The sequence below is a fragment of the Eurosta solidaginis genome, chromosome 1, assembly GCF_040869045.1.
Source record: "Eurosta solidaginis isolate ZX-2024a chromosome 1, ASM4086904v1, whole genome shotgun sequence".
Classification (NCBI taxonomy): domain Eukaryota; kingdom Metazoa; phylum Arthropoda; class Insecta; order Diptera; family Tephritidae; genus Eurosta; species Eurosta solidaginis.
In genome coordinates, this window is record NC_090319.1 from 250,265,355 (window position 1) to 250,373,567 (window position 108,213).

General features: G+C 38.9%; 1 pseudogene; it reads left to right on the plus strand.

Annotated features, from left to right (window-relative positions):
* Positions 1-3,209: 3,209 nt before the first annotated feature.
* On the plus strand, positions 3,210-59,322 carry LOC137240357 (angiotensin-converting enzyme-related protein-like; annotated as a pseudogene).
* The last annotated feature ends 48,891 nt before the right edge of the window (positions 59,323-108,213 follow it).

A 108,213-nucleotide genomic window follows, 5' to 3' on the forward strand; every position in this document is an offset into this window, starting at 1 on the left:
AACTGCAATTACAGGAGACACGTATAACACCCAAGATGGAATCACAGGAGACACGACAAGAATCGAAATTTTCAGAAATGTCGTCAGAAATAACATCTAAAATTGAAGCACAAGAGGCACGTATATCAGAAATGTCGCGAAAGCGCGCATGGAAAGGAAACTAACGCAGTTTCATGAAGACTTAATGGTCGACAATATAAAATGGAGGCCGAGATAGATGCTTTAAAAGATCGTATTCAGGAGTTACAATTGAATCGTCCAATCACTTCAACGTCTACTCTGAAAGTAAACTCCCCAACGTTTGATGGTTCTGTTCCTTTCCAGGTGTTTAAATCTACTCTTGTGAAACGTCGGAGCGATACTGATTATACGACGCCAATCCGTCAAGCGCAAGCTCTACGAAGTAGTTCATTGGCCAAATAACAGAGCGTGGTGGAACGAACCAGGGTAATTAGTAGAAAGATGAAACACAGGTTTGACCAGAACAATAATTCGGAAGGTTTCTTGGAGGGAGATTTGGTACTGCTATACAAGCCTCACCGGCGGAAAGGTGTTCCATCCAAATTTTGTTACATTTGGGCAGGCCCGTACAAAGTTGTGAAGAGGATCAGTGATATCATCTACCGCGTACAAACAATTGGGAAACCATTAAATAGAAGGGTTCATTTGGAGAGGCTAGCAGCGGTTAGATCGAGAGATTTGTCTGATCGGAACGATCAGACTTAGGTGGAGGGCAGTGTGACGAATATTCACATCACTAAATAAATGCACAACAGAAACCTTAAGGCAAGCTGCATTAACACATTAACCATCATGTACACACATACATAAAAGCAGCAGAGAGATACTCACAAACGCATGTCATCATCAGCCGAAGAAGTACTAACATATACACGCATATGGCTACACACTACAAATTCACGCACGTATGACTGGTAACCGGGTAGAGGATTCTAGAAGTGGAAACGTCTAGACATTCCGGCGGAGAGTATAAAAGCAGCACAAGCTGAGTAGTCAGTATTCAGTTTGATTTAAGCACGCTATTGGTTGCGAAGTATAAGTGTTATTGTGTAGTACTATCAAAGTAGTCTAATAAAGACCATTCTGCATTATTGAATATTGGAGTTGTTTATTCAACAATTTAGGGATACGAACGTTAGTAGAAGGTATAAAATAAGCGGAGTTTCACTAAATTCGTTACAATATCAATATTATTATCGGTATTGAATTAACGAGACTTGCTCATATTGTATTATACAATTGTTATTATACTCAGTTGAGCAGAGCTCACAGAGTATATTAACTTTGATCGGATAACGGTTGGTTGTACAGGTATAAAGGAATCGAGGTAGATATATACTTCCATATATCAAAATCATTAATATCGAAAAAAAATTTGATTGAGCCATGTCCGTCCGTCCGTCCTAATGGGCACGATAACTTGAGTAAATTTTGAGGTCTCTTGATGTAGGTATGTATGTTCCTGGGCACTCATCTCAGATCGCTATTTATAATGAACTATATCGGACTATAACCACGCCCACTTTTTCGATATCGAAAATTTCGAAAAACTAAAAAGTGCGATAATTCATTACGAAAGACGGATAAAGCGATGAAACTCGGTAGGTGAGTTGAACTTATGACGCAGAATAGAAAATTAGTAAAATTTTGGACAATGGGCGTGGCACCGCCCACGTTTAAAAGAAGGTAATTTAAAAGTCTTGCAAGCTGTAATTTGGCAGTCGTACGAACACGCCCACTTTAAAACAAAAAAAATTAAGTCAAATTTTAACAAAAAATTTAATATATTTACAGTATATGGAGCAACAAAATACAAAAATGAAATAAAATATCAAAATGGGCGTGGCTCCGCCCTTTTTCATTTAATTTGAATAGGATACTTTTAATGCTATAAGTCGAACAAAAATTTACCAATCCTTGTGAAATTTGGTAGGGGCTTAGATTCTAGGACGATAACTGTTTTCTGTGAAAATGGGCGAAATCGGTTGAAGCCACGCCCAGTTTTTATACATAGTTGACCGTCTGTCCTTCCGCTCGGCCGTTAAGACGATAGCTTGAGCAAAAATCTATATATCTTTACTAAACTCAGTTCACGTACTTATCTGAACTCACTTTATCATGGTAGAGAAAACGGCCGAAATCCGACTATGACCACATCCACTTCTTCGATATCGAAAATTACGAAAAATGAAAAAAATGCCATAATTCTATACCAAATATTAAAAAAGGGATGAAACATGTTAATTGGATTGGTTTATTGACGCAAAATATAACTTAAAAAAAAAAAAAAGTGTAAAATGGGTGTGACACCTACCATATTAAGTAGAAGAAAATGAAGAATTCTGCAGGGCGAAATCAAAAGCTCTTGGAATCGAGGCAGGAATACTGTTCGTGGTATTACATATATAAATTAGCGGTACCCGACAAATGATGCTCTAGATCATCCTGGTCCACATTTTGGTCGATATCTCGAAAACGCCTTCACATATACAACTTCCACCACTCCCTTTTAAAATAGTCATTAACACCTTTCATTTGATAGCCATATCGTACAAACAAATTCTATAGTCACCCCTGGTCTACCTTAATGGCGATATCTCGAAAAGGGGACCCATAGAACTAAGGCCCACTCCCTTTTAGAATACTCATTAACACCTTTCGTTTGATACCCATATTGTACAAACGCATTCTAGAGTCTCCCTGGTCCTCCTTTATGGCGATATCTCGAAAAAGCATCCACCTAGAGAACTAAGGCCCACTCCCTTTTAAAAGACTCATTAACACCTTTCATTTGATACCCATATCGTACAAACAAATTCTAGAGTCACCCCTGGTCCACCTTTATGACGATATCTCGAAAAGGCGTCCACCCATAGAACTAAGGCTCAATCTCTTTTAAAATACGCATTAGCACCTTTCATTTGATACCCCTATCGTACAAACAAATTCTAGAGTCACCCCTGGTCCACCTTTATGACGATATCTCGAAAAGGCGTCCACCCATAGAACTAAGGCTCAATCTCTTTTAAAATACGCATTAGCACCTTTCATTTGATACCCCTATCGTACAAACAAATTCTAGAGTCACCCCTGATCCACCTTTATGGCGATATCTCGAAAAGGTGTCTTAGTTGACCATGACATTAGGATCTACATGCAAAGAACGAATATGCGCTATAAGAATCAGGATGTACTACTCAACTTCAGTTTGGAGAAAGGATTCAGCAGTAAGCGATTACTGTGGAGGCGCTTCGACAAAGACCACCAAAGTCAAAGGCATGTGGAACGAATGGGCCAAACAAATCAAAACCGAAGGTAGCTGCGAGAAAAACACTGGCATTGAAAATCCTAAATGGACGCACTAAACAAAGAAAAGAAATTCCCAGAAAGAATACGAGGGTATTTTCAAGCCAGGGCGCACTACTCTTGTGAAAAGTCGGAACGATATTGATTATGCGACGCCAATCCGTCAAGCGCAAGCTCTACGAAATAGATCATTGGCCAAACAACAGAGTGTGATGGAACGAACCAGGGTAATGAGAAGTAAGATGAAACACAGGTTTGACAAAAACACTAATTCGGAAGGTTTCTTGGAGGGAGATTTGGTACTGCTATACAACCCTCACCGGCGGAAAGGTGTTCCATCCAAATTTTGTTACATTTGGGCAGGCCCGTACAAAGTTGTGAAGAGGATCAGTGATGTCATCCGCCGCATACAAACAATTGGGAAACCACGAAATAGAAGGGTGGTTCATTTGGAGAGGCCAGCAGCGGTTAGATCGAGAGATTTGTCTGATCGGAACGATCAGACTTAGGTGGAGGGCAGTGTGACGAATATTCACATCACTAAATAAATGCACAACAGAAACCTTAAAGCAAGCTACATATACATATTAATCATCATGTACACACATACATACAAGCAGCAGAGAGATACTCACAAACGCATGTCATCATCAGCCGAAGAAGTAATCACATATGCACACATATGTCTAGACACTACAAATACACGCGCGTATGGCTGGTGACCAGGTAGAGGATTCTAGAAGAGGAAACGTCTTGCAAGCTGTAATTTGGCAGTCGTACGAACACGCCCACTTTAAAACAAAAAAAATTAAGTCAAATTTTAACAAAAAATTTAATATATTTACAGTATATGGAGCAACAAAATACAAAAATAAAATAAAATATCAAAATGGGCGTGGCTCCGCCCTTTTTCATTTAATTTGAATAGGATACTTTTAATGCTATAAGTCGAACAAAAATTTACCAATCCTTGTGAAATTTGGTAGGGGCTTAGATTCTAGGACGATAACTGTTTTCTGTGAAAATGGGCGAAATCGGTTGAAGCCACGCCCAGTTTTTATACATAGTTGACCGTCTGTCCTTCCGCTCGGCCGTTAAGACGATAGCTTGAGCAAAAATCTATATATCTTTACTAAACTCAGTTCAGGTACTTATCTGAACTCACTTGATCATGGTAGAGAAAACGGCCGAAATCCGACTATGACCACATCCACTTCTTCGATATCGAAAATTACGAAAAATGAAAAAAATGCCATAATTCTATACCAAATATTAAAAAAGGGATGAAACATGTTAATTGGATTGGTTTATTGACGCAAAATATAACTTAAAAAAAAAAAAATTTGTAAAATGGGTGTGACACCTACCATATTAAGTAGAAGAAAATGAAGAATTCTGCAGGGCGAAATCGAAAGCTCTTGGAATCGAGGCAGGAATACTGTTCGTGGTATTACATATATAAATTAGCGGTACCCGACAAATGATGCTCTAGTTCATCCTGGTCCACATTTTGGTCGATATCTCGAAAACGCCTTCACATATACAACTTCCACCACTCCCTTTTAAAATAGTCATTAACACCTGTCATTTGATAGCCATATCGTAAAAACAAATTCTATAGTCACCCCTGGTCCACCTTAATGGCGATATCTCGAAAAGGGCACCCATAGAACTAAGGCCCACTCCCTTTTAGAATACTCATTAACACCTTTCGTTTGATACCCATATTGTACAAACGCATTCTAGAGTCTCCCCTGGTCCCCCTTTATGGCGATATCTCGAAAAAGCATCCACCTAGAGAACTAAGGCCCACTCCCTTTTAAAAGGCTCATTAACACCTTTCATTTGATACCCATATCGTACAAACTAATTCTAGAGTCACCCCTGGTCCACCTTTATGACGATATCTCGAAAAGGCGTCCACCCATAGAACTAAGGCTCAATCTCTTTTAAAATACTCATTAGCACCTTTCATTTGATACCCCTATCGTACAAACAAATTCTAGAGTCATCCCTGATCCACCTTTATGGCGATATCTCGAAAAGGTGTCTTAGTTGACCATGACATTAGGATCTACATGCAAAGAACGAATATGCGCTATAAGAATCAGGATGTACTACTCAACTTCAGTTTGGAGAAAGGATTCAGCAGTAAGCGAGTACTGTGGAGGCGCTTCGACAAAGACCACCAAAGTCAAAGGCATGTGGAACGAATGGGCCAAACAAATCAAAACCGAAGGTAGCTGCGAGAAAAACACTGGCATTGACAACCCTAAATGGACGCACTAAACAAAGAAAAGAAATTCGCAGAAAGAATACGAGGGTATTTTCAAGCCAGGGCGCACTACTCTTGTGAAAAGTCGGAACGATATTGATTATGCGACGCCAATCCGTCAAGCGCAAGCTCTACGAAGTAGTTCATTGGCCAAACAACAGAGTGTGATGGAACGAACCAGGGTAATGAGTAGTAAGATGAAACACAGGTTTGACAAGAACAATAATTCGGAAGGTTTCTTGGAGGGAGATTTGGTACTGCTATACAACCCTCACCGGCGGAAAGGTGTTCCATACAAATTTTGTTACATTTGGGCAGGCCCGTACAAAGTTGTGAAGAGGATCAGTGATGTCATCCGCCGCATACAAACAATTGGGAAACCACGAAATAGAAGGGTGGTTCATTTGGAGAGGCCAGCAGCGGTTAGATCGAGAGATTTGTCTGATCGGAACGATCAGACTTAGGTGGAGGGCAGTGTGACGAATATTCACATCACTAAATAAATGCACAGCAGAAAACCTTAAAGCAAGCTACATATACACATTAATCATCATGTACACACATACATACAAGCAGCAGAGAGATACAAACGCATGTCATCATCAGCCGAAGAAGTACTCACATATGCACGCATATGGCTAGACACTACGAATACACGCGCGTATGGCTGGTGACCAGGTAGAGGATTTTAGAAGAGGAAACGTCTAGACATTTCGGCAGAGAATATAAAAGCAGCACAAGCTGAGTAGTCAGTAATCAGTTTGATTTAAGCACGCTATTGGTTGCGAAGTATAAGTGTTATTGTGTAGTACTATCAAAGTAGTCTAATAAAGACCATTCTGCATTATTGAATATTGGAGTTATTTATTCATCAATTTAGAGATACGAACGTTAGTACAAGGTATAAAATAAGCGGAGTTTCACTAAATTTGTTACAATATCAATATTATTTACTGTATTTATTTAACGGGACTTGCTCATATTGTTTGTAACGAATTTGCTACAAATCCTCTTATTTGCCTTTTTGCTAGGTTCGCATCGCTAAACTGTTGAAGAAATAACTCCAATATTGAATAATGGAAAAATGGCCTTTATTAAAATACTTCACAATAACACTCAAACTGTGCAACGAATAGCTTAATAACCAAACTGATAGCTCAAATGAAACTCCACTATTTAAAATAATACTGCTATTGCTCGCTAGATATCGTCTTAATCGAAACTCAAATCAAACTGAATTACTTTTTACTCGCTTGTGCCGCTTTTATAGGTTACGCTGCATACATCTAGGCTCTTCTATTTCCAGAACGTACCAACTATTTCGAGTGTTTATAGTTCTCATATAGTTTCTACTTGTTTACAATTTTCTACTTTTCAGCGTCTCTCAGATGTATGTGAGTTTGTAGTTTACAGTCTCTCGCACACACATAGGCGTATAAGTAAATGCATCTGTGTGTGACATCTCTCGGCTGCCTTATATATGTGTATACATGATTTGATTATTGACGTAAGCACCGCTTAGCATGGCCTTAGCATCGCCTTAGTGATGGTATAGCTTAGTGATGCTAATATCCGTGACAGTATTATACAATTGTTTTTATACTCAGTTGAGCAGAGCTCAAAGAATATATTAGCTTAGATGGGATAACGGTTGATATTAGAGAAGAATTACAAAGTTTACAAATGGGGATGGTAACTAGGGCATGTTTCTGAATCTCTCTTCTTCATCAGCTAGCTTCTCTGGAGCTGAGTATTGAACCCGAAATCTCCAACATTCATACTTTATGCTAGTGCAAAGGCCTTTATCCACTCAGCCATGAATAGCAAAAAAAGGCAACACTTAGAGTCCAATTGCAAAGCGAGCAGCGGGGCATTCATGAGGCTGAGTGAATAAAGGCATCTGCACTAGCATAAAGTATGAAAGTTGAAAATTTCGTGTTTAATACTCAACTCCCGAGAAGCTAGCTGATGAAGAAGTGAAATTCAAAAACATGTCCTAGTAAACATCGCCGTTTGTAAACTTCGTAATTTTTCTCTAATATCAATAACAATTGTATAAAGCAATATGAGCATATCTCGCTAATTAAATGCCTCAATGATTTTCAAGTCCATAATACTCCAACGTCACTTTTCCTACGGTCAAAGATGTGTTGTCTCCAATCAGTCACTACGCCTGTTTCCTTCTTTGCTCCTTATGGGGTTGAAAAAGCAATGTTTGCAATTCGTGCTTTGGATGTTTTTATTTTTCCGACGCGACGCTACTGCGGCGCAGCCTTTACTGGTTTCTTAGCCCCTTCATTTTGTCTGTAACGACGTGGCGTACTACTGTCCATTTTTCGTTATTTTGGAGCATTTGCTTCACGACTGTCACGGTAGTGTAATATTCCCCAAATATGCCACGCAGTCTGTATATATAGCTAAAAGACCTCGGACATTAAAAAAGTATATGGTATAAATTTGTCTCAACAATATCAATTCAAAAGCAAATATAAATTCTCCAAGATCGATTCAAGAAGCGAAGACTGCAGTCGCTTAGGAGTTATAGCAGTTCAACCAAAATCGGAGCATAAGCCAGAAAGCAAAACTCCAAAAGGCTTTATATGAACATATTGTCACGGATATTAGCATCACTAAGCTATACCATCACTAAAGCGATGCTAAGGCATGCTAAGCGGTGTTTACGTCAATAATCAAATCATGTATACACATACATATATAAGGCAGCCGAAAGATGTCACACACAGATGCATTTACTTATGCGTCTATGTATGCGCGAGAGACTGTAAACTACAAACATTCACATCAGTAATTCAATCATTATGTATCTACATAAACGAATAAATAATTGCGTCTACACATATGTACGTATACGAGCAGCGGAGCGGCAATGCACAGACACATGCATATATCTTATCCGAGTTGTCACAAGAGAGAGCAATAATTTGTGCACGTAGTTGTGGCTGGCGATTTTGTAGCGAAACTAACTAGTAAGTTCTGGAAATCGAAGAGCCTAGAAGTATGCAGCGTAAACTATAAAAGCGGGGCAGGCGAGTAAGAAGTAATTCAGTTTGATTTGAGATTTGGATTAAGCGCTATCTAGCGAGCTATAGCAGTATTATTTTGAATAGTAGAATTTCATTTGAGCTGTCAATCAGTTTGGTTATTAAGCAAGCTATTCGTTGCAAAGTATAAGTGTTATTGTGAAGTACTTGAATAAAGGCCATTTTGCATTATTACATATTGGAGTTATTTATTCAACAGTTTAGCGATACGAACTTAGCAGAGGGTTGCAAATAAGAGGATTTGCAAGTAAAATCGTTACAATTGGTGTCAGAAGAGGAATTGTTGAATAAATTTCGAAGACTTCGAATAAACTTGGACATGCCAAAGTTGAGTGAATTGCCGACCCAGCAACTGAAGGAGGAGTTGGAAGTCCGTGGAGTGGCTACTTTTGGCGATAAATCCCAGCTACAAAAACGACTAAGTGTAGCTACGGTGTTTGAAGGAATCTACAATGCTGAGGAGTATGACTTTCATTATGATAGCGACAAAACAACAACAAAAAGGGAAGACAAAAATGAAACACCGCAGACAGTGAAGAACACAGTATCTGTACAAACATCGACAATGGCATCTCAGCTGAAGCCACAGGAGGCACGCATTTCCGAAATGGCGTCGCAAATGTCATCTCAATTGGAAGAACAGAAGACATATATGTCATCTCAATTGGAAGCGCAAGAGGCACGTTTATCTGGAATGTCGACAAACATTTCGGAACAGGTATCATCGCAGCTCTTTGCGAAACTGGACGAGCAGGATGCAAAAATTTTACAACTCGAGGACAAAATTGATGCCGAGATAGAAGCGTTAAAAGGTCTTATGCAACAGTTACAACTAAATCGCTCAGCTGGTCCAGCGAGCAATCCGAAGATAAAAACTCCATCTTTTGACGGCTCTGTTCCTTTCGAGGTATTCAAGCTTCAATTTGCGAAGACGTCAGCAGTAAACAACTGGAATGCTGAAGATAAAGTGGCTGCTCTATTCGTAGCATTGAAGGGGCCAGCAGCCGAAATCCTACAGACGATTCCCGAAGGAGAGCGAAACAGCTATGAAGCATTGATGGCCGCTGTCGAGAGACGTTATGGAAGCGAGCATAGAAAACAGATATACCAAATTGAGTTGCAAAAACGTTACCAAAAAGCAAACGAGACGTTACAGGAGTTTGCTTCGGATGTTGAAAGATTGGCTCATCTTGCAAATGCGGACGCACCCGTGGAATACACAGAAAGGGTAAAGATTCAGAGCTTTATTAACGGCATACGGGACGTCGAAACGAAGCGAGCCACATACGCGAACCCAAAGTCAACATTTGCTGAAACGGTATCCCATGCACTAACTCAGGAAACAGCGTCACTTTTGAGTAAACCCGCATACAAAGCTCATCGCGTGGAAGTGGAAAGGCCCGATTGGGTAGATACAATTTTGGAAGCACTGAAGGGATTACAACAAAATAATGCCGGAGTTATGAAGTGTTTCAAGTGCGGTAACCCAAGTCACATTGCACGTCATTGCAGAACCGGTCATGGTAGTTCCAACTTGGCTGGTCGTAAACGCAAAGCGTTACAAAGAGCGAGTCAAATGTAAAAATCGAGGACTTGCCCCAGCTATGGAATGTCGTGTGATACCTATCTCGCAAACTGGAAGGAAATCGAGCAGTCTTACCGTCAAAGGAAATGTGGATGGCAAGGAGCGTGTACTGACTGTAGATACGGGCGCATCTCATTCATTGATCCGATCTGATTTGGTCAACAGGAAAATAAAGCCATTACCTGGAGCAAGATTGCGTACGATTACTGGCGAGTATAACCAAGTCCAGGGAGAAGTGGTATGTGAGGTCTTAATTGGGGAGGTCATGGTTCTACACAAATTCGTTGTGGCAGAAATCGTTGATGAAGTCATATTGGGAGTGGATTTCCTAGTTGACTATGACATCAGGATCAACATGCAGAAAAGGATTATGCATTATAAGAACCAGGATGTGCCAATTAACTTCAGTTTGGAAAAAGGTTTCAGCAGTAATCGAGTACTGGTGGAGAAAAATCGACAAAGGCCACGAAAGTCAAAGGTAAAGGTTGATGAAACGAATGGGCCAAACAAAGCGAAATCAAAAGTACCTGCGAGAAAAACACCGGCATTGACAAACCCTAATGGACGCTCTAAAACGACTGCAAGAATTTTGCAGGAAGCATGCAAGGGTGGTTTCAAGCCATCGCGCACTTCTGTTGGGAAACGGCGGAATGATACTGTCAAGCCAATCCGTCAAGCGCAAGCTCTGCGAAGTAGTTCATTGGTCAAACAACAGAGTGCGAGGGAACGACTAAGGATAATGAGTAGTAAGATCAAACGCAGGTACAATGTGAACAATAATTCGGAAGGGTACTTGGAGGGAGATTTGGTACTGTTAAACAACCCTCACCGGTGGAAAACTGTTCCAGCCAAATTCCGGTGCATTTGGGAAGGCCCGTACAAGGTTGTGAAGAAGATCAGTAATTCCATCTACCGCATACAAACCATTGGGAAACCACGAAATAGAAAGGTGGTTCATTTGGAGATGCTAGCGGCGTTTAGATCGAGAGATTGGTCTGATCGGGACGATCAGACTTAGGTGGAGGGCAGTGTCACGGATATTAGCATCACTAAGCTATACCGTCACTAAAGCGATGCTAAGGCATGCTAAGCGGTGTTTACGTCAATAATCAAATCATGTATACACATATATAAGGCAGCCGAAAGATGTCACACACAGATGCATTTACTTATGCGCCTATGTATGCGCGAGAGACTGTAAACTACAAACATTTACATCAATAATTCACTCATAATGTATCTACATAAACGAATAAATAAGTGCGTCTACACATATGTACGTATACGAGCAGCGGAGCGGCAATGCACAGACACATGCATATATCTTATCTGAGTTGTCACAAGGGAGAGCAATAATTTGTGCACGTAGTTGTGGCTGGCGATTTTGTAACGAAACTAACTAGTAAGTTCTGGAAATCGAAGAGACTAGAAGTATGCAGCGTAAACTATAAAAGCGGGGCAGGCGAGTAAGAAGTAATTCAGTTTGATTTGAGATTTGGATTAAGCGCTATCTAGCGAGCTATAGCAGTATTATTTTGAATAGTAGAGTTTCATTTGAGCTGTCAATCAGTTTGGTTATTAAGCAAGCTATTCGTTGCAAAGTATAAGTGTTATTGTGAAGTACTTGAATAAAGGCCATTTTGCATTATTACATATTGGAGTTATTTATTCAACAGTTTGGCTATACGAACTTAGCAGAGGGTTGCAAATTAGAGGATTTGCAAGTAAAATCGTTACAATATGTATTAGGGTAGGCAGGAATGTTTGAACTATGACGCAATAAAACCAGACAGGTGAAGTCAATATTACAAAATGGAGTCGCATTTGACAGTAATTGCCCTCATAATTTTAAGTGTTGCTCCTTGACATATCTGCAGCCTTAATTTTTTCATTATCATAAGAAAATACTTCATTAGCGCCTTTGTGAAATACAAAGTAACATGCAGGAGAGGAAATGGAACGGAACTGAATGGCTGCATCCTCAGAGAATCGCATTGTCCAACACTAAGAAATATGCATACATACTGCCGACGTCATTTTTATGTAAACCAAGCATTGAGGTAGGCTCATTGAGCAAAAAGAGGTGGCTGATGTAAAATTACATAATGGCAGAGGCTTTTTAGCAGCGATGCTTCAACAAATCAGAGTTTACAGATTTACCTGGTGGCAAAAAAAAATATGGATTTTCAAAACTTGATTGTAAACAGCTCTTGCTAGCCCTGGAAAGGTTTAGACAAACATGAAATACTCCCAGCTGTCTAATCAAAAGACATTGCTCTTAATTTTTCTATCTATACACCTGTCTCTCATCTGTCTAACCCTTTTCCTCATTTGTTTCCTCTTCCCTCTGCATTTTCTTGTTTACCCTAATGCACTCATTAAATGGCCATATCCCTTTATTGCTTCCTTAAATCTGCCCCCTTTCCCTCTTACTCTTCCCGCCTTGCTCTTATCCAAGTCTAACTCTCACTATTACCCTTAATCTTATCCTTATTCTTAATCTTCTTATTAACCTCTCTTTATAACTTTGTCTTAAATTATTACTTTTATTCTTACTTTTACTCTCATTCTCCATCTTCCTCTTGTTATTTTTAATTTTCCACTTCCCCAACTTCCTCTACTTTTGCTCCTCATTTCACATTTCGAGTTTGGCTTTTTCCGCACATGACATTACAAAGGTAGTAAAAAGTAGCAAAATAGAGCAAAAAATCTTCCCTCCCTAAAACTCATGACTGAATTATGAGGGCCGTCTGGTTTTATTGCGTCATGGTTTGAACATTTCATTCCGGGTTCTGGAAAAATGTATTTGTGCAGCCCACTAAATTTTGTACTAAAAGGTTCGCCCAAATTTTAAAATATCATGTTATGGACCAAAAAAAGTTTAAGGATACGCATTTTTAGGAAAATGTAATACCATAATATCTCAGCATTCGGTGTATGGGCAAATCCCAAAAACTTTTCCTTTTTTGGATACTCATGTTTTACATACGGGCAAATAACTTAAGGCCAGAAAAAGGGACAAGGACATAAAGCTTGACCTTTTGACTATCCGACCTGATGATTTTAAAAATCAAGAAAGTTGATAGCAAGTTTTTGCAGAACTCGAAACGTCGGTTTTTACACTTTTTCAAGCGATATCTGTGATTTTTTTGAATTTTTTCGATAAAATTTTGAGGCATCGCTGAAACGCTATGAAAGATTCTAAAAGTATGAGCAAAATTAATGTGTCCCTCCAATACTCAAAACTATCATCAATCAAAGTAGCGATACTTTTGTTTTGTTATTTTCGATATTGACAGTTTTTTGCTTTTCTTTTTTTGCTTATAGCTTTTTGAGGCAACTGAGTATTGAAATTTGGATTATGCACGATAACATCCTATCAGGGACTAAAAACACCTAGGGCTTCAAATTCGATATCATCCTTTCAGTTTTGAAGGTAGAGGCAGAAAAGTGCAAGCGCTTGGTTGAGTAAATTTTTTTCAGGAGCATGTTTTTTTGTGGACACACCACAGTAGTATAAGGAAAGTTATTGATGTTTGTACATGGGGCAAATTCCACAAAAATTGGCAATCGTCAAAAGTTTAGACATTTTTTTATTTTTTTTTAACCAGGTTTTATTTAAAAGTAAATGAAAAGAAACACAAGTTCGGTACAAAAATTAAAAAAAAAAAAAAAAAACAAAAAAAAAATCAATTAACTTTCTCTGTGTACAATATTAATGTTTTAATGAAGTTCTGTGCTTACATTACTTTTTTCACTTAGCCTTACCCCCTTATTCATAAAAAATAAAATAGTTTTATTAAGCTCTTATAATTGGAAATTTGTATGGAAACGTCATTTTAAAAAACTTTATAAGCGTTCATATTTTTTATGAATAAGTTAACAAAGTTAAGTAAAGTTTTTATAATGGCGCCTTTAATGAAGGGATTTCAAGTGTTCTGTTCTTTTCTGTATACAAAAGCTTAACAAAAATTCGGAGAACAGAGGTCACGTGAGTATAATACTTCCTACTATCTCTTAACTCTAATTGAGCAACTGAGCCAGAAAAAATTACTTGTACATGATTTTCAACTTCGCCACCGTCACAGATTGCATATCAGGTAGTTTTTTTCACCAGCCTTGTCTACATTTTTCTTTAGAACCAAAGAGTTGGGGTTTTGAAAAAATAGTTACCAAAAGAAAAATTGTCTAAAGCCTTGATAAAAAAAGTTATGCTAGTAAAAAGAAAAAATAATGTTTATGTATATTGTAGTAGTAGCAAAAGTATTGATATCATTAAAAAGTCTTTGCAGGATTAGTAGTTTCCTTTATTTATTTTTTTGTTTTTGTTTTTCGAAATTGTAAATTTTATAAAATTTCGACGATAAGCATAATATTTTTAACAAAAAATATAAATTTTTTTAATTGATATTAGAGAAAAATTGTAAGTTTACAAACGGCGATGGTTACTAGGACATGTTTCTGAATTTCAATTCTTCATCAGCTAGCTTTTCGGGAGCTGAGCGTTGAACCCGAATCTCCAACATTCATATCAGTGCAAGCCTTTAGCTGCTACGCCATATGAATGTTCCGTTGTTCGCTGTACAATTGGTCTCTAAGAGTTGCCCTTTTGTTTATATTCCTTTTGATCACCATGTAGGCACATACACTCTGTATGTAGTTTATTCCTAATGGTGTGGATGTGATTTTTAGGCGCGCTTTTGAAAGCTTAGTAACATTTGTTCGGATTTTTACAGTATTTGTTTTTAATACTTCCGCTGTTACTATTATATCAATATGATCATATGTATTTAATTAGCGAGCTTTGCTCATATTGCTTTATACAATGGTTTTTGTAATTGATATTAGAGAAAAATTGTAAGTTTACAAACGGCGATGGTTACTAGGACATGTTTCTGAATTTCACTTCTTCATCAGCTAGCTTTTCGGGAGCTGAGCGTTGAACTCGAATCTCCAACATTCATATCAGTGCAAGCCTTTAGCTGCTACGCCATATGAATGTTCCGTTGTTCGCTGTCTCTAAGAGTTGCCTTTTTGTTTATATTCCTTTTGATCACCATGTAGGCACATACACTCTGTATGTAGTTTATTCCTAATGGTGTGGATGTGATTTTAGGCGCGCTTATGAAAGCTTAGTAACATTTGTTCGGATTTTTACAGTATTTGTTTTTAATACTTCCGCTGTTACTATTATATCAATATGATCATATGTATTTAATTAGCGAGCTTTGCTCATATTGCTTTATACAATGGTTTTTGTAATTGATATAAGAGAAAAATTGTAAGTTTACAAACGGCGATGGTTACTAGGACATGTTTCTGAATTTCACTTCTTCATCAGCTAGCTTTTCGGGAGCTGAGCGTTGAACTCGAATCTCCCTATCAATTACAAAAACCATTGTATAAAGCAATATGAGCAAAGCTCGCTAATTAAATACATATATAAATTTTTTTGTTTATGCAAAATTGTAGTTTGATATTTTATTGACCATAAATATTCTAAGATATTTTGCTAGTCATTGAATGAATATATTGTTACGAATATTAGCAAAACTAAGGAGTGCTGCCATCTCTAAGCCGATGCTAAGCAGTGACGTGAATTCACATCCATAGATCAATCATTATGTATCTACATAAACGAAACAACAATTGCGTCTACACATATGTACCATGTACGTATACGAGCAGCAGAGAGTCAATGCACAAACACATGCATATATCTGAGATACTCCTATAAGCATGCAATGAGAAAAGCTATAAAATTGTGCAATCGTAGTTACAGCTGAGAAGTTTGAGAGCTGCTGGACTAGTAGATTCTGGAAGCGCCTAGAAGATGTATAAAATTGTGCAATTGTAGTTACAGCTGAGAAGTTTGAGAGCTGCTGGACTAGTAGATTCAGGAAGCGCCTAGAAGATGCGAAGGTTTGAATCAAAGAGTGTAAAAGGCGACAATTGTAGAGGCACTGGAATTCAGTTTGATTTGAGTTTCGATTAAGACGATATCTAGCGAGCAATAGCAGTATTATTTTGATAGTAGAGTTTCAATCAGTTTAGTTACTAAGCAAGCTATCCGTTGCAAAGTTTGAGTGTTATTGTGAAGTACTTTAATAAAGGCAATTTTTCCATTATTCAATATTGGAGTTATTTATTCAACAGTTTAGTGATTCGAACTCAGCAGAAGATTGCAACTAAGAGGATTTGCAAGTAAATTCGTTACAATTGGCGTCAGAAGAGGAATTGTTGAATAAATTCCAGAGGACAACAAGGACATGGCAAAGTTCAGTGAATTGAAGATCCAGCAACTGAAGAAGGAGTAGGAGAGCCGTGCATTGAATACAAGCGGCGTTAAACTCGAACTTCAGGCACGGTTACGAGAGGCAATAAAAGTAGAAGGAAAGTTTGCAAAGTTTGAGTGTTATTGTGAAGTACTTTAATAAAGGCAATTTTTCCATTATTCAATATTGGAGTTATTTATTCAACAGTTTAGTGATTCGAACTCAGCAGAAGATTGCAAATAAGAGGATTTGCAAGTAAATTCGTTACAATTGGCGTCAGAAGAGGAATTGTTGAATAAATTCCAGAGGACAACAAGGACATGGCAAAGTTCAGTGAATTGAAGATCCAGCACCTAAAGAAGGAGTTGGAGAGCCGTGGATTGAATACAAGCGGCGTTAAACTCGAACTTCAGGCACGGTTACGAGTGGCAATGAAAGTAGAAGGAATTGACGTGGAAGAGTATGACTTTCATCTTGATGGCAAGGAAACAACAAAAATTGAAGAGACAGTTACGCAGAGAGTTACGAGCACAGACCTGGACATGATTTTAGCTGCAATATCTGCTCAAACATCGACAATGGCATCCCAACTGGAATCACAGGAGACACGCATAACATCCAAGATGGAAAAACAACTAGAATCACAGGAGAACCGTATAACAGCGAAGATTGAATCACAGGAGACACGTATCTCAGAAATGTCGTCAGAAATAACATCTAGAATCGCGCATGGAAGAGAAACTAACGCAGTTTCAGGAAGGGTTCAGTGGTCGACAAGATAAAATGGAGGCCGAGATAGATGCTTTGAAAGATCGGATTCAGGAGTTACAATTGAACCGTCCAATCACTTCAACGTCTACTCTGAAGGTAAAATCCCCAACGTTTGATGGTTCTGTTCCATTCCAAGTATTTAAGCTCCAATTTGAGAAGACCGCAACAGTGAACATCTGGAATACTGAAAAAAGAGTTGCTGCACTGTTCACGGCGTTGAAAGGGCCTGCAGCTGAGATTTTACAAACCATTCCAGAGGGCGAACGGAACTGTTATGGAGCATTGATGGGCGCTCTAGAGAGACGATACGGAACTGAGCATAGAAGACAGATATACCAAATGGAGTTGCTGAACCGCTTCCAGAGGCCTAGTGAAACATTGCAAGGGTTTGCGTCGGATATTGAAAGTCTAGCACATTTAGCGAATGCGGACGCACCCGTGGAATACACTGAACGGGTAAAGATTCATAGCTTTATAAATGGCATACGGGACGTCGAAACAAAGCGAGCTACATACGCAAACCCAAAGCCAACATTCGCAGAAACGGTGTCACAACCTCTGATTCAGGAAACACCGTCGCTTCTGTGTAAGCCAGTTTTCAAAGCACGCCGTGCGGAAGTAGAAAGGCCAGAGTGGGTAGACGCAATATTGGAGGCGCTGAAAGGATCTCAAAAGCGGAGTGAAAAAGTTATCAAATGCTTCAAATGCGGGAAGTCCGCTAACATTGCACGTCATTGCGATCTTTGTCTAATAGTTCCAACAATGTGGGGGCCGTAAACGCAAAGCTGGCGGAAATGAGCAAGAGCGTGTCGGATGTAAAGAACGAAAACTTGCTCCAGCTATTGAATGTCCTGTGATATCTGTGTTGCAAATTGCTAGAAAATCGAGCAGTCTTACCGTCAGAGGGAATGTGGATGGCAAAGAACATGTACTGACTGTAGATGCGGGCGCATCTCATTCCTTGATTCGATTTGATTTGGTCTACACGAGAGTAAAGTCATTACCTGGAGCAATGTTGCGTACGGTCACAGGCGAGTATAATGTGTGATGTGTGAAGTCCTAATTGGGAAGGTCATGGTTTTACACAAATTCGTTGTGGCGGAGATTGTTGATGAAGTCATATTGGGAGTGGACTTCTTGGTTGACCATGACATCAGGATCGAAATGCGGAGAAAAATTATGCGCTATAAGGACCAGGACATACCACTTAACTTTAGTTTGGAAAAAGGATTCAACAGTAATCGGGTACTGGTGGAGAAGACTGGACAAAGGCCACGAAAGTCAAAAGAAAAGGTTGATTGATCGAATGCGCCAAATAAACCGAAATTAAAAGTACCTGCGAGAAAAAGACCGGCATCGACAACACCTAATGGACGCACTAAAATGACTGAAAGAATTTTTCAGATGGAATGCAAGGGTGGTTTCAAGCCAGCGCGCACTACTGTTGTGAAACGTCTAGACGATAATGATGATGCAAAGTCAATCCGTCAAGTGCAAGCTCTGCGAAGAAGTTCATTGGCCAAACAACAGAGTGCGAGGGAACGATCAAGACTAATGAGTAGTAAGATGAAACGCAGGTACAATGAGAACAAAAATTCGGAAGGTTTCTTGGAGGGAGATTTGGTACTGTTATACAACCCTCACCGACGGAAAGGTGGTCCATCCAAGATTCGGTGCAGTTGGGAAGGCCCGTACAAAGTTGTGAAGAAGATCAGTGGTACCATCCATCGCTAACAAACCACTGGGAAACCACGGATTAGAAGAGTGGTTCATTTGGAAAGGCTGGCAGCGTATAGATGGAGAGATTTGTCTGATCGGGACGATCAGACTTATGTGGAGGGCAGTGTTACCAATATTAGGAAAACTAAGGAGTTCTGCCATCTCTACGCCGATGCCAAGCAGTGACGTGAATTCACATCCATAGATCAATCATTATGTATCTACATAAACGAAACAATAATTGCGTCTACACATATGTACCATGTACGTATACGAGTAGCGGAGAGTCAATGCACAAACACATGCATATATCAGAGATACTCCTATAAGTATGCAATGAGAAAAACTGTAAAATTGTGCAATTGTAGTTACAGCTGAGAAGTTTGAGAGCTGCTGGACTAGTAGATTCTGGAAGCACCTAGAAGATGTATAAAATTGTGCAATTGTAGTTACAGCTGAGAAGTTTGAGAGCTGCTGGACTAGTAGATTCTGGAAGCGCCTAGAAGATGCAAAGGTTGAAATCAAAGAGTATAAAAGGCGACAATTGTAGAGGCGCTGGAATTCAGTTTGATTTGAGTTTCGATTAAGACGATATCTAGCGAGCAATAGCAGTATTATTTTGATAGTAGAGTTTAAATCAGTTTGGTTATTGAGCAAGCTATTCGTTGCAAAGTTTGAGTGTTATTGTGAAGTACTTTAATAAAGGCCATTTTTCCATTATCCAATATTGGAGTTATTTATTCAACAGTTTAGTGATTCGAACTCAGCAGAAGATTGCAAATAAGATGATTTGCAAGTAAATTCGTTACATTATTAAACACATTTAGGTACATACATTAATTTTTATATGAGGAAAATGTAGATTTTTTAATAAATAACTTGCTTGTTTAAAATATAAATAACTTCGTTTATTTTTTCATAGTATATTTTCCATCATATAGTCCACCTATATTAGGTTTCTCGCATCTACCTCTCGTTTGATACCTATATATTTCAAACATGTTTTATGGGTCCCTAGGTCCATAAATCGGACGGCACCTCTTAAGATGTGGGAATATCGATATGACAACTACATTCAGTTAAATGTCTTTAAAATACCTTTTGTTTGATATCCATATTGCGGGTAAAAAAATATTTGACGGTTACCCGGTTTCATATTTTTGCGATATCTCTAAAACCGCGTTTCGGGTATCAACAAAATTTTACCTAAATATATCCCACATAGATATGTACATCCTGATAAAATTTCAACACAATCGGTTAAGAAGTGTTTAAATAAGTAAAAAAAATTTAAGGTTTTCCGGGTTTATATTTTTATCAATATCTCCAAAACCGGATCTCGGGTATTAAAACTTTTTTACCTAAACATACTTTGTTCACATAGCTATACGTTTCTAAAGTTTCAAAAGAATCGGTAGAAAGGTGTTAAAATAAATGTGTTGCAAACTTTGCAGTAAAAAATATTTGGCGGTTATTCGGTTTTATATTTTTACCGATATCTACAAAACAGGGTCTCGTGTATTAAACAAATTTCACATAACTAACAGTTGCGTATATCTCCATATTTTGTTAAAATGTCGATATAATCGGTACAGAAGCATTCAAATAAATGTATATTTAACATTGGGACCTCAATTTATATATATTTTGCTCGATCTTTTGACTATATCTTTTTGAGGCATTATGTAAGAAGAGTAACGCACTATGTTCCTAACAAAAAGATATTTGCGTGCTACCATGTTTCAAAAAAAAAAAATTTTCTCCAAAAAAACTAAAGTTTGGCGGATTTCCCCGTATATATATTGAAATGATTTTCCGTCATCCCCTCTCAAATATGGTTTAGTGAGCATCCGTTCTCCGAGAAAAAATTATACTGAAGATGGCACAACGCCTTGCCCGGTTTGTCTCCAAAACAAATTTGACAGGAGATACAGCATAACCGTTCCAGTATACATCAATCCACCCTGCAGGAAAGCTACAAAACAATATAAATCAGCATTTATTTTAGTGAAAATATTTTTGTGATCAAAACATTGTTCGAACAACCGAATACATAGCCTCTACAAATTTCAGCTAATTATATATGTAAATATTTATAGCCTTATCGCCACCCTCGTTTTTCCATACAAATGGTATGGCGAATTCTCAAATTTGTATAAAAAGTTAACCAGAACTCTAAACATTAGAACCCAAATCATTTGCCACACATACAATTTTGGTAAAAAAAATATTTTTTGCTAACTTGACTCGTTTAGTAGTTATTCCAGCTTAAAGTTCAACCTCAAATTGTATGTGACGACTCATACAATTCTTTTAACTTTAACAACATCTCTTTACTAAAGTTGTTGGTTCTGTTCTATCAATTAATAGAGAACGGAAAAGTATATACTAGGGTGCGCCAAAAATTATTTTTAATTCGCCATAGAAATCTTACGGAATCGCATACAATTTGAGGTTGAATTTTGAAGACTGTAAACTACTAAATGATTCAACTTAACCAAAAATTTTTTTAAACTGTTTTTCTAGACAGTCAAGTTTTCTATAAGAGTGAGTATAGCTTGTGATTTCGCTGAGCTTTGGTTCACCTTTAATAAAAACTTTAAAATTCCCCATACGATTTGTATGGAAAAACCAAAGTCGCGGTAAGGCACCTACTAAAGTTTAAATAAAAACATGACATTTTTACAGCCTACCTTTTTGGATGTCCTGAACAATATTTTTACTAAAACATAACGATTGGGCTGCCACAAGTTTCAGTACTAGCACCTATATTATTTAATATAAATTGTGCTAAGTAAGGAAGGCTCAGCTGAGAGCTTTGGAGACAAAATAAGGCAAAATCAGGGTAAACCTGGAATATGTTTGTTTGACATGGGTATCAAATGAAAGATGGTAATGAGTATTTTAAAAAGGAGTGGGCCTTAGCTCTGTAGGTAGACGCCTTTTCGAGATATCGCCATAAAGGTAGACCAGGGGTGACTCTAGAATGTGTTTGTGCGATATCGGTATCAAATGAAAGGTGCTAATGTGTGTTAATGAGGGTTTTAAAAGGGTTTTTTAAGGTAAATGATAATTAAGGTACCTTTTTATTATTTTCGTGTATGTAAATGCTCGTATGAACGAACGCACATATATTTATATATATACTAGCAGACCCGGCAGACTTTGTTCTGCCCTAAATTTGGCCTATCTGCATACATTTTAATAAGCTTTTTTCGCCTAACTCTGCCCTACCCCCCTACACTTTTTCCTAATCCTTTCATTCACTCCTCCCTTCGTATTTTTTGCTTCATCTCCATCTTCGTCTCATTCTATCTCTTTCTCAGTCTACTTCTCTCTTTTCTCTTCTCTCAAGTTTTTCTCATTCTTCTTCATCTGTTACAGCCAGTCCCAGAGGGTGGTATGTATTTTGTTCCACACCCATTCCGAGTCTCAGTCGCAGCCCCACTCCGAGTCCCAGTATCAGTCCCAGTCTGTCTCTGGTATACTTCCCGGAAAAAAGCATCGTAAATATTAATATGGGCAAATTGGTATACGAAATTTCAGGCAAATCGAATAGGACGTATGTAAATAGGTGTGTGGGTATTATTAATTCTTGTCTTTATTTCGGCTTCGCATGCATATTTATCAGTTTTGTAACTAAATCGAATATCACAATGAACATTAGAGCTCTCAGCAACAGCTTTCATTTGATATCCATAATACAGACACATTCTAGGGGTATCCGGGTCCATGTTTTGGCCTATATCTGGAGACTCTAGTCACTGAGCGGTGTAAAATTTACTCCGTATTATAGCACACATCAACAGCTGCAATTTTATACCCATAATGTAAATATGGCGGCCACCGTGGTGTGATGGTAGCGTGCTCCGCCTATCACACCGTATGCCCTGGGTTCAACTCCCGGGCAAAGCAACATAAAAATTTTAGAAATAAGATTTTTCAATTAGAAGAAAATTTTTCTAAGCGGGGTCGCCCCTCGGCAGTGTTTGGCAAGCACTCCGGGTGTATTTCTGCCATGAAAAGCTCTCAGTGAAAACTCATCTGCTTTGCAGATGCCGTTCGGAGTCGGCATAAAACATGTAGGTCCCGTCCGGCCAATTTGTAGGGAAAATCAAGAGGAGCACGACGCAAATTGGAAGAGAAGCTCGGCCTTAGATCTCTTCGGAGGTTATCGCGCCTAACATTTATTTTTTTTTATTTTTTTAATGTAAAAATACATTCTAGGTGTATCCGGGTCCACGTTTTGGGCTATATCTCGAGACCCTAGCCTCACAGTTGTATGAAAATTATCCTGTAATATAGCACTCATCAACAGCTTTCATTTGATATCCATATTGTATAAACACATTCTAGGGGTACCCGGGTCCACGTTTTGGGCTATATATCTAGACCCTAGCCTTTCAGTTGTATGAAAATTATCCTGTTCTATAGCACCCATCAACAGCTTTCATTTGATATCCATATTGTATAAACACATTCTAGGGGTACCCGGGTCTACGTTTTGGGCTATATCTCGAGACCCTAGCCTCCCAGTTGTATGAAAATTATCCTGTACTATAGCACTCATCAACAGCTTTCATTTTATATCCATATTGTATAAACACAATCTAGGGGTACCCGGGTCCACGATTTGGGCTAAATCGCGAGACCCCAGCCTCCCAATTGTATGAAAATCATCCTGTACTATAGCACTCATCAACTGCTTTCATTTGATATCCATATTGTATAAACACATTCTAGGGGTACCCGGTTCCACGATTTGGGCTATATCTCGAGACCCCAGCCTCCCAATTGTATGAAAATTATCCTGTACTATAGCACTCATCAACTTCTTTCATTTGATATCCATATTGTATAAACACATTCTAGGGGTACCCGCGTTCATGTTTTGGGCTATATCTCGAGACCCTAGCCTTCCAGTTGTATGAAAATTATCCTGTACTATAGCACTCATAAACAGCTTTCATTTGATATCCTTATTGTATAAACACATTCTAGGGGTACCCAGGCCCACGTTTTGATCTCAAGACACTAGGCACGTAGCGAAAAAAAGGTAGACGTTGGCCGATTCTCAGACCTACCCAATTTGCTCACAAAATTTCATGAGAATCGGTTCAGTCGTTTCGGAGGAGTTAAGCCTCTAAAACCGCGACAGAAGAATTTTATATATTAGATATGTACGTAGCATGTTCACAGTTGCAACAGCACAATTTTTATTCGGACCAAAATCCTTTATGGATGATCAAAACTATTCAGAAAGAATACACCTATTTATATAACAAGTAAGGAAGGCTAAGTTCGGGTGTAACCGAACATTACATACTCAGTTGAGAGCTGTGGAGACAAAATAAGGGAAAATCAACATGTAGTAAAAAGAACCTAGGGTAACCCTGGAATGTGTTTGTATGACATGTGTATCAAATGGAAGGTATTAAAGAGCATTTTAAGAGCGAGTGGGCCATAGTTCTATGGATGGACGCCATTTGGGGATATCGCCATAAAGGTGGACCAGGCCTGACTCTAGAATTTGTTTGTACGATATGGGTATCAAATGAAATGATTTAATGATAATTTTAAAACGGATGGGCCTAAGTTCTATAGGTGGACGCCTTTTCGAGATATCGCCATAAAAGTGGACCAAAGGTAACTCTAGAATGGGTTTGTACGATATGGGTATCAAATGAAAGGTATTAATGAGTATTTTAAAAGGGCGTAGACCTAAGTTCCATAGGTGGACGCCTTTTCGAGATATCGCATAAAGATGGACCAGGGGTGACTCTAGAATTTGTTTGTACGATATAGGTATCAAATGAAAGGTGTTAATGAGTATTTTAAAAGGGCGTGGGCCTTAGTTCTATAGGTGGACGCCTTTTCGAGATATCGCCATAAAGGTGACTCAGGGGTGACTCTAGAATTTGTTTGTACGATATGGGTATCAAATGAAAGGTGTTAATGAGTATTTTAAAGAGGAGTGGGCCTTAGTTCTATACGTGGACACCTTTTCGGAATATCGTTATAAAGGTGGACCGACTCTATAATGCGTTTGTACAATATGGGTATCAAACGAAAGGTGTTAATAAGTATTTTAAAAGGGAGTGGGCCTTAGTTCTATGGGTGGACGCCTTTTCGGGATATCGCCATAAACGTGGACCAGGGGTACTCTAGAATGCGTTTGTACGATATGGGTATAAAATGAAAGGTGTTAATGAGTATTTTAAAAGGGCGTGGGCCTTAGTTCTATAGGTGGACGCCTTTTCAAGATATCGCCATAAAGGTGGACCTGGGGTGACTCTAGAATTTTTTTGTACGAGATGGGTATCAAATGAAAGGTGCTAATGAGTATTTTAAAAGGGAGTGGGCCTTCGTTCTATAGGTGGACGCCTTTTCGAGATATCGCCATAAACGTGGACCAGGGGTGACTCTAGAATGTGTTTGTACGATATGGGTATTAAACTAAAGGTATTAATGAGGGTTTTAAAAGGGAGTGGTGGTAGTTGTATATGTGAAGGCGTTTTCCAGATATCGACCAAAATGTGGACCAGGGTGACCCAGAACATCATCTGTCGGGTACCGCTAATTTATTTATATATGTAATACCACAAAGAGTATTCCTTCCAAGATTCCAAGGGCTTTTGATTTCGCCCTGCAAACCTTTTTAATTTTCTTCTACTTAATATGGTAGGTGTCACACCCATTTTCCAAAGTTTTTTTCTAAAGTTATATTTTGCGCCAATTGACCAATACAACTACCATGTTTCATCCCTTTTTTCGTATTTGGTATATTATTATGGCATTTTTTCATTTTTCGTAATTCGATATCGGAAAAGTGGGCGTGCTCATAGTCGGATATCGGCAATTTTTTACACCAATACAAAGTGAGTTCAGGTAAGTACGTGAACTCAGTTTAGTAAAGATATATCGATTTTTGCTCAAGTTATCGTGTTAACGGCCGAGCGGAAGGACAGACAGTCGACTGTGTATAAAAACTGTGCGTGGCTTCAACCGATTTCGCCCTTTTTCACAGAAAACTGTTATCGTCCTAGAATGTAAGCCTCTACCAAATTTCAAAAGGATTGGTAAATTTTTGTTCGACTTATGGCATTAAAATTATCCTAAACAAATTAAATGAAAAAGGGCGGAGCCACGCCCATTTTGAAATTTTTTTTTATTTTTGTAATTTGTTGCACCATATCATTACTGGAGTTGAATGTTGACATAATTTACTTATATACTGTAAAGATATTAACTTTTCTTTTAAAATTTTACTTTAAAAATTTTTTTTTTTTAAAAGTGGGCGTGGTCGTTCTCCGATTTTGCTAATTTTTATTAGGCACGCATATAGTAATAAGAGTAACGTTCCTGCCAAATTTCATCATGATATCTTCAACGACTGCCAAATTACAGCTTGTAAAACTTCTAAATTACCTTCTTTTAAAAGCGGGCGGTGCCACGCCCATTGTCCAAAATTTTGCTAGTTTTCTATTCTGCGTCATATGATCAACTCACCTACCAAGTTTCATCACTTATTCCGTATTTGGTAATGAATTATCGCACTTTTTCGATTTTTCGAAATTTTCGAGATCGAAAAAGTGGGCGCGGTTATAGTCCGATATCGTTCATTTTAAATAGCGATCTGAGATGAGTGCCCAGGAACCTACATACAAAATTTCATCAAGATACCTCAAAATTTACTCAAGTTATCGTGTTAACGGACAGATGGACGGACGGACGGATACTGATGATTTTGATATATGGAAGTCTACATCTATCCCGATTCCTTTATACCTGTACAACCAACCGTTATCCAATCAAAATTAATATACTTTGTGAGCTCTGCTCAACTGAGTATAAAAATCAAATTCTGTGTGTGTATGTTCGCTATGGAAACCTATTTCCCACACTTAAATCATCACCAAGTTTTGGTTATATGTTCCTTCGATCAACGGGAAGGTTTTAGGCTAAAATTAATTTCGATATATATGTATATGTGAAGGCGTTTTCGAGATATCGGCCAAAATGTGGACCAGGGGCCCTATTCAGTAACTATGAGTTTTGAAATGTACATTTTTCTTTCATACAAATTAGATGAAGAAAAAGTGTCAATTTTAAAACTCACAGTTACTGAGTAGGGCCCCAGGTTGACCCAGAACATCATCACCCGACAGATCTATTTATATATGTAATACCACGAGCAGTATTCCTGCCATGATTCCAAGGGCTTTTGATTTCGCCCTGCAAAACTTTTACATTTTCTTCTACTTAATATGGTAGGTGTCACACCCATTTTACAAAGTTTTTTCTGAAGTTATATTTTGCGTCAAAAAACCAATCCAATCATCCCTTTTTTAGTACTTGGTATAGAATTATGGCATTTTTTCATTTTTCGAAATTTTCGATATCAAAAAGCGGGCGTGGTTTTAGTCCGATTTCTTTCATTTTAATTAGCGATCATAGCGATCTGAGATGAGCGCCCAGGAAACTACATACCAAATTTCATTAAGATACCTCAAAATTTACTCAAGTTATCGTGTTTACGGACAGACGAACGGACATGGCTAAATGAATTTCTTTTTTCGCCCAGATCATCTTGATATACAGAAGTCTATATCTATCTCGATTTGTTTATGTCTCGATTTGATATGTTACGGGGTACCATTATGCGAAAAAAATTAATATATTCTGTGAGCTCTGCTCAGCTGAGTGTAATGGTATCTGAAGAGGTATAAGATGTATAGTGATAACAAAGAATACATCTATATATATAAAAATCAAATTCTGTGTGTGTGTATGTTCGCTATGGAAACGTATTTCCCACACTTCAATCATCACCAAATTTTGGTTATAGGTTCCTTCAATCAACGGAAAGGTTTTGGGCTAAAAATAATTTCGATATATAAAAGGGGCGTGGCACCTCCCATACAAATGGAATCTTTGGTACTGCATAACTTTGATGGTATACATGCCACAAAATTGAAATTCAGTAAGGAGTAATATGAGGTCAATCCCTAACACCGCCAAGAAAATGTGGAATTGGGATAAAGGGGGCGTGGCACCTCCCATACAAATGGAATATATTATATTGCATAACTCTGGATGTAGTAATGGTAGGATAATGAATTGGAATGGATTGGTAAGGAGCCATATGACATTAAGTCCTAACATCTCCAGTAAAATGTGGAATGGGGAGAAAAGGGGCGTGGCACCTTCCCCACAAATGGGGCTTTTCAGAACTATGGCTGCCATACAAACTTAAGTTATTTTAACACCTAAAGTTTGACTGCATTGTTGAGTTTGGCTGTTATGCCTTTTGGGCGATTAGTAATCTGCCGCAGTTAAAAAATGTTTATACTCAGTTGAGCAGAGCTCACAGAGTATATTAAGTTTGATTGGATAACGGTTGGTTTTACATATATAAAGGAATCGAGATAGATATAGACTTCCATATATCAAAATAATCAGGATCGAAAAAAAATTTGATTGAGCCATGTCCGTCCGTCCGTCCGTCCGTTAACACGATAACTTGAGTAAATTTTGAGGTATCTTGATGAAATTTGGTATGTAGGTTCCTGAGCACTCATCTCAGATCGCTATTTAAAATGAACGATATCGGACTATAACCACGCCCACTTTTTCGATATCGAAAATTTCGAAAAACCGAAAAAGTGCGATAATTCATTACAGAAGACAGCTAAAGCGACGAAACTTGGTAGATGAGCTGAACCTATGACGCAAAATAGAAAATTAGGAAAATTTTGGACAATGGGCGTGGCACCGCCCACTTTTAAAAGAAGGTAATTTAAAATGTTTGCAAGCTGTAATTAGGCAGTCGTTGAAGATATCATGATGAAATTTGGCCGGAACGTTACTCATATTACTATATGTACTAAAAATTAGCAAAATCGGAGAAGGACCACGCCCACTTTTAAAAAAAATTTGTTTTTAAAGTAAAATTTTAACAAAAAATTTAATATCTTTACAGTATATAAGTAAATTATGTCAACATTCAACTCCAGTAATGATATGGTGCAACAAAATACAAAAATAAAAGAAAATTTCAAAATGGGCGTGGCTCCGCCCTTTTTCATTTAATTTGTCTAGGATACTTTTAACGCCATAAGTCGAACCTAAATTAACCAATCCTTTTGAAATTTGTTAGGGGCATAGATTTTATGATAATAATAACTGTTTTCTGTGAAAATGGGCGAAATCGGTTGATGCCACGCCCAGTTTTTATACACAGTCGTCCGTCTGTCCTTCCGCATGGCCGTTAACACGATAACTTGAGCAAAAATCGACATATCTTTAATGAACTTAGTTCACGTGATTACTTGAACTCACTTTATCTTGGTATGAAAAATGAACGAAATCCAACTATGACCACGCCCACTTTTTCGATATCGAAAATTACGAAAAATTAAAAAAATGCCATAATTCTATACCAAATACGAAAAAAGGGATGAAACATGGTAAGGTAATTGGATTGTTTTATTGACGCGAAATATTACTTTAGAAAAAACTTTATAAAATGGTTGTGACACCTACCATATTAAGTAGAAGAAAATGAAAAGGTTCTGCAGGGCGAAATAAAAAACCCTTAAAATCTTGTCAGGTATTACATATATAAATAAATTAGCGGTATCGAACAGATGATGTTCTGGGTCACCCTGGTCCACATTTTGGTCTATATCTGGAAAACGCCTTCACACCACTCCTTTTTAAAACTCTCATTAATACCTTTAATTTTATACCCATATCGTACAAACTCATTCTAGAGTCACCCCTGGTCCACCTTTATGGCGATATCTCGAAAAGGCGTCCACCTATAGAACTAAGCCCCACGCCCTTTTAAAATACGCATTAACACCTGTCATTTGATACCCATATCGTACAAACATATTCCAAAGTCACCCCTGGTCCACCTTTATGGCGATATCTCGAAAAGGCGAACACCTATAGAACGAAGGCCCACTCCCTTTTAAAAATACTCATTAATACCTTTCATTTGATACCCATATCGTACAAACAAAGTCTAGAGTCACCCCTGGTCCACCTTTATTGCGATACCTCGAAAAGGCGTCCACCTATGGAACTATGGATTACTCCCTTTTAAAATACTCATTAACGCCTTTCTTTTGATACCCATATTGTACAAACAAATTCTAGGGTCGCCCCTGCTCCACCTTTATGGCGATATCTCGAAACGGCGTCCACCTATGGAACTAAGGATTACTCCCTTTTAAAATACTCATTAACACCTTTCTTTTGATACCCATATTGTACAAACCAATTCTAGGGTCGGCGGCCACCGTGGTGTGATGGCAGCGTGCTCCGCCTATCACACCGTATGCCCTGGATTCAACTCCCGGGCAAAGCAACATCAAAATTTTAGAAATAAGATTTTTCAATTAGAAGAAAATTTTTCTAAGGGGGGCGCCCCTCGGCAGTGTCTGGCAAGCGCTCCGATTGTATTTCTGCCATGAAAAGCTCTCAGTGAAAACTCGTCTGCCTTGCAGATGCCGTTCGGGGTCGGCATAAAACATGTTGGTCCCGTCCGGCCAATTTGTAGGGAAAAATCAAGAGGAGCACGACGCAAATTGGAAGAGAAGCTCGGCCTTAGATCTCTGCGGAGGTTATCGCGCCTTACATTTATTTTATTTTTAATTCTAGGGTCACCCCTGGTCCACCTTTATGGCGATATCTCGAAAATGCCACCACCTATACAACAACCACCACTCCCTTTTAAAACCCTCATTAATACCTTTAATTTGATACCCATATCGTACAAACACATTCTAGAGTCACCCCTGGTCCACCTTTATGGCGATATTTCGAAACGGCATCCACTTATAGAACTAAGGCCCACTCCCTTTTAAAATACTCATTAACACCATTCGTTTGATGCCCATATTGTACAAAAAAATTCTAGGGTCACCCCTGGTCCACCTTTGTGGCGATATCTCGAAACGGCGTCCACCTATGGAACTAAGGATAACTCCCTTTTAAAATACTCATTAACACCTTTCATTTGATACCCATATCGTACAAACGCATTCTAGAGTCAACCCTGATCCACCTTTATGGCTATATCCCTAAATGGCGTCCACCTATAGAACTATGACCCACTCCCTCATAATATACTCTTTAATGCCTTTCATTTGATACACATGTCATACAAACACATTACAGGGTTTCCCTCGGTTCATTTTCCTACATGGTTATTTTCCCTTATGTTGTCACCATAGCTCTCAACTGAGTATGTGATGTTCGGTTACACCCGAACTTTACCTTCCTTACTTGTTTAGTTTCATTCTATCTACATCTTCTATAAAAATGAAATTCTGTGTGTGTGTTCCCTATGAAAACGTGTTTCCCATACTTCAATCATCACCAAATTTTGACTTTAGGTTCCTTCGATCAAGGCGAAAGTTTTTCATATCTCAGTATTAAGAATTTTGAATTCCAATGTGTTTGCTTTTTTTGGCTATGCGAACGAGCTATCCATGGCGAATCTATACCAGGTGGTGGCAAAGCGAATTAAATCAATTCGCCGTGCCGATGAATGTCAAGTCAAAAGAAAATTTTCATAGATTTCGATTAACTGACATTTTGTTGTACAAGGCTTTGTATGGAAAATTATTAAGAAGAAGCAATCAACTGTTGGGATAACACCACCTGTAATGAATTCGCCTTGGAACTATCTTAGCTATTAAAAATGATCATGTTAACAAAATCAATGATCGCATTCAAAACCAATTTCCTGGTGAAGTGACGAAATATAAATCGATCGACACAGTTACAAATGAAGATAAAATTGTGAATTATCCAATTGAATTTCTAAACTCCTTAGAACCGAAAGAAATGCCTGCGCATATATCAACTTTGAAAATTGGCTCACCAATCATGCTTCTTCGGAATTTAGACTCACAAAAATTGTGCAATAGAACCAGACTTTGCGTTTAGAAATTAATGCCGAATGTAATCGAAGCAACAATCATCAGCAATAAAAGCAAAAGTAAAGATGTGCTCTAGGGCGGGTCGATTTAAAGATCGCTCATAGCTCTGTGAAAATCGTATTCTAGGGATCAAAATAAGAAACGAAGGAACCATACCTCTAAAACGAATTCTGATGTCCCCCCTTTGGATTGAACTTTTGGGTAGGGGTAATTTCAATTCTACCTGCTGTGTCTTGTGGTGGCTTAAAAAAAACAACACAAGCAATTTTACAATCTGCAATTGTGTCACAGTGATACCTTCATTTTTTAACATGGTTGAATACAAAACCCACACAACTATGTTTACGACATGCAAATGCATCACAGTGATGCCTTGGTTTTAAAAGGGGGTTGTAAAAACGCTAATTTCTAATAATTTTTTTAATTTCTTTTCTATTACTAAGTTAAATTAATTTTTTCATTTACATATGTTCTGACTAAATAAATTTCTAAAGAGAGGGGGGGACATCAGAATTCGTTTTAGAGGTATGGTTCCTTCAGCAAAGTTTCTTATTTTGATCCCTAGAATATGATTTTCACAGAGCAATGGGCGATTTTTTTGCCTCTCCACAAATCGACCCGGTCTAATGTGCTCATACCACGGATCGCAATGATACCTACAGATTTGCCATTCAATTTTAAGCGCTTGCAGTTTCCTGTATGCCTTGCTTTTGGAATTGCAATCAACAAAGCACAGGAATAATCGCTTACTGTTGCAGGCTTAAATTTAGAGAGTCTGTGCTGTTCCCATGGCCAGATATGTGTTGTTTGCTCTAGAGTTGGAACACCAAAAAATTTGTTTATCTTTGCACTGAACGAATAAACCAAAACTATTCTGTACCCACATGCATTACAATAAGATACAAGAATAAAATGTTTTAACAAAAAATTTCACCAAATATGCGTACAAAATTCAATTCAATTTACAGAACAATAAATTAAATTATCAACAAAAAAACAGAAAAAATTACGCAACATTCATTCGATCTTTCGAATGTACGACGGGTAAAGCTAGTATATATATATATATTTTTCACATTTCAAGCAATGATAAACTTAATGGTAATGTAATAGTTTCAAACTTCTTACACTTTGCAAAATTTCCATGATACTTGAAGTAAAATTTATCTTTTCTTATTAGGATGGGTGGCATATTGCCTGCAGCGTGCCCCCCTTTACACACACTCTCTTCTCAACTGCTTCAAATACAGAATCTATAAAAATAATTTTGTTCAATTTCTCCTACTAGTTAATTCGCATAATATGGCCTAACCAGCGCAGTCGCTGCGTTTTAATTCGCTGGACTATGTTGATGTCTGCGTAAAGCTCGATAAATCTTCTTCGGTTGCTCGATGACAGCAGGTACTTCGCTTTGTCCTCATTCACCATCAAACCCATCTCTACCGCTTCTTTTCCAGATGGAGTCACGGATGTCACATTTGAGAAAACCCCACTCTGCATTTGCATAACAACCAATGGCAGCCGCGGGGTATGGAGGTAGTGTTCTCGCTTATCAAATCGGTAAACCGTTGTTCAATTCCCAGGAAACGGGTTATCAAAATCCCTCCGAAAAAATATTTTAAAACTAGCCGCTCATCTTGTCTGGCATGCAATTGTCATTCGGCATAAAACCAGAAGGGGTGCACAATATTAAGTAAAAATGTAAGTTTTTATTGTTATTACTATTACCTAAAGATCATGTCAATCGTCCATATCTGATATCCTTGTCATTAAATTAATTTTTGTCAGACAAATCAGTAACTAGTGATACAAATGTCTGGTTCGGAACTAGACCTAGGGTGCCAAATAGTTTAGTGTATTAATAAATTTGTACAAGTGAGACTATTGTCACTTAACGTACATCAACATTCGGACCTTATACAATATTTCGAATTTCTAAATTTATTTTTAATATATATTATGTTAAATAACTAGTTTATTAAAACTAATCGCAGAATTAAATCTTAACACTACCAACTATTCTATGTATGTATATTTGTATGAATGCACAAAAATAAAACAAAATAAGGAACAAAAATAAAAGAATGATTCTGATTCAGAAAACGTAAAAAAAGATATTATGCATGCATATTTTACAAAAATTCTGATAAAGCCAATTTAAAGCGCCTGTTATTGCGTTCATTTTTAATGTCATTTGGTAGTGAGTTCCATAATTTTATAGCACTGACAAAGAATGTTCTGGAGGATGTAAGATACTTAAAGCGTGGAACAATAAGGTTTCCATGTTTTGTTTTGAGTGGTAAGTGACAACGTTCAATTATTTTATACTAAAAAATAAAAAACACATACCTTAATGTCACTTAAATAATAATTTTTATTTTGTAACTTAAATTACAAAAACAATACAAATTGTTTCGACACTCGCGTGGTGCCTTCTTCAGTTGTTTGTGTCAACTAACCATTGTCTATCAGGTGACAAATAAAGCCTAGCAATACTTAACAATAATAGACAATTTTCCCACCGGGCACTTTGTTTTGCACTTAAACGAGAGATCAATAAATTTTGGTATCACTTTTCTGCTTTTGCATCTGGATAGAAGCCACACGACCGCCTTTAGGCGACAGATTTTTTCCTTGGTTTTTTGAAACTGTAGCAACTCAGCTGGTTTGGTGACCGACATGATTGAATGTTTTGTTTTGAGTGGTAAGTGACAACGTTCAATTATTTTATACTAAAAAATAAAAAACACACACCTTAATGCCACTTAAATAATAATTTTTATTTTGTAACTTAAATTACAAAAACAATACAAATTGTTTCGACACTCGCGTGGTGCCTTCTTCAGTTGTTTGTGTCAACTAACCATTGTCTATCAGGTGACAAATAAAGCCTAGCAATACTTAACAATAAAAGACAATTTTCCCACCGGGCACTTTGTTTTGCACTTAAACGAGAGATCAATAAATTTTGGTATCACTTTTCTGCTTTTGCATCTGGATAGAAACCACACGTCCGCCTTTAGGCGACAGATTTTTTCCTTGGTTTTTTGAAACTGTAGCAACTAAGCTGGTTTGGTGACCGACATGATTAAATGTTTTGTTTTGAGTGGTAAGTAACAACGTTCAATTATTTTATACTAAAAAATAAAAAACACACACCTTAATGTCACTTAAATAATAATTTTTATTTTGTAACTTAAATTACAAAAACAATACAAATTGTTTCGACACTCGCGTGGTGCCTTCTTCAGTTGTTTGTGTCAACTAACCATTGTCTATCTGGTGACAAATAAAGCCTAGCAATACTTAACAATAATAGACAATTTTCCCACCGGGCACTTTGTTTTGCACTTAAACGAGAGATCAATAAATTTTGGTATCACTTTTCTGCTTTTGCATGTGGATAGAAACCACACGTCCGCCTTAGGCGACAGATTTTTTCCTTGGTTTTTTGAAACTGTAGCAACTCAGCTGGTTTGGTGACCGACATGATTGAATGTTTTGTTTTGAGTGGTAAGTGACAACGTTCAATTAATTTATACTAAAAAATAAAAAACACACACCTTAATGTCACTTAAATAACAATACAAATTGTTTCGACACTCGCGTGGTGCCTTCTTCAGTTGTTTGTGTCAACTAACCATTGTCTATCAGGTGACAAATAAAGCCTAGCAATACATAACAATAATAGACAATTTTCCCACCGGGCACTTTGTTTTGCACTTAAACGAGAGATCAATAAATTTTGGTATCACTTTTCTGCTTTTGCATCTGGATAGAAACCACACGTCCGCCTTTAGGCGACAGATTTTTTCCTTGGTTTTTTGAAACTGTAGCAACTCAGCTGGTTTGTTGACCGACATGATTGAATGTTTTGTTTTGAGTGGTAAGTGACAACGTTCAATTATTTTATACTAAAAAATAAAAAACACACACCTTAATTTCACTTAAATAATAATTTTTATTTTGTAACTTAAATTACAAAAACAATACAAATTGTTTCGACACTCGCGTGGTGCCTTCTTCAGTTGTTTGTGTCAACTAACCATTGTCTATCAGGTGACAAATAAAGCCTAGCAATACTTAACAATAATAGACAATTTTCCCACCGGGCACTTTGTTTTGCACTTAAACGAGAGATCAATAAATTTTGGTATCACTTTTCTGCTTTTGCATCTGGATAGAAACCACACGTCCGCCTTTAGGCGACAGATTTTTTCCTTGGTTTTTTGAAACTGTAGCAACTCAGTGGTTTCTATCCAGATGCAAAAGCAGAAAAGTGATACCAAAATTTATTGATCTCTCGTTTAAGTGCAAAACAAAGTGCCCGGTGGGAAAATTGTCTATTATTGTTAAGTATTGCTAGGCTTTATTTGTCACCTGATAGACAATGGTTAGTTGACACAAACAACTGAAGAAGGCACCACGCGAGTGTCGAAACAATTTGTATTGTTTTTGTAATTTAAGCTACAAAATAAAAATTATTGTTTAAGTGACATTAAGGTGTGTGTTTTTTATTTTTTAGTATAAAATAATTGAACGTTGTCACTTACCACTCAAAACAAAACATTCAATCATGTCGGTCACCAAACCAGCTGAGTTGCTACAGTTTCAAAAACCAAGGAAAAAATCTGTCGCCTAAAGGCGGACGTGTGGTTTCTATCCAGATGCAAAAGCAGAAAAGTGATACCAAAATTTATTGATCTCTCGTTTAAGTGCAAAACAAAGTGCCCGGTGGGAAAATTGTCTATTATTGTTAAGTATTGCTAGGCTTTATTTGTCACCTGATAGACAATGGTTAGTTGACACAAACAACTGAAGAAGGCACCACGCGAGTGTCGAAACAATTTGTATTGTTTTTGTAATTTAAGTTACAAAATAAAAATTATTATTTAAGTGACATTAAGGTGTGTGTTTTTTATGTTTTAGTATAAAAAAATTTTAACGTTGTCACTTACCACTCAAAACAAAACATTCAATCATGTCGGTCACCAAACCAGCTGAGTTGCTACAGTTTCAAAAAACCAAGGAAAAAATCTTTCGCCTAAAGGCGGACGTGTGGTTTCTATCCAGATGCAAAAGCAGAAAAGTGATACCAAAATTTATTGATCTCTCGTTTAAGTGCAAAACAAAGTGCCCGGTGGGAAAATTGTCTATTATTGTTAAGTATTGCTAGGCTTTATTTGTCACCTGATAGACAATGGTTAGTTGACACAAACAACTGAAGAAGGCACCACGCGAGTGTCGAAACAATTTGTATTGTTTTTGTAATTTAAGCTACAAAATAAAAATTATTATTTAAGTGACATTAAGGTGTGTGTTTTTTATTTTTTAGTATAAAACAATTGAACGTTGTCACTTACCACTCAAAACAAAACATTCAATCATGTCGGTCACCAAACCAGCTGAGTTGCTACAGTTTCAAAAAACCAAGGAAAAAATCTGTCGCCTAAAGGCGGACGTGTGGTTTCTATCCAGATGCAAAAGCAGAAAAGTGATACCAAAATTTATTGATCTCTCGTTTAAGTGCAAAACAAAGTGTCCGGTGGGAAAATTGTCTATTATTGTTAAGTATTGCTAGGCTTTATTTGTCACCTGATAGACAATGGTTAGTTGACACAAACAACTGAAGAAGGCACCACGCGAGTGTCGAAACAATTTGTATTGTTTTTGTAATTTAAGTTACAAAATAAAAATTATTATTTAAGTGACATTAAGGTGTGTGTTTTTTATGTTTTAGTATAAAATAATTGAACGTTGTCACTTACCACTCAAAACAAAACATTCAATCATGTCGGTCACCAAACCAGCTGAGTTGCTACAGTTTCAAAAAACCAAGGATTAAGATGTGTGTTTTTTATTTTTTAGTATAAAATAATTGAACGTTGTCACTTACCACTCAAAACAAAACATTCAATCATGTCGGTCACCAAACCAGCTGAGTTGCTACAGTTTCAAAAAACCAAGGAAAAAATTTGTCGCCTAAGGCGGACGTGTGGTTTCTATCCAGATGCAAAAGCAGAAAAGTGATACCAAAATTTATTGGTCTCTCGTTTAAGTGCAAAACAAAGTGCCCGGTGGGAAAATTGTCTATTATTGTTAAGTATTGCTAGGCTTTATTTGTCACCTGATAGACAATGGTTAGTTGACACAAACAACTGAAGAATGCACCACGCGAGTGTCGAAACAATTTGTATTGTTTTTGTAATTTAAGTTACAAAATAAAAATTATTATTTAAGTGACATTAAGGTGTGTGTTTTTTATTTTTTAGTATAAAATAAATAAGGTTTCCAGTTCTGTCGGATTTTGAAAAACGTAAATTTCTAAAGAGGTTTTCTGGTTGCCTTTTATGGATTAAATCGTGCAGGAACCACAAATTGCGATAATTCAGAAAGCTAACGAGACTGCAATTAATTAGCTGCAGCTTTTTCAGTGACTCACTGTCAATATTGCCGAAAACGATCGCCCCAAAAGGTATCAGTGGAACTATAAGAGTTCTCACCAATTTCAATTTCACATTAATTGGAAATAGATCTGCTGGATGCCACAACTTTCTTAGGACGTAGTATATTTTACTTAAAGTATAGTTTACATGGTCCTTGCATCCAAGGTATGAGTTCACTTAAATCCAAGGCTCGTAACCACAGACTCATAATTAATATCAAGGCCATGCAAGGAAAAAGTAGGCAATGTCGTAACCAGCTGCCGGGAATGAGCCAAACACATAGCCTTGGTCTTAGAAGCATTTATATTTAATTTATTTTCATTTGCCCATAAAGATATGTGCTGAAGGTCTTCATTCATTCAGCACACCAGATCATCAGATAGGCGAATCGGACGAGAAAGATATACTTGAGTGTCATCAGCATACAGATGTGTCGATACGCTCTTGTAAATATGGTTCATATCATTAATAAAAATAGAAAATAATATTGGACCGAGAATGGATCCCTGTGGCACCCCCGAATCAAGGCGTTTCGTCTCCGAGCAGCTAGTTCCAACCACTACTTTCTGTAAGCGACCTCTAAGATAACTTTCAAGCAATCTTACGGAACTATCAGAGAACCCGTAGTACTTACTTAATTTTAGTAAAAGAATAGAGTGATCCACTGTGTCGAAAGCTTTTGAAAAATCCAAAAGCGCCAGCACAGTTAATTAACCTCTGTCATAGGCAGCGCCGATATCTTCGATAATTTTGAGCATGGCGGTACTACAACTGTGGAAGGCTCTGTAACCAGACTGATATTCGCTCAGGAGCCTTTTTGTATTATAAATAAGGACTATTCTGTTAGTAGCTAGATTTGCAGTTATAAAATCGACAGTTTGGATTTTTATATTTCATATTTAACGTATACTTAAAAATAGGCCACCAACAAAAAACTGCTACCAGCTTTAACGAGCTACAACTACATATGAGTATGCCTTTTTCTCGACACTATTCCACCAGTCCGGAACTATCGAAAAGGCGATAATATCATACTAGAAGCAGCATGTAGAATTTCGCTCCGGTTCGGGGCCAACGAAATATTACCAAGAAAGAACTAGAAATCAGCTGTAAAATTTTACACTAGTTCGTACCTATCAAAAAAGTGCCTATAAATAACTAGTTCTAAAGTGAAAATTTGTATATAGTTGCGCGACAATTTCCACCGCCTAGGCCATCGCAATGTTAAATTCGCCAGTTGAAAGCATGTAACTATTCGTGGTTCAGAATGCGGTAGAAGTGCATTAGTTTTGAACTAGAGATCATTAAGCAACAATGCCTATCCTTTATTTGTTAGACATTTTATGAATTTCTGGTGGTATTTCAGCACCTCAGTAATCTCTGTTGCCAATATATGTAAATTTTAACACAAATTAAAAAACAGCGCGGAGCCCTCTAATTAAGCTTTTTGAAAGTTACTAAACTCAATTTCCAATGCAACATTCACGGAAATCTCCACCTTCAATTTTAATATGATTATTGAAAACCAAATTCCAGCGATATATATAAAATATGTTCCTACAAAAACTGAGGCTATAGGTCAATGTAATTTTTCGCAACTTTCAGAATTAAATTTATTGGCTCTTGTATGGTGATGATATAACTATTTACGTATTATTTTAAGCAAACATTTTGAAATTTGAAACCAAATCTTCAACTTTTCCCGATCTCAAACAATTAAAATTTTTTAAATTTATTTTTTTTTTAAATACAAAAAAATTTCAGTGCACATACAATTTTGCACATGTATTGTGATTTGTACTTCCATATAAAAAATATTGAGCAGCACTGGTTATCGCAATAATTTACTTAAAAATGGGGGAAATTGTGTAAAAAAATAAACATTTAATTGTGTAACTGTCACGGCCATAGATTTCTAGTCAAGGTCCATAATTTTACAGTCAAGTTCTCTTATTCACTGAGCTAACTCGTACATGTAAATATTGTGAGAAATATTCAATCCAATATTCGTGATTGGAAAAAGTGAACACAAATCGTTTCTCAAATTAATGAAAATATTTCTAGGAAATGTTATTCCTCATTTTAAGTGAATGCTTCTCCTGTGTGCAGGAGTCGTCATCAGTAAAGAGTTGTCTTCTTATCCGAGGCCATGTTTTCCTTTTCATTGGGGTGTGGTTTCATATGGCGGGTCCCAAGCCGGTGCTCAATCCGCTCAGCGCTGAAGAAAGTATTACTTGCAATTTTATATATGTAGCTTTATGACGGGGTGGCCTAGCTAGATTGCCAAATGGATGTTCTGTGGCTACATAGAAGATACTTGGTCACCAGCGACCGGAACTAGTGAGCGGTTTAAACCGCATGTAAAAGAATCACCATGGCCATTCCCTGGTGAGTGGCTATCCTTTCCCCATTTACGTGGAAACACACGGCTCCAGCTCCTTGTCTCAAATATTTTCATTAAAAGGACCAAAATAGATGAAGAGCGACATGTGAGCGAAACCCATACAAAAAGAGCTATTTTTGTTGCAAATGGACCAGAGTGGAAACCGTGAGCATGTCACACCCTTGTTGCAGTTTATAGATTAACTGAGTGTTGGTACGGCAGTGTCCTTCATAAATGCTTATTTGTTTTCTAAATATCATATTTATATCAAGAAGTAAGCAATTTGCTAACATACATACATACATTTGAATTTTACTTCACTAAAAAAAGCCTGTATAAAATTTACTGTTCAAATATTCTTGCTAAACAAGATAAATGCGAGTTTATTGCGCTCAATGTGATAAATGTAAGTGTTAAATTAATTTTCTATATGAATATACATAAATATGAAGCTATATTTTACATGTGATATGTCGATGTACATGCAAATATTTAAAATACAAATAAATACACTAGGATGGGCTCAAATACTAAATTTTCGGCGGTAATAGTTTAGTTGAGGTGTCGACTGCTAATACGCTACCAAAAATATCAGGAGAGGTATCAAAAGACGCGTATTAATCCCGAGAACAATAATCCAAAGGCGGAAAAGAACATTTTTTTCTCTGTCCAGGGATATTTGCAGTTGAAGTTGGCGATTTTCATGTGGTTGTTGTTGTGTTTGTACCCACAAAAAAAATTGTGCATCACCGTGGCGGTAGCCACGGTTATACCACACACCCGTACTTGGCATGGCGTAGCCCAGGGTTATTTTTTATCAGCGCGGCCGAAGGCCTCCAATGCAGAAAGGTGTTCTGCGCAAAAATACTATGGATCCCACCCCCGGTTTCGGAGGTACCCGCGGGTCTTTTTTCGGTTTTTCGTTAATATCTTTCGCACGAGTTAAAATTTTTATTTTCCGCCTTCGGATTATTAATACTGATGTTAAGACACGTCGTTTGACACCTCTCTCGATATTTTTGGTAGCGTATTAGCAGTCGACCCCTCAACTAGACTATTACCCTGCAAAAATCGTTGGATCATGTGGTCCACTGGAGTACTTACCATTATACTCCACTGTAATGCAGCAATGAACCAACTCATGTTTCTACACGAACATATTTTAAGCCGATCATTGCTCGTTTTTAACGATTGTAATCACTACACGATGTTTATTGGACTGTGGGTACTCCATGGATTACTCTGATGTAATGCGGAGCTGGAGTATATGGTCCAGTCCTAGGACATCGCAATGTTAATTGGACCATATTTTTTTTATGAATTGTGGTTAATTTTGGAGCACTCGGTTGGTCCATATCGACTACTCCATACATGCATGCATGGAGTACTCGCGATTTTTGCAGGGTACCCTTTCGGCATTTGGTTTCGGATAATGGAAAAGAGAGTTAAAAGGAATTTGGCAGCACCGAAGTGAACTGTCACTTTGCTTGGGGAAAGTAAACAAAAAATATTAATAAATTCATATTAACAATCATATATGTATGTAATACTCCTATATTGCTGCTACAGGCTGTAATACCTAGCGTAGTAGGTACACTCACAAACATCAGAGTGCCGATATTTTGCTTTTTAAATGTTTTTGTTTTCGTATTCAATACTTGAATGTACCTAAATTTAAATTTTTTCTTGTCACACTTATGCTGCTAAAATCACAGAAATTTTGATGACTATCTTGTTTTGATTTCGAATTCAAAACTCATTGCGAACATTTTCTATTAGCAATATAGGAGTATTACATACGTACATATACATATGTATGTGAACAATCCACGGAAAATGAATGATTGCAGGAAAAATTTCATAAGCAATTCTTTAAAGATAAAACATTTTTAAATTAGATTGCGTAATATTTACAGCCCAGGCAGCTGCTCAAATACGACCAAAAGCTCTCATATTATTGATACCTAAAATAAAAAAATAAATGTAAGGCGCGATAACCTCCGAAGAGATTTTAGGCCGAGCTTCTCTTTCAATTTGCGTCGTGCTCTTTTTTAATTTTTCCTACAAATTGGCAGGACGGAACCTACTTACTTTATGCCGATTCCGAAGGGTATCTGCAAGGCAGATGAGTTTTCACTGAGAGCTTTTCATGACAGAAATACACTCGGAGTGCTTTCCAAACACTGCCGAGCGACCCCACTTAGAAAAATGTTCTTCTAATTGAAAAACTTTGTTTCTAAAATTTTGATGTTGCTTTGTCCATGGCGTGAAACCAGGATCTTCGATGTGGTAGGCGGAGAACGCTACCAACAACCCCGGCGGCCTCCTAGGTCGCTAAATGAGCCGTTTATTTTGAAAGTGGCATAAGTCATTTCATGTCGTTTAGGTTCTGTGGTAATTTGTTTGTATCTCTCCTCGCCTCCAGTTTTTTAGAGTCCAATATCCAAAAGATGCAATTCTTATTATTAATTTTTTATAATTGTAGAACCATCTATATATGCATTCGTTCAAAAATAACAATGCATTTAAGACCATGAGTTGGAAATGACTTATGCCACTTTCAAAATAAACGGCTCAAATATTACCGACAGTTTAAGAACACTGAGTTTCTTTGCGACTGACCAGGTGTGATAGGGGCGTGCTCGTCCTGGATTCAACACTCGGTAAAAGCGTTTAGACGGTTAAGCGCCAATTAAGTAAGTAAGTAAAAGCAACAGAAAATTCCAAGCTGGCTGTCCTGCGCAATGGGTTTCAAACATTCCAAATGCCATGAATATTCATCTACTTTGCAGATACCGCTCGGAGTAGCCATAAAACATTTTAAGTCGATTTGTAGGAAAAATTAAAAGGGTGCGCGACGAGCTAGGCATAAATCTCCTCAAATATATATCACGACAAGTATTTGCTTTTTTACGGTCAGCTTTTAATAGACCTTGGTTTCTAACCATTTGCACGACCAAGATTCAGATATAATCGTAATCGAGTTGAATGCTCATAGCAGCGTATTGAATAAAGCAGAAAAACATAACCGCCAAACAAGTGTTTTAGTTATTTTTTGTAATTACACTGCAGGAATGCGGAAGGCACACAGAAAACGCCGAAGTACGTGTCTTGATTACGGTTAAGGAGTTAATTTTTTTACAGAGTAATTATTTTCACTAAACTAGGGAAGAGATTTGTTGCAAGTTCAACTTTTAGTCTGGAAGAATTTATTTATTTTATCTGCCGTGATGTGATGGTAGCGTGCTCTGCCTACTACACCGAAGATCCTGGTTCAAGCCCCGGTCAAAGTAACATTAAAAATTTAAAAACAAGTTCTTTCAATTAAAAACAATTTTTTTTAAGCGGGGTCGCCCACGGTAATGATTGGCAAGCACTTCGAGTGTATTTCTGCTTCTCAGTGAAAACTCATCTGCCCTGCCCCTGGAGTCGGCGTAAAACATGTAGGTCCCGTCCCGCAAAGTTGTTGGAAAAATTAAGAAGGAGCACGACGCAAATTGTAATAGAAGCTGGGCTTTATATCTCTTCGGAGGTTATCGCGCCTTGCATTAACTTGTTCTATATTGGAGCTGCAAAAATATATAGATGTTAGCACCTATTTTTTCTTTTATTTGATGTACTTAATTGAATGGGTGAAATTTGTTTTTGAGAAAACTCTTTATGAACAAACGCTAATGTCTATTTATGTGATCCGGGATCTGTAATATCAAATGTCATTTTATATTTGCAGCTACGCTTTGTGAGTTGATCAAGCACATTTGCATATGGAAACACTTATTTTATAAAATTGAATTTAAATTTTATTGACTTGAACGTTAACAAGAAGTATTCTCGCATGCTAGCGCTGTTGCGAATATTCGTATTGGCATTTGTATATGTCGAAATCTGCCTTCGCGTTAGCAAAAATTTGCAAAAAATGTTTAACCTAGTGTGGATGCGGATGCCGTTAAAAACCTAATGACAAAAACAATAATTCATGTTGGGATTTTTTTGGAATTATATTTTACGATCTTTCATTTCTGATGGTAATGATAATATTGTGTATGTGTGTTTCCAACGTTACGTACCTTCCATCCCTACATACCTTTTTAGGTATAAAAAGAAGAATGTCTGTCATTATGAACGCCATTCTCAGACATATATCGAAACTTTTTACAAATATTTTCCATAAGCATAGCTACTTATGGCTAAAGTTGTAGTTCAGACGTTCCGAAAGAGCACCTCATATTTCAGATGGCCTAGTAATTTCTTAGAATTTAGCGGAATGGTTCATGCTCTGAACTTTTGCCAAGCCACTGCCGACCCTGCTTCGTAAAACTTTTCCTGAAGTATTTGGATGTTGCTTTTTCAGAGACTTGAACCCAGGCCCTTCGCAATGTTTGGCGAGCATCCTACACCTATGCACTACGGCGCACTATGGAGTAAACTGGAAAAAGTTCTCTCAAAATTAAGGCTATAGTTATCAAACAAAACCGCTTGAAAGGCAAATTTTTAGGGATGTGAAAAAATCGAATATTGGAGAAATTGTCAAAAAAAAATATTGAAAGAAATTTTTGAAATAATGATCTGCACCAACTAAATGTTTATTTTTGTTAAAAACCAAACCTTTTATAGATTTTTAGATGCTGAACTTTAATATGTAAAAAACATACATATGTATATATGAATAGCCAAACAATCATTTTCGCGAAAAGTACCAACGAATTGAATGCCATCGTTTTAGATGCAATTTATATGAGCTAAAATGCCTTATATTTTTTGGTTAGTTTGTAACGAGTTAAATGTTAAATGACCCTATCAATCGCAAATATTTTGGCGACCTTTAAAGCGAAAATTTCTGTTGTAACCTATTACAAATTTCAGTTCTGCAACTCAAAATCAATAGAAGGATTGACTTTAAAGAAAAATTAATAAGGGTGAAAACGCTAAATGAATTGAAATTTTGACAAAGAATTGGCCTACCAAGCTTATTTTGTTTGATAACTCTAGCTCAAACCGTTAAAGAGAAATTTGATTTTAAGACAACTTTTTCCCATTTATCCCATAGCGCGGCAGCAGCTTGTGGTTATAAGTAATAAATAGATTATAACGAAGGTTGAAATACCTACCTAGGTACACATTTATTCAAATGGGTAAAGGTAATAAGTTTAGGTTGGTGGCAACCCCAAGAAAATATATTCTGTTGAAATCATATATGTAATACTTATATATCACTACTACTGAACTGTGCAGCCTGTCAAACATTACAGTACAGATATACAACGAGAGAAGGAGACAAAATCTCAAGGCTGTCGTTAAATTTTTGTAAAAAAGGGACACCAATATATGTGTATTTCAACCAACCGCCTTGCTTCTATCAATATTAATATACAATATTTCGTTCTCCAAATGAAAAAGTAAGCTTTTGTTTTCCATTAGTATTATACAAATTTTATTGTTTTAAGAACTCCGCAGAATAGAATTACCTATTTGTGCTGAGTGCGCAGATATACGTATGTAAATGAGCCCTTAGTGACCAAAAAGCGACAAAAAAAGCAAATAATGCCAACTGAAAACTACGAATGTATAATTATATTTTTATACATGTATATTTGAATTTTTTTCATTTCAAAAATATGAATCCTTCGCCTTGTTTTTTTTTACTATTTATGTAAATAATGTACTTTAATGGCTGCATCCCATATTTAAATAATAAATACATCAAGCCTTGTATTGTATTTGTTGGCCTTTTCATTGTTTAATCGACTAAACTGAAATTTTATAACAATTAGTATGCAGAAGTTGGGTAAAGGGGATAGTGACCCGTTTACCCCTTTAATACTTTTTTTACACACGCTACTACAATTCACTAACACTAACAAAGCCCGCGCATGCGCAGAACATACATTTGCACAGTTTCAGCAAATAATGATTGGCAGAAAATTTGCACATTAGGAAGATAGGAAGGTATTGATATAGAAGTATTATATATATGGTTGAGATACGACGTAGAATGCTTTTTCATAGCAATAATGTAACATCAAAAAGCATTTTATGCCGATAATACACGTTTTATACAGCGAATTTCTTTCCAATCGGAAACTAAAACCAACATGAAACGAATTTTTTACCAATCGATTATTCTAAATATCACTCATAGGACACTTCATATTTTTGTTACTAACACTTGAAATTTGTGTTTTGCGGGGCAGTGTGGACCCGGGGAAGTCGGGCGTGTGCGTTGCAAATAAAAGAGAATAAATACCGAATTAGTAAATCGTAACCACAAGTTTGTTTACAAAATATAATTTTATTGAAAATGTATAAAGGAATTAGCGACGAGCTACAATATGATTATGAAAGTGAAACACTCACAAACTTCCTGGTCGTCACGAAAGTTAATTACTTCACAATATAAATAGCAATTCCGATTTAATATGCAGTAGCGCAGAACGAAATTAATGGAAATACAAAATGCACTTGACACATTCAAATGTATCAAAGTGATTACTTGCAATCTTACTGCAAGTGCAAGTAGCTAAGATATAAGAAATTTACACTTGGCAATTCAAAGCGTACAATTACAATTTTATTAATTCAAGTGCGCACGGATGAGCGCAATTATGAGACGGAAAAGCTATATATATCAATTAAATCTACAATTCACTGCGCACTTGGAAAATTCACATTTATGAAAATTAACAATTTGCCAATATTAATTACAATGAAAATCGCACTTAGTAAAAAATGGAAAATGTGGGGCTAGCTGCTGGCTCGTGGACGCTCCAAAATAGAAAAAAAGGATCAACACCGCGAACAAGTCCGCGGCACCTGCCGATAGCTAACTTTCGTTAAGTTTTTCCCCTTCAAAGTTAGCTTTCGGCTGGTGTTAGCCGTTACCGGTAATAATAATAAATAAATAACTAATGTGCGTGTTAGGGTGGTCCGAAATATTTAGGCTGGTGGCCTAAACATGCCGGCTCCCTTGCGGCGAGCAACTTGAAACTCGGTGAGTACGCCAGCAACCTTCCCAAGGCGGGATAAACTAAATAAGTTTAAAAAATATGATATGTGTGTATAGTTGGATCGTAAGTACGATCTCCGTGCTCGCAGTAGTGCAGCCTCGCTGAACTGTGGATGAAAAGAAAAGCGTTAGTATTCAAGTACGTGGGGTTGCTTGGTTTAAATTGCACCTTGTGGTATAATTAAATTTTTTTATAGTGGGTGGGCTCCAGACACGACGAGGCCGAAAATTGTGGCTTGGGTGAGGAGCCCGCCGACAGTCGACGCGGGTGTGCCACCGACCATAATACTGGCGTAGACGTCGGCGCCCAAAGTGAGCAACACTGGCGACGATCGGTAAAACATCGGATCGGCCAGCTTCATGAACTGGAACGGACCGCTACCGACGGGTCCAGATTTGCCGTGGGGTTTAACTTGGCATAGTTTGCTATTACGGTGGCTTGGGTCGTGATCTTTCCCGCTACCCCATACTTCCCTCGAAGAACGACGGTGCACCTCGAAAGACGTGCGGTATTGTTACGCTCCAGGTGTAGATCCTTGCACAAATTGGCATCGATAATGCTGGTGGGAGCGCAGGCATCTAACAGGGCGCGGACCAGGTGTAAACGGCCTCTTGCTCGAGTTATAGTCGGTGCCGCTAAACTGTCCCGGAGTCGACCACTTCTGAAGCCGGCTGGGGTTGTTGTTTGGCGCGCAAGGGTGGTTGTGGTACCCTCCTTGCATGGTTGATACGAGGCCGCTCTGCCAGTGGAGCGTCGGGTCGAGCGGAACGGACGCGACTCCGCGCCGCCCCGGCGCCTACTGGCATTGCGGTGCGATGGGCGGAAAGGACGGATCTCCGCGCCATCCCCGTGTTCTATGTGTCTCTGATTGCTTTTCTGATTCTCATGCTGAAGCAGTGGTCGGAAGGATCGTGCTTCTCCACTGGTCGTTGGGGCGATGGCTAAGGCTGCGGCACTTTGGGCGATATCCTCCATCTCTTCCTCCTCATCTGCTACTTGTTGTGCCCATGATCGGGTGTCCTCCGTTATATGAATAGAGAGCACTTCGTCGGCGCTTGCTTCCTCGTCGTGGTAGGTAGGGCGTGGCTGCGGTTGCTCATACTCTATATGCAGCGTAGTGTGGTGTGGCTCCCGGCATCGGTGGCAACGGTCGCGGCTGGGGCATATTTCCAGCCGATGGAACGGCGATAAACAATTGGGGCAGTGCCGGTGTATGAGGACGGCCCGGAGACGTTCTTCAGCCGACATACCCCTGTACAGCGGGCATAGTCGTATGCCGTGACTTTTATGGCACAACCGGCAGGAGACGGTGAAGGAGTCAACGCGTTGCTCCGTCTTGTTGCGTTTGACCGAGAAACCCGTCATTCTGGAACGGGAACTTGTTATTATTTGTTTTGCATTTTAAGAGAGTTGGGTGGCGCATGGGCGGAGAGTCGAAGCTTAATTGGTCGAGCTTGTGGTTGGCGTACTCGGGTTAAGGGTTTATTTGGGGTGAATAATCTGGTTAAGTTATTCTGCCGATGTAGTGACGTGTAGTGGTTGAACCCACTGTTAGGGTTTAGTCACTCTGAGTGTGGATTTTGTTGCGAACGGTTGTGTTTTGTAGTCGCGGACAGTCGTTGTAATAAATTCAGTGTGTACCTAAAGAGTGTGCTTTGTAGCAAAATAAAGGGGCGAAAAAACCCTTGTTTGTGTAAATATTGAAAGTGTTGGACATTTGGAGCCCCAAGTTAGCGGTCAGTTGAGGGTCAATCTCCGGCGGAGCCCTAATTTTTGTGCGCGTGTTTTGGTTGCTACCAATTTTCGCCCTAACCTCAAAGTGCTTGCACGTGGAGGTATACTTGTGTGTGTGCGCGCATTCAATCGGCTGTGAGTGAGTACCCAGGTGAAAACTTGTGTGTGACTACACACTGTTCCGCTTGGGACCAGTGTTGGACTACTTGCGCAGTGAGCGATTGTGGACTGCCTGTGTAGGGGGGCATAAACCCATACTTGTATCAGTGGCAGTATCAGCTGTAGTGTTATAGTCTGCCCGTTCAGCTCGGCGTAGCTTTCGTTCCGGTCGACTCGTCCCCGATACGGGGAACAGTGTTCCGTCCGTCGGGGCGGTGGTAGTGATCACGTCAGCACTTTGCTGACAAACAGCGCACGAGCTACGTCACCGCGCTATTGCTATAGCTGACGGGTTGGGCTGCTAATGCTGCTGACCACTGGTTCTGAGTGGTTATAGCCCTCTAATTTAGGACAGCTTGCATTCGCCCAGTGGGCATCGGTTTTCTCCTGGTGATTACTTCCACATCCGTGTCGTGTAAGTGTGACCAAGTTTGTCTCTGGCGACAGGCGCTTTGGGGAAATGAGGGGCAGTGCAAGGGGCGGTGCAAAGAAGCGCCCGGGGCCGCGTTCCGTCGGAGGTCGTTCTTCTGCGGCCGCTGATGGGTCGGCCTCGGGGGAGAAAAAAGGGGTGAGTTCGCGGCAGTTTCTGAAAACGAACACCGGGAAGGCTACCGCTGTGCAAATCGGTCGCAAAGCGGGAAAGGAGGCGGGTAAGTCGGGGATACCGGTGGCGTCGGGGAGGGCGACCACCTCAAAAATCGCTGAACGGGGGGGCAAGGGCGGGCCGAGTAAGTCCGCGAAGTCAGAGGATGAGGAGAGTATTCTCCCGAAATCCGACGGTGACGCGGAATTACCCAGTCTGCCGGAATCCGGGGTATGTCCCTTAAGCTGGGACAAATCGGATGTAGTGGGGGGTGCCGGATTCGTTGCTGAGTTCGTGGTGACTACTGTCGCTGGCTCCTCAACCGAAGGTGGAGCAGCCGATGGCGTGCCAGAGACTGCTGCTGACGTTGAGGATGAAATCGACGGTAGTAAAACTGCAGGCAAGGACGCAAACGTGCCGGTGAAGTCTTCAGGGGGGGAGGTAATTGGGAGGAAAACTGTGGAGACTTCGGGGGAGAAGGGCGCTTGCGCTGTTGACAGCTGTGGTCCACCCGCTGGTACCGAGCCTTCCGGCGGTCAGTCCGCTGGAGGTAAGACTGCGGGCGGGGGATCCCCTGCAGCTGGCGGGAGCGCTAGTGCTTCGAGGGCTACCTCTGGAGTGGACGGCTCCTGGGTTGTCGCCCTAAAGAGGGGGGGGGGGGGGGGGGGGTTAGTTATTCGCCTACCCTCCAAGGAGGAGCGGGATAAAGTCCTCGCTAATAAGAAGTTTTCCGAGGTGGGGTTAGAAGTGTGCGAAAACCGGAAGCAAGGCACTAGGGTGGTAATTCGGGGGGTTTACGCGCAGATCTCCCCTGATGAATTCATGGAGGAGGTCTTTCGTCTGAACCTCACGAAGGTTGACCCTGAGTGTCAGAAGTCAGAGGTTAGGCTGATCAGTCGACCTTGGAAGGCAGACGTCGAGGGAGCAACGGTGACCGTCACCCTGGGGGGACCGGACAAGTTAATGTCCCCCCTCTTGGATGCGGGCCGTTGCTACGTCAAATGGTTTTCCTTCCCGGTTCGGCCGGAGAGCCAAACCTACAGCTGCTTCCGTTGCCTGAGTTTTGACCACCAGGTGAGGGACTGTGGGTTGAGGGCTGCCGTCTGTCGGAGGTGCGGACAGGAAGGGCATATGGAGGCAAAGTGCCCTAATGGGGTGCATTGCTGAAATTGCGCATTTAGGGGCAGACCCGCCGCACATCTTATGATGTCGGCGGAATGCCCGACATATGCTGCCGTTGTTGCCCGTGCACTCGCCAGACATTGATGGGTTTAGTTCTTCAACTCAATTGTCAGGGAGCGTACTCCGTTGTGTGTGAATTGGGGGCGCGTATGGCTGAGGAGAGTTGCAGTATTGCCCTGCTCCAGGAACCCTACACTACCAATGGTGTGGTGAGAGGGCTTCCTGGAGGGTTTAGGTCCTTTTGCGACCTTCGGGGCAATGCTGCAGTTGTGGTGAATGAGCCTAGCTATGAATGCTTGTTGTTGAATGCGTCTGATTGGGGAGTGTGTGTGAGCATTGAGGGCTCTTTTGGTAGAGCCATCTTTGCAAGCATATACTGCAAGTTTGGGGAACCCATGGAACCATACATCCAGTACCTCGATACGGTGCTACTACTTGCGAGTAGCACACCAGTTATCATTGGTATGGATGCCAATGCCGTATCCCCTATATGGCATAGCAAAATATCCAGGACTTCTCCTGGATATGCTAGTCATGGACGGGCGAGGCCTTGGGCGAGTGGGTACTCACCTCTCACGTTCATGTTGTGAACGAACCGAGTGGGTGGTACACATTCGATGGGCCCATGGGCAGGAGTGACATTGATGTTACTCTCATGAATGAGCCAGCAGCGAGAGCGTTCAGTTGCGGATGGAGAGTAAGGGGGGGTGAGGGGATAAGCGACCATAATCTCATTGAGATTGTGGGTACTCCCCGTACCACCCCGGATATGCTTGGTACGCCTTCCGTAATGGGGTGGCGTACTGCCGGGGCAAATTGGACTCTGTACGGGTTATACGTCGAGCAGGAGGTGACTGCTACACCCCTCGATGTATTTGCAGAGCTCCCAGTAGATCAGCAGATTGCCCTCTTGAACGCCTGTATCTGGCGGGTCAATGACAGCATGTTTGAAAGGTGGAAGAAGGAGCGTTTTCGCTGTGTCAGATTGTGGACGCGTGAACTGACCCAGAAGAAGAGATCTGTCAGGCGCCTGAGAAGTCAGTTTCAACGCGCCCGGCATATCGATTCCAATGGTCTGTCCCGGCTTAGAAGTCAATTAAGTGTGGAAACGCGTGAATACAAGAGAATGATTGTAGAGGTTAAAGAAGAACGATGGCGCAACTTCGTGTCAGAAAACTCGAACGACCCCTGGGGACGGGTCTATAAGATCTGTAGGGGTCGCCGCCAGACCGAAGTTAATTCCCTCCGTGTAGGCGAGAGAACAATATTAACATGGAGGGAATGTTCAGAGCTGCTTATTGAAGGGTTCTTTCCTAGGGCGGATGTTCAGGTAGCTCCCCTTTCACAGGATGTGCCTGTACCTCCACTAGAAGTTGAAGAGTTGGATTATGCATTTGGCCTGGTTAGGTCTAAACGGTCTCCGGGTTTGGATGGAATAAACGGAGAAATGTGCAAGCGTTTGTGGAAGTTTATTCCGGAATACTTGGAAGCCGTTTATGATAAATGCATATGGGAGGGTTACTTCCCACGTGAGTGGAAAGCTGCTAGGGTTGTCGTTCTCTTGAAGTCGCCTGACAAAATAAGATCTGATCCTCGGTCTTACCGAGGTATCAGCCTTCTTCCAGTGCTTGGTAAAGTGCTGGAGAGGGTTATGGTTGAGCGGCTTCAGGAGCTAGTTGGGGGTAACCAGTCGGATAGACCATTTGGATTCAGGAAAGGACGCAGCATTGAAGACGCCTGGATGCATGCCCAAGACTGTGTTGAGAGAAGCTCAAATAAATATATCTTAGGCATATTTATTGACTTCAAGGGGGCGTTTGACTACCTGCGCTGGGATAGGGTCATCGAGCGGTTAGTGGAGCTCGGCTGCCCAGAAATTGCTTTGTGGCAGAGCTATTTCTCGGACAGACGAGCTACTATCATTGGTGCCTGTGAAAGTGTGGAAAGGGAGGTGGCTCGAGGTTGTCCGCAGGGATCCATCTGTGGTCCATATATATGGAACATGATGATGGACTCCCTGTTAAGGCAACTCGAGCATCTTTGCAAACTCTGCGCCTATGCGGATGACCTCCTCCTATTAGTGGAGGGGGATTCTCGCGCCAGCATTGAGCGTACCAGTGAGTCTCTATGTCAAATAGTGGCTGGCTGGGGCGCCCATGTTGGCGTAGATATTTCGGTGGACAAAACTGTGATGATGCTGCTGAAAGGCAGATTGTCACAGAATCGCCCACCGGTTGTCCGCATCGGCGGGGCCAGCATCAGATATGCGACGAAAGTCAAATACCTGGGGCTGACAATGGGTGAGCGAATGAACTTCCTACCACACTTGGATGCTGTCAGGGACAGGATGCAGAATGTTTCGGGGCAGTTACGACTTATCATTCGGAGTGACTGGGGCCTGAGTCGCCGTGCCGTTCGCACAATATATCGTGGCCTATTCGTAGCATGTGCTACTTTTGGTGCCGCCATATGGTACCGAACGGTCATGACTGCTCATGGTCAGAGACGCGTGCTGAGCATACAGAGGTGCATGATGCTCCCATGCTTGCCCTTGTGCCGTACCGTTTCCACGGATGCGATGCAGGTGCTTCTTGGTGCACCCCCTCTCGACCTGGTGGTTATACAGCTCGCTGTTTCCTTCAGGCTGAGAAGGTGGGCAAGTTTGCCGCTGTTGGAGGATGAATGGGCCGCCGACGATAATGTGGAGAGTGGATGGTTGGAAAATAGGCGTCGATTAGAAGGGGTGGTTAGAGGGAAGTGGCAGGAGCGCTGGGACAATAGTCCCAACGGCAGGGTAACGTACGGGTACATCCGGGACGTTTCATTTGTGGCGGAAAATCCAGACTTCAGATTTAATCTGAGCCTGGGTTTTCTGCTTACTGGTCTTATGCATTCTTGCATAAGAGGAGCTTGAGCGAAACGGAGGGGTGTGTATGTGGGGCTGCATGTGTTGTGCGAGTGCCCGGAGTACTCGGACATAAGGGATTTGGGTAGTTGTGGGGTTAATGTTGAAGAAGGTAGAGTTGATGTTAGTGGAGCGCTCTCCACTAGTCGGACTATTGATTTGCTCAATAGGTATGCTTTTGAGGTGTTTAGCGGGAGGAGACGTGGTGGTGACCGTGGTGGTTAATTTGTGTGTGTGTTCGTGGATGTGGGGGGGTTCTAACCCCACCTCACCCCTAGGCGACCGGTCCGGAGTAGGTGGATACTCAACCGGAAGTGGCTTCGGCTGCGAAAGTCAGACCAAGACTTTAAAGTGGTACCACGGGGAACAGATAGCCCGCGGAGCCTGCTCCGTTTCTGTTCGGTTGCGGATGGCCCCTTTGGGAGCATCGTGGTGGCTGTGGTTAATATCCGAATGCGGTAAGAGTTGGTGAGCTCGAATGTGGAGTTGCATTGCAACCGGGTGCCATGACCGATAGAATGGAAGAGGTGTTAGATAAGCCTCCAACCCCACCAAGGTGATGATGTGTCCACTCACATCATCGATTGGTACCAAGGTAAGCGAGCCTTGGGGGCTGGTCAGACCCGCTTTGACCTGTGTACTTGGTACATGCGTGAGGTTAGGTCTTCGAAGACAGGCACTCACGTAAAACGTACACTCGCTGTTAGGGTTTAGTAAACTTTGATTGATATACGCCTAAAATGACCTTTCGTTTTGAAAATAGTTTCATCAGAAGGAAAATGCTGATACTGAAAGCCACCAATAGTAAGATTAAGAATTATTAAATATAGACTTAGCGCAAACTATATTTTTTGGTGTTTGCCTAAGGCAGGCAATACGCGACAATATAGGGTATATCACGGTAAACCCGTGTGTTGTCACGGCTCCTTGTAATTGCCCTACAAAAATTTGGTCACAAAACTTACCCACGCCCATGCAAATGTGACTATGAATATAACCTATTAATGACTGTAAAATGACTAGTCAAATGACGTCGTGCAGATAAATGTGCGACAGATGTAAAGAGGCCTTTATTCGCTGTCTGGGAACACTCTTTGTGTTGATTTGAGCCATGTTGTGTGAGAATCACAAATTGTGGTGTGTTTGTTGATTTCAACACATCCTGGCGGAAATAGACTACACTATCGAGTGTGGTAATTTGTAGAGCTGTCAGCTGCTCACTCTTCCAATCGTTGGAATGAGACAGCTGTGCGGTGCTGCCCATTGCAGTGTAATGATACATAATGGTCATGTCATGAAATTATTTAGGGAAAACTCGCGTCTGAGTCCTGACGCGACATAAAATTTATAGCCTTTTCTAAAGTTTAATTTCTCCCTTGTTTGTGGTATCGAAAGCATATATGACACTCCTTTATTCTTGCTTGGATTTCAAGCTAAAGGGACTGACGAAACTTTATCGGAACTTCAATACGCAGAGACAATTTCTATCATAAAAGCGAGACCACTATTGAGTGTGACACGTTTTGTTTATGTTTTACATTTTAATTTTGCCCTACCCTTTTTAACAGGGAAAACAATGCAAATAAAACGCGAAAATTATTTCGGTCTCGAGTGGTTCATCTCCCCCCTTTTTTTTTACAAGAAAGTTGATTTTGATTGTGGTTTTATGCACCACATTGTCAAAATAAAACAAAATTTTCATTCGTCGAAAAAAGGGTAAAGTTGTTCGGGCACTAACACTCGAGTTTGTTGGATCCCGCGGATCTGACTTGTGATCCCATGGGGTCGCGCGCAATGTGTTTACGGCGTAAGAAAAGACAAAGGCAAATGTCATCGAGTGGCACTCTTGTTTCGTTCATTCAAAATGTCATTCATTCATGGAAATGAGTATAGAGACATTTTGAATGAATTTTCATAATGAAGAAAACTTGTGCTGGGTAAGTATACTAGTATCGTTCCTTTTTTGATAATTTTATAAATATTAGGGGGACTCATGTAACCGTATAAATGCCTTATAAAGTGTGTAAACGTATAAATTTATCTAGTACGTAAACGAACTGTCAAATTTTGTATGAAAAATCATTTACACAATAGGGGGACTCATGTAACCGTATAAATGCCTTATAAAGTGTGTAAACGTATAAATTTATCTAGTTTACACACGAGCTGTCAAATTTTGTATGAAAAATCATTTACACAATTTGTATAAATTTACGCGCATATTTCATTGTGTAAACGCGGTAAACTCAAAGGAATGCAACCTTGCAGACATTACAGACGGCATTTTCATCAAAAATCTCCAACATCAGCAAGTAAAGGCGTTTTAGTTTTGATTTTTCACTTAATCTTGGTATTTTTTAATTTGTATAACAATCAAAAAATTTTTTTTGGAAATAATACAGCTGAAAAACAATCAAATTTATCAAGAGTATTACTAGGTGCGTTCATATAACCGTGTGTGTAAATGGATATAATTTTACACCTTATAAGTTTATATGCTATCATGAGTCCCCCTAATTTGTATAAATTTACGCGCACATTTCATTGTGTAAACACGGTAAACTCAAAGGAATTCAACCTTGCAGACATTACAGCAGGCATTTTCATCAGAAATCTCCAACATTAGCAAGTCGTTTACAAGAATATCTTAGCAAAGGCATTTTAGTTTTGATTTTTCACTTAATCTTGGTATTTTTTAATTTGTATAACAATCTAACAATTTTTGTTTGGCAATAATACATCTGATAAACAATCAAGTTTATCAAGAGTATTACTAGGTGCGTTCATATAACAGCGTGTGTAAATGGATATAATTTTACACCTTATAAGTTTATATGCTTTCATGAGTCCCCCTATTCTAATTTCTTCTTCTTTTGTTTCGTTTTAGCCTTCTAGAACCACTTGGCCTCCGGTATTGACCTTCTCCAGGGTATGGTATAATCAAATACCGCGTTTCCCACGCTAGGGGCGGAATGGCGATGGTGCCCTTATAAAAGGAGTATACCTATGCATTGTAGAGCTTCCCAAATGCAATCGAACATACATATATTGCAGCGGGCTTGCGATAGGTTTGCGGGTATAGGTACCCAATCAGCGCAAAATGCCGCACAACATTCATCACATTCCTCGTTCCCAATTTCATTGAACGCATTATAAATTTATAGGGTATTCGACCTTTAGAGGTTTTGGGATCAGTTAAGACAGAGGTGATCGATGAAAGATCCAGCAATTTCTTAGATTGCGTAAAATGGGCTCGTAATTATTGGGAAGATACAAATTCCGTTCTAAAACTAAGAAGATTATCCACTGAAACATTTTCAGGTAACTCAGGTATGAGCAGAATGGTAAGGCTAACAATTCACCTACCGCCATGGATATAGACTGCTCTGAGGCGAGCACTTCGGTTGCCGCTTCCAATTTAAATATGGATTCTAGTCATCATGAATACTCTTACTATAGTAGTATAAGTAGAAAGCGTCATCGTAGTTATAAAAAATACGCGTATCCGAATCACGTATCGGTGATGGTCCATATTTTATTGGTAATCGTATACGTAAAATAGCAGAATGTGAAAAACCGCAGTTCATTCAATTCAAAGAGTTATCAGAATTTCTTCCCAATCAACATTTGTATGTTCCTTGAATATACATATTTAATTGAATTAATCGAATTTCATATCAGTCGCGTCCGCACAGCAGTGTACTGCGCTACCCTCCTACGGAGAAGCAATCATTAAAACTTCGAGCCATGAAAAGCCAGACTATTTTTAGATTGCAAAATGTATTTGTGCTAATTCTGTTGCTTCATTAACTCTGTAAACTCAGAGGCACAAGCATTTTTTACACGCGAAAACGAATTACTACGTCAACGTCGGCGCAATGAGTTCCTCACTTCTTATATATTAATACGAATGTGACTGAGGAAAATCGGAAGACTATGATGGCGGTGGCCACGGAAAATGCCGCTGTTAACAAGGAGGTGGCAAAAAAGTTGTAGCTTTAGATATGTAGAATCCAAAGGTGAAGGTATGAAGCGACAAGCCATCATACTTGGAGATTTGGGTATAGATGCCCTGCCAGGAAATGAAGGCTATTAGTTCAATGCAATCAAATGATGCCACTGCCATTATTTGCCCATACAAAAAGGATATAACTTGTGCGTTGCAGTTGGAACCACATGCACAGGAGTGCCTTTCAAACAGCCGCGATCCAAGGGAATTAAGACATTATTGGCGTGAGTGGCATGATAAAGCTGGTACCCCAATGCGCGAAAATTTCAAAACTTATGTTGAGCTGACTCGCGAGGCAGCGCGTTTGAATGGCTACTCATCTTATGCTGATTATTGGTTACACTTCTATGAAGATCTCGATTTTGAAGCAAATTTGGACAAAGTTTATAAAGCCATATTACCCTTCTATCGTGAATTGCATGGTTATGTTCGTTATCATTTACGTTCTCACTACGGCGATGACATCGTGGCAGAAAACGGCAACATACCCATTTATCTGTTGGGGAATATGCAGGGTCAATCATGGGAAATGCTCTGTCCTATTCACACCATACCCCGAAAAGCCCTTTGTTGAAGTGGGTGGCGAAATGCAGATACAGAATTATACCGTCAAAAAAAAAATGTTTGAATTAGGTGACCAATTTTTTCAATCGCTCGGTATGCATCCGCTACCTGAAAGCTTTTGGGATTTAAGTCTTCTGACACGTTCAAATGATCGCGAAGTAATATGTCATGCATCTGCGTGGGATTTGTATCAAAATAGCGATGTACGCATCAAAATGTGTACAGAAGTTAATAGTCATTACTTGTATGTTGTACATCATGAGCTTAGCCATATCCAATACTATTTGCAATATGAGAATCAACCGACTGTGCATCGTGGCAGCAACCGAAGCTACTTGAAAGGGGTTAGAAGATCAAATAACGATGTTTCTCTACATTTGTAAGTGTTATTCATAACCGAATACTTACTGTTTAAATTATAATAAATTCACACAACCACACAGTATTAGTTAAACTGCGAGAATCATAATAAGCTACTTTTTTTTGGTTTTTCATTTATATGAGAAATGAATTCTTTGTTGCGCTTATTATCATTATTATTTCTAAAAAACCAAGAGCCCTTGAAATGCCTATTTAAAGCGATTGCATGCATTCTCGAGCTAAAGAACAAAAACTTAATGAAAAGCCAACTAATAAAGGTAAACATTTATTTAGAAATTTAAAGAACAAAATGCTAATTTTTAAACTAAAACATTATGCTGATTGGGTTTTTTTTTTTTAACCAGGTTACAAAGGGTGATTTAGCTAAAAATTGTGCTACTACACCAGTATGCACTGAGGAGGGCGAGAAAATTGCTTTAAGTCGTCGTGTGGAGAAGCATTGGCATTTACTTGGATGGGGTCAAATCTTTGGTGGTCAAACTATACAGCCTGTATTGGAACGCAACCCGTTGATTGGAATTAATTTATGATGGTAAGTAGGCAGTAACGATAGCTAAATCACCTTAATTTCAAATCCGTTAATTTAAAGGCGAAACCAAGTTGACCCGAGGAACTGCTTCCAATGCTACTACAGCCAAAAACCAGAACCTGCGCATCACATAACGGAGGATGGCAGAACCTGCGCCCAACAAAACGGACGCAAACAGATTTAAAAGGTAAGATGTTAACTATATTACCTTACGGTAATAAAATATTAGATGTTTTAAGACAAAATCGTCGCTTAAGCGGCAATTTCATTCACCAGCTATGCTGAATTACAAAGAGCCGTGGTATTCTGTGGCAGATAGTGGATCTGCGGTAGGGTTCTGTTGGCCTCGTTCGGGGTGAACGAGAGCGGGTTTAAGTGGTTTGTTGACTTCGTTCGGGATGAACGAGAGCTGGGTTAAGCTGGTTTTTTTGGCCTCGTTCGGGGTGAACGAGAGCTGGGTTATACGGGTTGTTGGCCTCGTTCGGGGTGAACGAGAGCTGGGTTATACGGGTTGTTGGCCTCCTTCAGGGTGAACGAGAGCTGGGTTATACGGGTTGTTGGCCTCGTTCGGGGTGAACGAGAGCTAGGTTACACGGGTTGTTTTGGCCTCGTTCGGGGTGAACGAGAGCTGGGTTACGCGGTTTGTTATAACGAGTGGGAGTTACAAGTCACCCTCACCCTCACTGGAGGGTGGTAGTAGGACCAATTTCGTGATTGGTCTGGTGGTTTGTCCCCTTACCGTATACAGTTCGACGACTCGAACTCGGTTATCGGGGCCATAATGAAGGGTGGCTATCCGACCTATTCTCCATTCGTTGGGGGGGGGGGGGGGGGGGGGGGGGGGGGGGGGCAGATTATCCTCCTTAATGACGACTAGGTCTCCCTGTTTGAGGTTTGATTGTGGATGCTTCCACTTAACGCGCTTCTGCAATTCGGTGAGATATTCCGTTTTCCACCGTTTGCAGAAGGTTTGATGCAGCGCCTTAAGTTTTTCCCATCTATTGACGAGTGAAGCGCGATTCTCGCTGACGTCAATCTCGGGTGGCGCTAGTAGGTGGCCCCCGACTAGGAAGTGCCCGGGGGTAAGTGGCTCCAGGTTAGACGGGTCCTTTGAAAATGGGCTTAGGGGTCGGTAGTTGAGACAGGATTCAATCCTACACAGGAGGGTGCTAAACTCCTCGAGAGTAAATTTATGATCCGATGCGATCTTTTTGAAATGAGTTTTGAAACTCTTGACTCCCGCTTCCACAGCCCGACCATATGAGGAGCAGCTGCTGGTATGAAATGCCATGTCAGGGTTTGGTGGGCGTATTTAGAGAGGGTTTGGTCGCGCGCATCAACGAGGAATGCCTTGAACTCTGAGCGAAGAGCCCTCGACGCACCGACAAAGTTCGTTCCGTTGTCGGAGTAGAGGTTTTTCGGGCATCCTCGTCTGGCGACAAACCGACTAAACGCTGCTAGAAACGTGGCGGTGCTGAGGTCGCTAGTCGCCTCTAGGTGGATCGCCTTGGTCGCAAAGCAGACGAATAGGCAGACTTAACCCTTAGACATGCGGCATCCACGTCCGCTGTAAGACTTGATGTCAAACGGTCCTCCGAAATCCACCCCGGTGTTGGTAAATGCCCTGCTAAAGGTGGTACGTTCCGCAGGGAGGGTTCCCATGAGTTGCGTCGGGGAACGTTTGCGGAATAGCGTACAGGCCTTGCAGTTGTGTATGATGGATCGGATCATGTTTTTGACCCGAGGTATCCAGTATTGCGTGCATAGGAGCCGCAGCATCAGTTGGTTTCCGCCATGTACGGAAATGGTGTGGACAAACTGGACTAGGAGACGGGTGAGTCGGCAGGCGTAAGGGAGGATTATCGGGTGACGCTCGTTGACGGGAACGTCCCTGGATGCGTTGAGACGACCCCCCACCCGAAGGACACTATCTTCGTCGATAAAGTGGTCTAGGGAGAGGATCTCGCTTTTGGCCGCGATGGGTTTCCTAGCTCTCAGAGAGCTTATTTCTTCGGCATAGTGGTTTCTTTGGGATATCCTGATGAGGCGGCTAGTCGTAGCCATGATTTCGTCAGGCGAAATTTGGTGCGACTCTGCTTTAAAAGACGGTTTAGTTTTAGGATGGGTTCTCGTTTTTCTTCGATGTTTGTGTGGTACTCCTGTTCGCCTTGAGATGGCCATTCCGCTTTGCCTTCTTTCAGCCAAGAAGGTCCCTGCCACCACAAAGAGTTGTCGACTAGGTCCGTGGCTGGAAGTCCTCTGCTGGATAAGTCCGCTGGATTTGATGCGGACTCGACATGATGCCATGCTTTCGTTCCTACCTTCTCCACGATTTTTGTCACCCTGTGAGATACAAATGTTGACCAGGAACATGGGGGTTTTCGAATCCATGCTAGAACTATGGTCGAATCTGTCCATAGGTGAATGTTAAATTTGCTTAAGTTCAGGTTCCCATCACGGTTTCCAAAGTCTCAGCCAGCAAGACGACACCGCATAACTCCAATCTTGGTAGTGAAATTGTTTTTACTGGTGCCACCCTCGTTTTTGCCATGAGTAGACTAACGTATGTCCTATCGTTGATCCTAGCTCGCACGTAAACCGTAGCTGCGTAGGCTTTTTCGGACGCGTCACAGAAGCCGTGAATTTCTATATCGTTGGTTGGGGTGAAGTGCACCCACCGAGGTATACGAATCCGGTTAATGGCGGGATACTCCTGCATAAAGGTTTGCCACCGATCTAAAGTGATTGCGGATCCCAGTCCGTCCCCTCCAGCCAAATGTTCTGCATTAGTATCTTGGCTACGATGATAACTGGAGCAAGCCAGCCTAACGGGTCGAAGAGTTTGGCGATGGCCGATAGGATCGCCCTCTTTGTTAAGATATCCTGGTTTTCGATTGGTTTCGCTGTGAAATAAAAATAGTCGGAATGCGCGTTCCAACGGATGCCTAGGGTTTTTACCATGCTTGCTTCCTCGAACTCCAGAAAGTCTTCCGTAAGCCTGTGAGGTTTGGGTATGCCCTGTAGTATCCTACTGCAATTAGAGGTCCACTTTCGTAGAGGGAATCCTGCTGACTTTAATGCAGCTGTGATTTCATCGCGAGCCCCGATTGCTGCCTCGATGCTATGCCCCCCTGCAAGGACGTCATCGACGTACATACTGTTTCGCAAGATGTGCGCTGCGGTTGGCAGAGATGCCTCGACGTCATCAGCAAGTTGATGTAGGGTTCTGATCGCTAGATAGGGGGCACAGTTTACCCCAAAGGTTACCGTGTTGAGCTCAAACACGCTGACAAGGTCCTCTGCTTTGAGTCGAAAAACTATTCTTTGGTATTTGGTTTGATTTTCCTTTACCCAAATTTGCCTGTACATCTTCTCAATGTCGCTGTTGAAGACGTACTTGTAGAATCTCCATCGGAGGAGTAGTATTGTTAAGTCAGATTGAAGTACTGGGCCGGTGTGTAGCACATCGTTCAGGCTTGTGCCATTGGATGTCGGGCACGACGCGTTGAATATGACCCTTACTTTAGTCGTTGTGCTTTCTTCTTTGATCACCGCATGATGCGGAAAGAAATAGCAATCAGTTGATTGTGGTGGTACTACGGTGTGCACCTTAGACATGTGCCCTATCGTGACGTATTCTGTCAGTAACCTATTGTATTCCGTCTGTAGGGCCGGTGTCTTGGCTAGGCATGTCTCGTTCCGATAGAACTGAGAGCAGACGCTCTTGAGAGATGGGCCCAAACAGACGGTTTTTGGGATTGTTTGAATGGAAGGGCGACGGTATATCTTCCATCTCAACCACAAATCGAAATCCTGAGGATTTAATGTGTGTAATTCTATAAATTTGAACCACAGATAGAAATCCCAATGAGGATTTAATGTGTATGCAAAAAGTGTGATGTGAACGCTGATGAGTATCCTCGAGTAGCCAACCAGGGTATCTTTCCCAACCAAAAGAAGTAAATTTTGTATATTCAACTTGACGTGGAATACGTACAATTTAAAATATTTATTAAGAAAAGAGTGAGAAAAATACAGCTATATAATATGAGGTGATATAGTTTAATTGTGTGATCAAGCCACTAGCCACCCAACGTAGTGATACTTTTTGGCTTTTGGTATTATTTCAGCTCGCAAACTGATTACTAAAGTGCATTCCGTGATAGATAAGCTAAGGCTATCAACCAAGTGAAAATATGGTACCTGCAGCAAGTTTTGTCAACGTATGTGACGACGAGGGGGTACAGCACAGTGCAGTGATGAGTGCGAAAAAAAAAAAAACTAAAAAAAAAATTCACTGACTGTCTGCCTTGAGCGGTGGGGGGAATTACCCGATCGTCAAAAGGCGTTGTGTGCTTAGAAAACACGAAATCTAACAATTTCACTTGCTTTGCCTCTTTTTGCAACTATCCCGGAGTGCACTTTTTACGTAAAACACGTAAATTAAATTTAAACAAGTAAGGAAGGTTAAGTTCGGGTGTAACCGAACATTACATACTCAGTTGAGAGCTATGGTGACAACATAAGGGAAAATAACCATGTAGGAAAATGAACCTAGGGAAACCCTGGAATGTGTTTGTATGACATGTGTATCAAATGAAAGGCATTAAAGAGTATTTTATGAGGGAGTGGGCCATAGTTCTATAGGTGGACGCCATTTAGGGATATGGCCATAAAGGTGAATCAGGGTTGACTCTAGAATGCGTTTGTACGATATGGATATCAAAAGAAAGGTGTTAATAAGTATTTTAAAAGGGAGTAATACTTAGTCACATAGGTGGACGCCGTTTCGAGATATCGCCATAAAGGTGGACCAGGGGTGACCCTAGAATTTGTTTGTACAATATGGGCATCAAAAGAAAGGTGTTAATGAGTATTTTAAAAGGGAGTAATCCTTAGTTCCATAGGTGGACGCCGTTTCGAGATATCGTCATAAAGGTGGGCCAGGGGTGACTCTAGAATTAGTTTGTGCAATATGGGTATCAAACGAAAGGAGTTAATGAGTATTTTAAAAGGGAGTGGGCCTTAGTTATATAGGTGGACGCCTTTTCGAGGTATCGCAATAAAGGTGGACCAGGGGTGACTCTAGACTTGGTTAGTACGATATGGGTATCAAATGAAAGGTGTTAATGAGTATTTTTAAAAGGGAATGGGCCTTCGTTCATAGGTGTTCGCCTTTTCGAGATATCGCCATAAAGGTGGACCAGGGGTGACTTTAGAATATGTTTGTGCGATATGGGTATCAAATGAAAGGTGTTAATGAGTATTTTAAAAGGGAGTGGGCCTTAGTTCTATAGGTGGACGCCGTTTCGAAATATCGCCATAAAGGTGGACCAGGGGAGACTCTAGAATGTGTTTGTACGATATGGGTATCAAATTAAAGGTATTAATGAGGGTTTTAAAAGGGAGTGGTGTGCGTTGTATACGTGGTCGCCTTTTCGAGATATCGCCATAAAGGTGGACCAGGGGTGACTCTAGAATGCGTTTGTACGATATGGATATCAAAAGAAAGGTGTTAATAAGTATTTTAAAAGGGAGTAATCCTTAGTCCCATAGGTGGACGCCGTTTCGAGATATCGCCATAAAGGTGGACCAGGGGTGACCCTAAAATTGGTTTGTACAATATGGGCATCAAAAGAAAGGTGTTAATAAGTATTTTAATCCTTAGTTCCATAGGTGGGCGCCGTTTCGAGATATCGTCATAAAGGTGGGCCAGGGGTGACTCTTGAATTAGTTTGTGCAATATGGGTATCAAACGAAAGGAGTTAATGAGTATTTTAAAAGGGAGTGGGCCTTAGTTCTATAGGTGGACGCCTTTTCGAGGTATCGCAATAAAGGTGGACCAGGGGTGACTCTAGACTTGGTTAGTACGATATGGGTATCAAATGAAAGGTGTTAATGAGTATTTTTAAAAGGGAATGGGCCTTCGTTCATAGGTGTTCGCCTTTTCGAGAATCTCCATAAAGGTGGACCAGGGGTGACTTTAGAATATGTTTGTACGATATGGGTATCAAATGAAAGGTGTTAATGAGTATTTTTAAAAGGGAATGGGCCTTCGTTCATAGGTGTTCGCCTTTTCGAAATATCGCCATAAAGGTGGACCAGGGGTGACTCTAGAATGTGTTTGTACGATATGGGTATCAAATTAAAGGTATTAATGAGGGTATTAAAAGGGAGTGGTGGTTGTTGTATAGGTGGTCGCATTTTCGAAATATCGCCATAAACCAGGGGTGACTCTAGAATGAGTTTGTACGATATGGGTATCAAATTAAAGGTATTAATGAGAGTTTTAAAAGGGAGTGGTGGTAGTTGTATATGTGAAGGCGTTTTCCAGATATCGACCAAAATGTGGACCAGGGTGACCCAGAACATCATCTGTTGGATACCGCTAATTTATTTATATATGTAATACCTGCCAAGATTTTAAAGGTTTTTTTATTTCGCCCTGCAGAACTTTTTCATTTTCTTCTACTTAATATGGTAGGTGTCACAACCATTTTATAAAGTTTTTTCTAAAGTTATATTTCGCTTCAATAAAACAGTCCAATTACCTTACCATGTTTCATCCCTTTTTTCGTATTTGGTATAGAATTATGGCATTTTTTTCATTTTTCGTAATTTTCGATATCGAAAAAGTGGGCGTGGTCATAGTCGGATTTCGTTCATTTTTCATACCAAGATAAAATGAGTTCAAGTAAGCACGTGAACTAAGTTCATTAAAGATATGTCGATTTTTGCTCAAGTTATCGTGTTAACGGCCATGCGGAAGGACAGACGGACGACTGTGTATAAAAGCTGGGCGTGGCATCAACCGATTTGGCTCATTTTCACAGAAAAGAATTATCGTCATAAAATCTATGCCCCTACCAAATTTCAAAAGGATTGGTTAATTTTTGTTCGACTTATGGCGTTAAAAGTATCCTAGACAAATTAAATGAAAAAGGGCGGAGCCACGCCCATTTTGAAATTTTCTTTTATTTTTGTATTTTGTTGCACTATATCATTACTAGAGTTGAATGTTGACGTAATTTACTTATATACTGTAAAGATATTAAATTTTTTGTTAAAATTTTACTTTAAAAAAATTTTTTTTTAAAAAGTGGGCGTGGTCCTTCTCCGATTTTGCAAATTTTTATTAAGCGTACATATAGTAATAGGAGTAACGTTCCTGCCAAATTTCATCATGATATCTTCAACGACTGCCAAATTACAGCTTGCAAAACTTCTAAATTACCTTCTTTTAAAAGTGGGCGGTCCCACGCCCATTGTCCAAAATTTTACTAATTTTCTATTCTGCGTCATAAGTTCAACTCATCTACCAAGTTTCGTCCCTTTATCTCTCTTTTGTAATGAATTATCGCAATTTTTCGGTTTTTCGAAATTTTCGATATCGAAAAAGTGGGCGTGGTTATAGTCCGATATCGTTCATTTTAAATAGCGATCTGAGATGAGTGCTCAGGAACCTACATACCAAATTTCATCAAGATACCTCAAAATTTACTCAAGTTATCGTGTTAACGGACGGACGGACGGACGGACGGACATGGCTCAATCAAATTTTTTTTCGATCCTGATTATTTTGATATATGGAAGTCTATATCTATCTCGATTCCTTTATACTTGTACAACCAACCGTTATCGAATAAAAGTTATAATATCCTGTGTACAAGTACAGCTGGGTATAAAAAATACAAACTAACTTAAGTATGAAAATTTGAGAAACCTTGAACGGACCATCTTTACATACAAAAGAAAACATATTCAGATGTGAATAAAAAAATAGTACTTTGAAATACAATTACTCACTAGCATAATAAAATAAAGCATGTTCTGTGTATTATGTAATTTTCTATATGCCAAAAGTTGACGTGGTGGTGAATCGGTCAGTACGATTCTGTCAATTTTCATACAGAATCTTTCTTGTTTCAATAAAAAGCGGCGTATCAAATTTTAAAGCTTCATCTTCGTTGAATCAAATTCAATGGCGAAAAATCAGGTGCAACTCTACTATGGAGAAGTATAAGAATAGTTGTACAATGAGACTTGGTTATTACTAATACTAAACATTTTTAATAGGGAAACAAAATCGTTGAAGTCTTCCGGTGAGTTTTAAATCCCGATATTTTCGATAAGTAAAGAATTCGTTTTATTTGGATGAGCTGTACTTTATAAAAAAAAAGTCCGAATTTTACTATCATACATAGACTTATATTTTAAAGCCCGAAAAATAAAAAGGATAGATGATCCGTCATAAAAATTCTATGGGGATCCGATACACTTTCACCAACTACAATTTTTGGAAGCGGAATTTTCGACTCAAAAAAAACTACTAAAATTGGCCCCTTGTAAAATCATTACACTCTATGGCACACACAATAACTTTTTTGGGTACTGAACCATTTCTTTGAGATTGATCGAAAAACGAAAAAGGAAGCACTCAATTCGAGTCTTCTAACAGAATTAGCATGGTTCGGCTGTTACCTCAAAAAATGCTCAATCACCAGTGATTGTTGCCCTTTCTAGGGCGTTAGGGGCGAATTGGGACCCACGCCAATTTCCAAAATATATGAGAGTGTATGTGTAGCTGTGTAATTTTTTGGTTCTAATTTTTTCGGAAACCAGCATTTTGAACCCTCATAAATAAGCTCAAAAGTAAATATACATATATTGATACAGTTCATATCAAAAAAGAAGGCGAACCAATTTTAAATTAAATTCGAAAGTGCTTAGTGCCGTACATTCATTATTTAACAGCGCTACATAAAAATAGTTTTAACTTAAATTAATGTAAAATAGCTAAAAACTGCAAGTATCTCAATCATTGATTGATAAATCTAAACGAACTAAAGTTTTTTAAATCGCAATCAATCCTGCAATCGTTAAATAGAGACACTCATTGCGAATATCAAAAGTTTTGTCTATATACTAAACTATATAAAAGCTTTTTTCCAAAATAAATAGTTTAATTTCCGTATATAGACCTCATGTTTAAACGGAACGCTCACGCACCGCTGCCGATTTTCGTCGTTTTTCGCACACCGCCGCCGAATGTCAAAATTATCGGAGCGTCTGCGGCTGCGGCGGGGGCGTTCGGCGCGTTATAACATTTTCTACTCATTTAAGACTGTCTAGGCCATTTATTGTTCATGTCGAAAATTGGGCCGATATGGTCGAAAGGGGTATCAATGGATCCGCATCACTGCCAGTTATAAGAATCCTATCCTAAATCCGAAATTTAATTCTTTCTAAGCTTAACGCGGATTTTGTCCAATCACCCAATACACCAAGTAATTAAAAAAACACTTGAAGAGAACTTATATAAAAAATTTAAATGTCTACTTTATATAATTTTTCAAAAATAAGGAACAACGAATCCAAATAAAATTACGCAAGTCGAACATGTTTTCGAATTGTCTTTAAATTGTTAAAAAAGCAAGTTAACCAAAAATAGCGCCAATCTTTTCAAAAATTTTATATTCCAATTGGCTAAGATAATAAGCGAAAACAATGATGACAAATCATTTAGTAGATTCCAGGGGTTTCAACACTCCTTCGAAATGATACTCCTCTCCTCATACTTAAGTTGAAAATATATGTACTTATGAGAAGGGTTTGAAAAATCACCTGGCCTTATATTCAAACATCTAGTATTTATTTGCGAAACTTTCAAATAGCTTCTGAAATGCTAATTTTGAATTTCACACTGCATCTTTCAACACCCAAGTCTACGGGTTTGATATTTCTAAAGTTCACGGCCTTATCCCCTTGGAGTGAATCACATTGATTCTAGCTTATTAACCAAGTTTAAATATCACCTACTCGTTACGGCTCCTGTTACATATGTGAATGTGAAGGCACATATGTATGTGTATTTACCAGGTGAGGCTTTGTCCTTCGCCATAACACTCAAATTGGCGAAACAAAAGCTTTCCCAAGCAGTCGCACAAATGACTGGGAGTGCTTCTACTCTAACGCAAGGGACAGTCGAACTAGTCTGAAAACTGAAGCTAAGCGGTTATTCATAATTAATTCTTGTATCAAAAGGCCGGAAAACAACAGTTTGGGCTGAGTATATAACCTTAACATATCTCAACTTAAAATCGGTCGACAATCATTCTAAAATATCATTTTAGTTTAACGAAGACGTCTGCAAATTTTGGTCTATATTTAAAAGAAATGTATCCAGGGTTCTTGTAAAATTTAAATTACCCACGAATTATGCAATAATATCCACTTGGACTGCTTATGCTTTCAAGGGCGGCATCCTTGGCTGAATAATTACTCCCTAACGTTCCAAGGTGTTTCTCCGGTAGTGCTCGGCAGCATAGCGCGACAAAAATGTCTTAAAACAGCCGAAAAAAATAGGGGCGCCCTTTGGCGCGATCAACAATAAGCCAGCGTTGGTGCTAATCGTTAACACTATGCGACGACAGTCATGAGTATTAAAAAATGAAAGCCACCATAACCTCCGAAGAGATTTTAGGCCGGGCTTCTCTACCAATTTGCGTCGTGCTCATTTTAATTTATCAAATTGGCGGGACGGACCTACTTGTTTTATGCCGACTCCGAACGACATCTGCAAGGCAGATGAGTTTTCACTGAAATGTTTTCATGGCAGAAATACACTCGGAGTGCTTGCCAACCACTGCCGAGGGGCGACCCTGCTTAGAAATATTTTCTTCTAATTGAAAAATTTTGTTTCTAAAATTTTTGATGTTGCTTTGCCCGGGGCGTGAACCCAGGATCCTCGGTGTGGTAGGCGGAGCACGCTACCATCACACCACGGCGGCCGACCATTAATAGCAACCGTAAGTTGCCTTTGTATGTGGCCAGCAAGGAGCCACAAATTATTTAAAGAAATCGTGTCGACAACGAGTTCTAGGAGATAGAACGTCTCCTTCGGTCAACCTACGCTTTGTGCGAGGCATACAGACAAAAGTGTGACCATTTTAAGTACTTAAACTCTTTTCGGTACCAGTTCATTAGACCGGGGCTAGGTTCGAAACCTTCCTGGAGTAAGTGAACGAAGGACAGTCCCTCCGCAAGGAGCTAATCCTGAAATTTGCTTAACGATACGCGAGACCTTAAGGCGAAAGCCCCGGATCTTTCCGAAATGGCAAAAACATTGATTTCTTTAAATACATACAAAGAAAACCTTTTCTAAATATTTTATTTAAATAGAAAAATCAAGCTTTTTAATGTAAGTACTCGGCGTACGCGGGAGCGCCGCCACGCCGGCCACGTCGCCGGCGCTGGCATATATGTAATATACCGTACCTACGCTGCCGCCGCCGATAAAGTGATCGGCGTAAACCTTTATCACGCACCTCTGTTTATTGCAACCCATATTTTAAATAGGTACAACGTTTCCGGTTTTAGTTGTTTAACCCTATTTTTGCTGTATCATTTTCGCATATTGCATATGCAACGTATTTAATTTCACCTGCCTGCCATTAACAAAAACTTTTTAATTGAAACACAAGAAGAAGAAGAAACTACATTAAAGGTAATAAATATTCATGAGGTCATACCATAGTTACTCATACGCCACCACCCGGCATTAAGCCAATGTGTCCAATGCTACATCAAGACGTGTGTACATAACTAACATCAACTCAACCTGTTGATGCCATTGAAATCACTTACATATACATAGATATGTACATATATGCCTACGTACAAACATGTGTATGAAAGTAGAACTATGTTAAGTTGCTAGCGCGACAAGCAACCCGGGCTCTTCACATTTTTTTTTGCTTTGTGGCGTTAAAGGCGCGGCTGTGTCAACCAAATTTGTTTTATATAGAATAAATACTTGTTTATATACTACATACATACGTACATACTTTAATAACAGGGAATAGCTCATAAATCAAAAACTTTATGGCGCAATTTTTGTGTTCTTTAATTTAAATTAAGTTGGAGAAACTTTGCATAAACGCGGAAGTAAAAATTAGTATTGCCGCGTAACAGTAAAGCCAATTAAAACAGCAGTCGAGTTTCGTGGAAAATTAGGGCTGTTTTGTAAACAATTTTATGATGCCCAAATGCTTTTTATACACTTCGCACCCATGTACGTACGTTAAAACCGACAAGCAAGCTGCATAAAGGAATTTAATTTCAAAATTGATTTGTTCGCAAGAAAATTCTGCGCTTTAAAAACGTAATCAAAAATCCTGAATATATTTAAATAACAAATTTACTGTAGCTTTCACATTCTTTACAATAAGATTAAATCAATTAAATAACTGGCAAACGAGGTGCGATTCCCATATGTACTTCTTGCCACTACCTCTGTATTTTCTGTCACCAGCTGTTGACCGAGATAACTTTTTTTTAAGGCTCCGACGCAGAAGGTATTCTTATGGAAAAGGCGACCCCATATCCGACAGAAGGGCCAGGTTGAAAGTTCCGTTGGTGTTATCGATTGGCACCTGTTATTGCTGTGAAGAAGCGTCTGGCGCGGCTTGTTGCACGGTATGGTACGCATACGGTATGGTGGCATACGGTGTTAACGGCTAGGGGAATTTCCCGTGCTGTCACGACAGTAGCGCCGTCAGCAGAAAAAAAGTGCTTTCAACAAACGACGCAAACGTAGGATTCGAAGGGGTGGGTATCCTGCTCCGCCTGTTATCTTCATTTTTCTTTACCGTGGATTTCTTTTGTTCAGTTGCCTGCACTTTTTCCGATTGTTCATTAATATTTCAAGTGCAAACAAATTTATTTAGATATGAACCTACCAACCTGATCGCACTTTTTGAACTACCCAATAAATATTTCGAATACCTCGATAGGCAAGCAAAACATAATGGAACAAATACCATTTTTTTAGTGCATATAGAAATGCTAACTCCTTCGTACACGTAGTAGCAGTAATATTGAGCCAAAAAACAATTAGCATGGAAATTTATCATCTATATGAACAAAATGATTTATGTTAGTAAATTCGTAGCAGGCAAACGAGTTTAACATCTCAGGCACCTCACAGTCATAAGTTATACAAACATCCTTCATTGCTACTACGTAAAACAACGCCCAAAAAAGTAAGAAATTACAAGTTCTACCAAAATCGGAACTTTTTCTCCCCATTATCGAAGTAGTAGCAGTGTCAAATATTTCCGCTATCGCTTGTTGCTTCCCTTCAGAAGTTATTAGTAGCCGTTATATCGCCACTGACGAGCTCAAATTGCATAGTAATCCAGAGTCTACTCTTAAGGGTAGTAAAAAGAAAGTCATAGCTAAAGGGTGTGAGGCTTACAAATGAACTTTTAAGCATTTACTTAACTAATATGAGCACTCGTACACACCTACAATTTTTGTTTGTACCGTTTAATACATCATTTGAGGGGTTAGACAATTTTTCATCAAGCAAAAAATGTTTTTCTTTTCTTTACCTTTTGAGTAGCGAAGCGGTGTGAGCTTACTTACAAATATAATGCAATGATTATAGGGTGTTCAGGCATCCAGTATATATGTTATTCTTATATGTCTACTCAATGTTTGATGGCACGCAAATTTATGGACGCTTACTGAAGTTTTGGTATGTTAGCCGAAATAGTCATCCTGTGGTATTCAAGCTTTGATGATGGTTTTAGTTTTCGCTTTCGAAGTTAAGTTTCCGCTTGTTCCGCCACACCCAAATACACTTAAAAAGCTCTAAATTTGTAGTGTTCAGGTTTGTGTATCAGCTTTAGGCAACAATTATGTAGCTATAAATTATTTTACTTACTATAATAGGCCATGTGGGTTTAACTGCGTTTCTGTTTGTATAATTTTTAGACGTAGAATATATTGTAACGAATTTTCTGCAAATCCTCTTATTTGCAATCCTCTGCTAAGTTCGAATCACTAAACTGTTGAATAAATAACTCCAATTTGTAGAATGCAAAATGGCCTTTATTAAAGTGCTTCACAATAACACTCAACTGTGCAACGAATAGCTTGCTTAATAACCACACTGATTGATAGCTCAATGAAACTCTGCTATTCAAAATAATACTGCTATTGCTCGCTAGATATCGTCTTAATCGGAACTGCTTGACAACTCAAATCAAACTGAATTCTTCTTACTCGCCTGCATCGCTTTTATAGTTTACGCTGCATACTTCTAGGCTCTTCGATTTCCAGAAGTTACTAGTTGTTTCGGCTACAAAATCGCCAGCCACAACTACGTGCACAAATTATTGCTCTCTCTTGTGACAACTCAGATAAGGTATATGCATGTGTTTGTAGTTTACAGTCTCCCGCACACACATAAGCGTATAAGTAAATTCATCGGTGTGTGACATCTCATCTCTCGCTGCCTTGTATGTAAATGTTGCTCGTCGGAATGTGTACATATGTGTAGACGCAATTATTGATTCGTTTATGTAGATACATAATGATTGAATTATTGATGTGCATTCACGTCACTGCTTAGATCGGCTTAGAGCTGGCAGCACTCCTTAGTTTTGCTAATATTCGTAACACTGCCCTCCACCTAAGTCTGATCGTCCCGATCAGACAAATCTCTCGATCTAAACGCTGCTAATCTCTCCAAATGAACCACTCTTCTACTCCGTGGTATCTCAATGCTTTGTATGCGGTAGATGGTATCACTGAGCTTCTTCACAATCTTGTACGGGCCTTCCCAACTGCACCGAAATTTGGATGGAACAACTTTCCGCCGGTGAGGGTTGTATAACAGTACCAGATCTCCCGCCAAGAAACTTTTCGAATTATTGTTCTCATGGTACCTGTGTTTCATCGTAACACTCAATACCCTGGTTCGTTCCTTTACACTCTGTTGTTTGGCCGATGAACTACTTCGTAGAGCTTGCGCTGGACGGATTTGCTTTGCATAATCAGTATCGTTCCCACGTTTCCCCACAGTAGTGCGCTCTGAATTGAAACTACCCTCGCATTCCTTCTCGAAAATTCGTTGCTTCATTTTCCTGCGTCTTTTAGGTTTTGTCAATGCCAGTGTTTCTCTCGCAGGTACTTTTGATTTTGATTTATTTGGCCCATTCGATCTATCAACCTTTGCCTTCGACTTCCGTGGCCTTCGTCGAGTCTTCTCCACCAGTACCCGATTACTGCTGAACCCTTTTTCCAAACTAAAGTTAAGTGGCACATCTTGGTTCTCATAACGCATCACCCTTCTCTGCATATCGATCTTGATGTCATGGTCAACCAAGAAATCTACTCCCAATATAACTTCATCAACAATTTCCGCCACAACAAATTTGTGTAGGACCATGACCTTCCCAATCAATACTTCACATATCACTTCTCCCTGAACTTGGTTATACTCGCCAGTGACCGTACGCAACTTTGCTCCAGGTAACGGTTTTACTCTCCTGTTGACCAAGTCAGATCGGATCAAGGAATGAGATGCGCCCGTATCTACAGTCAGTATTCGTTCTTTGCCATCCACATTCCCTCTGACGGTAAGACTGCTTGATTTCCTTCCAATTTGCGACACAGATATCACAGGGCATTCAATAGCTGGATCTAGCTCTCTACCTCTTAATCGCTCTTGCTCATCTCCTCCAGCTTTGCGTTTACGGCCACCCACATTGTTGGAATTATTAAGACCAAGATCGCAATGACATGCTATGTGACCGGACTTCCCGCATTTGAAGCATTTGATAACTTTTTCACTTCGCTTTTGCGATCGTTTCAGTGCCTCCAATATTGCGTCTACCCACTCTGGCCTTTCTACTTCCACACGATGAGCTTTGTATGCTGGTTTACTCAATAGTGAGGCCGTTTCCTGAGTCAATGCATGTGATACCGTTTCAGAAAATGTCAGCTTTGGGTTTGCGTATGTAGCTCGCTTCGTTTCCACGTCCCGTATGCCATTTATGAAACTCTGGATTTTTACCCTTTCAGTATATTCCACGGGTGCGTCCGCATTTGCAAGATGAGCCAATCTTTCAATATCTGAAGCAAACTCCTGCAATGTTTCATTTGCTTTTTGGTAGCGGTTTTGCAACTCAATTTGGAATATCTGTTTCCTATGCTCGCTTCCATAACGTCTCTCTAAAGCGCTCATCAATGTTTCGTAATGGTTCCGCTCGTACTCTGGGATGGTCTGTAAGATTTCCGCGGCAGGCCCTTTCAGTGCCACGAACAGAGCTGCAACTTTATCTTCAGCATTCCATTGGTTCACTGCTGCGGTCTTCTCAAACTGTAGCTTAAAGACCTGAAAAGGAACAGAACCGTCAAAGGATGGTGTCTTTACCTTTGGATTACTCGCTGAAACAGCTGGGCGATTTAGTTGTAACTGCTCCATACGACCTTTTAAATCATCTACTTCTGCCTGAAATTGAGCCATTTTTGCATCCTGCGCTTCCAGTTTTGATGATACCTGTTCCAAAATTTCAGACATACGTGCCTCTTGCGCTTCCAATTGAGATGCCATATATGTCTTTTGGTCTTCCAGTTGAGATGACACTTGCGACGTCATTTCTGAAATACGTGCCTCCTGTGATTCCAGTTGGGATGCCATATATGTCTTCTGCTCTGCCAGTTGAGTTTCCATCTTGGATGTAATACGTGCCTCCTGTGACTCCAGTTGGGATGTTATATTTGTCTTTTGTTCTTCCAGTTGGGATGTTATATTTGTCTTTTGTTCTTCCAGTTGTGATGACATGTTGGTGGATATTTGTGATGATATTTCGGACATTTGTGCCGATATTGCAGCCAATATCATGTTCAAGTCTGTGTTTGTAACTGTCTGCGATGTTTCGTTTTTCTCTTCAATTTTTGTTGTTGTTTCGTCCCCATCAGGATAAAAGATAAACTCGTCCACATCAATTCCTTGCGACTCCATTACCTCTCGTAGCCGTGCTTGAAGTTCGATCTTATTTCCGGTTGTATTTAATCCACGGTTCTCCAACTCCTTTTTCAGTTGCTGGATCTTCAATTCACTGAACTTTGCCATGTCCAAGTTGTATTCCCAATCTTCGGAATTTATTCAACAATTCCTCTTCTGACACCAATTGTAACGAATTTTCTGCAAATCCTCTTATTTGCAATCCTCTGCTAAGTTCGAATCACTAAACTGTTGAATAAATAACTCCAATTTGTAGTAATGCAAAATGGCCTTTATTAAAGTGCTTCACAATAACACTCAACTGTGCAACGAATAGCTTGCTTAATAACCACACTGATTGATAGCTCAATGAAACTCTGCTATTCAAAATAATACTGCTATTGCTCGCTAGATATCGTCTTAATCGGAACTGCTTGACAACTCAAATCAAACTGAATTCTTCTTACTCGCCTGCATCGCTTTTATAGTTTACGCTGCATACTTCTAGGCTCTTCGATTTCCAGAAGTTACTAGTTGTTTCGGCTACAAAATCGCCAGCCACAACTACGTGCACAAATTATTGCTCTCTCTTGTGACAACTCAGATAAGGTATATGCATGTGTTTGTAGTTTACAGTCTCCCGCACACACATAAGCGTATAAGTTTATTCATCGGTGTGTGACATCTCATCTCTCGCTGCCTTGTATGTAAATGTTGCTCGTCGGAATGTGTACATATGTGTAGACGCAATTATTGATTCGTTTATGTAGATACATAATGATTGAATTATTGATGTGCATTCACGTCACTGCTTAGATCGGCTTAGAGCTGGCAGCACTCCTTAGTTTTGCTAATATTCGTAACAATATGTTCACATAATAAATGTTAACTCCTACATAAATATGTAAACACTTGTCAGCAACAATAAATCGGTACACCGGAAATGCAACTCGACTTTCACAATGTTTCCCATACCTGAAGCCAGACGCATCGTCAGCAAAAAGATTATTTTCAATTGTGACGGGAGTCAATTGCACCGTCAGCAAAAAGCTTATTTTAGATGGGAGCGGAAGTCTTCACACGCGCAGCCCAAATTGGCAAATTCGGAGAATTAGCAAAACAACAACAACAAGTGGCCAGAGGATGTTAGCTTAGCTGTTAATTAAATTAAATTGTAAAAGTTATGCGGTAGTTACTCACGAACGTACGTACCAAAAACGTGTCAGCTGACACGACCTATCTTATGAGTGTGCAATGTAAACGAAAACTCACCGACGTGCAACGCCCGTACGTACGTAGCCCGGAACGTAGAAACTAAACAATTTTGATTTTTTCCGTAAGAACGTGTCAGCTGATCGCTCTCTCACTAGACAGAGTTGCCTAGTAAACTTTTGTGCGCTAATTTTTAACCGTTTGCAATTTTATGCAAAAACACCTAATTAAAGTTTAAAAAATTGTGAAAATAATTCGAAATAATTATGTAAAAGTGCTGATTATAAATATGTAATCTATTTATACTTATTTAATATGTATTTCGGCCTTTTACAATATCAAAAATTAAATTGGAAAAAGTTGATGTTTCCATAAGCATACATGCAAAATGGTCAATGGCAACAGTGCTTATCTGTAAACAATACACACACAAATATGTTATGTACATGTACACAGACGCACACATTGATTCCTATGGGCTTGAGAGTTCGGTCAAACGTGCTTCGTACGACAAACGTCCTTACGTACAGCACACGTCGGTGGGTAACTGCCGCATTAGTCTTAGTTTTGAACTCATTAATAAAAGATCGGTTGACCAAAAAAATTTTATTTTTTTCGCTCCTCTAATAAGGAACGCGTTAACTGGCGCCCAACGATTAGGGGCCTTGTTGTCAAGTTCGCATTCGTGTTAAAGTAAAGTGAATCGTAACAAATTCCGAAAAAATCCAAACCGTTCAAATAAAACAAAAACACCAAGATTAAACTACACGCGCAACAACGGGCCCTCTGCAGGAAAACACCCAAAATCGAGCCGGAAAACCAATAATTATACAAGAGTGTGCAGGAAAAGAGGCCCCTCAGTACCAGCAAGCAGGACCGAAAACAGGAGATGCTAGACATCAGCCGCCGCGCCATCGTAGGATTAAGCTATGTAATGTAAGTAAAATTTTTAAGCAAATAAGATTTTAAAAGAATTCAAAGAAAAGTGTCTGTAAATTATTTAAGGTAATTAAATAAGGTTTTAGAAGAGTTCAAAGAACAGCGTTAATAAAATTTTAAAGAATTCAAGGGAAAGTAGTAATAAAATGTTTAAGCAATTAAGGTTTTAAAGAAAACTTAAAGAAAAGTGTTAATAACATCTAATTTAAAAAAAAAAAACCTAAATCGGACAAAAAGGCAAATAAGCATTTAATAAAACTTAAAGAAAGGTTATATGCTAAACCTTTAAATCAAAGTTTATTCTAAACAAAGTAAAGGATTCACATCAAACTCCAATTGAAGCGAAAAATCAGTTAATCAAAATAGTTCACCCCAGTTTTAAGGAAATATAGTTAAATGTTTTAAGCCAGTTGCCTTACTTTAATTTTACAAAATGTCAAATCCCGCAAACCTCATGCGACCTCCTGTGCTGAACGCAACCCCAGCACCCCCACCCCCGCTCAGCAAGCTCCTGTTAGCAATCCATTTACCATGGACTAACTAACTAACACGTCTCATATCTGGGATCGCGACCAATATTTTCAAACAAGAAGGGCGAAACATAGTTCAAGCCGCCCTCAATCCCAACGCAAGTTTTTGCGAGCTTAGAGATATAACTATCGACGTAAGTTCGCTCAACATTTCAGAGCTGGACAAAATACCCGATGTGGTTAGATGTCTTCGCGAATTCTCAGGGAAACGTGGAGAATTTAACTCATGGAAAAAGAGTGTAGACAGAATTCTACAAATCTATGAGCCGCAAAGGGGATCTCCCAAATATTACGGAATCCTCAACGTCATCCGAAATAAAATTTTCGAAAACGCCGACATAGCTTTGAAATCATATAATACTCCAATAGACTGGAAAAAAATTTCCAGATGATTAACGCTGCATTATACGGATAAGCGCGACTTAGGTACTCTTGAGTACCAGATGACGTCACTTGTGCAGGGTATCCTGATGATACAAAAATTTTACCAGAGGGTATATTCGCACTTGTCGCTTATTCTAAATAAGCTCGGTTGCATGGACGTATGTGCCAACATCTGCTCACCCGCACGTATAGGGGCAAAGCCCCTATATTCGGGGACGATGGGGATTCGCTCGCACGTAACACCAAAAAAGAAATGTAAAAGAAAAGGGACTAGTTAGTGACTTATTAAAAACCAACACTTTCACTAATCTAATTAACAACAAACTTTCTTTATTCAATAATTCAAAGTAAATGGAAAAATTAAAGTACGAAGTATTTCGGAAATCACTTTAATTTAATGGTTTGGAATTTGCACTTGAAACAATGAATGCTTACCTTCGGTGTGGTTGCTGGAGCTCACTTGCTGATGTTCATTCGTGTACTCAAAGGAGATCTACCAAGACTCCTCGGAATTAGGGAGCCCACAGGCCCTCCACTTGTGTTTGAAACTCGAAAACCAAAACTTCAGATCTTAATATGCCTTAACAAATAATGACCAATCTAGGAGAAATTTGGACATCCGTCCACCCCTTCGACCCAGAAAATTCAATAATGAATTTTACCCCGAATTGGCATTTATGCCCCAACTGAGGTTGAACACCGCTTCACCCTATAGGACTCCCCATTATAATCAATACCAAACCCCACGTCAATCGAACCATTATAAGCAATACCAAACCCCACATCAATCGAACAACTATAACCAATACCAAACTCCACATCAGTTGAACCAATAGAACCAATATCAAACCCCACATCAGTTTAACCAATATAACCAATACCAAACCCCACACCAACCCAAACAATTTTCTTCTCGTCCAGATAACCCACCACCTCATCCATTACAAAAACCCCAACCACGTCCGGAACCAATGGACATAGACCAGTCGTTACGGACTAGAAACATTAAGTACATGAACAGACCAAAAGCCAACGATCCCACCAACAAGGGACCACCACCTCGTACCCCTTCAGCCCAATTGCCTAACAAAATTCAGAGGAACTACCACATAGATACAAACCCACCATTCATTCATGAGGAATTCCTGACAACGAATGACTACCAGACGTATTACGACACAGACTATTACGAAAAGGACCCGCAGGATGACAGCTACCTTGACACTACTGACTTACATTTTTTAGAATGAATCACTCTTCACTGCCTTACTTTGAATGCAGACTGAAGAGTGGAACTATAGAAAAATTTCTGATAGATACAGGATCAACCAAAAATTATATACAACCATCCATAGTTCCCAATCCTACGAAAAACGAGACAAACTTTTTTGCCAAATCCATAGCAGGCGATTTCGAAATTAGCGAACATACATTAATTAACCTTTTCAATACACCAAATAAACTGAAATTCTACCTTCTTCCTACACTGCGTTCATTCCATGGCATCCTTGGTAATGACAGCCTCAAAGAACTCGGAGCGGTCATTCATGTAAAGGACAACTACATGGTTATACAAGATAAGACCAAAATAAAGATAAAACAACTAGCTTCAAAATAAATAAATGCAATTGACATTAAGGACAACATGACACCAAACCAAAGGGCAAAAATTAACAACTTAGTAGAAAATTTTTCGCAACTATTTGCTGAACCTAACGATAAGCTTACATATTCCACCCAAGTTGTAGGAGAAATTAGGACAAGTAAGGATACCACCGTGTACACAAGGTACTATCCATACCCAATGTCGCTAAAGAGCGAAGTATAATCACAGATCAAGAAAATGTTAGACGATGGCATTATTCGGCCATCTAGGTCCCCTTATAATTCACCCGTTTGGGCCGTAACAAAAAAACCTGACTCGCAGGGTAATAAAAGGTACAGGATAGTAATCGATTATCGTAAACTCAATGCAATCACTGTAGCAGATCGCTATCCAATACCACAGATAAATGAGGTGCTATCCCAACTGGGAAAAAATAAATATTTTTCCGTATTAGATCTTAAAAGTGGTGGAACCAAATCCCACTCAAGGAATCCGACATCGAGAAAACTGCCTTCTCCATAAATAATGGAAAATTTTAGTTTACAAGGCTACCAATCGGCTTAAAAAATGCCCCCTCCATATTCCAACGAGCCCTGGATGACATCCTCCGCCACCATATTGGCAAGATATGCTACGTGTACATCGACGATATAGTCGTATTCAGCAACTGCGAAGAGGAGAATGCTCTCCGCCTACAACATATATTTAAAACTCTCGAAGATGCCAACATGAAAATTCAGTTGGACAAATGCCATATCCTTCGGAACTCCGTAGAGTTCCTTGGATTCACCATATCGTCAAAGGGAATCGCAAAGACCCTAGCAAAGGTGGACGCAATCGCAAAAATTCCATATCCCAATACAATTAAAGAACTTCGCTCATTTTTAGACCTTTCCGGCTATTGCCGCCGCTTTATTAAAGATTATGCCATGTTGGCTAAACCCCTAACGACACTCTTAAGAGGGGAAGAGGTACGAATATCAAAGAACAAGTCCGCGAAAATAAATATTGATCTAAACGAAGAGGCAAAAGACGCCTTCAACAAAATTAAGATATCCCTTATGTGACGTAATACTAGCATACCCCGATTTTAGTAAGGAATTTCACCTTACAACCGATGCATCTAACTATGCTGTAGGTGCAGTTCTCTCCCAGGACAAAAAACCCATCGTATTTATTTCCAGAACACTTAGCAAAACAGAAAAGTCATACGCCACAAATGAAAAAGAATTTTTAGCAATAATATGGGCCGTCAACAATTTCAGAAACTATCTATATGGGTCAGCCAAGGTTAAAATATTCACAGATCATCAACCCCTTACGCAAGCCCTTAGTAATAAAAATAAAAACGCCAAAATGAAACGTTGGAAATCTATTTTAGAAGAATCCAAACTCCACTATAAACCAGGTACAACCAACGTTGTAGCCGACGCACTCTCAAGAATGCCTACTGAACCAATTAACTCTCTTTCCTCAACTCTATAAATCAACAATACTTATAAATTGCCTCAAAAGATATTTAAACCCATCCGTTGTAAATTGCATCGAAACAGACGAACGAATAATGGGACAAACACAAGAAATATACCCAATACATTTCAGTAACTACAAAGTTAGATTTACCCAACTCCACGTCCAAGACGTCAAAAACGAACATGAGCAGGAAGAGATTAAAATAAAAACACACAAAAGAGCACATAGGAACTTTAGAGGAAATAAATCCCAAATCCTTGAAAATTACTATTTCCCATCAATGACTAAAAAAATCAATAGAATCATTCAGCAATGTACAGTCTGTAAAGAAAACAAATATGACCGACACCCCTGTAAACCAATATTAGGCCAAACACCCATTCCCCAATATCCTGGACAAATCTTGCACATCGATATTTACCTATCTCACAAACATATCGTTTTAACGGCAATAGACAAATTTTCGAAGTATGCACAAACAAAAATAGTTAGATCAAGAGCGGTATAACATATTAAAGAACCCCTCCGTGAGCTACTTTTTCAATTTGGCGTACCCGAATCAGTAGTAATAGACAACGAAACTTCTCTTAATTCAGCCACGATCAGATTCCTATTAGAAGACACATTAAACATATCAATTTTTAGAACACCACCTTATACCAGTTTGGTTAACGGTCAAGTCGAACGCTTTCACTCCACCATCACAGAAATAATGCGCTGTTTAAAAGCAGCACGAAAATTCCTTTCATTCCCTGAACTCCTTGATAATTCCATCTACGAGTACAATTGCACAGTCCACTCAACTACAAAAAAGAAGCCAGTAAAGGTATATTTTGGAAGAAGAGTCTGCACGGATCCAAGCCAATTTGAAAATGCAAGACAAGAAAACATCTCTGAACTAAAAACCAAATAGGAAAAAGATTTTTGATACCACAATAAAAACCGCCACCCCATAAAAATATATCATCCTGGAGAAACTATTTACGTCAAAATCAACAAAAGTTTAGGCACGAAAATTTCCCCTAAATTTAAAAAAGAAATAGTAAAAGAAGACAGAAATTCAACCGTCTTAACGGAAACAGGAAAAGTAGTCCACAAAAGCCACATTAGAAACTAAAATTTACCCTTTCATTTTCAGAATCTAGTAATTTACTCCGACACTGCGACAGTAGACATTTACGACTATACGAACGCTCAACTTGTGACAATAAATGACGGAATAGCAAAAATTCAAAACGGAGCCTTCAGACTCATACACATAATTTACCTTAACAAATACGAGGAATTTCTGACGGACATGTACAAATTCATCTCGACGGACATACCCAAAGACAATGTCCTTTTTCCTATCCAATATCCTTGTTCCTAAAACACGATCTAACCCAATCACTTCAAATTTTAGACACTATAAGCCCAATCTCGAAAAGGCAGAAAAGAGCCATAAATATTTTAGGAACAGTATGGAAATACATCGCCGGAAGCCCCCATCACGAAGATTTGGAGGCTATAACAAATAACATCAATCAAGTGAATAGTAACAATAATAAACAACTGCTTATAAATGAAATTTTTAACGAAAAAATTAGTAATATGACCATGATAATTAATAAATTTGCTAATAACATTAGAAAATATACATTCGTAGAAAACGAAACAATTATTCAGCCCTATTCTTGAATCCATCGTAGAAAATCTACGAATACAACCCTCCGATACGAATACGAAGAATTTGCTATCACTGAACCCATGTGAAACCGAAAAAAGTGCTGCCAACATATAATGTCAAATTTTGGTTATTCGAAGTCAGCTAAGCGATTTTAAATAAAAAATTTCAATTTAAATTTTAGTTTAAAATTGCATTATATTCATTATCATTGAAAAAAAAGTTTAGTGCTTAAAATGGATTCTATATCATTTGCAGCTTTGTTAGAAGAAAATGAGCAAGAAAGGCGTGATTTAAAAATTGCGAGGAGTCTTGAAATTAGAAGAGGCTATGTATGTGAAAGGATCCGTGTTTTAATGAACTTATAAAGGTTTTAAAAAATTGTGTTTTATAAAAACTTTCCGCCTAAGCAAGGCTGCGTTTACCTACGTGCTCGGTGTTATAAATGAAGGAAGTACACCGTTCGGTGGGTCATGTTCAATGAGTCCCATAATTCGCTTAACATCGGTAAAACTTTTTTTTTGCGGAAGGTAGCTATCAGCACGGAGTTGAAAAGATTTTGACTTTCCGATGTGTCAGACCACATTTTCCAAAGTTTTGAAAGATGCCTTACTAATTTTATAATTTTCCAAACGCGGCTATGTCCACAATTGATATACTTAGATATGACCAACGAAGAGAAACGTGGGTAAAAAGGGAGTTCTACGAAAAATATAGGTTTCAGGGTGTAATCATGTTTTATAGTTTTTGCAATAATTGTCATTATTATAAGACCCTTAAAAATTAAAATAAATATTTTAGTAATTTAATTTTAATTTAATTCTTTTAAGCCTTCTTCCAAATCTGTGAAGCTAAGTTGCCGATATGCATACGTATTACAAAAGCATTACTTTTTTCCAGATAGTTGCATCTTTTGTTGGTGGCGCAATACTATTTGCAATATTTTCCCAAAATTTGTTAACCTCCTCCGTTGGGCACTTTGTAAAGCGTAGCGCCATTTCGGGGTGTTGCTGCAATAGGTCAAGTAAGCAAGAACATTGTTGGCGAGTTGTGACAATTTTTGACCTATTATAACAAAAGATTGTAATTAAATTAGTATACATATCACTTTTAATAATATACTTATATTTTATTTGTTTAATATCCCTTTTTATTCTGAATTTTTAATGATTTTACTTTTTCCCGCAAACTGATACGCGTCGTAGAAAATTTGTACGAAACTCTACGATTTCACAGTTCGAGTGTGTTCAGTGAAGGCTTTCTACGAATTTCGAACTTATGATGGATTCAGTAAACGTACTTTCGTAGAATTTACGAAAATCGAGTATACGATGGATTCAAGAATTGGGCTGATTAACTTGCAAAATATAATAAGGCTAATTAATGAAGAATTAACTAATTTTAAATATGACATACAATGGGCAAAAAAAAGAGATGTTTTGAACATATTATTACTGAATAAGAATGAAATCGAAAAAGCATTAAAAAACTAGAAAACGACGAGATATCATTTAAAAATGCAGAAGAAGCATTAGAAATATCAAATATAAATGTAGTTAGTAAGGATATGAAAATTTTTTACATGGTAAAAATACCAATAAATGTTAAAGAAAATTTCAAAACTATTTTTATAAAACCTGTGACCAAACAAAACAAAAATATAATTAATGTCCAATTTGAAAAAAATACTAAAAGCACAAAATTGCATATATGCAATAAAAAATACTTGCGATAATTATAAGAAAATTTAAATTTGTAAACAAACCAATTTAGTAAACATAAGTAACAGTAGCTGTATTCCTAGAATAATAAATAGTTTAAACTACACTTGCACCATCAGCAATGGCCATCACATTAAACAAATTGAGGAAATAGAACTCGGCGTTTTACTACTCAACGACTTCCAAGGTCAAATAGATTTTGACGACATAAGAAAAAACCTATCAGGCACACATCTGATAATTTTGCATAACTCAACGCTGAAAATAAATAGCCAATCTTTTATCAACTACGATTTGATCCTACTGCCAGCAATACCGGCAGTACTGCAACCTGCACCATCAGAAAAAATCCGCATCGAATTGCTCTCTCTCGAACCTCTGAAAGAATTCCACGTATAATTATACTTCTCCCTTTCATTTGGAGCAGTTGCAATGACCCTTATCACCATTATCAATTTTCTCAAGTTTTGGAGGAAACACAAAAATAAAATAGTAATACTCCCTAATGTTAATACTGACCAAATTCAGCTGGAAAAGGTAAACCCAATTAAAGTCAAAAAACTTTCTGATGATCAACCAACTTACATAAATTTCAATAACTTGCCTTATTTTTGATGACGCTCGGGACGACCGTCTTTAAGAGGGGAAGTGTTAACATAATAAGTGTTAACTCTTACATATTTATTATGTAAACACTTGTCAGCAACAATAAATCGGTACACCGGAAATGCAACTCGACTTTCACAATGTTCCCCATACCTGAAGCCAGACGCATCGTCAGCAAAAAGCTTATTTTCAATTATGACGGGAGCAAAGAGTATATATTTGTCAAGAGGCGTCACTCGATACTTTTGTTGTTGCCAAATCAAATTACTCGATGTTTTCTCAAGGTATTCGTTGGTTTTTTTTATCAGATGTATTTATAAAAACACCTTCTATACATTTTCGTGGGTTATTTGTGTTTATTTTACTGATTGTATTAAATTAATTAATTAATTCTCTTTCCAAAAATCGTAATTATGCAAAGTCACTTTACCGCATAACTATATAGGATTCAATTAAAAAAAACTAAACAAAACTTCCTTGAGAATCACATTCGACATGACAGGGTTGCTTTGGCAACAACAAAGTATCGAGTGACGCCTCTTAACAAATATATACTCTTTGACGGGAGTCAATTGCACCGTCAGCAAAAAGCTTATTTTCGATGGGAGCGGAAGCCTTCACACGCGCAGCCCAAATTAACAAATTCAGAGAATTAGCAAACCAACAACAACAAGTGGCCAGTGCAAGTTAGCTTAGCTGTTAAGTAAATTAAATTGTAAAAGTTAATCTTAGTTTTGACCTCATTAATAAAAGATTGGTTGACCAAAAAAATTATATTTTTTTTGCTCTTCTAATAAGGAATGCGTTAACTTATATCATACTACATTCAGAGAAAAAATCGTTTTAAAACGAACGAAACAAGTTCAAAGAACATTCGTTGACAAAAGTCTGTTAAGTACGTTTTTTCTTAACTCGTGACCGATGGGCTTGTTTAAGAACAGTTTTTCCAAGCACACCGTACGTATTTTATGACCAGTTGGGTATTGATGCGTGAACCGCCAGTGCTTATTTCAAGCACTACTTGGGCTTGATTTAAGATTTTTCGTTCTTACGCTTCGAGAACGTTTTGTGGTCTATTTAACAGGTTCCCGTTTTAAATCCAAAAACGGTTTGTGCTTGATCATTTGTGGGAGGAAGGCAATTTTTTAATTATTATCCACTTATTTATTTTTTATTAATAAATAATTTTTTTTGTAATATGCATGTTTTCATGTATTTCTCTTATCGAGAAATTTTTCTTATTTGATGATGCAATCTGAATATATATTTGTATTTGTATTGTATTTGTATTTATTTCATTATCAATTTTTTACAATTCCAACTATAATTATTACGTGGCCTGCGAAGCTGAAATGCTTATCTGCAGGAAAATGAATATGTTTACAATTTAATAAAATGAGAATAAAAATAAAAGTACAAATTTTAATTGATGATACACATTAAAACTTAGTAATAGATTTTCAGGATTATAATTATGATTCATATGGGTATAGGTATAAATTAGGCTTACCACAAAGATAAATAATAATTAATTAAGTCGAATAAAACTGCATAGACTTAAGCGATCAATTACAATAAACCCTGAATGTATTTTCCCAGAACAAACTTTCTGTTTGGAGTTTTAGGCAGGTTAGTGAGGTGTGACGGCAACTCGTTTAAGATTAATGGGAACTGCACAGAGAGCATGCTTTTTGTATAATTATTGAGGAACCTTGGGACCCTTAATCTATTTTCCATACATTTACGAGTACCATGGTGATGGTCAATTGGTATCCTTAGGCTGCTATCATCATAGAATTCATTCAAAACTGTCAACCTATATATGGACTTAATGTCGAGCAGACCCAACTCTTTATTGGGTGTATCGTGTGAGTCACGCACATTTTTCTTTTTACAAAGGATTTTAAGGATGCGGGTTTGGATGTCTTGCAGATATTTACAGTATATGGAGGTGCCCCATCCTGTAATTCCATGCCTCAGGTATGATTCGGCTAACGCCAAATAAGCTTGTTTCAGAACTTCGAAGTTGCTACAAAAGCTCAAATGTTTTAAGAAAAAAGATGAGGACCTTAGCTTTTTTTGAAGGTGGGATATGTGTATATTCCACTTAAAGTGGTCGTCTAAGATAACACCAAGGTACTTGTACGTGTTTACTGTCTCCAGAATCTCGACGCATGCGCATGGATCAAATTTAGTATGTAAACAACTGAAGTTGTGATATACTAAGGCAATGTCTGACGGACTTATATGCGGTGGTCGAATGTGCATTATTTTAGTTTTTGAAGCGTTTATTAAGAGGCCACTGTCATGAGACCATTTTGCTATCAGATTTAGCTTCCTCTGCATGATTTTTTTAGCTTCATCTAGGCTCCTATGGGAGACTACGACTGCGGTGTCATCAGCATATGCATAAACCTTACAATTGTTTAAGTTTTTGAGCAGACTATTTGTATAGATAATATATAGAATAGGACCAAGCTTAGAACCTTGCGGGACTCCGCACGAGAAGCTAGTTTCTTCACTATACATATTTCGTATTTTAACTGTATATTTCCTTAGTTCCAGATAATTTTCGAACCATTTAAGGCTATTTCCTCGAACACCGGCATTATCCAGGGCTTCCAATAACTTGGCGTGCGAAAGGGTGTCGAATGCTTTACTAAAGTCAATGAATAGTGCAAGGGAATGGTAGTTCTTTCCTAAATTTTCGTTAATGTGGTTGGAAAATCGACCTAGAAGCTGGTTAATGTTTTTGCCTTTTTGGAAACCGTATTGGTTTTCATCTATTATTTTAAAATTTTCCATAAAATTTGTTAATCTGCGGACTAAGATTTCCTCCATGATTTTTTCAATTATCGGCAAAATCGCAATAGGTCTATAATTTCTATAATCAACCTTGGTTCCTGCTTTGTAGATTGGTATCAAATTAAAGGTATTAATGAGAGTTTTAAAAGGGAGTGGTGGTAGTTGTATATGTGAAGGCGTTTTCCAGATATCGACCAAAATGTGGACCAGGCTGATCCAGAACATCATCTGTTGGATACCGCTAATTTATTTATATATGTAATACCTGCCAAGATTTTAAGGGTTTTTTATTTCGCCCTGCAGAACTTTTTCATTTTCTTCTACTTAATATGGTAGGTGTCACAACCATTTTATAAAGTTTTTTCTAAAGTTATATTTCGCTTCAATAAAACAATCCAATTACCTTACCATGTTTCATCCCTTTTTTTGTATTTGGTATAGAATTATGGCATTTTATTCATTTTTCGTAATTTTCGATATCGAAAAAGTGGGCGTGGTCATAGTCGGATTTCGTTCATTTTTCATACCAAGATAAAGTGAGTTCAAGTAAGCACGTGAACTAAGTTCATTAAAGATATGTCCATTTTTGCTCAAGTTATCGTGTTAACGGCCATGCGGAAGGACAGACGGACGACTGTGTATAAAAACTGGGCGTGGCATCAACCGATTTCGCCCATTTTCACAGAAAAGAGTTAACGTCATAAAATCTATGCCTCTACCAAATTTCGAAAGGATTGGTTAATTTTTGTTCGAATTATGGCGTTAAAAGTATCCTAGACAAATTAAATGAAAAAGGGGGAAGCCACGCCCATTTTCAAATTTTCTTTTATTTTTGTATTTTGTTGCACTATATCATTACTGGAGTTGAACGTTGACATAATTTACTTATATACTGTAAAGATATAAAATTTTTTGTTAAAATTTTACTTTAAACAAAATTTTTTTTTAAAGAGGGCGTGGTCCTTCTCCGATTTTGCTAATTTTATTAAGCGTACATGTAGTAATAGGAGTAACGTTCCTGCCAAATTTCATCATGATATCTTCAACGGCTGCCAAATTACAGTTTGCAAAATTTTTAATTACCTTCTTTTAAAAAAGGGCGGTGCCAAGCCCATTGTCCAAAATTTTACTAATTTTCTATTCTGCGTCATAAGTTCAACTCATCTACCAAGTCTCGTCGCTTTATCTCTCTTTTGTAATGAATTATCGCAATTTTTCAGTTTTTCGAAATTTTCGATATCGAAAAAGTGGGCGTGGTTATAGTCCGATATCGTTCATTTTAAATAGCGATCTGTGATGAGTGCTCAGGAACCTACATACCAAATTTCATCAAGATACCTCAAAATTTACTCAAGTTATCGTGTTAACGGACGGACGGACGGACTAACTTTGACTTCAATGAGGCACGTGTTAACATTATAGGATTGGCCTGAAACTTTGCAATAATCATTTTCTGATTTATTGGCATATTTTAGGATGGTGCCCCGAAAGATAGAACAAAAATTTAAATTCACCATATACCTTATAACCACCCTAGTGTGCATGTACTTCTCGTCGCTTTCCATGTATGTGTGGAAATAACACAGTGCTACAAAAAAAAATATCTCAAGCACTTTTGTAGCGACCTAGTGTTCGTCGTAGGTCTTGATGAGTAGATCAAGATACCGTGTTTCAAAATTTTCTAACACCCCGAAATTTTCAAGTTATTGTTGAAAAACTGTTTTTCTTGTACCTCGCGCATTCAAAAATTCGTTACTCCATCATTTTTCCATCAATTTTTGATTGCTTAATAGTTTTAGAAAGCTGATGGATAGGGCTTCAAAAATTTATATATTTGTCTACACATTTTGTAGCAAATTTTTAAGATATTTAAAAGTTATCTAAAATTTTCTCGTTTTTTTTTTTTTAATTTTCATAGTTTGACGGCTTTTTAATGTATCATTTCTTTAATGAATTATTTTTTTTTTCTTAAAGAGATTGAGAGAATATTCTATCTCGAGTAAAAAAAGTACTGGTTGATCAAATTCGGTTGAGAATTGTTGAAATGAAAACACTTTTTGTGAACAAGAAAATTCTGCTCTCATCGTAGAATCGATATCGCGCCATGTCAGGATTGAATGTATGATTTCAGTATATCGTCGCCGTTGTTTTGAGCATTCTCTGTGCTTCGTTTAACCTTTTTTTTGTGATTTAATTATGAAACAAAGATAAACAAAATTATTTACTTTTATTAGAATTATTTACTATTTAATTATTTACTTTTTGGGGAATAACAGAAGCGTCAACTACGTAGAAATAGAAGAGAATGAGTTTCTAGAGGCTTATGGGCAGATGGGGTGCAAAATGTCAATTAAAGTACATTTTCTGCATTCACATTTGGGTTTCTTCCCTGAAAATCTTGGACAATTCAGTGACGAACAGGGAGAACGGTTCCATCAGGAACTATTAGAGATCGAAAAACGCTTTGTCGGAAAAAGTCTGATCAGAATGCTTGCAAATTATTGCTGGTCTGAAAAACGCGATACTGACGATGTGGCTTATAGACGTAGATGATCTAGCAAACATTTTTAAGAGCTATCGAAATTCGAAGTTTTTGTTTGTATTAAGTACATAAAATAAAACAAAATTTTATGTAAATATATTTGGAACTATATATTTCTTTATTTTTTCTCTCCAACGTAGGAGCAAAATAAAATTACTCGAGAGATGATATAGATAAATAAAAAATATCGAAATTGTTTAAATAATTAAAGTCAATAATTGGAACTTTGTTATAACAAAAAATAATTGGTGGAATAAAATAAACGATAAGAATGCTCAATACGATAGCAGCGATACACCGAAATCATACAATTAATCCTGTCACGACGCGATATCGATTGTACAATGAGAGCAGAATTTTCTTGTTCACAAAAAGTTTTGTTATTTAAACAATTCTCAACCGAATTTGATCAACCAGCACTTTTTTACCCGAGATAGAACATTCTCTCAATCTCTTAAAGATAAAAAATTTTTCATTAAAGGAATGATACAGTAAAAAGCCGTCAAACTTTGAAAAATTAAAAAAAAATGAGAAAATTTAAATAACTTTTAAAAAATTGCAAAAAGTTGCTATAAAAAGTGTAGACAAATAAATATTTTTGAAGCCCTATCTTTCAGCTTTCCAAAACTGTTAAGCAATCAAAAATTAATGGAAAAGTGAGGGAGTAACGAATTTTTGAATGTGCGTGGTACAAGAAAAACAGTTGTTTAAAATTAACTTGAAAATTTCGGATTGTTAGAAAATTTTGAAACACGGAATCTTGATCTACTCATCAAGACCTACGACGGACACTAGGTCGCTATTAAAGTGCAAAATCAGTGTATCACAGTGTAATGATTGGTGTGTTCATGTACACAAGTGTGGCCTGCTTTAATGTTTTTGAGTTGTCAAAGAGGATAAATATAATAAGAGACGTCACTCGTTACTTTGCATAATGTTTTTGGTTAGGGTAATCGCAGCTTGTTTTTTTTTTTTTGGGCGAGATGTGCATAAATGTGTTTATACATTTTCGTGGGGTATTTGTGTTTATTTTTTCGACTGTATTCAGGGCCGTGGAGAGGGGGGCAGCCAGGGCAATTGCCCTGGGGCCCGGAAGGTTTTTGGGGGCCCGGCAAGGCAAGGCAGTATTAACAGTACTCTAACTAAGATTTTATAGATACATGCATATTTTGTTGCTACAAAAAATTGTTTTAAAATTGAAAATCACTAAACTAAAATGATAAGCATCCAATCAAATACTATGGGGCATAGTCATAGTCGAAATAAAATGTGAGTTTAAGTTAGATAAACGTTTTTGACACAATTTATAAGCGCTGTTTGTCAAAAATGCTTCAACTAACTTAAAATCACATTTCATTTCGACTATAATTATGCCCCTATCGGCTTGGTCGTATTGCTTTTTCATTTTTGTAAAAGCCAGCGACATTTGTAAATACAGGCTGATAATAAACTAGAGCGTAAATTTAAAACAATTAGTACACTTGACTTGTTTTGCGAAGCGCAAATTTGTGAAAACATATGAGTATGCCGTGGAACCTCAGCGGGTTAGGGGGTCAGAATATACCCGCGGTAGGTATGCCTGTCGTAAGAGGCGACTAAAATACCAGATTCAAGGGGCTGTGTAGCGCAACCTTTCAGGTTGCCAGCGCAATATATAGCTTCTCCAAACCCAATTGTCAACCTAACCTATCCGCGGCGAATCCTGTTCCACTAACAGACGAGACTCTGGCGACCCCAAGCTCCTCATGGAACTTGGGGGTGGGGAGGGAGGGGATGGCCTGAAGGTTTAATGTGGCCATATAAATCGTTCCCGAGATGGTCGGTGTTTAAGCCGCCTCCAATAAGATCCAGACGGCGGCAAAATTCTTATGCGCAGCCGTGCGCGGCGAGTGGAAAGGCGCAAATTCACAAGCAATGCCATCGTCAGCAACGATCCTTCTTCAACGAATTAGTCAAGTACTATTAGCCGGCAATCGCGGACGCGCCTCTTTGCATAGTTATATACGAATACTTTTATATATATTTTTTGCATACGAAGTTTGTGGAAAGTTATTGGTTAAACTCAAAAGTTCAAATAATTAATAAAAGGTGCATTTTATAACGTTTTATGAAAAAACTAAATAAACATCTTTCATTGGTGCGTTTGAGTGTAGCGAAGAGAGACCACCGTTTGTTCATGGTCCTTCGCAGCCATCTTTGGCCAGCCCTAAAAATTATAAACTAAAATTATCAGTTTAAATCGAATTATTGCTCGTTTAAAAAATTAAATAAAAATTTAAAACAAAAACATACAACATACAACAAATTGAAAACTGAGTGAAGGAAGAGCTGGAGAAAAACACAAAAAAAAAAAGTTGCAAAAAATATTGAATAAAATCAGTGGAAAAAAGTGACAAAAAAAAGGAGAAACTATATACACATATATACAATCTGAGTGCTCGAAAAACTTAAATAATCAAAAACCAAGTTTGAAATAATTTAAAGGAAAAAAATTCTGAAAGTTTTTAGAGGAAATAAAAAAAAAACTTAACATAAAAGTGAAATAATGGGTTTTTAAATATAAATTTACCTATATACAAAGCATACAAAAAAATATATATTCATAAATTGTGTGGAAAAACAAAAAATTGGAAGAAGCAAAAAAAAATTTGTAAAAAAAACTTTGGAAGACCAAACCTATCCCAAATAGAAAATTGAATAAGTTCTAAAACTTGCGAAAAAGTTTTAAATTAAAACAAAACAAAAAAAATTTTTTTAAAAAAATAGCAACAAAAAAATTCGTTTTTGGTGCACGCTTGCATTTTAAAAAAGAGAAAAAACTTTGAGAAATTTTGGGGAGAGGAGGAAATTCCACAACCTCCACAGATATCCCCCGAGGATCAAGCGTGTGAGCAGATATACGCAACAACCACGACACGTGCACCAAACGGTCTATACATTGTGCGACTTCCATTCAAGGAAGAGTTTCCTGAAAAACTCTCCCTCGGCAAATCCCGCCCGGCTGCTCTGCAGCAGTTTTTAGCTTGGAGCGATCGCTTCAGAAAAAGGGAGAGTTAGGTACAATGTACAATAATGTGTTGCAAGAATATCTCGACCTTGATCACATGGAATCTGCCGACACATGCGAAATAACTTCGAATGGCAAGGTCTTTTCATTTTACTTGCCACATCATGCGGTAGTCAAACCAGATAAGGTCACCACCAAAGTTCGTGTGGTTTTCAACGCCTCTAAAAAATCTGGGTCAGGAAAATCCCTGAATGACGTGCTATACACGGGTCCAACTCTCCAACCAGATCTCATGCTACTAATTCTACAGTGGCGTATGCATAGGTATGTGTTCAATGGAGACATTGAAAAAATGTACCGTCAGATCCTTATACACGAGGACGACAAAGATTTTCAGCGAATCCTATTTCGCAAATCGGCCAACTCCATTGTTAGCGATTTCAATCTAAAAACGGTTACATTCGGCGTCAATTGTGCACCATATCTCGCTATTCGTTCGTTGTGTCAACTATCCGATGACAAGAACGCGACATTCCCGTTGGCTGAAACAATTCTCAAGACGCAAACGTATGTCGACGACATCCTATCCGGAAGTCATACCATCGATAACGCCACTGAATCACTCGTTCAAGTGATAAACGCCCTAAAATCAGCTGGTTTCATACTAAAGAAATTAACGGCTAATCACCCGGCCATATTAGAACAGTTTCCGAAGGAGGATCTTCTAGACTCCAACTTCTTAAAATTTGAGAGCACTTCCAATACCAAAACTCTTGGCATTCGATGGAACGCGCTCACGGATAAATTGTCATACACCATTCTGCCGGAACACACCCAAAATGCGGTCACAAAGCGACAAATTTTATCTTCTGTTGCAAAACTTTTTGACCCGGCAGGATGGCTGTCGCCAGTTATGATCCAGGCCAAGATGCTTCTCCAAGAAATCTGGCTGGATGGCAGCGATTGGGATGAAAGCGCCAAGCCCGCAACATTATCAAAATGGCAACATTTCGCAGAAAATCTGCCAGCCATTTGCCACGTCGAAATCCCTCGATGGGTTAATGTCGTTCCAGGGCAAGACACCCAAATCCACGGATTCTGTGATGCCTCGGAAAAAGCATATTGCGCAGGGATTTACATCCGCACACATGAGGGCAACCAAATAAAATCTTCACTTTTGGTTGCGAAAGGCAAAGTTGCCCCCATAAAAACTGTAAGCTTACCCCGCTTAGAGCTATGTGGTGCAGTCCTACTCGCCAAACTGGCTTCAACTGTTCGAAAACAGCTCGATTTACAAGCATGCAACACATTCTTATGGTCAGATTCTGAGATTGTACTAGCTTGGCTAGAGAAAGCTCCATCGACCTAGAAGACTTATGTGGCCAACCGTACCTCTCAAATTCGAGAATATCTTCCTAGCGGCACCTGGCGCCACGTATCTAGCCAAGACAATCCTGCTGATCTTGGCACACGTGGTTGCAAGCCGTATGATTTGATACGCTCTTCCCTTTGGTGGCACGGCCCACAATGGCTTTCTTGCCACATTTCGGCATGGCCAAAGCCGAAGGCAGGTAGCGCTTCTCCACCCGAGAAGCGCAAGGTCGAAGCATATCACGCACTCGAGGAAAAGGGCGATATTCTTCAACGTTTCTCCTCATACTCTCGAGCTCTCCGTGTGATTGCATACGTGTTCCGCTTTGCGAACAATGCCTGCAACAAATCCAAATCGGTGGTAACAACACATAATCCCCATCTGACGTACAAAGAGTTGCAACATGTGAAAACGCGGCTTGTGGCAATGGCACAATCTCTCCATTTCGGGGCGGAAAAGAGCACCTTACAAAACAAAATGCCAATAAGCAAAAAGAGTTCCCTTCTGGCTCTTGATCCATTTCTGGATGGGTACGGACTCCTACGTATCGGTGGCCGATTGGAACATTCTACAATGCAATACAACGAGAAGCATCCAGTTATCCTTCCTCCGGATTCAAGGCTCTGCCAGTTGTATCTGGAGTTTTTACACCGCCTGCTTCTTCATGCAGAAATGCGGTTAATGCTCCAAATGGTGAGGAAAGAGTACTACGTAGCAAAACTAAAGCCTCTTATAAAGAAATGCATTTTTCAATGCAAATCTTGCACGCTTTTCAAACAGAAAACGCGCACGCAAATAATGGTAGCTCTACCACCTGAGCGCTGCAATTTCTCACTCCCCTTTTCCACAACAGGAGTAGACTTTGCATTCCAAATAAAAGCATCGGTTCTGAGGTCGACCACTATCATAAAAGGGTACGTGGCTGTATTCGTCTGTTTTTCCACAAAGGCAGTACACCTCGAGCTATGCTCCGACCTTACCACCGAAGCCTTTCGCGCAGTATTCACCCGATTCGTTGGCAGACGAGGTTATCCCTCAAAAATGATGAGCGACAATGGTAAAACGGTCATTGGCGCTCAGCGCGCACTCGAACGCGACTTCGTTAAATTTCTTAACGAATGATCTGCGGACATTGTGCAGAAATATGCCCCCCAGGGAATAAGCTGGCAGTATATTCCACCCAGCGCCCTCATATGGGCGGCTTGTGGGAATCCGCAGGAAAAAGGTTTAAACCCCACTTCAAAAAAACCGCTGCATCCCACAAGTTTACATTCGAAGAATTCACGACGCTTTTGGTGCGTATTGAAGCAGTTCTCAATTCGAGGCATCTAACCTCACTATCCCAGGATCCAGCTGACTTCACAGCGCTCACTCCGGGTCACTTCCTTCGAGGTGCACCGCTATTAGCCATTCCTGAGCCAAACGCGGAAGACCTCTCCTGGATAAATCGATGGGAAAAACTCAAATCGCTTCATCACCAATTCAGTCGACGCTGGAAAGAGGATTATCTGAAGGACCTTCAGAAGCACTATAAATGGCAAACGCCACAGCGAAATCCTCAACCAGGCGACCTCGTCGTAATTAAAGAAGATTCACTCCCACCCACCGAGTGGCGTCTGGGACGAATCGCGACCGTTCGCCTCGGACCTGACAACCATGGTCGGGTTGCAGAGGTTCACACCCAAAATGGGCTTGTCATGCGCCCCTTAGTTAAACTGTGCTTCCTTCCAATGGAGCACTCTTCGAGCACAGCGCTCCAAACTGATATACGTTTCCCCTGTATAATTAAATTTCCGTTTATCATCCGCTGTATCCAACTACTTCTCGTTTCTCTGTCTGCGCTTATACTTCCAGAACGACATCCATATGGCTCTCACGGCAGAGACCGACAACTGTCTTCAGTGTCGGCTCTGCCTCTACTACCACGCGCAGCGGACTGATCGAAGAAACCAGCGGCAACCCCCAAACCGGAACATATGGCCAAGCGCACGATCACGCGCACCCCACGAGGCCTGCAAACGACGTAATATAGCCAGTCGCGCCTCAAATATCACCATCCGCGCCTTGCAGGAACTGCAGAAGGTCCTTACAAGCACCTCCCTGCAGGGCGGGCAGGATGTTTAAGCCGCCTCCAATAAGATCCAGACGGCGGCGAAATTCTTATGCGCAGCCGTGCGCGGCGAGTGGAAATGCGCAAATTCACAAGCACTGCCATCGTCAGCAACGATCCTTTTTTCAACGAATTAGTCAAGTACTATTAGCCGGCAATCGCGGACGCGCCTCTTTGCATAGTTATATACGAATACTTTTATATATATTTTTTGCATACGAAGTTTGTGGAAAGTTATTGGTTAAACTCAAAAGTTCAAATAATAAATAAAAGGTGTATTTTATAGCGTTTTATGAAAAAACTAAATAAATATCTTTTATTGGTGCGTTTGAGTGTAGCGAAGAGAGACCACCGTTTGTTCAGTCGGGCTAGAACCTTAATGGTGTTGTGGTACCGGAGCGTACCGGATCTGTATCCGGCAAAGGACCATCACCTAGATAACACTTCCCAAAGCCTTGGGGAGCAACCTTATCGCTACAACAACAACAACAAGTATGCCGTGGATAACCTATGTAAACAAAGCCATCCACTTAGCAAATTTGGGATGTGATTCGCTGCCACCATTTCAACTTCTGAACAAATTTCATGACTTGAAGATGGAAGTATTATTTCCTAACATCTGCATAGCATTAAGAATATTTTGCACACTTCCAGTCAGTGTGGCTTAAGGGGAGCGTTCTTTTAGTCTATTGTCTCGCGTGAAAAATTTTTTACGTTCTATTATGAGCCAAAATCGCTTGACAAGCCTTGGAACATTGGCGTTGGAGTCCAGCCTTGCTCGCAGCACTAGGTTTGAATCGGTAATTTCCATATTCGCAGACCAAAAAGCACGGAAGGGTTTCCTTGGCTGACTCAAGCTCTTAAAATGTACATATTTAGAAAAAGTTAATGTAACCAAATCAAACAATGAAATCTAACATTTCATTTATGTAAGTGCTCCAGTAAATCTTATTTTATATGAAATAAAACTGACAATGTGTGTTAAAAAATATATGTATGTTATGTTATTTTTTTTACTGGATTGAGTTTATTTTTTAGGGGCACCGTAAATGCGAACTGTCTCAGGGGCCCGGATCGGCTCTCTGCTGCCCTGACTGTATTTAATTAATTAATTAATTCTCTTTCCAAAAATCACATTTGCATAAGGTGCCAACACGACATGGATAAATGCGAGACAATTAAAAATGTCCCTCATAGAAAACATTAGGCATCAATTTTTTTAATTTCCAGCGAGTTACTCGCCACTCGTAGCACACTGGTGGCTCTTATTATATTTATCCTCTTTGGTGTTGTGATTATTTTCTAACAGCATAGCGATGCTAATATTCGCCACAATATGATTTCCCTATGAGGCAGTGTGCTGCAGAATGCTGCTTCCAAAATATATTTAATGACATAAATATTTTTTTTAGGATTTACAATCATGTTTGACAATTAAAAATAAATAAAAATAAATGTAAGGCGCGATAACCTCCGAAGAGATCTAAGGCCGAGCTTCTCTTCCAATTTGCGTCGTGCTCCTCTTGATTTTCCCTACAAATAGGCCGGACGGGACCTACATGTTTTATGCCGACTCCGAACGGCATCTGCAAGACAGATGAGTTTTCACTGAGAGCTTTTCATGGCAGAAATACACCCGGAGCGCTTGCCAAACACTGCCGAGGGGCGACCCCGCTTAGAAAAATTTTCTTCTAATTTAAAAACCTTATTTCTAAAATTTTGATGTTGCTTTGTCCGGGGTGCGACAGGCGGAGCACACTACCATCACACCACGGTGGCCGCCACGACAATTAAAAAGTCACAGTATTTACGCTGTGAATGGGTGAGAATTGTTTATGAAATTTGCAAGCCGACTTTGCTTATTTAAATTAACACACACACATTGTTGTTGCCTTTGCATGTTAAATCTCTATCCGTATCTGGATCACGCTTCATTGGAACGCAACAACTGTGGCTTAGTAAAAGTGTGTTGACTTACTTCTGACAGGCACTCTGTTAAGTTAGCATAAGGGGGAAAATCTGGGTTGTCATTGTTGTTTAGGTTGAAAACGGTAAATTAGGGCTCTGTGCAGGCACGTAAAAGATTGAAACAGGGCTTATGTATTCACAAAAGTGTTGCTGTGTTTTACAACATTTACATTTTATGTAGTTGGGCAATTCATAAAAGTTTTAATTTATTACATGAGGTTACACCTCTAGGTCTAAAAAGCATAGAAAACTTAGAGCTTTTCAAATTATTGTGAAAATCTTTTTAAATGCAACAACAAAGTATATCGGTAAAGTACTTTCTAGGATTTCTAAGTTTTCTATACCCAAGTCCGTTAAATTTGTGTAATTGACAGAGCCATAAATTGAGGCGGATATACAAGGACGCTTTGGTTGTGTTGACTCGATCTGATGCTTTGGCAGGCCCATAATATGACAATGAGACTCCTTTCTATTTTGCTTCGCTTTGAAGCGATCAAAGCGTAAACAATTTGACGATTTCTAAACTTTTTTAATCTCTTAGCATTCGGCAAACTTTGCGTAGCAATATATAGGAGCGGCCATAAATTTAACTCATCAGTCTGGCGAAGTATCGCAACAAAGGGCAGATTTACATAAATGCTTTGGTTGCGTGCCTACGCTTTGACAACGCCATACGAAAAGCAATGAAACCCCTTGCTTTATATTTGTTTTAAAGCGACCAATGAGTTGTAACGAAGCTTTCCCTGTGCCCCGATGCTTCTTAACTTTTTTCTGGAGTATACTCGCCGTGTGCAGGGTTCCGTACAATAAATTTATACTTTGGGGCCCTTTTCCAAGTCGTACAAATTCACTTTATTTAGCCTAATTATTTATTACAAACTTATCCTAAAATTTCATTTATGTTCAATTCTTTACTTTATTTGGTACTAGCTTATGCCCGTGGGTTTTACCCCACGTTTCTATAAAAATATGCAGGCTACGCGTAACTGACCATGGGTAAAACATGAATTAGAAAGATTGACTTCTGCTACAGCTAATGACTGTTGTTGTATGATATATTCATATTTGTAACAGGATTCCCCTCGCGTAGGTGAGGTTGACAATTGAGTTGCAGAAGCCCTGAAGCTTTAATGGTTTGTATTGCGCTCATCAATCCCTTGATTTGCAGATAATGATCCTCCTTAGCTTCATTGATAGGGATGGCAAATTTGAGGCATTTAAAACTGAAAAGACAAATCTTCGGTATCAATGGAATCCTTAGTTTTAAACTTTTTTGTTTTAGACATTTTCCGATAAAATGAATTGCTTCAATGACATTCGTAAAAGTTTTGTGATGAAAAGCCTTGTCCCACTACATAAGCGTGGCGAATCGAAATAACGAAGCATAAATATTAGGGGGACTCATTAAAGCATATAAATTTATAAGGTGTAAAATTATATCCATTTACACACGCTGTTATAGAACACACCTAGTTGTCGATCAGCGGTATGATTGCCAAAAAAATGTTTGTTTTGTTATACAAATTAAAAAATGCACCATTAAGTGAAAAATCAACACTAAAACATCTTTACTAAGAAATTCTTGTAAATGACTTGCTGATGTCGGATATTTCAGATGAAAAGGGCGGCAATTATATTTGCAAGGTTGCATTCCTTTGAGTTTACCGCGTTTACACCAAAAAATGTGTGCGTAAATTTATACAAATTGTGTAAATGATTTTTCATACAAAATTATGATATTGTGGGCCCTTTTCTAAGGATAAATCGATGAGGAGAAGTTTCTGATGGCTCAAAAGAGCTAATAAACTCAATCGGATATGTACAGCTTGGGACTCTTCCACGACTGTGTTAATAGAGTGATAAGTTGTCTTGGTTCTAGTGATATTAACATCCTCATTTTAAGGTGCCTAAAATGCCTTTTCTCAAAGCCATTTATAGTTTGTAAAGATAGATTCAATATTTGGAAGAAACATTAGCTACCAAAGCTTCAGGTGATGTCATAATTTCTCAAAAACTTGCAGGAAAAGAAATCAAATCTGTTAGTAAAGAAAAAGGAATTTTACCATAATTAATTTCAAGAAGTTGTTTAGCAAATGCTGCTGCTGTAGTGTTTCCGCCAAATGCCCTCTCATATTTCTAAAGAGAGTACATTTTTGTACGTAAAGGTGTCTATAGACGAAAAAGCACGTATTTATTTCAACTGCGGCTGTTCCAGCAAGTAACAGGAAATCACCACCTTTGGGATGACCATTACACCTTAAATTCTGAAGGTTCGGTCTAAAATTGCAGCGACTGTTTATGAGTCATGGTGCACACATCGCACACCCTCACTTTGGCCTGACCGTTTGCCTATTTTGCATATCGGTGTATCAAATGTTTGCAGACAGTGGTCATTTAAATGCGGAGTTGTACGCCCACCACACAAAGGGTATCTGAGAAAGCAACTGCCACAGTGATTTCTCTTTTTGCTCTTATATCAATTAATATCAAATTATACAGAAATGTTTTTTTCCGGTTCCTCCAGGCGTATCCAAAAATACCAACCCAAAGATAACATAAAATAATACTAAAGGAATAACAGCCAAACCCAACTCTGCAATCAAACTTTACGTGTTGAAATAACCTAAGTTTTTAAGGCAGTCCTAGTTCTGAAAGTCCCATTTGTCTTGTTTTTTTTTCAGTTCCATATATTACGGGTGCTTTTAGGACGTAGCCACGGCCCTTCTTACTCACCCCTTATGTTCTTAGTCGTGTTAGGGATGGATCCAATTTAACTCTTTACTGGATTTCAATGTTCTTACATGAATACTTCCAGAGTTATGCTGTATCAAACACTCCATTTGTATGGTAGGTGCCATACCCTTTTTTATATTGAATTTTGTTTGGAAGGTTTCTGGTGGGTGATTCAAATTTAGTTGTGATAGGCCGATCCGTTTAGGGCGCAACTCGATCTATACCTACATACATATATAATTTGAATTTTATATATAAAGATAGATAGATAGAAGATGTTGCTAGACTGAAGTTAACAAAAAATTTTAACGGCGAAAGATTGCTAAACATCCAAAAGGAATAACAGCCAAACAACTCTGTAGTCAAACTTTTTTTAAGTTTGTACGGCAGCCATAGTTCTGAGAAATCCCTTTTGCTGGGAAAGTGCCACACCCCCTTTCCCCGAATTCCAAATTTTACTGGAGGTGTTAGGACTTAACCTCATATAGCTCCTTACCAATTTTCGTTATCATACCATTACTACATCCAGAGATATGCAGTATGATAAATTCCATTTATATGGGAGGTGCCACGTCCCCTTCGAATTGGTTTTAAATTCATGAGGGTTTTTATTTAGTTGTCTACCAAAACCTTGCGATTTTCATATCGCGACCTTAGGGCTTGCCATGCCAGTTCGATATTGTCAGTACTAAGCGAGAACTGTTTAACTACTTGCCCGGCTTTGGAGTGCTGTGGGAGTGTTTTCTTGTTGGAGCAACATAAGTTGGTGCCCTATCTGGGCTTTTGTCTCCTCATAGAGAATCAGACATGACCGGTATTTATTAAAAGGACCGGTTTGAAGTCATCTGGGAGATCTTGATCTTCTGTCTCTAATACCGCGTCATGGGAGGTTTGAATCCGGTCCCAAAACCTATTAATATTAGTATCTTTAATTTTTAGGGACGATTCCGTGCTGTCGTTAATCGGGGTGGACCTGAATCGACCACAGTAGTCCCTAAAATTATCCGTTTCCGAGATGAATGTACTTGCCGTGAACATTTGCTTATTTTTTTTTTTTTTTTTTGTGATTTGACGTGTTTGGCGTTGATCTTTGGAATTGCTTTGGGATTTCTCATCGTGACTTATTATAGGGCTTTTTGATTGGCTTATTTGAGGGACACCTATCATATAGTGAGCAAGCGAGGGAGAGAGCCTGAGAGTGAGGGAGAGAGCTTGGGAGAGAGAGTGAGTTGGCGACTTAAAGAAAAGTTTATAACCGCAATGTAAATTTCACGACAAGAGGAATAAACATTTGAACTTTGGAAAATATGTATTTAACAACGCAAACCGTGAACTCGTACCACTGTACCCGCTCCAGAGAGGAACAAAATTAAAGATACGTGGGAATAATTATATGGGATATAGGTATATAAACGTATTAAAACGTATTTAGGGGAAACTATTATACTTTTGATATGGGAAATTTATTCGTATGAGATTATCTCGATATGAGGTTTTTTTTTTGTTTTTGGTGTGACTTAAAGGAGTCTTATTTGAACTACGATTTTTTGAACTATAAAGGGGTTTTGATGAGAGAAAGCTTATCGAAATTCTTATTGGAGATAGCGAATGTATAGCGTGCAAATTTAATGCGATAAAAGTCCTATTACACGCACTGCACCATTCTTCTACCACTGTTCACGAGATTTTATTTCACCGCTTATGTCGTATTCTTTCTTTTATATATCCGTATATATGTGGTATACGCAAGTAAGGAAACCGAAAAAATATTGCTTGCGTTTTTTATTAATTGAATTGGGGGTAAATAAGAAAACTGTAGAGGTTTATGCTATGATGATCAGCAATGAAGACACTGTATCGATTTAAGATAGATTAAATAATTTTAAAGCGGTATACAAATGTAATACCGAAAAAAATATTTGAAGGGTAAAATCGATATACGTGCCCACTGTATCTAGCTTAGTTTTCTTATTATGCTGTGCACATATACCGTACGGAGCTTTGCAATATGGGGTTATTGCTATATATATATATATATAAGTAACATTATGTCTCTACAAAAATTCCCTAAAACACTGTTATTCTCTCTAACTGTAAAAAATTTCAATTATTACTTTAGAGTAAGCTCTTAGCTTTTAAGTTCTTCCTGATTTATTCTTGTTTCTGATTTCGAACCGCTTACACGCGTGTGAACAATATTCTGAATAAACTTATAGTATCAACCTAAAATCGTGGTTTATGTTAGTGGCGCAGTCGCGGAGTCAAAGGCAATGATTCTTCAAACGAACCTTCGCAAAAACTTCCTTTTGATAATAATTAAAACTATTGAAAAATTATGAAAACTTAACAAGCTAATACACAAACTCAAGTGAGCAGCATTTAAACTATTTGTGATAATAAGCATTTAAAAACAAAAAAACTTGAAGCTAAGTAATAAGACATTTATAATATTAACAAGTAAGGAAGGCTAAGTTCGGGTGTAACCGAACATTAAATACTCAGTTGAGAGCTGTGGAGACAAAATAAGGAAAATCACCATGTTGTAAAAAGAACCTAGGGTAACCCTGGAATGTGTTTGTTAATGATAATTTTAAAAGGGAGTGGGCCTAAGTTCTATAGGTGGACGCCTTTTGAGTTCTATGGGTGGACGCCTTTTCGGGATATCGCCATAAACGTGGACCAGGGGTGGCTCTAGAATGCGTTTGCACAATATGGGTATCAAATGAAAGGTGTTAATGAGTATTTTAAAAGGGCGCGGGCCTTAGTTCTATAGGTGGACGCCTTTTCCAGATATCGCCATAAAGGTGGACGAGGGGTGACTCTAGAATTTGTTTGTACGATATGGGTATCAAATGAAAGGTGTTAATGAGTATTTTAAAAGGGCGTGGGCCTTAGTTCTATAGGTGGACTCCTTTTCAAGATATCGCCATAAAGGTGGACCAGGGGTGACTCTAGAATTTGTTTGTAGGATATGGGTATCAAATGAAAGGTGTTAATGAGTATTTTAAAAGGGAGTGGGCCTTAGTTCTATAGGTGGATGCCTTTTCGAGATATCGCCATAAAGGTGGGCCAGGGGTGACTCTAGAATTTTTTTGTACGATATGGGTATCAAATGAAAGGTGTTACTGAGTATTTTAAAAAGGAGTGGGCCTTAGTTATATATGTGGACGCCTTTTCGAGATATCGCCATAAACGTGGACCAGGGGTGACTCTAGAATCTGTTTGTACGATATGGGTATCAAATTAAAGGTATTAATGAGGGTTTTAAAAGGGAGTGGCCCTTAGTTGTATATGTGAAGGCGTTTTCGAGATATCGACCAAAATGTGGACCAGGGTGATCCAGAACATCATCTGTCGGGTACCGCTAATTTATTTATATATGTAATACCACGAACAGTATTCCTTCCAAGATTCCAAGGGCTTTTGATTTCGCCCTGCAAACCTTTTTTATTTTCTTCTACTTAATATGGTAGGTGTCACACCCATTTTACCAAGTTTTTTTCTAAAGTTATATTTTGCGTCAATAGACCAATACAAGTACCATGTTTCATCCCTTTTTTCGTATTTGGTATATAATTATGGCATTTTTTCATTTTTCGTAATTTCGGATTTCGGCCATTTTTTACACCAATACAAAGTGAGTTCAGATAAGTACGTGAACTGAGTTTAGTAAAGATAAATCGATTTTTTCTCAAGTTATCGTGTTAACGGCCGAGCGGAAGGACAGACGGTGGACTGTGTATAAAAACTGGGCATGGCTTTAACCGATTTCGCCCTTTTTCACAGAAAACAGTTATCGTCCTAGAATCTAACCCTCTACCAAATTTCACAAGGATTGGTAAATTTTTGTTCGACTTATGGCATTAAAAGTATCCTAGACAAATTAAATGAAAAAGGGCGGAGCCACGCCCATTTTGAAATTTTCTTTTATTTTTGTATTTTGTTGCAGCATATTATTACTGGAGTTGATTGTTGACATAATTTACTTATATACTGTAAAGATATTAACATTTCTTTTAAAATTTGAATTAAAAAAAAAAAAATTTTTTAAAGGGGGCGTGGTCGTTCTCCGATTTTGCTAATTTTTATTAAGCAGACATATAGTAATAAGAATAACGTTCTTGCCAAATTTCATCATGATATCTTCAACGACTGCCAAATTACAGCTTGCAAAACTTCTAAATTACCTTCTTTTAAAAGTGGGCGGTGCCACGCCAATTGTCCAAAATTTTACTAGTTTTCTATTATGCGTCATAAGTTCAACTCACCTACCAAGTTTCATCGCTTAATCCGTATTTGGTAATGAATTATCGCACTTTTTCGATTTTTCGAAATTTTCGATATCGAAAAAGTGGGCGTGGTTATTGTCCGATATCGTTCATTTTAAATACATACCAAATTTCATCAAGATACCTCAAAATTTACTCAAGTTATCGTGTTAACGGACAGACGGACAGACGGACGGACGGACGGACATGGTTCAATCGAATTTTTTTTTTGATACTGATGATTTTGATATATGGAAGTCTATATCTATCTCGATTCCTTTATACCTGTACAACCAACCGTTATCCAATCAAAGTTAATATACTCTGTGAGCTCTGCTCAACTGAGTATAAAAAAATACGATACACCAAAACGTTATCGTTAAATTATGCGAAATTATTGAAAAAAGTGACTTAAAATCTTAAAAAATTTAAATTGAATAAGAAACATGTTGATGAAAATAACTGATCGACTGGTTTTGGAAAATTTTTTAAAACAACAACAAATAAATTGTAAATAGCGGCCGAAAAACGAAAAAATTGAGTGCTACGAAAAATACACAACAAAATACATATAAAGTAATAGAACAATAAAAACAACAATGTTAATGAGCGCAATGCAAATAGACG